Source organism: Lissotriton helveticus, chromosome 10, assembly GCF_964261635.1.
Source record: "Lissotriton helveticus chromosome 10, aLisHel1.1, whole genome shotgun sequence".
In the NCBI taxonomy this organism is placed as follows: Eukaryota; Metazoa; Chordata; class Amphibia; order Caudata; family Salamandridae; genus Lissotriton; species Lissotriton helveticus.
Window position 1 is genome coordinate 176,452,508 of NC_136071.1, and position 144,179 is coordinate 176,596,686.

Below are 144,179 nucleotides of genomic sequence, written 5' to 3' on the forward strand. Positions count from 1 at the left end.
GAAGCGTCCATCCAAGATGGCGGCGGACCGCGACGAGCGTATAGGGGCATTGGGGGCCAGGGACGCGTGCCAGGATCTCAGGGCATCAAGAACATCTCCAATTGTAGGCTCACGCACACATGTCCAGGCCCCCGTGTAGTCCGGCAACCCAAGTCCGCCGCCACGAGGTGATCCATATTCCAGATAAGCGGCAGTCATTTTGTGAAGTCAGCCCCTTCACCACCCTCCGTTACTCTCAAAACGGTTCAAAAATGTAGGACTTTACAGAGCTCCGGGGGGTCCCAGCGATGGCGGCCTCAGTGCGGAAAGGGTACTCGCCCAATGCGGGGGTCCGCATATATTAAACGCCGGCGCTCCTCACCAGCAGAGTCCAGGCGCGAGGGTCCAGGGTCGCCGGACGCAGCAGTGGCGGGGGGGACCCCTTCACATGATCAGTCCCCGGAGCATCGCGCCCCGCATCAGCCTCAGGCCACCAGGACTGGCCCGGCTCAGGATCACCGGGATGTTCGCACAACGGCTCTCACCAGTGGCTCACTCTCTCGGCCGAGGCCGACATTCACAGCAATACCAGGCCGGATCCCATAGGCGAGGTCCCGGGCCAGGCTCCACGGAGGCCCCGGTCCAGTCGGGGGGCACAACTTCGGAACCGCGGCACGTCGGAGCTTCCGGGAAAGACGGTGAGTATGAGCAAAGCGTTATGTTCCCAGTTCTTCGATAATGTGTCGTCTCCGGACAGGATATAAAGCAGGATATACGAGTCAGGCCGGAGGGCTGACGGAGCCGAGCTAAAAGGCGACCATTACACTCGCGAGCTTGGCTCCTCCGATTTGGCCAGAATTATGGGAACTCGAACCCAGTTTGCCAGTTCCCACGTTGGCAGCTCCATTGAGCCACCTCTCCCCAAAGGCTATTTCCTTTATTGCAAGTGAGTGCTGTGCCTGTGATGTATGGTATTTCCCCCCTCTAAGGCTGTTCTGACCCTGCATAAGGGAGCTAGGGCCAGATGTAGGTGGCAAATACCGGTCGGGAACGGCTGAATTCGGCCGTTTCCGACCGGTATTTGGCATCTTGAGATGTAGGGGCCAGATTTTACAGATTCTGTATATTTACCGAACCGGTAAATTTACAGAATCTGTAAAATACCTAATCGGTATTTTTACGGATTCGGTACCTTCCAGATGTAGGTGGGACTCTTCTGAGTCCCAAAGGCCCTACAAATTCGGTATTTTAACACACAATCCAATTGGGTGTTAAAATGCCGAATTCAGGTGTGCATGCACATGTGTGCATGCACACCTAGCCATGTGACAGTCAGACATACCCTTAGGGCATGTCTGTGTGCCACATGGCGCACATGCCTATTTTTGGGGTGCCAGAGGGTGTCAAAGTGACACCCCCTGCACCCTTGCCAAATTCGGTATTTACCGATTCTGTAATTACAGAATCGGTATTGCCCATTGATTCCTATGGGCTTCAAGGCCCATAGGAATCAATGGGCAATAACGATTCGGTATTTACAGATTCGGTAAATACCGAATCTTAACGATTCGGTATTCACAGAATCTGTAAAACCTACATCTCCCCCCTTCATATTTACCGACACTTAAATACCGAATCGGTAAAATTTGGTATTTAAGAGTCGGTAAATATGAATTACCTACATCTGGCTCTTAGTTGCTTATGCAGGGTCAGTGTTCATTCGCATGTCCGGGCTGGCTCTTTGTCTCTAAGCGCTCCAGTCTCTTGGCTGGTTGGTTCTTTTTTCTCTATGTGGTCGGTGCTACCTCTATGTAAGATGGCTCTGTTTATTTGGGGGCTACTCTTTTCCAGGTCTCTTTCCACATGAAAGCCGGTCTTGGTCTGGTGCTCCCTGTTCAGATCAGTTATTTCCCTGTGCGGATTGGGCCCTGCCTGATGGTCCTCCCTTCTACTGTGGAGCGTGATGTTTTTCCTTCTACAACAAGGCCCATCGGTGTGCATGGTGGCCCTACCCAGTGCAGGTTGGTTCTGTCGCTCTTTGGATCGGTTCTTTACAAGTTTAGATTGGGCCCTGCATGACCGTCCTCCCGTCCACCTCTGCCTTACTTTCAACCAGATAGCCTTCTTGGTGTGTAGGGCACTGCGGCTCGATTCCATCACTATTTGGGTCAGTTCTTTACCAGTACAGATTGGGCCATGCCTGACAGTCCTCTAACCGTTCAGCCAGTACACTTCCTTCTTAACCACTTCCATGCTAATGACAAGGTCAGCTTGTCATGCAGTACACTGGAGCTGTGCTTATGACGAGCTGACCTTGTCATGAACAATGGGAATCCAGACTGGTCAGCACCCAGCGGGAATTGCCTTAGCAGCCAAGGAGATGGCCACCACAGTGTGCAACATGGCTCACCCTAGTGTGGCTCAGTTCCATCAGTGTTTGGCTCAATTCTTTCCCAATGCCAATTGGCTACAGCCTGACAATCCTCCCTTCCACAACGCTGTCCTTTTATTTCCATCTACATGATGGACCCCTTGGAATGTTAAGATCACTCCAGGGCATCTTGGTTCTGCTGTATTGCTCTGTTTGGTGCTTGCCCATGAATGGATCTGGTATGTGTCAGGGTGATTCTTTCCCTGTGTGACTCTGTTCTGTCGCTTGGTCAGGCGAACTCTACCCTGCCCGGGTCAGTTTCGACCTTCTGCCCCCAGCGCTTCACAATTTTTTTGGCATCATTTCTGACCATATGGTACTTCTTAAAACTGTAAAAAATGTGACTCAAATCCATTGGCATAAATTGCTTACTGATTAATGACGTTCATACATTTTATTTGCACTATATATTGATCCTCACAGAGGCCTAGAGTAACAGAGCAAAAGATTAATAGTGCTATGGAATAGAAATCTCCTACATTCATGTATTAAAGGTGGTAAAAAGTGATGTAGGACAGTTGATCTGACTTGTTGAGATGTTTTGCAGCCTATGTATAAGTGTGCATGTGTCCTTCTTAGTCTGTGTTCGTGGTGCGTGTGCACAGATTTTGAAATCTTTGGCAGTGTTTTTGAGTATGAGCTAGCGCTGGGTGCTGTGACATTTTCTTCCCTTCTGAAGCCAACCCCGGAGCGCTAATGTAGGTTTCGACTGTTTTAGGAAAACTTATGGGGAGTGAAAATTAAGATTCATCCTAATATGGAATGCATGAACAATTATTACATTTGCTCACATAGACGAACAACCCCAAAATGGTTGAAGATGTTCGCATTTAATGGAGCAAAAATATACATTTATAGAAATCATTGTCCCATATGACCATAAAAGAAGAGAAAAACTTCAAAAGTTGGAGGGAAAGTGTCCCATTTGATTTAATGTTACTTCATGAAGGGATCCTATAAAACAACCTTTCGGTCCTAACGAAAGCCATCGACCCATAGGGCGCAAAATTGGCTGAAACATGTTGACTTGGTTTTTCCAGAGATAGATGTGAGAGAGACCTAATACCTATCTTTTCACATCTTGCATTTTTTAATTATACCACTACCTTTGATCTTCTTAATACATTTTGGGGCATATTATCAAGGACCGGTGTTAAAATTATAGCCATTTTATCAGCAGGAAACTGCCGATAAAACAGCGATAATGGGCTTGATAATACGTCCTTGTTAATTCCCATAGAAGCCCATGTTAACACAAGAACATGGGTTCTATAAGAATTAACAAGGGCGTATTATAAAGCCCATTATCGCCGTTTTATCTGCAGTTTCCTGCCGATTAAACAGCGATAATTTTAACACCGGTCCTTGATAATATGCCCCTGTGTTCTTTCTAAAGGTATGAGGTATTTTTTTACTTTTTTCCTCACATGGTGGATCCCATATGGTCTCAGATTCAAGAGACAATCCCTCCTGTTGGAGCAAAAGACCCAATGATGTAACAATCTGTGGCTAAGTACACCAACGGGAGACATAAAATGGCCTAACGGCTAGGGCGGTTGACCTCGAATCTGGGGAACTGGGTTCAAGTCTCAGCAACGATGCTGAACATCCTGTGATTCTGGGCAAATCACTTACCGCCTGATTCATCAAGCTAAATTGCACTCGCAAAGGGCAAGATTCTCAGAATCTTGCCTTTTGCGAGTGCAATTTTTGCATTTGGGATTCATCATCCCAAATGCAAAATTCGCTATTTAAGAATTCGCACATTTGCGAAGAATTGAATTTAAGGAATCTCTATTTGAGATTCCTTAAATGCAATTCATGAAGCATTTTAAAATTGCGAGAATTGCAATTTTGGGCCGCTATTTACCGAGAGGTCAGACCTCTCGGTAAATAGCAAAAACTTAGAAAAATGCATTTAAATGCATTTTTCTAAGTTGCATGTTACACACACCCATGTCCTTTGGACATGTGTGTGCGCAACACCTGTTTCAATTTGCATTTAAGGGGTGCTACAGGGTGTCCTTTGGACACCCCTGGCACCCTTTAAATCGCTATCTTATTTGCGATTAGCTAATTGCTAATCGCAAATAAGGAATACTCCCCATTCATTCCTATGGGCCTTTTGGCCCATAGGAATGAATGGGGAGTTATTCCTTATTTGCGATTAGCAATTTGCTACTCGCAAATAAGGAATGTGTAGGAATCGCTATTTATTTAGCAATTCCTACACGAATACCGTTTTGCGAGTCCTTAATAGCGATTCGCTATGAATCGCTATTAGGGGCTCGCAAAACGGCCCGTTGATGAATAAGGCTGTTAATCTCCCCGTGCCTAACAACAACAAAAAATGAATGTATCCTCATGCAACTTTAGACTTTAGGGTCAAACTTCTTAAGGTCCACCAGAGCAGCACAGACTCTCTTATAGCCTTACTAGTGTGAGTACCAACTGAATTTTGGCCCCGGTACATTAGTCATTTTTAGTACCCATGGGTATATAGTGGTGAAGGATGTGGCGGTTAGGGGCTAAGGAACTGGGTAGGTTTTAGCTTGAATTTGGCCTTTCGCAGTCAAAATATTTCAGTGCCCTCTGGATTCCTCAAACCAAAGGAACGCCACAGATAGAATTATGGCCACCGCAAGACTTACCAAAAGCTGCATGCCATGATGTTCTAGTGGCAGCAAACAATTCTTTTCACCGATAGGTGCCCGTTGAGCTGGGGGTCCCTTTGGACAGCTTCAACTATCAGAGCTATAAGGAGCCTGAGTGGTTCACAAAGTCCATGTTACAGGATATGGTACTCGAGCTATTGGTTGTTTGACCCTGACACTCTACCGAACGGTGATCAAAGGGTCAGACACGGGTGGGAGGATTCACAGGGCTCACCTCATACCAGCAAGAGAGATGGTTTGTGATGTGGCACAGGGTCTTCAAGGGGTTAACAAGTAGCCTGGAGTTGTTGCAGGAAAGTATACACCGACAAAGAGCATTTAGGAACTCCTGGGAGTGTATCACCAGTAGCTTACATTGTCACTGTTCCCTCCTTATGACTGTTTATCCACTAGAGTGCCTCTTGATCCTCGACTGAACTGCTCCCCATCACAGGTAAAGACAGTCGGGCAGGTCCTGAGACAGATCACTGCTGTCCTCTAGCACGCTCATAAGCAACCAGGTAGGCAGATATGGGTAGTGCTCAGCCGGATCGTCTCCTAGCTATGTCCTAAATAAAGGGAAAATAAAGATATACTAAGCAGCGCCAAGAGACTCACTTTGGAGTGATACAGCTCTTATTGTGTTGCCCATTGGCTCTCTGTATCAAATAATGCAGAGGGTCTAGGCAGAGGTCCAGATATTATATTATTCTACAGGCACTCAATACAGAACATTTTGTGGGATCTCTCCAATCAAAATGTATTGCGAAAACTGACATAGTCAGGCAGGACCATGTTCCAGCCCAAGCTAGACACCTTAACAATATCTCCTTACATGGTGAAACAGCATGCTTGCAGCCACTCCAAAGAGAAGAGAGTCATACCTACATGGCTGGTCATCTAGTGGAAAAAGCACCACACCATTATCAGGCACTCATCATGCTGGAGTCTCACCAATGCTCACAGGCAAAGGGAATGATTTATGGATCCAGCCTGTTAATGCTGTAGGCCTTCAAAGCTTTTCCACGGTAAAATCTTGTCCGAATGCTACAGCAGAACAGGCTGTATCCATAAATCTGACACTTAATCACCACTTTTGTGGTATCCCATGACTCAACTCTACGGTTATCAGGGCAGAAGACACCTTAGGCTTTCACCCTCTCTTCTTCGCTCCTGGCCTCTTTCCCCGACACCCAACCCGAGACAACGTGTTGGCTGGTATACATGGAGAGCAAGCACCTGGGGGTAGATACAACAAGTTTAAAAACGACGAAAGCAATCTTTAACACAAACACCTAAAAGTGGCAGGGTATGCCTGATACAATAAACACCTCCATGTTTGTCTTTTGAGCCGCTTTTAATGATGTGATGATATTTTGGTATGTATTGTTTCTGATCGCCATTTGACGCCTATGAGGCTACATTTTGTTCGCTTTGGCTGTGTTGGGTGTGGAAATATTTTGCTGCACTTTGCATAGATTTGATGTTTGATAACAGTCATCCAGTTCCGTGCTAAGTGAATGATTATTTTTGTGTGCATTTGCTGTGTGGGGCATCTGATATTATAACACTTTGTATGTGGTGGAGATAAATTGGTGTGCATTTTGCTGTATCTGGGGGTTTATATTATAAATGGCTGTGTGAATATTTCTGTGAGAATATTTGGGTTTGCATTGGCTATGTTTAGTGTTTATGAGTTTGTAATGGTGTAAAACGACTGTACTGGAGTACAGTTTGTTAGATCTCGCCTAGGCAGCACTTGTGCTGTCTTTTCGATACATACTGTGTCTAAGCTATGGGCATGACTAAAAGCTCATCTTTTTCATTGGTTACTCTTGCTCTCCTTTAGAAATGCTGGCTTTTCATTGGTAAATACACTTAGTAGTCCCTCCTTTTGGAATTTTGTATTCTCCCACGAGGAGTGGCCCTTTTACATGTGTTCTTACTGCTCCGGTCACTTATACTTAGAAATAACTCTTTTTTAGTTGGCCTGTCTCTTTGTTTGTCAACTGTTCTGTTTACGTGTGCAGTGAAACCTTGGTCATTTCATTTGCTTATCTCCCCTTCACTTCTCCCACAACACTGCTTCAGTTTGTTTGTCTCCCGCGCCTCTCCCTCACCCCTCCCACAACACTGCTCGCAGGTCCCCGTCATCCCTCTTATGCCACTGCTGGTTGCCTCGCTTGGATAATGTATGCAGTCTACCCCCACCCCCTTGCATGAGGCTGCTTGCCCACCCCCGAGGTCGCTGCTTTCAATTCTTATGTTATTTTAATTTTGTCACTTAACTTTTTATAATGCACCTATCCATGCTGCTCAACGTTGAGCCGACAACAGTCTCAAACACATATACCCTCCTCCCCAGTCAGGTGCTGTTACCGTTTCGCCATTTCCTTTCCCTAGTCATGTTGTTGGGTGCAGTACCATATGTGTAAAAAAGAGGTCCCAAGGGACGCCTAGTGAACACTTCTTGTACATCTTGGCGGGCTCTTTCTTTGCTTCAGCACTTTTCATTATATTCCCCAGAATGTGTTTTATTAGTTTTATAGGGAAAAAGATATGGCGTAAGGTCCAGTATTGCCGACTTGGAGCGGCACTGGCTCAACATCCAGTGATTCTGAGCTATCATTTTTTGCTTTAATATTGTTGAAACACCCCAAAGAAAAATTCAACAGTGGCATGAAGCCATTGCAAAATAGGGAAAAAACAAAGAAGAAATTCTTCAAACTCTCCCAGGCGCAGCGGGAGAGCCACTGCTATAAAATTCACTGTACCATGGAGACTCAACCCATAATGCTTTGCAGGGCCTTTTATTTTAAAAACCAGGTTGCCTACCTTTATACATATTATTTGGGAATGTGAACATGTCACCACATACTGGCGCAACATACATAACACTATTCACAGAGTACTTGGAGTTTCCCTTTTTCCAGAGGCAAGGAGGTGTTTGCTCAACATATGGGAGCCTACTGACCTAAACAATTCGCAGACGCAGTGGGGCACGCTAGGGTATATGATTGCCAAACAGAATATTGTCCAGTTGTGGGGGCGGTACAGCCCCCCTCCCTGGAAGAGTGGGAAAACAACTTAGACTGGTGTATGTTCAGGGAGAAAACTACATATCTAGCGAGGGGACGCCCTCGGAAATGGTCATTGATTTGGGGGCCTTGGAACAGTTACAGAGGAGACATTTGTACACCACCTGTAAGCGCTGTCCCTGACGAATCCCCCTCCTGTGAAATTCTGACATGTTTTTGAGTTTTGTTTATTCTGTTGTCCCGTGATGTATACTCGACTACCATGATTTACCCTCTGTAGTGTAAATTATTGTGAATGTTTGTTTCAATAAAAATACATTTAAAAAATACATTTAAAAAAAACATGATGCTGGGTTGGGGGGACCCCGAAATCATTACCTCCCCAGATTTTTTTTATAGGCATTTTAAACCTTCCATGGTTGGAGCTTTTGTTCTACAGCTGGGAGGGTGATTTCCTTTAGAGGTCATATGTATTCCTGAAATGTACATCATTGATGCAGCGCTTATTTTCGTTTAGAAAGGAAATCTAAATCTTGTATCTAATTCATGTATGTCACTTTGATATCACACAGTCGCACATGTCACCTCTGCTTTATTTCTGTTTTAATCATGGTACGGTACAACAGAGTTATTTTTTAAAAATATTCTATAGAGTGTTCATGAAATACAAGGCGCAAGTCACGTCACCGCTTCCTACAGGGTATTAGAATGATTTAATGTGTATTTTTTTTTTCAGCCAGCATATTACTCTTATCTCCTCTCCCTAGTAACCTATTTCCCATTTTCTGGTTCTCTAGTGCCGCGAAGTCATACAAATGGTAATTGCGCTATGCAAATATCATCACTCGCCTGCATACAAAAACAAAAGTAAAAAACATTGTCATTTTCAATGCCAACAGCTCTAACTTCAACAAATGCAAGACCGATTGCATTGCAAATGCTTGTTTATATATATTATCCCCCTGTGTGAGAGAGTGACTGAGAACATGAGAGGAGATGGTTAAGTGAATGAGTCGAAATGTAGGACATTCCTACAAGTTCAAACTTACAACATGGTTATTTCTGCATATTTTTAAGAATCTGGACAAATTAAGTTCCTAATATATGGGGGCTCCTTTTCATTTGTTTTAGAGCAATTTCAGACAGTCTCTTGTCTGCTCATGTCTTGCGCATTGTTGTTAGCGCTAACTTGGCTTCGGTGCTAGATGTGCTGATGGGCACAGGAGTGCAGCTTTCATTAGTGTCCGGACCTGGAGAGTAAACAGCATCCCTTGCCTGCGGGGGACCTGGGGTGCGAGCGGTGGGGTGCGGAGGTAAGGTGCCCCTTACCTCCGCAGCCCCCACCGAGCGACCAACAGCTCAGACCGAGCCGGCGGCGACAAACTCGAGGCCCACGCAGGTCTGTGGCGCAGAGCTGCGGTGGGCAGGGATGTGGGACCAAAGCTGGCACGGGCGAGGGCAGGGCCTAGAACTGGAACAAATCTACGGTACACCGTCACAGCAGAGGGCCCGCTCGAATCGCAACGTGGATTGCTCTCACCGCAACCGACACTTGCTCAGACCCTCCGACCAACTCGCCGAATAAAGGCTCCGCAGGGCTCCCTCTTCTCCACTATCGGCACCCGCAGATCTCAATATCAGGTGCCCCGGCTCAATCTTCCATCGCTCTTCAATGAGGGGAGCCTCCCACTCCTTCAGCGGCTTCCTGCCTGTCCGTCTCGCCGCCGCCGTGTCAGCCGCCAGATCTCTCAGGGCAACCACAAACCTCTGATTACACCGGCACAGTGGAGGGCCCAGTCGGATCCCGGACTGCTCCTCCTCACCGCAATGGGCACCTACCCGGACCCACCACCGGCACGCCTGACAAAGGTTCCGCAGCCCCAGCCCTCAACTTTGATCAGTCTGCCCCGGCCGCCATCTTGGGAGTCCGCGCGCCGACCGCCGCACCGGAAAAGTCTCAGTATCGGCCAGAAAAACACATCTGGACTCCCCACCAGGCACACTATAGCTTACTCACGCCTTCCTATCATAGGCACAGGTATGTAGAAGCAAGGAGGAACAGGATATTAGCAGGATCTGATTCAGAGCCAGAGGGTCCACCATCTTGTTGATTCTTGTGCTTTCCTTTGGTCCATTGGATTCCATCCTGCCGACCATCAGTCATTTCTCTTTTGCTGGACTGCCTTATCTCTTTCTACCCCTCAGGTCCCCCTCCCTCCTCTCACCAATCTCAGTCTCCCACTCTTCTCCCCCACCTACCCCTTTTTTTGTTATTTCTCTTTTCACTCTGTAAATATGTGATATATACTCGTCCAAGCCTCATCGCTGGTAAAATGTAATCCTGAGCAAATCTATTTGTATATATATATGTATATAGAGATAACTCTAACCACTAGTATATGTAGTAGACCCTTGTACTCACTACCATTCCTATGTCATTCTTAAAGTTTATCCATGTGTATCTCTTCCTTGAGTGACTTTACAACTTGTACATTTGCAATTTTTCTGTTTGTATATCTTCCTTGTGTGACTTTACAACTTGTACATTTGCAATTTTTTTCTGTTTGTATCTTTTATGTAACTCATGTAATCCTAAGTCCTTATGTATCGCAACTGGTTCTTATCTAAAGCGCTCTGGCACCTTCGGGTAATGTTCGCGCTATATAAAATCGCATAAAATAAAATAAAATAAATAAACCATGGCCCAGACATGGTGGGGGCTGCTGCACCACAACTATGACTGTTGTGTACAACTCAATATTTAGTCCAGAGCCCCCTTTCCTTGATCACAGTAGCATCTAAGCTAAGCTTGTTACACCAGTGGGCGAAGGAAACAAGCATTTGGAATGCAATAGGTCTCACATTACGGAAAGTTTGACCTACTGGCGTTGCAAATAATAATGTAATGTAACGCAATAGCTCAAACTTTCAGTAATGCTAGACCTTTTGCATTACAAATGCTTGTTCTTACTTACTCTTTTTTACATGCACACAATGATTATCTATCAAAGCAACAATGTCTATCCATGTATCAGTCATAAAAAATAGTAAACCATTCCAAATGGTTCAGTCAACGATTAAAGGGACAAAATTGATAATGAATGTGTTCAATGTGAAAAAGTAAACACCCAGTACTGGTGAAAAAAATAACAGTCCGAATATGTGATCAACTTAAAACGGTGATGAACTATATGCTAAGTAGTACCTTTGGGATCCCATGGCATTGTTCAACAGCAGGCTAGTGGCTTGTAGAAAAGCGCCTAAATGTTCCACCTCCAGATAACAACATGGATGGATGCAACGTTTGTGCTCGGAGGGTAGGACTAGATCTCACTAGTCAAGTGAAGGTCAGAGCTGGCCAACCAAAAGAATCAATTGGTGATGTCCGCAGGGGGGGGGAACAAGCACCGAAAGGCTGGACAAATGCACAATATTAACCAACCAGAGAAAATGAATTTTAAAAAGCAGGTCAACTAACCAACAAAAAGCAGTGCAGGCCTCAAAAAATCTACTTACGCTGGTGAGTAAACTTAAGCTGGAAGAAACAGGTTAATTGAGAAAGTGAATGAGAAATTAAGAGGCCTTTAAATCATGTTTTTATCTTGACACATTTGCTGACTGGTCAAGGACAGAGCTCAAATGTAAGTTTGATTTTTTACTAATTGTTGCCAATCTGTTCCTGGAAAATGGTTTTAACTTTACTTTCACTTAATTATCGCAGTTAATGGTTTTTGTCAAGTGAGCGGACAAGAATTGTGAAAAAAAGGATGTAAAATGCCCGTTTTTTTCTCCAACAACATTTAAACTGCTTGTAAATGAATAGTACAAGTATTTCAAAATATAACTGGAATTATGAAATAACTTTTTTTTATAATTTAGAAGTGTGATGCAAACAAAGATTTAAATAGGAGCAAAGTAAATCAGAATACTTTACTTGGTGATGGGCAAATAACAAATATTTGCAGACACTTCATTTCCAAACATTGTACACTATATAATTTTAAAACCACATCAGTGACAAATTCTGTGGCCATTTCATTGTAAAATCTGCTTAATGTAAATGACAGTGTGCTGCTACTTTATGCTTTAGTTATGTATTTATTAAAAGTAATAGGGCCATATTATCAAGGTAGAGTATCGCCGCTTTTTCGGTGAATTGTGCCGAGAAAGCAGCGATACTTCTAGTGCCCTATCAACAAGGGCATGCTAACGCCTGCCTCAGCCTCATACCGCCCCACTTTGCATGTCAGCGAGAAACATCGCTAATGACATGCAAAGTGGGCGTTCCCACGTCCAACCACATGTAAAATGTGGTTGGAGGTGGTAACACTCTATTATCAAGGCAGGCGTTGGGAGAAGGAGACCTGCGATAAACTCGTTTATCGCAGCTCTCCCAACGCCTGCTTTGATCAGGTGTTAGGCATAGATTACATGGGGGTGTGGATCATAAAGCTGAATCCACCCCCCCATATTATCAAGGCACACATTACCGCGTGACAACAACGCTTGTTTTCACGTGCTAATGTTCACTATTGCCGACTATCGCCGGATTTAATATCACCTACGTGTTGCGCGTTGATAATTACGCGCTATCACGGCGATAAAATCCGGCAATAGCCGGCGATAGGGAAATGTGCGATGTGCGTTTTTTAACGCACATCTTGATAATATGCCCCATAGTTTTTAAACAGGATTTGAGAAACCTTCCTGCCGCCGCCCTGATGTCAATGCAGTAAATGAACTAAGAGGCAAGTCAGAGGTCATGTGTATCCTTTATGTGGCTAGATCTGTATTCTATATGGAGTTAATGTTTAGTTTACTGAATCAAAGAAAATAGTTTTCTGTAGAGCAGACACGCTTGAACTCATGTATTTAAAGTTGCTCTCACATGGGATAAAGAAGAAAATGGTGTCTCAGTGAATTAAAATACTTGGCCAGGATCACATAATTTGAAACCAGTTTATGGGTCAATAGCATTATAATTAGGTCGAATAGATTATTTAAGTCACTAGTCCTGCAGGTCTCGTAACATTTTTAGGATTTTTAAGATAGAAAACACAAAAAGGAGAAAAGAATTGTTTAAGTGTTGCTTGTTTGAAAATTAATGTTATTTCTCGGCCTTTATAGAGTCTCCTTTTCACATAGTGTTTTATGAGCATGCGATATAATTGTCTTCCTAGGTTTACAAATGATTCCTGGATAGTGAAAATTACTGTGCAAATTGTGACTGATGGTTCCCTGCTGAATAAGGAATCTTGCCAGGTGCACAGGACAGGTAACCACTCGTGAAGATTGGAAGTTGCGATCCTGGAAGACGCTAGACTCCGGCAGCGGCAGGGCTAGGTGCGTTCTTTTGTTATATATATTATTTCCCCCGCCCTGTGCTGCCTTACCACTTGGTTTTGGTAGCAGCCGCCTCTGGTCCCAGGGTAAATCCCACCTTGCCTGTAATGTAAACGGTATTTGAACCCGCATCTGGCTTCTGAAATGTGCTTAAAAATTGATTCCAGACGCCTTCCTCTCTCAAGTTAATCCAGGTGAATCCTGAGGGTTTTTCACCAGTAAGAGGCCGGTGATGGAAAAAATTACAGAAACAGGGTGCAGTGCAACTGTAAACACAAGGAGATGATGGACGGAGAGCTGAACCTTATCAGACACTCGCCCCCCTCACAGATCTGGATTGAATCCATCGTCGTTCTTAAGCTCACTTTGCCCCCCCCAGCTCAGACCCAGCCACATGCAAATCAGTCTTGACCCTGTTCCTCATTGAAATAGTCCAGCCCGAACTGCCAAGTCAGGTCTTCCCTTAACTGGAAACAAGCATCTAGAGCCTAGTTTCGGGGTAACACCCCTCATCACCCAGACTACCTTGAATCCAGTGGCAAAGTGAACAAGAGACCCATGTCTAGGCATACCCTGCCACAAAGCAAACACAAGGAGATGATCAACGAAGTGCTGGACCTTTTCAGACACTCACCCCAAGTCACAGATCTGGGATGAATCCATCATTGTTCTTTAGCTCACTTCGCTACCCCAGTTCAGACCCAGCCATATGCAAATCATTCTTGACCCTGGTCTTTACTACTTAGTCTGCATGCCTGCTCAGGCGCGCAGCGGACGCGCCAGTTCAGTGAGGTGCTAGCTACGCAGTAAGAGCTAAGCCTGTTTTAACTTTTACTGTTTTAAATCTATGTACCAGATCTTACCTTCACTCCTTGCGGTCTCCGTGATTGCTCCTCTTCCCCACATTCCCGCACCTACATCTTGGTCTTAGCCCCGGTCCACCACAGCCTCTGACGGTTGAGTGGAGGGCGTTCTTAGACCAGTGTCTGGCCCCCTGAAGGTGACACATTACCGGGTGGCGATGGAGGCAGGCCTCCATTGCAAACCACTACTTAGTCTGCATGCCTGCTCAGACGGGCAGCAGACGTGCACAGCGGTCGTGCCGCTGCAAGCCCGTCTGAGCCCGTCTGCGCCTGTACGCCGCGAGGCGCCAGGACCCCTGGCCCTAGGACCCGAAAGAGATCTAGCTACCCCCGGGAGCATCTGCTCGCCCTTCAAGTTAAAGCGCCCTGTGCCGACCACCTCTGGCACCCAGATACCCCACATATGCAAAATAATAAATGCGGGTTGCGAGTCAATGCTGACTCTGAGGCACCCTCTGAGACTTCTAGCTCTACAAATATTAATATTTACAGCCTTAACTGTAGGTCTCTGGTGAGACATCATGAAGAAATATTTGATCTCCTTCAAGTCTCCTCACCGGATATACTTTTCTTAAGTCCTCCCGACAGGCTATTTGATGCTCACACAGAATAGACCCTGTGGCAGAGGAGGTGGGTTAGCTGTGATATTTAAATCGGCCTACTCCTGCACTTTTTCACCTCTGGTTATACCCGACTGTGAATGCGCCCTGTTTAAAGTCAACATATCACATAATTACACTCTCATTGGGCTTCTTATTTATCGCCCCCCAGGGCCGGCTGGAGCCTTCCAGGAATCCTTGGCTCACATCACATCTACTCTTGCCCTTCAGACAGCCAACTTTAGCATTATAGGAGATCTCAATTTACATCTGAAACGTCTTGACTCCAAGGAGATTACCAACTTTCTGGGAGACATGGATGCCTGTCAACTAACTCAACTAGTGGAGGGCCCGTCACACCTCGAAGGCCGCCTACTGGACCCAGTATTTTTCAATATTTGGTCGCTTAAAGTTCATGCTCCCCTTCCACTAACCTGGACGGATCATTTCCTTATAAATATGTGTCTTGGTCTAGTTGGTGCCCCCCGGCAGAATCCTCTCCCACCCTCTTTGAAACGCCCTTGGCACAAGCTTGATGCACCTAGCTTTGGGTCCAGGCTAAAATCCTCTCATCCAGACTGGCCCACTGACCTAGAAGATGCGGATAGAGCCTACAGGGGGTGGATTAACAACTCACTTGACCACTGTATCCATATGAGATTAACTTGGGCCAAGCATGCGCATTCGCACACTTGGTATAACGAGATCTTAGCGTTGGAAAAAAAACACTAAAATTCTGGAACGCTTCTGGAGGCGCACCTATGACCCTATAGCTAAAAAGACCTACAGGCAGGCTATTAAAGCATACCACAAACTCGTTGAAAAGTCGAAAGCCGCATTCTACAATAATTTGATTACATCAAGTCCTAACCCTTCCAAAACCATTTTCTCTCTTATAAGTGACATGACAAAATCTCCGGCAGGAACTAACAACATAATATCTTCTAACCTGCAATGCGAATCTCTGGCACATTATTTCATCAACAAAATTGAGTGTATTTACAACTCACTCGGCGTCAGAAGGGCCGCCTTTAAACCATGGCAGCCGAACTGCTAATCTGACCTTCCCTACTCCCTACAAGCCCTTCCATCTATGTCCTTTAAAGACCTGGAAACCCTAGCTGCGAAGGTGAAGTCTGGCTCCCCTGACGACCCTGTAAAACCGGACACCCTTAGGAAATTCTAGGACTGTATTTTGCATGAGGGTTGGGAACTGATCAATAGATCGCTCCAGTCATCAGTAATCCCTAAATCTTGGAAACATGCCAAGGTTGTTCCTCTCCTGGAAAAAACAGCACTGGATGCATCTCTGCCGGAGAATTTCCGGCCCATGTCTTTACTTCCTTACTTGGCCAAGGTAATGGAATCCCATGTCAATATCACCTTGACCAAGTATCTGGAAGTTAATGAGATCCTGGACAGGTCACAAAACGGAATCCGGCCTAAGCATAGTACGGAGTCCGCCTTGCTTGCAGTCACAGAACAACTGAGGGCATTGCAGGACATGGGCAACACCTCAGCATTTATTCTGCTCGATCTGAGTGCGGCCTTCGACACGGTCTCCCATGAGATTCTGCTCCATCGACTCGGGGAGATCGGGGTCAGTGGTGGGGCTTTGGCCTGGTTTGCGTCTTTTCTATCTGATCGCTCCTTTCAGATCCACGACCCTCCATACCTGTCCAGCACTCACCCCCTCAATTGTGGTGTCCCCCAAGGCTCTGCTCTGAGCCCCACGTTGTTCAACGTGTACGTCCGCCCCCTTGCCCTTTTGGCCAAAGACCGGAATATCAATATGATATCAAAAGCGGATGACACGCAATTGATTTTCACTTTCACTAATAACTCAGTGCTTGTCCAACTAAAATTTCGTGAAGATGTTCTGGCCATCTCAGATTGGATGGCGGACAACTATCTTTAACTGAATTCCTCAAAAACTGAGGTGCTCTTTGTTGGCCGTGATTTCCATAAATGGGACTATCAGTGGTGACCTGCGGCGCTGGGCCCTCCTCCCCAACCGAAAGAGGTAGTTAAGAATCTGGGGGTCCTGTTGGACAATTCCCTCTCTTTTGAGCTCCATGCTAAAAAAGTGGCAGGCACCTGCTTTGGCCATCTACGCGGACTCAAAAACATTCTGGGGTTCTTCGAGGCTTCCACCGGACAAGTGATTATTCAATCAGTGGTTTTGTCATATCTTGACTATTGTAACGGGTTGCTAGTGGGTGTTAATAAAACTGTCACGAAGAGACTCCAAAGGGCATCGAATGCAGCTGCCCGCACTCTTTTTGCCCTCTCTAAATACTGTCACACCTGCCATCTTCTGTACCGCCTACATTGGCTACCTATTAAACAGAGAATTCAGTTTAAAACTCTCTGTATTGCCCATAAGATCCTACACGGCCAGGGCCCCCAGATGCTGCAGGGACTCTGTACTTTTTATGTTCCAACACAAGCATTGCGCTCCGCAGACCTGCATTTGGCGTGCACCCCTAGGGTGTGCAGGAGCAGAGCAGGAGGCTGCTCCTTTAGGTCTTTGGCCCCTGCCCTATGGAATTCCATTCCACTCGAGGTGCGCAGCACACAAGATCACTGGACTTTTTGAAAACAGATTAAAACTTGGTTGTTTGCTTCCATCTAGTTAGGTGTATGCGATTGCTGCGCTCCTGAAAGCGCCTATACCTATCTGTCCTTTTCTGCCCTGCCTCACCTCCCCGGTTTCTGTCCGCAAGTGCTGGGACACCCCGTTGCTGGGGCAGTCATGCGCTATATAAGCACGCCTAACTTAACATAACATTATGGGAACAGTCCAGCCCGAACTGCCAAGCCAGGTCTTTCTGGGACCAGAAACAAGCATCCTGGGGTTGTGGTCCCTTGCTCACTTTGCCACTGGATTCAAGCTTGCCTGGCTGATGAGAGGTGTTACCCCGAAACTGGTTCCAGGATGCTTGTATCTGATCCACGGAGAACCTGGTCTGGCAGTTCGGGCTAGATTGCTCCAATGAAGCACAGAGTCCAGCCGCGGCCAGTAGTGGGAGTACCTGCCGGGCGGTGACGTGGGGAGGGGCAGGGTGGGGGGGTAGTAATGTATGGATTATGGAGCTTTACAGGTAAATAAACATATAAATAAATAAAACAAATTTAGTTTCGTGCACTCCATCACCAAATGCGATGCAGTGCGCGCAACGAAATGTATTTTATTTATTTATATGTTTACTTACCTGTAAAGTTCCATAATCCATACATTACTACCGCCCACCCTGCCCCTCCCCCTCCCCACGTCACTGCCCGGCAGGAACTCCCACCGCCGGCCGCGGCTGGCAGAGTCAAGACTGATTTGCATATGGCTGGGTCCAAACTGGGGTGGCGAAGTGAGCTAAAGAAATATGATGGAATCAACCCAGATCTGTGACTGTGGGTGGGTGTCTGAAAGGTTTCAGCGCTCCATCCATCATCCTCTTGTGTTTGCGGTGCAACTGTATTCAAAATTCATTCCTCATTCTGACCCCACAAACTCAAATTGTAGCAGTAACTGTGTTCCAGGGTGAAACTGCAAGCTCTGGCAATGGATTTACCCCAGGTGATTTTATACACAGCTCAGAGCGAGGTTCTTGGGAGCCCATTAAGAGCAGGGCGGTAATTGTTTTTTTAATATATAAACATATATGTAAATCTATTAACTTTATACCCACTTGTGAAACTTCTAATCCCTGTAAATAATATAGGTGACTATCACCTAATTTAATAGGGCTCAATTTCCGTAGCTCGGAAGGATAGCAGGCTGAGTGGGCATTGCTGAAAGACAAACTTGTGACCCAGGCCCAGATCACAGCACACGTCATAAGCAAATGTTTTTAACTCCGTGAACCACACTGCAGACTTGCTTGGGATTTTTACATGCATTGAGCCCCTTAGGTTATTCAGATGAACTACCTGCAATCAGCCAGTTAATATATAATTTGACAACCCAAAAAACCCTCCAATATTCGTACCTTTATTTTCTATTAAAAACAAACGGCTTTCAAACTTTTTTTATTCTTTGTAGTTGAACCAGTCAAGAAAACACTGTGTTGTGGGCACTTCGATGAAAAACAGCACCACCCACAAAGGTATTCAGGCTTTATGGCTTGTCCCCAGAAGAGAAGCCAACCCAACATCCACGCCAACTGAACTCTGCCAAGATGATATAAAAACTGGTAATGTGAACACAGATTTATTAAACCAGAACGAGATGCATTTACAAACACATTGACTGCCAAAAGGTGCCTCAAGTGTCTTTTCTCGTGGTTCAAAAGGCATTTTAAGCCTAGGAACACTGGTGTGAAGGAATCTTTCTTTTGGAAGGCATGGTTGTACAATAGATCCTGCATGGGTTCTACATGGAGAAACTCTTTACAAGAGTAGAGTACCATCACCTCTTTCTTCTAATGCTCGAAAATGTTTTAAATCTCGACTAAGGGTATAAAAATGCAAGGTATAAAAATTATAAAAAGCCTTGTCTATGGTTGCTTTGTTTCTCTGTAACTTTATGGGGAGTCCACTTAGAAGCATTTGCGGTGGACGATAGAAGGGCCGGACTCATCGTACTCCTGCTTGCTGATCCACATCTGCTGGAAGGTGGACAGGGAGGCCAGGATGGAGCCACCGATCCAGACGGAGTACTTGCGCTCAGGTGGGGCAATGATCTGTGTAAGAAAAACAGAAGAACTATATGAACATGTGCAACAACAATCTTTGGACCGAGGTGGTATTTTTCGGATCCTATTCTCCCTCTTGAGTACTAACCTTAGCTACAGGTTGTAGTGGTGTAACAGATATACTTGGGTCTCCAGTTAGACATTATCCTGCCAGCACATGGGAATACTGTTTCTACTAATGATAAACGTTTGCCATCTTCATCTTTCAATCTTTTCTTCATCATCATTTACACTAAGAGGAGTAGCAATCAGAAGGCATTCTTTGCAGTGCAAGCAGAACCTAGGCCTCTGTCTGGGGTTCTGTGATGAATGCCCACACCTTTCTCTCTGCATCTCTCCCTCTTGCTCTCTCTCACTCTTATTCACTCATTCATCTGCATCTGGAAGCTGGATTTAGGATTGGCATTGCAGTTCAGGGCAATATATTGGCTAAGCACACTTGGGTCAAGATTAAGATAACTTTTCCTTCTCTTATGCCCACTTCTCTTCTTTTTTCAATGTTTGGAGTAGTTTGCTGTGCATGAATTTAGAATGAAAATAGTCCTGTATCACCTTGCACCAATCTTTGGCTCAGGGAGTCTGCTGAAATAGCCTGGGCTGTACGGTTAATGAGATTTTCCCAAAAATCTTTCTTTTAGGCTATTACCAGCCTCCTTAAGTTTGAGGGACAGGCAAACATTTGTTTGCTCTGTAGATTGTAGACTTGTAAGACGTTTATAGATCATTTAACTCTGATAACTGGGAGTTATAAGGAATGGTTTTACCAGTGTGTTGGGGCTTTCTAGACCCCTAACTTCGTGGTCAACCCACAAGGGATAAGGCATTGGATTTATCTTTTTTGCACCACCCACCTTGTCATGATATTCTCTGCACTTATAGGCTTCTCCTACCGTGAGAATGTTGGTTGGGTTGAGATTCAGGGTGTTTCATATAAAGACATTTGTAGTGCTGGTACCATGGAATCCTAAACTTTGTGCTTGTTTTCTACATTAAGTTAGGAACACAGACATGTTTTTGATTCCATAGTAGAGACTATACAATATTCAGAGGGCTCCCATATTAGGGTTTGATTTCCCGAGGGCCCTTACAATGGCCACCTCATTGCCGATTTTCAGAGAAAATTGAAGATTTAGGTCCACATGTATGAAGCATTTTTGCTGTCGGACACGGCCGTTCAACATGCTTTTACATATGAACAAAATACGAATTGCGATTCGGTATTTGGTAGGGGCATGTTTAGGGTGTCCCTTCCAAATACCAAATCTAAATTGGCTTTATGAATGTTTTGTGACCGAATTACGGTCACAAAGCATTCATATTTCACTGACTCTTTGAAGGAAGTGGTAACTCATTCGCAAATAGTAAGTGGTTCCCAGGGGACTCCTTCCTCTTTGAGAATGGAAAACAACTATTTTTTAAGAGGAGGCAGTGGTTAAGAGCAGGCAGTGGTCCGATGGACCACTGCCTACTCTTAAAAATGAAACAGCAATGTTTCGTTTTTTTCTTTTTAAATGCATTCCGTTTTCCTTGAAGGAAAACAGGCTGCATTTTAAAAAAAGACTGCTTTATTAAAAAGTAATCACGGACATGCTGGTCTGTTGACCTCAGCAGGCTGCCATTCTTGTGATGGCTGCAATTCCTAACAGGTTGCAAATTGCGACCTACCTCATTAATATGCTTGGCGTAGGTCTATTTGTGACCCCCTAGGAATTGCTAATGAAACTCATCAGAGTTTCTTACATTAGAGATACTGATTTCTCAATTGCGATTCAGAGAGAATCGCAATTAAGAAATTAGTATTCCTAATGTTAGTACATCTGGCCCATAATTATATTGCTTTGGGTCTTGATCAGTGATTATGGATTTGTCTTAAAATTATATTGTTTTCTTCTGTGTGTGATGTTCGGTATTCCTATAATCTGTTTTCATTTGTCAAGTACTCAGAGAACCTGGATGGTGGAGATTCACATTTAACAAAAGTATCCAATAATTTAATCTTACATGCATTTAGCTCTCCTTCTACAGCTGATAGGTTTAACGCACTTTGCAGTTTGATAATGCATAGTCGTACTAGTATTAGTAGTCGGAGGGTCTGAGCCAATCATGACTTCAAGCCGAAAGTTACCTACACAGTAAACTAGCCTCAAATCCTGTTCATTACAATGGTTCTGCAGTTTGCATGTGGTACTGCTGTTGGAAATTACCTTAATCTTCATTGTTTGTGGTGAAAGGCTTGTGATCTCCTTCTGCATTCTGTCAGCTATGCCTGGGTACATGGTAGTACCTCCGGATAGCACAATGTTAGCGTACAGGTCCTTACGGATATCAAGATCACATTTCATGATGGACATGTATGTAGTCTCGTGGATTCCAGCCACTTCCATTCCTGCCAGGAATTAATGGACAGGTCAGCAAAGGACATAGTGCACCACCACAATAAAAAAACAATTCCTCCCCAAGACAAAATTAACAGTTTTCTCTCTCAAGAACATGAGTTTACCTTTCCAACATAAACGATATATTGAGTTTTCACCAGTGTTGCAATATATTTTATAACTAGGCTTTATCTCTCCAATTTCAGACCTACATCATACAGGTAGTATGGCACAATAAGGTGGAAACACTTCAGCTGTGTTAATATTCAGTTGCAAACACTAGCGCAAGATGCAACTTAGTAGGATTTTTTTTTATAGAATAGAGTGTCAACTGTATAAGCTGAATCCCTGACGTCAGTATCACCTACACAGTATACTGAAGGCACAAGGTACATCTAATTTCGTCAAGTACTGTTTCCTGTAGCAATACAAATAACTTAGGAGGTAGCGCTAAAGGTGATACATCATATCCACTTTATTTATTTACCATTTCCTTTTGGTGTAATTTTGATCTTAGGAAAATTGCCTCTCTGACAGTGAAATTCTTATGGACTCAAAAAAGTTTTCATATCCAGGGATTTCCTTTGCCAAATTACAGAGAAGAAAATGTTGTGGAAAGATTATTTTGCCAATGTATAATCTCTTGGTTAAAGTGTAGAAGATGATGCCTTTTATCTTGATTATATGAACTTATATGAATACTTTGGATTTGGGAAAACAGGAACACTTTAGAGGTTTGCCTAATAGATAGTTTATTAAAATAATGGCATGTGTTCTATGTTCTATTTATAACTCAAGGAAGTACTGTTCCTAAAAAATAGAAAAGGAAAGCTAGGTTGGAACCCTGGGGAATGTTTATAATAATTACTTGGTGCCCTCACACATCCGAATGGATGCCATGCTTCATCATAGGGTGTGCTCTTTGTCGGGCTGGTGCTACAATACCCTATGGGCACTGCGATAGGGCTCTAATAAAGGTACTGGACCTTTATTAGTGCCCTGGCCCCCTTGTGTATATAACTATGTTCTATCTAGTTAGTAATGTGGTGATTGGAGTTTGATTAGGACGAGGAAGTTAAATTAAAAATGAACTCTGAATTGGCGTTCTAAGACACAAGTTATTCATAGAAAAAGGCATACTCATTATTTATTGATGGTAATCTTAGATACTGTAGCTAGATGTTTGAACCAAGTGGAGGAGGAGTGATACAGTAAACTGATTAACATTCTAGCCTTTTACAATCCATACAATGGACAGAACACTGACAGGGAGCCTCCGATTCATGACAATTTCTTAAGATCAAAAAGTGAGTTCTGGTAAAAAGAGAGGGTGAGTTTGAACGGCAAGATGTAGTTGACTCATATTTTGAAAGTAGTTAGATGAGTAATTGGCCTACCTGTATGAAATTATCTATTCCTGTAAATGCAGCACACACCTTGTTCTTCCTTATGAGCCAATTATTGAGGTCTGCGAACCCTTACGCAAAATGTAATCAAAAGCTCCAGGTTCTCTGGCAATGTAATTTACATGGTGTCAAGGTGGCTCATATGTTGCTCGACCTTGAGCTGATACACAATATCTGGCTTAGAGAGTGGCAAACATTCTTCAGAATTATGTCAATTTTGTAATTAACCAGTAGATCATAATATTTGGTGGTTGGAGCTATCATCAACAAATAAGTTGTTCTATTTGGCAATTATTATTTCATACCCAAGTCACTGGAGCTTTTATGGTAAATAATTACAAACATGAAAAATACAGAGGGGCTTATTTACATGCCCCTTGCGCCACCCGTACATCGCTTTTCCTATGTTAAAAATGACACAAAAGTGGCGCAAGGGGCTTGTAAATAATCCCCAAAATTATTTATGTTTTTTGATGAAGCAATACATGACAAAGCCAGAGAATGGAATAAGAATACAAAATAAAGTCAAATGTCTAGAAGAAATTTCCACCCAGTAGTATTTTGTGTGCGCTTCTTCAAGAAGGAAAACCAACAATTGGTCGACAGAATGCAGAACAATGTCAAACATTCACCCCAGCATAGAGATCTGGGCCTAAATCCATTGTTTTTTTTTACTCACTATGCCATTTCAGTTTGAACCCAGCCATATGCAAATCAGTCTTGACCCTGTGCCCAATGGAGACAGTCTAGCCTGAACTTCCAGGTCAAGTCCTCCCTGGACTGGAAACAAGCATCCTAGGACCGGTTTCGGGGTTTCACCCCTCATCAGCCAGGAAAGCTTGACTCCAGTGGTATGGAGAGCACGGGACCCACGTCTGGGCATACCCATCCCACTCGGGGTGACAAATGCAAAACAACAATTGATGGACAGAATGCAGAACAATGTCATACATTCACCCCAGTACAGAAATCTGGGCCTGTATCCATTGTTTTTTTGCTCACCATGCCATTCCAGTTTGAACCCAGCCATATGCAAATCACTCTTGACCCTGTGCCCAATGGGAACAGTCCAGCCCGAACTGCCAGGTCTTCCATAGACTGGAAACAAGCATTCCACGACCAGTTTCGGGGTTTCACCCCTCATCAGCCAGGTCTCAGGATGCTTGTTTCCGGTCCAGGGAGGACCTGGCTTGGCAATTCGGTCTGGACTTTTTCCATGAGGCACATGGCTGGGTCCAAACTGGGGTGGCATAGTGGGCAAAAGAACAATGGATTTAACCCAGATCTCTTGACTGGGGGAGAATGTTTGAATCATTCAGCATTCCGTCCATCATTTGTTGCTGTTAAACTTTTCACCCAAAGTGGGATGGGTATGCCCAGACGTGGGTCCCTTGCTCACTGTGCCATTGGAATCAAGCAAGCCTGCTTGATGAAGGGTGACATACCCTGAAACCGGTCCTTGGATGCTTGTTTCCGGTCCAGGGAGGACCTGGCTTGGCAGTTCTGTCTGGACTGTTCCCATGAGGCACAGGGTCAAGACTGATTTACATATGGCTGGGTTCAAACTGGAATGGCATGGTGAGCAAAAAAACAATGGATTTAGGCCTAGATCTCTGTACTGGGGTGAATGTATGACATTGTTCTGCATTCTGTCCATCAATTATTGTTTTTGCATTTTTCACACGAGTGGGACGGGTATGTCAAAACGTGGGTCCCGTGCTCTCCATGCCACTGGAGTCAAGCTATCCTGGCTGATGAGGGGTGAAACCCCGAAACCGGTCCTAGGATGCTTGTTTCCAGTCCAGGGAGGACCTGACCTGGAAGTTCAGGCTGGGGGAGAATGTTTGAATCATTCGGCATTCTGTCCATCATTTGTTGCTGGTACACTTCAAGAAGAATGGCTAGGATTTTATTGGTATGGTATCTAAATTATGACCAATATGGCTCTGTAGTGCCGGATTCTTCTCCTCTCTCATTTTGTTGCCATTTGTTTCTCTCTTGTCTACAGAGCACAGACTACTTCCCCATTACTATTTTTAGGATTGCTTAGGACTGAAGACATCTATTTAGCATTGATTAAGGATTATAGGTTTATAAAAGTGTCACAGGAATATTAGGTTGGGTGGAATTTGCAGAGTTTCACTCCGCAGAATGTCACCAACAGATGGAAAAAATCATGCTGGCGCTGCATTTTAGCACCGGTACTTCGAGCTGCGCTGAAAATCAATACAAACAGCACCATGCATTGCACAAGAAAGCGCAGCTACTCAAGTTGTTTTTGCTCCACTCAAATAAAAAATCTACTTGAGTGGCAGCAAATCTACTCAAATGGCAGCCCTCTGACTGTGAATGCACGCGACCACCCAGGTTAGAAAATCGTGTTAGGAGACGCCAAATCTCGCTCGTGCTCACCAGCTCCAATATTTTGAGCCTTGTGGGGAACAAAATCAGCCACGCAGTGATTGGCGGAATATGGCTTGAGTAACTCTGAGAGGTCAAAATTCCTCAGGCGGAACGGAATTTTTCACCCACCTCTAAAGAATATAAGATACAGATCCCATATAGAGAAAGAGGGCTTGAGAGCCTATGGAATATGAAAGCATACAGTTCAACTAAATAATTATGAGTTTTTATCATTCTCTTGGTATGTCTTTTGCAGTACATGCAAATCTATGTAGCGACTGCAACTCACTTCATATAAGGACTTTAGGTAAAAACTGAAAATACAGACGCCATAAGGAATCTACCGGCGAGTGGAGAACTTCTCTCCTCTTTGTGGGCTCACTAGGAGATCTTGCAGGAATAAGTCCTGTTTTTTCAGAAATAATGTGTAAAAAAAATAGCACATTTCTTTTAACTATCTTAATCAGGAACGTTAGTTGTAAAAATGGAACAGACGGTCATTGCTCCAGGTGAGTCACATGAGCTTAGGGCTACAGCAGTGTACAGATTTTCAATAACTTTAGGGTTCTCTATGATCTAATATGCACTTGGTTTACAATTAATTCTGGTTTAGGACAACTCTACTTTAGAAACAAACATCTACAAGAGAACTATAGTAACACAAATACATGTTCACTCTTTGCTTCCCAAATAATCTATTCTCTGAGGGCAGACTTTATTTCCACTTTGGATTTCTACAAAAACCTATAGGGAAGGGTCATAAGACAGCTTTTACTTAAACTAAAAAATATACATGTTATCCCTTTTACCTCCTTTGCAGTACAACAAGTAGGAAAGGTGGGCCTGGGTATTTATTCAGCCAATTAACCCACATTGTTGCCTGATGTAAGTGAATATAGAGGAAACTTTTTAAAATCCCGGCATGGAGCCCCTCTTCCTTTGTGACATCCACCTGAAGGTATAAATATGAACATAGCAAAACTATAACTTTTCACATTTTACCATAACCCTGAAAAACGTATTGATGGATATCTGATATCTCTCGTCCACCTGCTTGGCTGCTCAGCATTAACACAGAAAATTCACATTTTAACTTCTTTCCCAGTTGTTAACATTCCTCTTTTGCCTCTCTCAGAAAGGAGGACAGTGATATTTGGGAAGGAGAGCGTAGTTATCAGTCTCCTCTGGTCTTCTCAGTGGAGAGATACTACAGATACATACACCTAGACATTATGGCCTCCACTCATTGACGTTTGTATGGTCACAGCATTCTTTCTGCAATACCATACCGCCTATTAAATTTAGCAGTGGGTGTTACAACAGATTAGCTGGCCTGAAAGATGGAGTGAAAATGTAGTTTATGTGTTTTTGTATAACATTTCCGTAACATTTTTGATTGCTAGGCATCTTTCATACCCAGAGATGGTAGAAGAAAAAGAGCCCATATATTTACTACACAGGATCCGCTGAGAATAAGGATAAAGAGATGCAAGGTGACCTTCAGAGTCCTCTGACATACTTGTACATGCAATGCTATTCTATGAGATTTGTAGAGCGCATGGCGACCCGAAGGCATCCCAGTGCTAGTAAAGAGAGGATGCACAACAAGACAGATATCAGCAGTTGTTTGGGAGGGATTTACTAAAATGCAGCTCGGTGTCTAAAGTCCTGATGGCCAAGGAGAGATAGTTCCAGAGCTTAGCTACATTAAAGCTAACAAAGCATCCTTTTCTGGCCCTTTTAACTGCAGGAACGGTGACCAAATGCAGGTTGGAGGAACGGAGATTCCTTTTGGGAACATACGGGGTAACAAGCTGTTGAAGAATGGGAGGACCTTTCCCATGAAGGGCTCTATGGGCAATGCACAGGGACTTCTATTTATTTGCCTACTTCAGATGTTTTTCATGCTTTCAAGATGTCTTATAAAGACCCCAACTCACTTTCATTTAGAACCACAGAAATGATTGTATAATTTGTGTTTTTATTCAAATAAAAGTAACACATTAATTGGTTTCAACATGTGGTATTTATTTAGTGTATTTTGGTATCGCGCACAGCTACCCCAACGGGGAGTCCCGGCGCTCCTGTATGACTACATGCTGCCTGAGATGGTTATTTACAGAGGAGGGCGATCAGCAAAACAGGTAAGTTTTTAGGGCTCTCCGGAACGGTTGTTCATCCTTGATCAACCTGATGGCGTTAGGAAGTTTATTCCAGAGGGCCGCAGTCAACACTGGGAAAGTTTTCCCACCTGAGCGGGTTTTCCTGAATCTAGGAACAGTAAGGAGGTTTTTTGAGGAGGAGCGTAGAGTCCTGATGTTGTTATAAGGTATCAAACAAGTGGAAAGATAGGCAGAGCCCTTGCCTCGTAAGGCCCGATGAACTAATACCAGAGCTTTGAATTCTGCCCCTTTGTGCAACGGTAGCCAGTGAAGTTCACAACGGTGGGGAGCAATATGCTCACGAAGGGGGATACCGCCAACCAGTCGCACCGCAGCATTCTGGACCGTCTGGAGGCGATGGCAGAGCCCCACAGACAGACCAGTATAAAGGCCATTTGCGTAATCCAGATGCGAAGTAATTAACGCCTGTACTACGATCTTCCTGATATTACTGGGCAGAAAATGAATGAACTTTTTTATCATTCTGATCTTGGCTAGACATGCAGCGGAGACTGTATGAACTTGATGATGGAATGTGAGGTTGGAGTCCCATCTGACTCCTAGATTTTTCACAGAGTCTTTTGGGGAAGGGGGGCACTCAAATCGAGAGGCCACCAGATGTTAGGATCAAGTGGGGTTGGCTGGTGGAAAAAGAGGACCTCCGTTTTACCTGCATTCAGCCTTAGGAAATTATTGTCCATCCACTGGGCAATTGTACGGAGGCAGTTTTTTAGGGGATCAAAAGTTGTGGGAGGGGGGAGGAGCCAAGATGGCGATCGGAACGGTCGCATAAACGCCTCGCTCAGTGATCCTTTCCTCCCAGCCATCTATCCTGTCTTTAATCCTGTTCGGGGCGTTCCGACTTTGGTTACCAAGGAAGGGCCTTCACTTACCGTCTGTCTCCGGGGCTCCGGCGTGCAGTGGTTTCTGCGTTCTGCCCTTGTCGTCCTGCCGGCCTTCCCGGCCCTGACGCCGGGGCCTCGAGTGCAGTGTCTGCCCGGAGGTGTTCGGAGTGCCGGCGGTCCGGACCCGGTGGAGAGACCCAATGGTGGGAGCCTGAGAGCCGCGGGCCGGAGAGACTGGAGCGGACCCACCCCCGATAGTGGGCCGCCCCACATGCCCGATTTCCTGCCGGACCGGAGAGAGAAACCGTGTTGTCCGGCGCCCCTTGGGTGAGACGCCCACTCCTGTTGATTGTCCCGCCTGGGATCCGGTGCTGGGCTCCCCGAGAGTTGTGGGGAGCACACCCGTTCTTCTGGTGACTCTCCTTTCTCCGCCGAGCGCCATCCGCCGCGGATCTACTGTGTGTCCTGGGGCCTCCGGCACTCATGGTGGACTTGGAGGCGGACGAGATAATGGCGGCGGGCGATGTACTCAAGATGGCGGATGGCCCCTCGGAGTGTCTTCCTCCTGGAGCCAGGGACGTTGCTGCATTTGCGCTCCCCGGCCCTTGTTTGTTTTGGGCGGCCCCTACACGGAGTTCTGTCTTGCTTGCCCTGGCTGCTCTACGGATCGACCTGTCCTTGCAATGCTCCGCCATTTTGTGACGCTGTGTCGTCTCCCCGAGTTGGTTTCGTTGGGCCTCCTACAGCTGCTGTGCTGGAATCTCCTGATGGTTGCTCGATTCTATGGGATCAAGTGGACTTGAAACCGATGCTGCAGTGTTTCCTACGTCCTGATTTTTTTGCTTCGTGCTGGACGGCCCGGATTTTGTACTTGACCAAGTGGATATTTGGTGTACTTTTGCATTCTGACTGCAGCGGAGTTTTCCTGGTTGTTCCTTGGTGGCCGGGACGCTGTTCCGCGAAGATTCCACTTGTTTTCCCTGACTGGTATGAGCCCACTGTATCGTACTGTTTCTTGGCCGTGCCCGAGTCTGGCAGTTCTGCTCTTCGTAGAAGTGGACAGGGGTGATCGTGCCTGGGTGCCTGCGGGACTCTCGTTTTGTTAATGGCATCTCCGGGCTTCATTATTTGGACAGTTTCTGTCTCCATCCTCTGTGTAGGCTTTTCTCGGTGTCCTTTTTGACCTCGATTATTGATCTTTTGTTACGGGTGGGGAGGTGTTCTGCATTCCGATCGCCGGCTCCTCTCCTCTCTCTCTCTTTTTTCTCTTCTTTTCTCTTTTTCTCCTTTTCTTTCTCCGTTATTTCTCCCTTTCTCTTTTCTTCTATCTTTCGGGTTTTCTGGGGCGACAGGCACGCTGTTTAGTGGGGTAGGCCATAGCCATTACAGTGATGTAGGGTGGGGGGGGTGTTTGTTATTTTAGCTTGTTTTGTTCTATGGTCCCTTTTTTCTTCCTTTCTAGGGGGTGGGCTATGTCCCTTTTTCTTCCTCCTTCGTTTTGCAAGTGTCTGCACTTTCTTCTTTTCGGGGCGGGTGGGCTGTCTGTGTGGCGTCCTATTTAATTGTTTGCTACGCTTTGTCCTTGATTTTTGACCCCTTTGATGGGCATAGGATGTCTTTGGGATTTGCCCTACTGTGGTTACCTGATTGCGTGGGGGGCTATATCCCTCCCGTCCCTCCCCCCTTCTCTTCTGTCTATGTTGCATGACGCACTGGTAGATATGGCTGCTACCTCCTCTATAAATATAAAATGGAACCTTTCTTATCCTGGCGCCTACTGTGTAGCGACTTCATTTCACGTCTATACTGTATTCAGTTTGCCATACGCATTGTTGTTGCTCCTTTTTTGCCTCTCCTGCTTTTGCGGCCGGCCCCTGTGGTTGTAGGCCTGCGCTTGTACTGATACGCTTTTTTCAATAAAGGTTTTTAAAAAAAAAAAAAAAAAAAAAAAGTTGTGGGAGTGATGCTATTAAATGAAAACAGAAGCTGGATATCATCAGCGTAGGAGGTGACCTTTATACCAGTTTTGGCGATGATATCGAAAAGAGGAGAAAAATAAACATTAAATAAGAGAGGGCTCAGCGAGGAGCCCTGAGGGACTCCCCACCGAAGCGGGCGACTTTCTGAAGTAAATGGGGAGGTGAACACTGCCTGGGTCCGGTTGGCCAAGAAGGATGAAATCCATCCTAGGGCTGTGCCCTGGATGCCCTTCGATTGGAGGCGTTCAAGGAGGAGGGGGTGGGAAACGGTGTTGAATGCTGCTGACAAATCCAGCAGCACCAACACCGCTCTTGATCCCTCGTCCAACCGCCATCTTACTGCATCTGACATCTCGAGTAGTGCCGACTCAGTAGTGTATCCTGGCCTGAAGCCTTACTGAGAGTCATGGAAAGCACCAGATGTTTCAAGGAAGCCCACAAGTTGTTGTTGAGCGAGTCTTTCGAGTACTTTCGCAGGGGCAGGTAGCAAAGAAATTGGCCTGTAGTTAGCGGGCTCGCTGGGATCAGCACTAGCCTTCTTAATTATAGGAACTAGCCGTGCTCGTTTCCAGGTGTCTGGGAAAAGTCCCCGCTGTAGGGAATCATTCCAAATCCCATTCAGGGAGGGATTGAGAATGGGGGCTAAAGACTTATATTGTTTAGCGGGCCATGGGTCTAGCGGAGAGCCAGATTTAATTTTAAGAAGTTCCGCAAGAGATTGTTCCAAAGTAATCTCTGCGAAGTCAGAGAACAAGGACTCTGGGCCAGAGGGAGGGGCGGACGTGGGATTTTTATTTACATGAGTATTGCTAGGGAAAGAGTCATAGATGGTAGCTATTTTGTTCTCGAAGAAGACAGAAAGGTTGTCACAAAGAATCTGTGATACCACTGGAGGACGTTTTAAAGCTAGGGGATCCGTAAAAGATCTAACTGTCTCAAATATTTCCCTAGATGAGCCTTGGGAGCGATTCATTTTTTCTTCTAGAAATATTCTTTTATGTTCGATGATCTTCTTCCTGTAGTTTTTTAAAGCAGCTTTATAAAGGGTTTTGCGGTCAGGTGTGAAGGTAATTCTCCAGCGTCTCTCAAGATGTTTACATTCCGATTTAATCTTTCGAAGATCGTTCGAGTACCATGGGGCCGAGGGGGCAGAACGGTAGGTTTTTATGGGTCTGACTGGGGCAATGAGGTCGATTACCGCGGTAATCCGATCATTAAAGTTAGTCAGTCGAGTATCAAGGTCTAGACTCATGTCTGAAAGGTCGACAGGTTGGAGATGAGGAGCTATGCTATCAGGAGAAATCTTGCTCCAATTTCTGCCCTGTTGTTTAGCCGGGCAAATATGACGATTTATGCAGTGGCAGGGAAATGCGAAAGGAACAAACAATTGAAGTGCCTTGGCTCCATCCCTTGTGGACTCAAATAGTCCAGACAAGCTGTAAGCAGGAGCAATTCTAAATGTAGAATATAAGAAGTCTCCCTTTATTAGGTGGGTAGCTGTTTCAATCACAGGCAAAAAACGAAAGCAGAGCCCTTCATCAGGCGCTGTGAACCTAGGCAGGTGCAAGGTGCAGATTGAACCACGCCTATGTGCTAGGAGAGGTGAGATTCTTGTATGGAAGGTACAGAGATTTGTAATTTAGTTGGTGGAAAGTAGGATAAACAGAGCCATGGAGTCATGAAGGTGTGAATGGCCACTTCTAAGAATGTAAAACTGGTTCTTTGCTAGGCTCCTTGTAGAATGTAATCCCAAAGGCATGTTTACTCTTGACTCCCTACAGCCTATTCCTTCATCTTTCATCATCAGACATACGTTGTGTGGGATTGAGATCAGGAAGGTTTGTAACACTGGTGCCTATCATGGACCGTCTGCATCGCCAGGTGTTACAATAGCTGCCACTATTTCCACATCTTGTACTCTGAGGCATGGGAAGCAGTAACACAGAGTTTGGCAGGCAGTGTGCATCAAACATGCGGATTAAGGTAGAAAAAGGGTGACACAGGGCATTTAGGATAGTGGCATTAGACAGGACTTGAGACAGAGGACCAGAAAGCAACAAGTTAGATGTAAGTGATAGGTACAGGTTGTAAAAGGCCAGAAGATAGAGGCTGGTAGGGAGATGTTGGAAGAGGCTCCCTGTGTAGCAGGTCGACAGAAAATAATGTATTGCAGAATTCAGGCAGCACGGCAAGCTTAAAAAAGGTAGGTGGAGGCAAGAAGGAACAGCTGCAGCAGGCTCATCTTTTGAGGGTGGTGCTTAAGGAGGCAATCATATGGCCAGAAGAAGTGTGCCAGCAAAGGTGTGAAGACTCAAACATATAAGAGGACAGAAGCACAGTGTGCAGGTTGAGGATCGTAGCCAGGACAACAGGTAAGGGCTCAACAATGTATTAGGTCGTTGTCACTCTTGTGAGAAATCGAATTTTCATGAACATATTGTGCGTTGGAGTCTGGTGCTGGAGCTATGATTCCCCATCAGGCACGCAGGTGTATCAGCCGTGGGCACTGTGGTTCCACACTTTTTTATTTATTATTTATTTTAAAGTTTTATAGAGCGCGAACCAGACCCGTGAGAGTATCAGAGCGCTTTACAGGTTTAAGGGTGGTATACAAAGAGTTAGGAAGAGAGGGAACAATTGGGTAAGATGGGGGATACATTATACATTATACAAGAAAGAGCACGCAGTCTAAGACCCTGGCTACAAGAGGGATAAAAAGTTAAAAATAGGTGGACACTTATAAAAGAGGCACGCAGGCTCGACTCTTGGGTGGGAGGCCCAGGAGTGCAATAATAGGAATCCTCCGTAGAGCCGTGGATGACGTCAAGGTGGAGGGTGGAAACATGTCGCTACGGTGATTGAGATGTAATCATATATGCTTCATCTGTTCAACCATCCTAATTTCCCACCAATCCTCTGATAACACCCCTCAATCCTTTGGTCATGACGGAGCCCAACTCTTTGAACTGTCACCATCACACTCTTCCTAGCAGGTAGACACATCTACTGTAAAAAGTGTTCTGGAATCCTACAGACAGACGCAGATATTCACTATTTAAGAATATTAATGAATATCCCACAATGCGGAACAAAAGTTCCATGATCAATCCTGCAGCCACAATATCACATAATAGCAAGATAATTGATATTGACTCACCCAGGAAGGATGGCTGGAAAAGAGCCTCTGGGGACCTGAACCTTTCATTGCCAATAGTGATCACCTGACCATCTGGCAACTCATAACTTTTCTCTAGTGAGGACGACGAGTTAGCAGTCATCATTTCGTGATCGAAGTCCAAAGCAACATAACAGATCTTCTCTTTAATGTCACGCACAATTTCCCTTTCAGCTGTAGTAACAAAACTGTAGCCCCTCTCAGTCAGGATCTTCATGAGGTAGTCTGTCAGGTCACGACCAGCCAAGTCAAGACGCAGAATGGCATGAGGCAGGGCATAACCTTCATAGATGGGCACAGTGTGGGTGACACCATCACCGGAATCCATCACAATACCTGTGGTACGGCCAGAGGCATACAGGGACAGGACAGCTTGAATGCTAACATACATAGCTGGTGTGTTGAAGGTCTCAAACATGATCTGAAAAAGAAAAGTTATACAATGCAATAAGAGAACAAAGAATGGTGCAAATGTTAGTTGACAGATAACGGTTGTGTTCTCCATCAGAAAATGCTGTCGTTTCATGAACTATTTGAACTAATGGTAACACTGTTTATAGCATTTCCAGAAACATCAAATAGATAAATGCAAGATTTTGGCCAGTAGAGAGTAAAACATCTGCAGTCCTATTGCAATCAATCAAGCTGGCATCCTTTAAGGCACTTAATGTGGATGGGAGGTCAGGGAGAAACATCTTAATTATTATGGGGAAAATAGAGTTATTAGTAAAGTGCACTAGAATTCCAAAGATGTGGAAAATGTCAAGGGAATACACATGTGACACAAAGTCTATCATTTTCACAGTATGTTATGATTGCACCAAAATGTTTTCTAGCTCAGACAGTCTGAAAATTTAACTTACTAGACAGTAGGAAACTAGATTAAGTTAAAAAAACTTGTAATATTTTAAGTGTAATTAAGAGAGATAAAGTTATCCGCTTTCCATATGTCGGAGTATGCATATATGGAGGTTTTTAGTACAAATTTGATCTCTGAATGTTCTTGCTTACAAATAACGATGACATTATAGGCCAGATGTAGGTAAATAGCATTTACCGATTCGAAAATACCGAATTTTACGGATTCGGTATTTTCGAATCGGTAAATGCTATGTAGCAAATCATTCGGTAAAAATTACCGAATCGTTAAGATTCGGTATTTACTGAATCGGTATTTACCGGTTCGGTAATTGCCATTCATTCCTATGGGCCTGTGGGCCCGTAGGAAAGAATGTCAATTACCGAATCGGTAAATACCGATTCGGTAAAAGGGGAAAACATTGGAGGGTGGCAGGGTGTCACTTTGACACCCTGTTGCACCCCTCAATTGTGTATGGGTGCACATGTTGCAGACACACATGCCCTAAGGGCATGTATGTCTGCAACATGGCACTGAAGCAATTTGCGTAAAATATCTTTTTGGGGTGTTTTCGTTATTTACCACCAACTTGTAGTTGGTGGTAAATAATGAATCCTAACATAGGATAAGCACTCATTTAAGTGCTCCCTACATTAGGAATTTGGTAATTTACCAAATCGGTATTTAAGAAATCGGTAAATTACCGATTCCTTAAATTACCGATTCGGTAAATTACCGAATCGTTAATTTCGGTCCCCTACATCAGAAAAGCCTATTACCGGTCGGTAACTGCCGAAATTCGTTAATTTCGGCTGTTACCGACCGGTAATACCCTTCCTACATCTGGCCCTATATGCTTTGTATTTTATTTAGGTTCCATAACCCTCATTGGGCCTGACTTTGGTGGACAGAAGATTTCACTACAAACCTGGTGGGGTACCATGTCAGCCTAACCATCGTTCCACCAGCTCTAATATAAGGGACTGTCAGAGTCGCCGCCCGGAAACACTTGGCGGTCTGGAGTATCAAAGAATTGGAAATGACATATAAACTCTGTAAGAAAAATCCCAGGGTGTGAGGGTCATTAGTTATTTTGTTTTTCAATAACAAACTCCTACTTTCGGAGTCTGTTTTTGAAACAGAAATATGTTAGCTGTGCAGCCTTTTGAAAGACGGCAGCCGTGAATCAAACTTGCTGTGTCTCAAAGGAACCACCATAACTGTGGTTCCAGAGATAATCGCTGGGCCGGCAGTGATCTCTGGATATGGTGGGCAGTAGTCCATCAGGCTGGAAGACTTCATGTCATCTGCCACCCGGACGGACAGAGAGCTGGCATCAAACACCAAGCAGGCCCATTCCCTTCGACAGATTTGACGGAATACAACTTGAGAATTACAGTTGCCCCGGTACCATGAATGAACTCCATTTTGGAATATGCGGGAGGTTTACGCTGACATTTTGTATTTAACCCCTTTGCTGCGGGGTAATTCCGCAGCTGCGCTGGGGGGCAGGGGGCGCGCACAGCGCCCGCATGCTCATGACGAGCTCAGCTCATCATGAGGCACGGCGCTCCTGTGCTCATGACGAGCTGAGCTCGTCACAGGTACACCGGCTCCTGTGGAACGCTCAGCACAGCAGGGGAATTCTCCGCGCACCTGAGCATTCCACGGCTCATGACGAGCTCAGCTCGTCATGAGCACAGGAGCACCGTGCCTCATGATGAGCTCAGCTCTTGATGAGCATGGAAAAGGTTAAGAAATGGTAAGATGCTGGTAGGACTGTGATAGAAATCGTTATGAATTTTATAAACAGTAAAGCTTTGTCTAAATTACAGGTGATGCATCTTCATTTTTGTACTTTTTGTTTGATGGGTGTACAATTTACCTATCTCACTGAATTGTTTGTTGTTCATATCCATGGTTAAGAAGGAGGTCTCCTAACGACACGCAATTATAAATATATCTGGGGACAAAATGATTCCTAAAATATGCACTTGTTGAAAAGAAAACATTTAAATGTACTTCATGGTTCAAATCTAAAACTTATGAAGTTTTATATCAGTTCTGTTTATGTGAGCGGCATTTCAAAAGACATGCAATAAATAAATAGGTTGATTGATGTTGGCATTGCGTTCCTTTGATTGACTCTGCCTGGAAAGTCAATGCAGTTTGTGGAGGGAACTTGTTGACACATGCGTTATCTCTTTTAGGTCCTTGATTACCGTGGCTTTGGATGCACAGAACTTAAAGAAGAAACCTACTCCAAGGAATTTGTGAGAGCATTATCTAAAGCAGGTTTTCCTGAGGATACGTGCTATTCATTTAGTTTCACAGTAGAATTTGGCAGAGTAAGAGGGTGGGGAGAATGTTAACACATTGTTCCAGTGGAATAGGGGACTGAATAAAACCCTATTAATTCCACTACTGAAATGGATTAGTATTGTATGTCCTTTCCTAAGTGTCAAAGTGTTTACTCAATAAAATTAAAAAAGATTACATGACAACCAGCCATATTCTTAATAAGTATGATTTGTTTCTATGCAGGGATTCCGTATTCTTGGTGAAATACAAACTAAGACTGAAGGATGTATCTGCCTTAGTAGAATAATCAAAACTCCAGACAACAAAGCTAATTCACTTTTCCTTGGAAGCTTCTTAAAGAAGAGCTCCTGACTTCTCAAACCACACATTTGATTTGGTGAACTTAAGTGGGACCGGTGATTCTCTCTATGAAAGTAGATTTTCAATGGAATGCAGAGAACAAAATGAAAATATTATTTAAAAAATGAGTAAAAGTAACAAAATGTACAGAAGGAATACGCTTTCTTCAAAGGTTATGATTGCTCAAGGTGTGGGTATGGATTAACAAACCTGTGTCATCTTTTCTCTGTTTTGTTTAGGGTTCATTGGTGCTTCTGTTAGCAGGACCGGATGTTCCTCTGGGGCAACTCGGAGCTCGTTGTAGAAGGTATGATGCCAGATCTTCTCCATATCATCCCAGTTGTTCACAACACCATGTTCAATAGGATATTTCAAAGAAAGGATGCCCCTCTTGCTCTGGGCTTCATCACCAACGTAGCTGTCTTTCTGGCCCATACCAACCATCACGCCCTAACAAGAGAGGAAGAGGCAATGTAATGAAATCAATGATTTTATATGTATTCACAACTAATTTAAATTATTAAACTTTAATAAAAAGTGACAAACACAGCTGAAACCATTGAAAAGACATCCAGATAGATAACCATAAACACTGGGTTGTTCTTCAGAGGGGTCCGTAGTAAGATGGACACTTGGAAAACAGCTCAAGAAGTCCACTGTAATTATCTCAAGATGGAACACAACTCCTGTTAATAGTCAAACATTTGGATTCTTCTACCCCCCATTTTCTCTTTTTCACTTTCTCTCTCTCTTCATTATTAGCTCTTTTTAGGTCTCGCGACCTATCGATGCGCGCATGCGCATCGAGCGGAGCGAGAATTCAAGTGGCCAAAATCCTCTTCAAACCAAGGGCTTTCAGCCCCGCGGTTTTCTTGCAGTTCACGTGAATCACGTGAGCAAACATGCACGCGCATTCACGGCCAGGGCTTCTCCTCCCCCAATTATTCATGGCCGGCCGCAGGCCGGCCGTACTTTCAGTTTCCCGCTTCTCCTCCCCTAATCATTCATTCCCGGCCGCTCACAGCACATCAAAGGGCTTCGCCCAGCGTGCGCTCTGCATTCTCTCTTCTATCAACAATATTCCCTCCCGTGCTTCCCCACGTACAGCTATTACCTGCATCCGTTTCCTTAGCAGCATTCGTGACCTTCCATCCTGCCTGCTGCAGTCACTGTTCTTTCCCTTCATTTGTTCATTCTGGTACTGTTCTCATGTACTCGCCTGTCAGAGTATTTCTAACTCTCCCTTCTTTTCTTCCTACATCTAAAGCCGATTTCTTTTCTGTCCCTTCTCATCCAGTCCAGCTGGGTCTGCCCTCTACCACTTTCTATTTTCTCAGTGATTCTGCGCTTCTCTCGCTCATTCACTTTCTGTTTCTCCATCGCCTCCCACGACCTCTCTCTGGTTGTCCTCGCTATCTCTCGCACTCCCACGTTTTTTCTTGAGTTTATCCCTCTCTTTCTCGCGCTCTTTCTTCATTTCCCTCCCTCTCTTGCCTCCTGACTTTCCTTCTCCATGCTCTTTCCTTCGCAACCCTACTCTTGTTACTTTTCCCTTCTACCCTTCTCTAGCTGTCTCCTTTCTTGCCTCGCATTCTCTTTCTCTATATTTTCTTTTTCTCCTGCTCCCTTCTCTCACCCTGCATATCCTCAATGTATATATGTCATCCATCAATGTATATATGTCGTCCACTCTCTCCTACACCCCACTCCCTCCTACACCCCACTCCCTACAAGACGTACGCATTTAGTATATAAAAGTATGCAGATGCATTTGCATAAATATTCCCGATTGTGCGCGTTTGCAATATGTGGGAGATGAGCAAGACATTGGAAACAGAAACATCAAGGCATTGTATTTCCAGTGATTGCTTGCAATACGCCATTTTATTTTCTATAGAATAAAGAGGATCATGGTAATTTTTACAAATTGCACCACATTTCCAATTTACATGTGTATGCGGATTGCTCCAACCCCCCTGCCCCCTCACTTCCTGGCCGCAGCAGCGCGCAGTGCCGCACTGCAGTAAAGTTGTAAATACCTTCCGCAGCTGTCTGCCAGCCTGCAGTGAAATACTGTCTTTGTTCGACATTTCTCTTCTCAGGCCGATCGTAAAACTTTCCAGCCCCAACGCCTCACTTTAAAACACACCCCGTTTAACAAAACAAAGCTGCAACCAGGCCTTTTGGCTGAAACGATTTCTACTACCACAGTTATTGTACTAAAACTATTTCCAGTTTAGGTCACTTACAGATTCTGGCCCCCGTGCTTTTTTTTGTTTTGAACTGGCAAACTCGTATTTTCTTTGCCTCCAAGAATAAACAATATAAACTTTGAAGTGGCATTTTGTTTCAAGTGTTTTTGGAATATTACACTGCAGCAGCGGCGTCTGGGTGGAATCGAGGCAGTATCTGCGCCTAGAAAAGGTCATGCCCAGTGCTTGGCGCTGATTTACGCTGCTAACTGCTTTCGTTACAAAAGCAGCCCTGATACTTTGCAATGGAGCCGGCCTGCTTGTTCAGAAAGCGCCCGGTGACTTTGAAAATGGAGGCAGCCGCAGTGCGGCAAAGAGGCTCTGGTTAACAAGCACTGGCGTTGCCAATAGGTCTCACCAATTACCCTCCCACAGGCTTCCCCAGCGCTGCCCCGCCCCCTGCTTCACAGCCAGGCCATCTGTTCCCTGCCAGACCTCTCACACCTCCGTCACAGCATGCCTGTGTACTTCAAAGGCTTATCACTTCACACGGCCGGCCGCAGGCCGTGCAACCAGAGCACTTCAGTTGGTGCGCAGCCCCCCTCCCAGCACTGCCTTGTTACTCTCGGCAGCCGTGAGTCCCTAAACACTTTTTATATTTAATAAGCAGCAGCAGCATTTCTCCTGCGCCAGGCCACATCAAAGGCTCTGTGCCACTTTCACCCACACAGCAACACTTACAGACACGCAACGCCACTCACACCCACGCAAGCCCACTATCATCCACGCAACACCACACTCACCCACGCAACGCCACTCACCCAAGCAACACCACTCACACACGCAACGCAACTCATCCACGCAACCCCACTCATCGACGCAACGCCACTCATCCACGCAACGCCACTCACACATGCAACGCCACTCACCCACGCAACACCACTCACCCACGCAACACCACTCAACCACGCAACACCACTCACACATGCAATGCCACTCACCCACGCAACGCCACTCACTCACTCACTCACGCAAAGCCACTCACACCCACGCAACGCCACTTTCACCCACACAGCACCACTTTCAGACACGCAAAGCCACTCTCACCCACGCAAGCCCACTATCACCCACGCAATGCCACACTCACCCAAGCAATGCCACTCACCCAAGCAACACCACTCACACACGCAACACAACTCACCCACGCAACGCCACTCATCCACGCAACGCCACTCACACACGCAACGCCACTCACACACGCAACACCACTCACACACGCAACGCCACTCACACATGCAACGCCACTCACACATGCAACGCCACTCACACATGCAACGCCACTCACACATGCAACGCCACTCACACATGCAACGCCACTCACACACGCAACACCACTCACACACGCAACGCCACTCACACATGCAACGCCACTCACACACGCAACGCCACTCACACATGCAATGCCACTCACACATGCAACGCCACTCACACACGCAACGCCACTCACACACGCAACGCCACTCACATATGCAACGCCACTCACCCACGCAACGCAACTCACTCAAAGCCACTCACACACTGTGCAGTGCACAATAGGTCTCGCAGTAGGAAAGTTGGAGCTATTGGTTTTGTAAATGACAAAGCCCTTTATGTTTTTAAAATGAAAACAAAAATAAAAGGCATTGTTATTTGCAATTGTAATAGCTCCAACTTTCCTACTGCGAGACCTATTGGCAACGCCAGTGCTTGTTTCTATATATCTCTTTTCCTGTACTACTCTTTTCATTTCTCTCTTTCCCTGTACATCTTAAATATTTAGGATAGAGGTATTGATGTACTCCAGTCCCACAGGCATGTGACTATGGGGGCTTGACTACAGCGATAAATTCAACATGGAGCTTAGGGGGTTCTATTTCGGCCAGGTCAGCCCCCACTCATTAATTACAAACACAATAATGACCTGACCTAAGTACTGGAACAGATGCAGTTGGACCTCATGTATATCTGTAGCTGCCACAACTTTGTGTGCTGCGTGGGCGGTTAATTATACACTGTCTTCCACCATGAATCCCTGTTCTATTTATAAGAATGCTCCCTATTAGTGCATACCAGTGTGTAGTGCAATTCAAAAAACATATATCAAATTATGTTAAAAAAAGTGCAGACAAAATACAAAAAATTCAAAAAAATATGTGCAAGGGTATGAGGTGCCTCACGGAAGTAACACCATGGGAGTCCACTGGTGGGTTCTCATCAGTTGGTTCGGGTTCTCATCATTAGCACACCCGTAACAAAAAGAATACAAATATAAACAAAAACAATAATAGATACTAGTAATGTGCAAGTGTGGTGAATATATAGTGAACCAGTCGTGAGGATGCTGGTTGTAGACACTAAAGTGTTTTTCCTAGTGCTTAAAAGTTCTGACCCCATAAAGTGAACCCTGAAACTTAAGGACCACTTTATTGACACTAAAAACGAGCTACACCTACACTAGCTATTCACCTTTATTCAATGCCGTGGGTTTGCTCACATTAAAAGACACTCTGTTGCCTCCTATCTTCATAGAGGGCCATCATGTTTCATTGCCTTAGTATTTTGAGGCAATTTCTTCAGGGCATGGGTCAGTTCCACCACTCTGCTTTCCATTCACATGTAGATTAATACCGCTTCAATGCCCTGTCTGAGCATACCGGTGACCCCTTTTCCTTGTCACTGTAGCGGTTGTCCCCGTTGCTACTGTTATTAGCCCGGGTATTCTTGGTGCCGGTTCTTAACTCGTCCACCGTGAGCCAGTTGCCTGAAAACAGAGGAAAGTCCAAACCCTTGGCCAGCAAACGACAATCGTCCATCCTCCCCCTGACCCCACTCAAGTTTCCTTTGCAGTCATTGTCAACTTTTTTTTAAATGTATAATAAAAAGCGTATTTGTCTCCTTATTGGAATCTTAGATGCTAACTTAAATAAATTGAAATTATATTTTCCATACTGTCTGAGATTGGACGGACTGCATGCTAATGAGCTACGTGCAGAATGTTATTGTGAAGGAGTTTCATTTTTTAATGTATAACAAAAAGTGTATGCCTCCTTTGTGGAATCCAAGATGTCCATTCAAATAAAATTAAATACTATTTTCCATACCGACTCAGTTTTGAGGGACTGCTTGCCAACGAGCTATGTGCAGAATTATACTGTGAAGTAGTTTCATTTCTAACCCGCCCCATTTGGCTACAGCGCCGCATTCTAAAACTATTGCAGCATTAACAGCTTTTTAATAGCTGAACCCTTATAGGTGAATGTCTAGCTGTTTCTAAACGTATACTTTTTCACTTTACTACAAGTTTTATTAAATTGCAGTGATTTGCCTGCACTACGTAATTTACTTAAAGCTATTTTATACTGATTTGTATGCATTTGTCTTAAAGTGGCTTCCTTGTCTGTCTGGAAAAAAAGTGAAATTGACAGAGCACTGTCTTTAATTGTAGTAAGGACTTCTTACATTTGGACATCCCAATATTACAGCAAGCTGAATTGTCAAGCCAAGATGTTTCAGAATCTGCTCTTCAGTGCTAAAATCTTTAATGTGGGTAGTCCTTTTTCTACCAATATCCTCTCTTTTCAATGCGCTCTAAAAAGGTGTTTTTTATCTTTACTGTTTAACAACTATTGTCTGTTTTGTGATTACTAGCTATGCTTTTATTTTTTGTCTGAATACTTTTTTGTCCGACTAGTTTTTACATTTAAACAATGTATCATTTCATTGAGGACTTTTCCTTTGGACTATGTATTTTTTATTATTCAATTTAAACTGGCTCTCAAACAGTGGTGAGTAGACATTAAAAATGGAGGTTGTCAATGACAATCCAGAGTGCCACATTTATTATAGAGGCAGGAATATCAATAACTTAACTCCTATTCCATGCATCAAACATAACTAGATGGAGCGACATTTATCCTCAAGACATCACAACCATCCCACTATCAAGGCTCAAAGGTTCCCACAAACTCCTAGGCCCTACAGCTACTCTATGCTCCTCAATTACAGAGAGTTGCAACCAAAGACAGAGACCAAAGTCAAACATTATTCTTCAAAACCTATACTGAAGAGTGCACCGTGGAGAGGTACCAGACCTGAGAACACTTTTGGCAGCCTATACAGCAACCCCATACGTACGCCTATTCCCTGCTGATGAAGGGTAACGACCCAGAAACACCACGGATGGCCAGCACAACGGTGAACACACTCGGGACTTTACCAGAAGCACACACGCTGAACCGAACCGCATTGACCATAATGCTTAGGGGCGAACCCGCTGGTGGGTGGAGCAGTGTGCGACCCCATGGATTACTGTTTATTAAGGCTCCCTTGAGCCGGTTGAGCTGACGAGCTCGGGATCACGCACCTGCGCGCCGTGGAGAGGTACCAGACCTGAGAACACTTTTGCCAGCCTACACAGCAACCCCATACGTACGCCTATTCCCTGCTGATGAAGGGTAACGACCCAGAAACACCAGGGATGGCCAGCACAACGGTGAACACACTCGGGACTTTACAAGAAGCACACACGCTGAATCGAACCGCATTGACCATAATGCTTAGGGGCGAACCCGCTGGTGGGTGGAGCAGTGTGCGACCCCATGGATTACTGTTTATTAAGGCTCCCTTGAGCCGGTTGAGCTGACGAGCTCGGGATCATGCACCTGCGCGCCGTGGAGAGGTACCAGACCTGAGAACACTTTTGGCAGCCTACACAGCAACCCCATACATACGCCTATTCCCTGCTGATGAAGGGTAACGACCCAGAAACACCAGGGATGGCCAGCACAACGGTGAACACACTCGGGACTTTACAAGAAGCATACAAGTTGAATCGAACCGCATTGACCATAATGCTTAGGGGCGAACCCGCTGGTGGGTGGAGCAGAGTGCGACCCCATGGATTACTGTTTACTAAGGCTCCCTTGAGCCGGTTGAGCTGACGAGCTCGGGATCACGCACATGCGTGCCGTGGAGAGGTACCAGACCTGAGAACACTTTTGGCAGCCTACACAGCAACCCCATACGTATGCCTATTCCCTGCTGATGAAGGGTAACGACCCAGAAACACCAGGGATGGCCAGCACAACGGTGAACACACTCGGGACTTTACAAGAAGCACACACGCTGAATCGAACCGCATTGACCATAATGCTTAGGGGCGAACTCGCTGGTGGGTGGAGCAGTGTGCGACCCCATGGATTACTGTTTATTATGTTATGTTATGTTATGTTAGGGCTATTTGTATTGCGCACGGCTGCTCCAGCGAAGGAGCGTCCCGGCGCACCGACAAGGTGGCGAACACAACACAACAGAAAACAGAAAATATTATTTAAAAATGGGGGTATGGATTTTAACATAACTCAGAGAACAGAAGGGTTTTAGCGGCCTTGCGGAAGGAAAGCAAGTCGCCAAGGGTCCGGAGTTTCAAGGGGAGAGCGTTCCAGAGCGCGGCTGCCCGCACCCTAAAAGAGCGACCCCCCGCCCGACTGAGTTTGAACCGAGGGGCTGCCGCTAGTTCTTGGTCCAACGAACGCAAAGTGCGGCCCGGGATGTAAGAGCACAAAAGTTGGCACAGTAAGGGAGGCGGTAGGCCCTTCAGAATCTTGAAAGATATGCACAGTACTTTAAAATGGATCCGCTGCCTAACGGGTAACCAATGCAAGGCTCGCAAGGTTGGACCGGCCGAGCAAAACCTAAGAAGACCTACGATTGCTCTGGCCGCTGCGTTCTGCACTCTTTGAAGTCGGGTTAGCTCGGCCTGGTTTAACCCTATGAAAAGGGAGCTGGCATAGTCCAGCCGAGCCAAAACCGTTGCTTGTACCACAAGTTGACGGGTTGCGGCATCAAAATATTTAAGGGCAGGTCGCAGATTGCGCAAGATGCCAAAGCAGCACGCCGCCGTCCTTTTAGTGTGACCAACAAAGTTGAGGGAAGGATCCAGCCAGACACCAAGATTTTTGATCTCCGCAACCGGAGTGGGGGTGGGACCCAACTCAGGGGGCCACCAGGTATCTCCCCAAAGGTCCGTCCGCTTCCCAAAGACCATCACCTCCGTTTTTTTGGCGTTAAGTTGGAGACAGTTGGACGTCATCCAACCAGCCACCGCCCTAAGTCCTTCTCTGAATCTTGGGGCATCCACCCCAGAGTCCCCGCTGATCGTGACCGCTAGCTGGGTATCATCTGCGTATGACACCATGGTCATACCACAGAGCTTCACCACCTCAGCCAGCGGCCTCACGTAGATGTTAAACAACGTGGGACTCAGCGAGGAACCCTGCGGAACCCCAAGAGACAGAGGATGACATTTGGACTGATAGGGCGGGGACGCCACACAGAAGGAACGATCCCTGAGAAACGAACGAAACCACTGGTGTGCAGTGCCAGTCACCCCTATCTCCTCCAGCCGCTGCAGGAGAATTTCATGGGAGACCGTGTCAAAGGCGGCGCTTAGGTCTAACAAAACAAGCGCCGCCGTTTGACCTGCATCCAGAACTGCCCGCAGGTGCTCGACCATAAATAACAATGCTGTCTCCGTACTGTGGCCGGCCCGAAAACCATTCTGGGTGTCGTCCAGAATGTTGGCACGCGACAGATGATCAGTGAGGGCGGTGTTAACATGCACCTCCGCGAGTTTGGCTGGCCACGGGAGAAGCGAAATCGGGCGGTAGTTCTCCGATTTTAAGGGGTCGAGAGATGGTTTTTTCAAAATGGGCATAACTACCGCATGCTTCCATTTCAAAGGCACCTGGCCAGATGATAGCGACATGTTGATTAAGTCGCAGACCGGGCGAGCAAAAGTCTGGTCTCTGAACATTGGTGGCTTGAGCGGGTCAACCGGCGACCCAGACTTGACTCGAAGGGCCAATGCCGTGTAAGACTCCAAAGAGAGACAGGGGAGAGAATCTAGCACCACCTGATCCTGCTGGATGGGTGGCCCCGTACTGGTTTGTGCAGTGGTGGGGAAGGCCCTATAGATGGTCTGGACCTTCTCCAGGAAGAAAGCCGCCAGCGCTTCACAATGGGTATTGGAGCTGATGGAATTGCCGGCAGGCTTCCTAGCCACAAGGTCTTTAAGGGCCTTAAAGATGGTTTTAACAGGATTCCCACTGCTGCGAAACTCCAGAGCGTAATATGCCGCCCGGGTTCTACAGACCGCGCGGTGATAGGACTTAACCGCAGCCATATACAGGTTTTTTTTGCTGCTGTCATACCTCTTCCTCCAGTCTCTCTCTGCACGTCTACAGACACTTTTTAGAGCCCTCAGATTGCCATCATACCAGGGGCTGGGGGCGCGGAGGCCACACTTACTGGAAACCATCGGGATAAGGGAGTCGAGGGCTCTGGTTACCCATCCGCAGAAATGGTCATAACCAGATTCCACGTTCTCCACTGCACCCAGAGGATCATCAGTGAGAAGGCGATGGAGATCTTCCGCCTTAAGTTTGCTCCAGCGCCGTCTGGGCATAGCTCGCAGTGGCGCCTTAAGTGGGGCTTCTATAAGAGGACAGTAGATAGTCACGAGCGAGTGGTCTGACCAGGTCAGGGGGAGAGGGGGGGCCACTGTAGCCCCCTCTAAGTTGGAGAAAAAGGGGTCCAGAATGTGGCCACCCTTATGAGTGGGGTCCGAGACCAGCTGGAACAGTTGAAGGGCCTCGAGATCCGCCACCATCCCTCCCACTGAAGAAAGACACAGAGTGTCAAAATGGAGATTCAAGTCTCCAATGATAGAAAAATTGGCAGACCCTACTGCTAGTGAACTAACTGCCTCGGGAAGAGCCTCCCTAAATGCCACGGAACTACCAGGTGGGCGATAAATAAGCAATCCTGACATGGTAAAATGCGATGTAACTGCAACCTTGAACAGGGCGCTCTCGCATCCCGTGATGTTCTGCACTCTCCAGGCGCAAGGATAACAAGATTTAACTGCAAGAGCGACTCCACCCCCTCTCGAAGAGCGGTTGAGCGTGTAGATGGAATACTCCGCGGGGAGCGCCAAATTCAATACAGTAGAATCGGTATCCTGCAGCCATGTCTCTGTCAGACAGAAGATGTCAGGGGGGTCATTGTCCATAAGATCAGCAATATCCTGATAATGCTTGACCGCCGATCTTACGTTCAAATTCCAGATGGTGAGATGTCGCGAAGAGACGTTGCTGCTTATGGCAGGCTGCACTATACTGGACCCCAAGCAAGATGGTGCTTCGAGTAGCCAACCACCACAAGCACAATGGTGGGGGCCACACAAAGGGTCAACACGGGCTCCAGCGCAAGGAGGCAGGCAATTGTTAATCGCCAGGAGAGTTTCCCTGGTGTACGTAAGCATAATTAATGATGTACCTGATGTTAAGGCCACCGCGAAACCAGCGCAACCGAGCGCGGACGGGCGCAGACGGGCAGGACTCTGGCACGACTCCGGCCACGCGAGGACACGCCCGCTGCGCAATCCCGCTGCGCTAGGGGAGGAGCATTAAGTAGGTGTTCCCAGGCGTCACATGCGCAAACAAGCGCTAGCAGATGGCTCCCTTGAGCCGGTTGAGCTGACGAGCTCGGGATCACGCACCTGCGCGCCGTGGAGAGGTACCAGACCTGAGAACACTTTTGGCAGCCTACACAGCAACCCCATACGTACGCCTATTCCCTGCTGATGAAGGGTAACGACCCAGAAACACCAGGGATGGCCAGCACAACGGTGAACACACTCGGGACTTTACAAGAAGCACACACGCTGAATCGAACCGCATTGACCATAATGCTTTGGGACGAACCCGCTGGTGGGTGGAGCAGTGTGCGACCCCATGGATTACTGTTTATTAAGGCTCCCCTGAGCCGGTTGAGCTGACGAGCTCGGGATCACGCACCTGCGCGCCATGGAGAGGTACCAGACCTCAGAACACTTTTGGCAGCCTACACAGCAACCCCATACGTACGCCTATTCCCTGCTGATGAAGGGTAACGACCCAGAAACACCAGGGATGGCCAGCACAACGGTGAACACACTCGGGACTTTACAAGAAGCACACACGCTGAATCGAACCGCATTGACCATAATGCTTAGGGGCGAACCCGCTGGTGGGTGGAGCAGTGTGCGACCCCATGGATTAATGTTTATTAAGGCTCCCTTGAGCCGGGTGAGCTGACGAGCTCGGGATCATGCAGCTGCGCGCCGTGGAGAGGTACCAGACCTGAGAACACTTTTGGAAGCCTACACAGCAACCCCATACGTACGCCTATTCCCTGCTGATGAAGGGTAACGACCCAGAAACACCAGGGATGGCCAGCACAACAGTGAACACACTCGGGACTTTACAAGAAGCACAGACGCTGAATCGAACCGCATTGACTATAATGCTTAGGGGCGAACCCGCTGGTGGGTGGAGCAGTGTGCGACCCCATGGATTACTGTTTATTAAGGCTCCCTTGAGCCGGTTGAGCTGACGAGCTCGGGATCATGTACCTGCGCGCCGTGGAGGGGTACCAGACCTGAGAACACTTTTGTCAGCCTACACAGCAACCCCATACATACGCCTATTCCCTGCTGATGAAGGGTAACAACCCAGAAACACCAGGGATGGCCAGCACAACGGTGAACACACTCGGGACTTTACAAGAAGCACACGCGCTGAATCGAACCGCATTGACCATAATGCTTAGGGGCGAAACCGCTGGTGGGTGGAGCAGTGTGCGACCCCATGGATTACTGTTTATTAAGGCTCCCTTGAGCCGGTTGAGCTGACGAGCTCGGGATCACGCACCTGCGAGCCGTGGAGAGGTACCAGACCTGAGAACACTTTTGGCAGCCTACACAGCAACCCCATACGTACGCCTATTCCCTGCTGATGAAGGGTAACGACCCAGAAACACCAGGGATGGCCAGCACAACGGTGAACACACTTGGGACTTTACAAGAAGCATACAAGCTGAATCGAACTGCATTGACCATAATGCTTAGGGGCGAACCCGCTGGTGGGTGGAGCAGAGTGCGATCCCATGGATTACTGTTTATTAAGGCTCCCTTGAGCCGGTTGAGCTGACGAGCTCGGGATCACGCACCTGCGCGCCGTGGAGAGGTACCAGACCTGAGAACACTTTTGGCAGCCTACACAGCAACCCCATACGTACGCCTATTCCCTGCTGATGAAGGGGAACGACCCAGAAACACCAGGGATTGCCAGCACAATGGTGAACAGACTCGGGACTTTACAAGAAGCACACACGCTGAATCAAACCGCATTGACCATAATGCTTAGGGGCGAACCCGCTGGTGGGTGGAGCAGTGTGCGATCCCATGGATTACTGTTTATTAAGGCTCCCTTGAGCCGGTTGAGCTGACGAGCTCGGGATCACGCACCTGCGCGCCGTGGAGAGGTACCAGACCTGAGAACACTTTTGGCAGCCTACACAGCAATCCCATATGTACGCCTATTCCCTGCTGATGAAGGGTAACGTCCCAGAAACACAAGGGATGGCCAGCACAACGGTGAACATACTCGGGACTTTACAAGAAGCACAAATGCTGAATCGAACCGCATTGACCATAATGCTTAGGGGCGAACCCTCTGGTGGGTGGAGCAGTGTGCGACCCCATGGATTACTGTTTATTAAGGCTCCCTTGAGCCAGTTGAGCTGACGAGCTCGGGATCACGCACCAGCGCGCCGTGGAGAGGTACCAGACCTGAGAACACTTTTGGCAGCCTACACAGCAACCCCATGCGTACGCCTATTCCCTGCTGATGAAGAGTAACGACCCAGAAACACCAGGGATGGCCAGCACAACGGTGAACACACTCGGGACTTTACAAGAAGCACACACGCTGAATCGAACCGCATTGACCATAATGCTTAGGGGCGAACCCGCTGGTGGGTGGAGCAGTGTGCAACCCCATGGATTACTGTTTATTAAGGCTCCCTTGAGCCGGTTGAGCTGACGAGCTCGGGATCACGCACCTGCGCGCCGTGGAGAGGTGCCAGACCTGAGAACACTTTTGGCAGCCTACACAGCAACCCCATACATACGCCTATTCCCTGCTGATGAAGGGTAACGACCCAGAAACACCAGGGATGGCCAGCACAACGGTGAACACACTCGGGACTTTACAAGAAGCACACACGCTGATTCGAACCGCATTGACCATAATGCTTAGGGGCGAACCCGCTGGTGGGTGGAGCAGTGTGCGACCCCATGGATTACTATACTGAAGAGTGACAAGTAGTAAAATAGTAAGCGCAAATCATAAATGGACCTGACAAAAGCAGTTCCATTGCCTCCTTACATACTTTCGGCGTGGACACCACCATCTCCGAGCTAAGCAATCCATGCCAACAACCAACAGCCTCCCATCAGTTCTGCATAGTGCAGTGATCTTCCTTCCCCTGTCAACCACCAGGGTTCATTAGTTTGTGAACTTTTGCACCACTAATGTATGTTCTATATTTGACATAGGGCCAGGTGCATTAAGCATTTTTCTCTTCGCAAACGGGCCGATTCGCAGAACCGGCCCATTTGTGCTTGCAAAAAATACTTTTGCAATGCATCAAACCCAATTTTGCGATTCGGTAACCTGTTACCAAAACGTAAAATGGGTTTGCAATTCACTATTTGGAAGGGCGTGTTTAGGTTGTCCCTTCCAAATAGCGAATTGTGACCATGAATGCTGTAGCAAAACTTTCACATTTTACCACCTACTTCAAGTAGGTGGTAAGACATTTCCAAAGGGGTCCCCAAAGGACCCGTTCCCCATTGTAAATGTTTGTAAAAACATTTTTAAGAGCGGGCAGTGGTCCCACGGAGCACTGCCTGGTCTTAAAAAATATAAAGAAAAAAGAAAAAATTTCATTTTTCTATTTGAAAAGCATTCTCATTTTCCTTTGAGGAAAATGGGCTGCTTTACAAAAAGAAAACGATTGCTTTATTTAAAATCAATCACAGACATGGTGGTCTGCTGATCTCAGCAGGCCACAATCCCTGTGATTTTCGCGATTACTAGGCTGTCGCAAATTGCAACCTACCTCATTAATATTCATGAGGTAGGTAATTTGCGACCCCCCCTTAGGAATCGCAGAAAGTGTACTGCAAACTTTCATGCATGCCGTTTTGCGATTCCCTAATTGCTAATCGCAAAGATTAGGGAATAGCAAAACATGTTTTTGATGCATCTGGCCCTTAGTCCTTGCTGTGCATCTTAACTTCATAAAGTGCCTGAGCAATACCTGCCCAGCCCCAAGCAATAAATCGAGTTATTCTGTAAAAATCTACCAGCACAAGATAAGATAAAAAAGTAGAAGAATAATCTAAGCACAGGACACCATTCTCCGGAATAAGTTCTAACATAGTCTAAAATGAAAGCCACCCTATTTATGCAAGCATTTGAAGACAAATGACTATACTGGTGTACCGCTCCCTCCCCCTCCAGCAAACGACCAAAACACGTCTGACTACAGGTTTATAATAACACCTTTCGTAACTCATCACACACCTTCACAGTGAAAGGCCATAACAGGTAAATATACAGATCCGACCCATAGTTGCCACAAATCAAGACTGGTGGGGTTTGGATCCGTTCTGTGATGGCCATAACATTCAGGCCTGTATAAAAGCACAGGTTAGGACTGTTTTTCTGTAAACAACAATAAGTAAAACTAAAAATTGTTCCATAAATACTGAGAAGACATGAAAGTCAGCGTGTTTGTGTTTTTTTATGAAAATGTTTGATTAGTAGAAGACATGCCCTTCATTAGTATTTACATAGGAAAGGGACCTAAGGCGAATTTCTGTGGTTTTAAATTGTTTATAGCAATATCTCTCAACTAATATATGATGAAAGGAAAATCAACTAAAGGAGCCAACCTATACCAAGCGGTTCTTGCAAATTAGAGGTCACTTACCTGGTGTCTTGGGCGCCCCACAATGGATGGAAAGACAGCACGTGGAGCATCATCTCCAGCGAAGCCGGCCTTGCACATACCAGATCCATTGTCGATTACCAGTGCAGCAATATCATCCTCCATGGTGAACTGTGGGAGGAAGAGTCATGAATATTGTTAGCAGCAAAAACATGTGGAATACAGGGGGAGCTGGAGAGTAGAATGGCATTCACTCATTACACATTTTGCCACATAGGAATTCCGGCGTTAGCGGGTGAAAACCAACGAAAGCCCCATTAGCAGCAAAAAAACACAAGTTAGTCATCCCAACGTGAGTTTTTTTGCCTCTAATGGGAAAAATAGCCTATGAGTCGACCTCCAATAGAGAATTAGGTAAAAAAAAATGAAATGCAGAATGCAGCAGCCAGGGCCAAGTGCAGCACACATTAACAACCCCCTCAAGCCACCCAACATCCAGGATGACCTTGATGAGAGCCTGGATGCCTCGCAGGACCTGCATCTGGAGCCTGGATGCTTCGCTGGACCTGCGCCTGGAGCCTGGATGCCTCACTGCACCTGCGTCTGGAGCCTGGAGTGGGATGCGGAGGAACTGTGGAGTCGACATTGAGGCATGGCGATCGCCCGTACCTGGTGGTAAAGTCTGGCCGGTCGCATGGAGACATGTTGCTGACCTGTGTGAGAAGACCGCCTTGGGCCCCTTGGAACTGTGAATGCTAGAGACGCTCCTGTGCACCAAGGTAGGGAGGTCTGCATCGCATACTACGATCAACCACTACACCGGGGTGTATGGAGGGGATTACCAACGGTGGGCAGCACCTCTTTATATGACAGGCCGGATGAGGTTGCGCTGGCCGGAAGCTGTGGAGGGTGAGGCCACTGAGCTGCGCCAAACTTGTGTTGCAGGAGCGCTGCAAGTTCATGCCTAAGGGGGCCCTGCTGCATCAACAAGTTCACCAGCGGACATGGTGGTGACTGCTGTACCCAGGCTTGTGCAATCCCACCTGGCCAAGGCTCCTGCTGGCTGAGTCACAGATTTGGAGGAAGTTTAGCGGATTGTGTCACAGTGTCAATGTCCAGGTAAGGAGAAGTTGTGACATGTAACGGAGAAGGCCCAGGGGTCGAGTCGCCCAGGCCTAGCACCTGTAGATGACACACCCCCCGTGTTGGCTCATCCGGTATGGCGGAAGAGCGTCGCCCCACTGGTTTCAAGCAGTGCAAGAAGAGGAACAATCATCACATGATGATAACTTCCCGATGTAATCGTGCCTTGTTTCCTTTGCGGGCAGGTGGGTGGGTTGGGCTGCTCCACTCACGGAGCAGGTCAGGGGCAGAGTGGCATGCCCACTCAAGTGCTCAGTGACTGTTTGGTCGGCCCGCTCAGGCCGCACAGAGCAGTCATGCGCACTGTCCTGTTTGCAATGCAGGCTGCATTACAGCCTGCATGGAGAACATGCCCACACCTCCAGCACCTGGCTGAACGCCTAGTACCGGCGCCAATGACCAATCCCAATGCTGCATTGCAGCGTTGTGATTGGCTTAGGGGAGGGAGCCTGGCTGCCTACTTCCTGTTCCTGGAAGCAGACTCAGGAGAGTTGGAGCAACAAAGGCACGGGACCCAGCCTCGAGGTAAGATTTCTCACATTTAAATATTTACAACACTCGCTCACACACACACACACCCACATTCACGCCCCATCCAGTGTTCTTTCCGATGTCTCCCACCTCCCAGCTGTTCAGTCCCCCCCACAGCACTACTCAATGGCGGCCGCTGTGCGGCCATGTGCACGGGGCGTACCACTGGTGTGCCAAAGGGATATATGGTGTTACGACGCATACCATTATATCACATTCCATTACGGATACTAATACTAGGCATATTGCCACAGTAGGGAAGGTGTTGGATTGCGGAGATGTAAACATTACTATTCCCACTTCAGTGAGTGCAACCCTAAAACTAACCCTTGCACCCCAAAGCAAACCCTGAACCCTAAAATGTATCTTTGAGCCCTCAAATGCACACCCCAATTTTCATTTTAGACCCCACTGATGGCTACTGAATCACCCGCAAGGATCACTCCAACCGTCCAGGAGGAGGCATTGCTATCACCCACAGAAGCACACTCCGACTAACCATGCACTCTAATGACCCAACTGTGACCATGGAACACCTTAACTTCCAGATCTGGACCAACCCCAAACCCATCCTCTGCGGCACTCTCATCTGCAGACCCCGGGCCATGGAAACCCATTCTCCAATACCATTGTAGACCTCATTGCACACCAGGCTCTCCCATCCACCGACGACATCCTACTCGGCGAACTCAAGTTCCACCTGGACAAACCCCAGTGACCAGAACACCACCCTCTCCTGGGGTAGCTCCCCAACATCAGACTCAAGCAGCTAGTCACTGCAGCAAGCCAGATACCAGGACATGCGGTCGAGTACGTCTCCTCCGCCAGCGGGACCTCCAACTAAAGCCACACCACCGGACGCTCCTTGACTGACCATCATTGTATACATCACATCTTCACCATGACCACCGTACACAACCGCCATCATCGCCCCCCTCGCAGCTGGATCAAGGCCATCCAAGTACGTCTCGTCAACTCCCTCAGCACCACCTCTCCGCCAACGCTTACAGACGATGACACCGCAGCGCACAACTGCCACTGATGGATCTTCAACTGCGCCCACACCCGGGCACCCCTCAAGAACGGCACTACGTCAGTACCTTACGCCTGCATGATGGCATGCGGAAGGATGATGCAGTGTCACAGGGATCTGCTGGCCCCATGCATTGCTGAAGTTGCGTCATGGTTGTGACATGACTGCAGCAATAAGTGACTTTAGCGCAGACAGATATGTCAGTATTCCAGACGTATCTGTCATTACTTGCGTCATGGAGCGCTGTCCATTGAATACATCGCATCCATGGTGTCGCAAGGAGGGGGTAGTGAAAAGTGTTGCAACGATGTCTTCTCACAGCGCTGCAACAATTTTCATGAGTGAGGCCCAGGAATGCGCACTATCTTATTGATGGTGCGCAGTCCTGCCCTGTAGTTTTGTCGCAGGGCAGCACAGCAACATTGCTTGCAGCGCGGTCCAGCAACAAAACCTGCTGAAATGAGGACCCAAGGGTTATCTCCATTTTTAAGACCAGCTATTTTCTGGTCTTAAAAAAACTGCCTCTAACTTCAGTTAGAGGCAGTTTTTGTGGTCCTCCAAACTTAAGGAATCCCCTTGCTAATATTGCGAAGTGGGGTTAGCGGCCGTTTTTGCACGGGAACACCTTCCTTGCATGTCATTATCACTAACAGAATTGGTGATCTTTATAATGGACGTTTTCACCGGAAAACTGCAGCTAAAAGAGGTTAGCGCCAGCTTATACATATGGCGACAAAAATATTGCCGCAAAAACGTCGGAAAAGTGCCGCTAATGTGGCGTTAACTCCTTGTACATATGCCCCTTAAAGTTTAGCCCTCACCAATGGGAAATTGCCATGGCAATTGGTGTTTCTGCACCAATCCCCATGGGTTTTCACCTACACTGTAACTTTATTCCCTTCACGTTTTGCCAAGTGTTTTCGTGGGGAGTTGTCCGAATGGGTGCGGGAAGGGCATCAGCAACACAGTCTTGCCGATAAACTTTTAGTCTGCTTCTGCAGGTAACTTCTGTTAGTGAACCAACCTGAATTAATAAGACACTCGTAATGAGGCCTATGCAGATGTGTTATTTTTTTAATTAGCTTCCATAGAATCCGCGATCTCTGTTCGTTATAAGGCAAATCTCTATAATTGAGAAATGTAGTAAAATTGCTTAGAACTCATGCTGAATGTTTGTTTGTTTTTGTTTTTAAAAATTTTAATTTCTTGAGGTCCAGCTCATGATTTCCTTTGGCCCAATGTTTCATCTGCTTTCTCAACTTTTAGCTGCGTACAAGTTCACAACATCCTACCTGGTCCTGTCACTTGACCAACTAACTCTTTGCAATCCCCAGTATAAGTGATTCTTATGAAAATCTGCTGGTCTCCAAGTCCTTCATGTGTTGTTTTACCGCTCCTTTGTTGGCCTTTCATAAACTGTTCTTTATTTTCTATTAGTAACTGATTTTAAAGAAATGAAAAGGAATCTGTGAGTACGGCACATGGCCAAGGGGCGCTGCAAGAAGTACCCTAGAGTGAGGGGGAAGTGGTTGGGTACTGTTGAGGGTCTTAGGTAACTTGCCTTTGTATTTTGCCTGTGTAGGACTTTTGGGGGTAGTGATTGGGGGTTGCTTTGATCTTGGGAATGTAATTCTTTTAATGATCTCTGTGTACTTGTTGATTTGTTCTATGAGTTTAAAAGCAATAAAACTTAATTATCAAAAAAAATCTGTGAGTACTGCCTCCTTTGCTATATAGATTGCCTTTGCAGAGTAAACATGTACTCTCAAAAAATAGTATGCAAAGGATTCAGAAGAAGTTTGTCTTCTAAGGAGTGAACTTAAAAAGAATGCACAGCAAAATATTGCCTTGCATATACTATTTACAAAGGGCCAAGAGTTTGTTGCTTCTTTAAGAAAGCCTAAATGCACAGACGTCTTTAGGTTGTGAACAAAAAAATCGTAAATTGTACGTCATTATGATAGCTAAGAAACAAATGAACCTGTAAATATGTAATATATATTTGTCCAACCCTAATCACTCCAACTTCTGTTAATATGTAATCTTGAGTGAATTTGCAACTTGTATATATTTAACTCTAATCACGAGTATCTGTAGTAGACATATGTACTTACTACCAGTCTTTTTGAGTTTATCTGTTTGCATCTTTTATGTAAATCCTGTACTCTGAAGTCCTTATGTAATGTAACTGGTTCTATTGTAAAGCGCTCTGACACCTTCGGGTAAAGTACTTGCTGTATTAAAACGCATAAATAAACCCACTTCCTAAATAAACCTGCCATTAACTGGCAATCAAAATGCTGTTATGTTCGTAGAGTAACTACATCTAATACCACACTAACTCAGTTACAAACTACAAATCTTGTTATATCTGAAACAAACAAAAGGACTATGTGATGCCCCTCAAGCAACAAACGAATGAGAAAACAAATGGGTAATGTACCCATCCGCTAAATTACTTGGTCTTTATAGTCAATTCAAGCAAATTCAGACTACGAAGAAGACATGAAAGCCAATGGCTGAATGGTGCTGATCCTAAGCCATGTCTATGTACCTCTTATTTTACTTTTTCAGAGATTGCTAATGTGAGGTCTTCTAGACAGCTAAAGCTGTCAATAACTACACCTAAAAAGCAGAGTTTAGGAGCAGGAGTTATACAACAGAAAATAATATGTAGAACAGTGGCCCCAGCCTGTGGTCCAGGGACCCCTTGGGGTCGGCAAAGACTCCTCAAGGGGTACGCGCCTACTTAGAAAATTAATTTAAATTAACAGATTAATAAAGTGCATATAAATAAAGAAGCTATAGGTACAATTAATGTTAAACGTACTGTAAATGTGAAGGAATTAGAAATTGGAGGGTAAAAATTCAATTATTATCCTCAGATGGTTTTGTGGGAGCAGTGAAGGTGCATCAAACAGAATATAGTATTGATGAGTGGCCTCAATTGAATTTAGAACAGTTCTAACCTTTCTATTAAAAAATGTTTCTTAACTATTTTATTTATGTGTTTGAGAATTAATTGGAATGCGTCATCATTTGTGTATTTGTCTGATGAATGTCTTTTTTTCTGCATTTTTATGTTTGGTTTTGCAGTTCAAATCATCCTCAACACTTAGGCTGGGGTCCTGTAATGACTCAGTAGGGGGTCCCCAGGTTCCAATAATGATTCAGTGGGGGTCCCCTGGTTCCAGTAATGATTAAGTGGGGGTTCACAGAAGTTAAAAGGTTGAGAACCACTGATGTTGAATGTAAAATTCCTACTCCTTTCTGCATTATCTGAAAGGCCATTGCAATTCCTTAATAAAATTTGTTACATTTCGTTTGCACCTTGTTTCATTTATGGGGGAGTTTTTGAGCTTCTGAATGGTGTATTTACTTTCATTTTCCCAGACACCTTTGGGATCCGCGATAGCTGTGCAGGCTTCAAGGGTGTGGCCCTTCCTGTGCTCCACGGACGTCACTTGCTCCCTGTTTGTCATGCGAGGCTGTGCTGGCCACGTCTGGCTGCACCTTTACCTTTGAACCTGTTTACAAGTAGTCTCGCTGCGGCCATCAGACGCAGCTTCCATAAAAGGAAATGTTAGAGCGTTCTGGGTGATTTAATCGATACTCGTTTTGCTGACACTCGGGGAATACTGAGGTAATACTGTCACGGGCTAAATTGGAACACAATGTGGTCGTAAAATTGGCACGAAAACTTGCTGGAGAGGATTATGTTTGCACGGGATTTCCGCAGAGTTGCAGGACCGATTTGCACGTTTGCACGTGCAATGGGGAAGTGGTTTATTTCCATGTGAAGCACTAGGCATAAGGGTGACCAGAATGTTAAAGCCAAAAACAGGGACATTTCACAAAAATAGAAGAAGGACTACAAAGGACTACAATTTTACTTGAAGCGATGAGAGCGCTCCTCAGCAGAGAATTACTGAACAGGCAGTAAGAACATACATAAAATATCACTTTAAACCCAGTAGCTTGCCTGTTAATTAAATTGCTTTCTTGAAACAACTGCTAACTTTCCCTGCTTTGTAAAACATAAAAAACGCCTCCCACCGTTTTTAGTCGACCCTCTAAAAACCAGGACATGAGCTAAATTTCTTGAAATTTGCTGGGACAGCTGGTTAAAAACGGGGACCGTCCTGGCAAAACGGGGACGCCTGGTCACCCTAGATAAGGCACCTACGGGGAAGTCGGTAAAATGCCCGTGTGGACTGTGTTATAAGCACATTTTCCGGTGTTTTCCACTCGGAGAGGGTCGAGCCCAAAACTGGAGTAAATTCAACGAGAGCTAAACTCTCCTGGGATCCTTTAGACTCACGGCAAAACGGCTGCAAAACCATCTCTGTACTGGGGTGAATGTTTGACATTGTACAGCATTCTGTCCATCAATTGTTCTTTTTGCAAAAACATTTCCAGCTGGTATCCGGTGTGTTTTGCACCAGGTTATTACCTGTGCTTAAAAAAGTGAGGTATCCCCTGAACGCGGACTGCCCGTTGCTGGTAGAATCCTTCTCCTTTAAATACCTAGGGATCCGAATCACACGAGAACAGGCGACCTTTCGGGACCTGAACCTTACGCCACTGCTAGACAGGTTAAAGGCAGACGTGCGCCATTCGAAGACCCTCCCTTTAACTCTGCTAGGTAGGGCGGCGCTCTTCAAAATGATGGCACTGCCGCGCTTCTTGTATGTCCTGGAAAACACGCCAGCGATGGTTCCACCATCGTTTTTCCGCCAGGTATCTGCACAGTTGTCAGGCCTACTGTGGGGAGATAAGCCGGCCAGGGTCGCGCAATTGAAACTGGTTAGAGACTGGTATAGCGGGGGGATAGCGCTCCCAAACCTTGAACTGTACTACTGGGCAGCCCACCTTAAGGTGATCAACCAATGGATCCACGTTGCTCAGGATGACCCGGCATTCCTGGCTGATAGGAGTCAACTAGGCTTAAACACCCTGCTGGCCCCGCTTTATAATAAGGGACTGTTGACAAAATTGAGAGGCCCAACCAAACACACGGTGTCTATATGGCATAAAGCTCAAAGACGACTAGCCTGGAAGGGGGTGATTACCAAGCTCACACCACTATGGGATGCCAGGGTCCTAGGTACTCTGCGGCGCAGTAAGGGGTTTGACCGGTGGGACGACATCGGGATCTCTACAGTAGGAGATTTGTGGACGAGGGATGGTGTGATCTCATTCGCGGCCCTGAGGGAGCAGTACGACATGGGAATAAATGAAACTTACAGGTATGTACAAATTAGGCACGCACTCCTATCTGTACTAGAACCAGGTACGACGGTCCCAGAATCGGCCCCGTTAGAAGACAGATTGCTTACGGACTACATGGAGGCAAGTGCTACCTCACTCACCTACCGTAAACTGTTAAACAACCTACCGGATCCGCTGGTGAAACTGAAGGAACACTGGGAGGACGAGCTTGGGGAAATGGACGAGGCAAACTGGAATGCAGCATTGGCTTCGCCCAGGGAGGCGGGTATATCCGCACGCTTTAGATTGGTACAATTTAAAATACTACATAGGGTCTATTACACCCGCACAACACTGCACAGAATTCACAGGGCAGATCACCCATATTGTCTGAGAAACTGTGGGGAGGAGGGTACGCTGTTCCATACGTTGTGGGCCTGCCCCAGTATACAAGACTATTGGAGGCGTGTAGCACGCACGGTAGGCCAGACTCTGCACACGCCATTTACACCTGACCCCAGGGTTTGCCTACTGAATGTGTGGGACCAGACCGACCTGACACTGCATGGGAGGAGATGGGTAATCATTGGTATGATGTTGGCAAAACGTGACATAGCAATGAACTGGGGGGCGCACAACACCCCGACCCTGGCTCAATGGTGCAGAAACATGGATATGTTAATGTTGACGGAAAGAGCGGTGTACCAACAGAGGCTCAACCCACGTAAGTGGAATAAGACATGGTCACCGTGGAACGTGTATAGGGGGGAGATCTGTGAACCACTGCCTGAGGATGACGATATTGATAGCGTGGGGGAGGATGAGGAGACAGGATGAGCGGGAGGAGTGGTGGGAGGGCGTTAGGTACAACGGGATGCACGAGCCTTACGAATTGACATGATGTTAAGTTTGTGATTGCTATAAACCATGTATAATGCCCTGTGCTGCTTCTACTCACGTAAATGGTACAACTTCATTCTGCCAACGGAAACGTGTCATGACCCTTTGTTTGTAAGTTATCGCATAGTAAACAGACAAAATTGAAAAGTTGCTTGAATGGTTTGATGCGGCTGAATGTTGAAGCCGCACTGACCAATGCTTAACAGTGACTGATTAATTTGTGCCAGCAACAATAAAAACAATTTAAAAAAAAAAAAAAAAGTGAGGTATAATGTGTGCATTTTCCATGAATTATTTTTCAGACTGTCTCGACCCTAGGCACTGATAACACGTGTTAGTTATTACCCATATTAATGGTACACATTTTATCCTTCTCGAAAGACAAGCCTCCAAGGCCCTGCAGGTTTCAGCCTGTGGCATTCAGGTTGCACACCATCTCGAAAAATAGATGCATTAGCCCACTAGACTATTTACACTAGTCCAGGTTTTTAACCTGATGTTGATTGTTTGTGTGAGCTGGCTTTGCTAGTGAGGCCCTACTGGTCATCCATTTGCACGGCGCTAGACATGTATCCTGAGATGGACTCTTTCCTAAGAAATGTATTCTGCTTTAATGAGCAGTGCATCTAGTCCAAAAGACTCACACATCTGATTTGAGTGTTGTATTGACAAAGTGTGAGCATCAAGCCAAGTTTTTTTCACTTTTTTTCTGGAGCTACCACTTAAAAAAATTAACCTACTACCATTTCCTTTCCCTAAACAAATAACTCTTATTCATTCTCGTTCATTTATCTTGCCACATACCCTACACCCCTCATTCCAACAAAAGCCTAAACATTTTCCTTGAATTTTCTTTCTTTTGTTTTGAAGCCTCTGTAAAAATGGAGGCTGCCCCAACAGATAGGTGGCATTTGGCAAGGAGCAGCCTCAGCTGAGCCTCACTTTCAGAACTTCTGTCTGGCCCCTGCTGCTTTATGGAATAATATAGTACAGGAAATTGTCAGAAGTGGATCTCTGGAGAAGCCCCGCCCTTCCGCCGGTTGCTGTAAGGTGCAGGTACTTTTGTCTTGGCTGCTCCTGCTAAGGTACTCATCTCCCTGGGACTTACAGTCCTTAAAAACAAAGATCCAAGGAAATGCATGGGGTCTAAGGCGAGGCCTTGGAGAAGGATCGATCAATGTCTGATCATGAAAGCCAGATCAGTACTATATTTTCACGATTACTGTTTGCTGGTAAATTATTGCCATATAGATTAATCGTATGAAAATGTGCCTCTTGTGATAGATAATGTGGTACAGATCCCACCGAATGATGGACACACCTCAGGCTCAGGGTGTTGACGCAGTTATTTTTTTTAGCTCTGTCTGAACAGCACGGCTGTCTCTGTGACCTATTGTTACCAATTCATTCCAGTTTTCCTTAGAGGGGGCTTTGGCTTCACCCAGAGGAGTATTTCACTCTCACCTCTTGCGATTGGCTGTTCGATGTATCATTCTGCCTCCTATAGAGTGTTTACATTGAAATATATGAGGGACTGTTTTACAACTCAAAAGTACACTAGGATATCACACATTAAATTATTTTTCTCATAGATGCGCATACAGAAAGCAGTGATTTTTTTTCACTGGCGGAGGCTTTTGAAAATGTTTTGGTCAGGACTGAAAATACAAGACAGACCTATTAGATTTACCAGTGCTTGTTTTACATGAGATTTCCCCTTCCACTACTATGTAGTCATCTGGGTCCTCCACTTTTCTAGTGTAAATTGGATCCTCTTAAATGCAAACCTCTACATCCCACTGACCTCTGTTAATTTACCTGTACACATAGGAAATACTCAGAGATAGCCGCATCGCTGTTTTAGGGTGGCACAGAACCTATGCACATGTTATGTTCCAACCAGACGGCAATTTATTATGAGCTTTCTGATCTGCACCCCAAAAAATGAATCTGTGATCCACTGCAAATTTCAGGATAATTTCCACCGGTGAAACTTCTGAGGATCCACCAAGCCTGGGGACCTAATCCCACAAGAAATGGGACAACTACCGGATTAGACAAGTCAGATCATTAATGGATCTGCTGCATAGACGTGCGCCTGCCCTACAGGGCCATCCTCTGATAGTGGCTATGCAGAGTGGTGTTGCCTTGACTAAGGCAATCATTTGGCATGACTGTGATTTGAATCTACTGGCAAGTACTAATTGTGCCACAAGTGTTATGATTAAGACCAGTGCTCTGCAATTCAGCACTCACGCAGATATCCTCTCTCCGTGAGCAAGGCTATAGCTTGCCCCAGTGCCAATTTTTTCATTTGGTGAATTAACATTGGTGACTTCCTTGAAAGAATCAGAGAGAGGAATCAAACAACAGAATCACTTCTGTTCCCCTTCTCCATCAGTAACTTTTAAAATGCAATTCTAAATGTATGCCAGTGGTTGCAGGTGATGGGCACTGGCCCTCACTTTTTGAGACTAGAATTTATTTTTCCATCATCTGACTTTGAGCAAGAGACAGAAAGACAGAAAAGGGAGACAGGAGATGAAATTACAGAGACAGATAAAAAGAACCTGCCCAAATGAAACAAATAAATAAACAGGAAATGTAGGGTAACAAAAGAAAGAGACATGATGTGGAATCAGGACTGGGCAGTAAGTTTTGGGATCCTGCACTTCTTTCTGTACTATATTATCATTATTTTACAATTGTTTTAATTGTTATTATCCTGATTATTATTATTTGTATTAGTATTAATATACTTATTGTTATATTATCTTATCATTGCTATAATTATTTGTGTACTTGTTATTCTTTTGTACAAAATTGGCACTTTAGAAATGTGAACTATAGTAAATGAAACCTAATCTGATTACCAAGCATCACCTTGTGTTCCCAGAACCCTAATTGACAGTACATGAGTGGATATGAGGACCTGAATCGCTTTATTGCTCTGATAAGAACAGGTGAACTTGAACTATGGACCCTGTGCACAGTAATTGAGTTATTGTCTGGTACTGTGAGCCAGGTCATTTCCAGGCACAACTCCAGGGGGTTTCAGAGCAGGCAGGGACGTGAGCAATCTTTGCACCAAGGTTTTTTCCTAATATGGAATATTTACCTGGAGGCTGCTTGAAAATGTATGGATTGATTATGCTCAGTGATATATTGACCTCTCACCACTATATAGTGTTCCTTGGTCTGAGGAAATACGGCAAAGTTCTTGCAGGAAACTTAATGCCAAAGAAGCGCATTCTGTGTTTGATGTCCTTCTTCAGGCCGGTCCTGATGGCCAAGCGAGCCTCAGACAGCAGAAGGAAGAGTAGAGATTTAAAGGACCCTGTTCATTACAACAAAAGTCTTCCTTTGGATAAGGAGATCTTTCCTCTGCCTTGAAGGTGAATGAGTGTCCAGACTCTACAATGAATGAGGCAGGTAGATATTGAGTCCCTTTAAACAGGGGCAGTTTACCCTACACTCTCAGGGCCTCCTCCTGAGGACCATGCCTAGGGCCTGATCATTTCACGCATGCTCGTAACAATAAAGCAACAATCACTACCGGGCTACGTACCGGGTTGTATTAAACATGTATTGGCCAATGCACATCAAACACCTGTGGGCCTGATTTAGATCTTAGCGTATGGGTTACTTCGTCACAACTGTCCGCCGAAACATAAATCTCATTATATCCTATATTTAATGTTTTTATAAATCTCTCTGAGCTGTAGACACCGTAAACAGCCACATGTATCTTTGATCCTAGCACTGGCTAAACAGGGACCACGTTGCTTCAACAGATAGACAGCTTTGTGTCCTTTCTAAACTTTGCACAGGGAATTTGAAATACTTGCACTAAGAATGCAGCGCACTGCATTCCAAAACAGCACACATACATGCATAGCGTTTGGAAGATGCTTTCTTCATTTTGGACACAGGTTTGGGTCAAAAGTTTTTAATTTGATCCTTTGGCCACTATAGTAAAAAAGAGATAGCACGCGCGAAGTGATTTTGTTCGCTCCTGAAGAGCGAGCAGGATATATCTGGCAGAGTACTGAACTGCCCCAGGAGCAGATAGAAGACTGACCGGCAGTACTGTCGTTGAGCTGGATTCATTACTGCAGTTTTAGTTGTGTTGCATCCTGTTCAGTGAACACTAATTCAGGACGTCTCAGCATCCTCATCTCTCAGCATCCCTCGAAGTGGACTCCGAGGCTTGAAGACCTGTTCAGAGGCAACAAAACACACAAGCTCTGGAACCCGCGCCTTCTGTCTCCATTTGCAAGCTGAAGAGCCATACAGCTGTTCTACCACCTCTGGCGGGATGGGGCAGCTTTGCTTCAGATTTCTTTGAAGGGAGAATCCTTTTGATTTTGAAGCCTCCTGTCTGATGGAGTCAAATCAAGGAAGCAGGCGACATGTTGCTGCCTGAAGCAGTCCTGCTGCACTCCTTCCTCAGGTGCCCCTGTCCCTTGGGGCCAAGCTTTGCTGCCACCGAGGGATGGAATGGGGAATAACACAAGCTCCTGCAGGGGGAGGACACTTGTTTAGGGGCTCCCTCAACTCTTCATGAGGGCCCTAGGCCAAGGTCAGATATGGGAGACTCAAGGGCCCCTCCTTACATTCTGCAGGGGGTGCCATCCCTTTACCCCACGCCACTGGGGGCACCAGAGCGGTATCTGCCTGGCAGAGGCTGCCATCACGACAGCAAGTCAACGTGCGGGCCTCAGCTAATTCTCTGGGTTAGGGTACCGTGACAGCAGCAGGAGTAGGCTCTGCCCCCCACCTAATATACAATGCCCTTATATGATAGTGTTAAAAGGGGCAGATTTTAATGTCCTCTCATACCTCCAGGAACAGTGAGAACTTCAGAAAGTTGCTATTCAGGTCACATCTGTCCTTCTGTTGCTTCCAAGGCTTGCTTCTATCTGATAATTAATTACATTTATAGAAAAATAGCTCTTCTTCGTGTAAACCTATATCCTTAATTTAAACAAATATCCTACAGACCTACACCACTTCTCCACCAGCTCCCCTCGTACCTCAGAGGATGCTGAAGGCATCTGGCATAGAACATGTGCCGAGATAGTCTAAACCCTGCACAATGAAACCATGTGGGATGAATGACAGGAATCATTCCCATATATGTATTAATTTAGCTATTCAATGATAAGCCTATATGCATCGCATGCACCTAACAGAGGCCTCGCAGCGCTTTGGGGAGCGCAAGAAGAGCATTTCGACAGCAATAGAGCGAATGATGGGGCTTACTATGCTAATGCTGTCATGTTAGAGTTTTCTGGTGCGCTGCAGTGGCATTAGTAGGGCCTCACGGCGCTCATAGACTTTGGTACCTACTACCTCCACGCCCTGGTCTCCAGGACTCCATCACAGACTGAGTCCTACAGGTAGGTTTTGAAAAGGGTGCGTTTAAGGTTCTCACAAACGACATATAAAGCAAGCCTTGGCTCTTGAGGTGGGGAGTTCCATCTATTATTAAAGAAAAAAAGTATCTTTCCAGTGGGTGTACTCAGGTCCATTCGAAGCCACACGTAAGTACCAGTACCAGTACTTCTCACCTCTACCTGCACCTGCTTACCTTGGGTTGGGTCGCTGTGATGTGACGTCAGTGGAGTCAACTGCAGGTGCTGGAGTGACACTGCCAACCTCGGGTGATGGAGCTCAGAGTGACGGGCCGTCAGCTGGGGCTCTGGATTTATAAGGCGCGAGCCGTCGTCCCGATTGGCTGGGAAGAGTCTCAGTGACGTCATCGTCGAGAAAAACATGACAGTTTTACGAGCTCCCCGTTTATGGCACGACCTTTCGGCCCCCAGCTTATCTATTTTATTGCTGTGGTACCCCTTGGCGAATAAAATATATATTTACAGCGTCGACGCTATCTGGGGAAACTTTAACCCCGTGGGATGACCGCGCCTCGTGCTGGCGCGCGGCCTTTCCTCACTTCTACTCCTTTAGCTGTGGATGTGCCGTCCTGCCACACCTGAGGTAACAAGGTCAGTCCTGAATTGTGCGTTGCCTTATAAGGACAGCTGCGTGGATGTTTTTGTTTTACCACCTCATAAACGGTCTCTCAATGTGCCTCTTTCTGGCAAGGCTACACATTCTGAACTCGCTAAGAATTATGAACTGAACCAGGGACTTTTAAGGCATGGGCAAAGCAGGCAACTGCCTGCCCCCACTTCCCAAGGCCCCCCCAGGAATAGTGACCTTTGTCCATTCAAGTATTTCAACCACTCTTCCTCGCTTCCTGTCTCTACCTCCCTCTGACTATATACCTGTCCTTGTCAACTACCATCTTAGGGATAACTGGGAACCGCAGAAAGACTCTTCAATGTTTTTTTGTGTGGCCCCATTTTTATGTTATGTTAATATATTTTATATAGCGCTCGAATACCCGAGGGTGTCTTGGCGCTGCCTTGAAGTCAGATAAGAAAGGAGGAGGTTCGGAAACTAGTGATTAAAAATCCATATTTTAAGGGTCTTTCTAAATTGAAGGAGCGTTTGGGTTGCTTTGAGATCCACAGGGAAGGAGTGCCATATATTCTTGAAGGTAGGTACTGTCAATAGTTTTGCATTAGAAGCGCGAAGGGCTCTAGGGGGTCTATACCAATTGAACTTAATTGAACAGAATTATGCAGGGCCCTGTAGGCAATACATAGGGCCTTAAAGGTGATTGATAGCCAATGGAGTTCACGTAAGGCTCGTGAAGCTGACTGATGGTTAGGAATCTTAAAGATAAGGCGTTCTGTAGAGTTTGAAGTTTTGTCAACAATTTCAGTTGTAGGTTAACATATAGCCCATTACAGTAATCTAGTTTGGATAAATAAGTGCTGCGACCACCAGTTTTTGAAGTTGAGTCGGTATGAATGGCATGATTTTCCTAATGATCTTTAGAAGGTAAAACAGTTGATTTGATTTACTTGGTTTTCAAAAGTAAGTATTTTTATCAAAGATTACACCAAGATTCCTGACTTTTTCTACTGGTATTGGAGGAGGGCCAAGATTTATTGGCCACCAGCCTGTGGACCAGAAAGTGCTGTTTTTGCCGAACAGCAAGACCTCAGTTTTGCCTGAATTCAGGCTCAGGCAATTCTTGCTCATCCATGAGCTGATGTTTTCCATACAATTGCAAGTTTCTTGGCATAATGCAGACTTGACTAAGCCCAAAATGGTAAATAGAAATTAAAGCCGTCCCGAACAATGACCCCAAAAATATTTCTAGCCCCGGGCCCCAAAAATCGTTAAGGTGACACTGAACCAAATGTCTTCCAGTGTTTGGATGGTCACGCATGGTGAAAACCCGGGGAGGTTCATCAAGCAGGCCTTCGTCCGGGGTCCCAGGGTAAATCCCGCTTCGCCTGTACAGTACTTGCGCCCGCATCTGGCTTCCGGGGTGAGCTTAGGTACTGCTTCCCATGCGTCTTCTTCTCTAAGTTACTCCAGGTTAAACCCGTGGGGGGTGCGCCAGTAAAAGAGGCCGCTGATGGAGAAAATTACAGAAACAGGATGCAGTGCAACAGTATACACAATTAATTTCTCATCTTGACCCCACAAACCTGAATTGCAGCAGTAAATGCATTCCAGGGCGAAACTGCACGGTATGGCAATTGGTATACCCCAGGTGATTTTGCCCACAGCTCAGAACGAGGCTCTTGGGAGCACAGGGCAGTAATTTCTTTATAAATATATATATCCATACTAATGTTATAAAGAGAGAGCCCAAACCTTTGAGGCGGGTGATCTCAGTAACCACAGCACCAATCACAAGTCAAGTTTTTATTTGATTTGGTACTCTACTGAGGACCACAAATAATGTATAAAATTCAATTCTTACAGCTTTTAAAAGTTCTCATATTAATACAAAGATAAAAAAGGTTTTAAAAATGTATAAAGTTTATAGCAAACTAGTTCATTAGGGGGAGTTTTGCAAGCAATAATCAATTCCTTGACGGTGGTGATGCGGCATCTGAGATATATAGGATACAGATGTTTTGCTCTCGCCGCTACTACTTTTAGATTAGGGCATATAAACAGTAGATGCTCTAAGTCCTGCTCCCCACCGCTACATAGACTACATATCGGTGACTCGTTTTGATGCCATTTTGATGTTAAAGTTTGGGTGGGTAGAATGCCCAACCGGAGCAGGATAATTAATCTCCTAGCGCCATGGGTGAGATTAAAGTCTATGTAGTTCTGGATTTTCTTAAATACCACTGATTCAGCAAACTTTTTATATAAAATTAGTTTGGCGCAATGTGATGAGTCTAGGTCAAAACTTAGTTTTGGGGTATAGCATTTTAAGAAGAGTTTCAATTGAGGCGGTGTCCAAGTCAACAACAGATCGGTACTAATATTCGCCAGTTTGAGGGCGAAAGACATGTTTTTATAAAATACGTGCTTCGTAGAGTCTTTATCAAAAGTCTCTGTTTTTAGCAGGGAGCGAAGTGTACCATCCTTTGCATGGAGCAGGTTATATGCCCACCTAATGATGTTTGCGATGGCTCGAGAGTAAGAGCTCGTGAGCGATAGTTCAAGGCGGAGTGCTTGTACTGGGATAGACTGCGCTACTTTTAGCATTTTCCTCAAAAATGTTCCTTCTTTTAGGTCTAGGAATGTCCACTGCTTTATAGGTATGTATTCCAGGGCATACGATAAAACTGCGGGGATCTTCACACTGTAGACTTTAAGAAGAGAGAAAAAATGTATATTTCCCGAGGCCGCATATAACCTTAGCAGTGCTCCTGCGTGCACCTCTGATTTTCTCGACAAGTTTAGTAACTGGCGGTTGTTTTTTAGCGACTTAGTGAAGATCCTACCCAGATAGGTATACTCCTCAACTTCTTCGATTTTTTCGTCACCAAGTCTCCAACAATATTTACTGCTTTTTTTCTTCGCTGAGAAAGAAACTATTTTTGTTTTGGCTAAATTAGGTATTAAAATTTTTTCCTTAGTATACTTATACAGGGCATCCAGATCGTTTTGTAATCCAAAGGGTGTTTGATCCAACACTATAATATCATCCGCGTAAAGTAAGGTATGAACTTTTTGGGCAGCTACCTTTGGTGGAAAATTTAGTTCTCGCTGTAGATGCTGAGGCAAATCGCAGAGGTATAAGGAGAACAACAACGGGGCAAGAAGGCACCCTTGCTTAAGTCCGTTAGGGGTTGGGATCGGGTTAGTCAAGCCCTTTTCCCTCCCCATTTGTACTTGGCACCAGGTGTCTGTATGCAGTGCAATTATAATTCGTAACAACTGCTCAGGGATTCCTAATTTCTTCAATTTTTTCCATAGGGTCACTCTATCCACTCGGTCGAATGCTGTGGTAAAGTCGATGAATGCTGCATACACAGGCTGGGATTTAGCTACCACATATTTTTCAAGGATAGTTTGTAACATCGCGATGTTATCTAAGACTGAGTGCTTTGGCCTAAAGCCTGCTTGGTAGAGCGGGATCAATCCCTGTGCGAAAGCCCATTTTTTTAGTTGATCAAGAACCTCCGCAGCAAAGATCTTTCCCGTAGCATCCAGTAGTGCTATCTGCCGGTAATTGCCAGGGTATTGTCTCGGGCCCTTTTTATATATCGGTATAACGATACTACCCTTCCAGGATTTCGGCAATTTCCCTGTAGTGAGGATGAAATTGAAGAGGGGAGATAGTATCGTGCTCCATCCCTTAGGGTCAGTCTGAAGGACCTTAATAGGTGTTTGGTCTGGGCCGGTGGCTCCTGTTGTTCTTGCCTTCCTTATATGCATTTCTGCAGAAAAGGGGGACACAGTTCCAATGGAAGAAGTAATTCCTTCGCAGTTGTTTATGGGAGTTATAGGCCTTTCATAATTAGTGTTTGATTTATACAAGTTGGTCAAATATATCTCCCATTCTTTAGGGGGGACTGGGATGGCCTGCAGGGCCTTTTTTGTGCCTATTTCTTTAGTGACTAGTGACCAGTAAGTACGTTGGTTGTACTGTTTTGCTGCTATCCGCAAGTCGACCCAGTTTTTATCATGTGTTATACTTTTTTGCCGTTGTTTCTCCCTCTTGCGTTGGTTCTTTAATTTATTGATTTCTGCTTGTTTCGATATGGAGGGCTCCAGGAACTGCGATCTTATTAATTTATTTAACCTTTTTGCGCTTGTAGATGGCCTACTAGTTTTATTTTTGAGTCTTGGTGGTACGGCTTGTTGCAATTTGTGTAGGAGCGTTTGTTTTAATGTCTCAATTATCGTCTCAAAGTTTGTTATTAGGTTGGAGGAATAGTTTTCTTGAAGGAGCTGTTTAGTATTTATTAGAGTAGCGACTTTATTGAGTGTAGCGGAATTCCAGTATATCTGCCTTTGGTTTGTCTTTACCGTAACTGTACTGGATTTAAACATGATGTGGCTTGTTGGGCATGTGTTCGTTGTCCATTGGGTGTATAAAGCCTGGATGGCATGGTCGCTTCCTTGGACAAAATAAATCTGAAGCTGTAAAACAGACCCATATATATCCAGGCTGCAGATCATATAATCCAAAATTGATTTGGAATTCGTTCCCTGTCTCGTATAAGACGCGGGGATGTCACCTTCCACATTTCCATTTAGGATAGTTCCATTTAGTAAAGGTAGTGATTGTAATAATACTTTCCCCCTTTTGTCGGCCTTGCTTCTGGTCGGGAACAATCGCACTGAAATTTCAAGAGCTTCCTCCTTATACCAGCTTGCCCATTTCAATATTTCTATGTTAGATAGTTTTCCGTTAAGATCACCCATGATTAAGAAGGGGAGATAGGCTTGAGTTTCTATTATAAGCTGAATACCCTCCAAGATTTCAACAAATAGCCCGTCGTTTTTTTGTCCAGGGGGGATATATACGTTGAAAAGCAAAAAGTTTTTTTGCAGCTCTAGAGTGTCTAACCCCAACCTGATCTTGATACTTTGAAAGTGGTTAGATTTTGTAGAGATGATTTCTTGGGCCCAGTTGTACTCTTCGCTTAATAGGATTGCTATGCCTCCCTTCGCATGCCCTCGGCCTACTTCCTGCGCTGGAATATCATAGGTAAAATACCCCTCCTGGTAAAAACTTTTTGTTGACCAAGTTTCTTGAATTGCCATTATAGCTGGTTGGTTTTCCGTCAGTTCCATCATCTTTTCTGGTGTTTTCCCTGCTATATTCCAAGATGCTATCAGTAGTCCACTGCTAAACTGAGTGATTCTTGCTCCGTGCTTGTTTTTTATTGTTTAAAGTCTCTGCAATCCATAACCAAGACTGATCTACATTTACTGTATCCTTATCTTTGGAACTTTGGCTCCAGATTTCTAACTCCCCGTCCTTTACTAAGATAATTAGATGATCTGCAGAGTCGCCAATGTAGTTAGTTTTTTTGTTTTCCTGATTAAAGGTTTTTTGTAAAGATCCCTTAGGCAGGTTTCTCGGTTTTCCATCTGAAAGTTTCTGTATTGAGGTCACGTCACCAATCACAACACCCAATACAGCGTTGAAAGGGCAGTTGCAGCAGAAGGACATAGGCTATGCAGACGGCCACCATATACATTTAAAAGGTAAAAGAACCGTGCCAGCAAAGCAGTCCCTTGTGGGCGTGTCTGCGTTCTGCTGGTGGCGTGTGCTGGGGGCGTGACAAACGCTGGGGGCGTGTGGTACATTCCGCCCTTCATGCCATGTGAGTCCTAACTGCGCCGCATCAAGGGGCACGCTGGGGGCGTGACACGCTGGGACTGTGACAAACGCTGTGGGCGTGTGTCCGCGATGTGGGCGTGTGTCCGCCCTCCATGCCATGTGAAGCGCCAATTACGCAATTGCGTCGCATCAAGGGGCACGCTGGGGGCGTGTGCTACGTTCCGCACTTCATGCCATCTGGGTCGTACATTAATCAGATTGTATGCTGTGGCCGTGTGCTGGGGGCGTCACAAAGGCGTTCACCTCGAAGCGTGGTAAGTAACCATTCGCAAGACTCCCTTGGGGGACTGCCCGTTGTCTCACACATACTGGGGGTGCCGAATGCAGTGTGTGTCTTGGCCTGGGTGCGTCTGAAAGGGCTGAACGCAGTGTGTGGCTTGGCCTGGGTGCGTCTGAAAAGCACTCGGACCGAAGAGTGTCAGTGTGGGTCATGAAAAAATGAGAACAGCGGGAAACAATCATTCAAGACTCACAGAATTCTAATTGTTAGACGGTAGGCGCAGGCCCTCAAGCGGGGGCACACGCGACTGAGCGTGTCTGCGGGGACAATTACTGCAGCCTCTCATGCGCGCTGTTACTGAACTATCACATTAAACCAAATTACACGCGCCTGCTAACATCAGCCAGGGCTGTAGCCGGGCTCAGGCGGCGGATCACTACACTAATTACATGCGCCTGCTAACATGAACCAGGGCTGTAGCTGAGCCTCAAGCGGGGGACACGCGCCGGATAACATCAACCAGGGCTGCAGCTGGGCCTCAAGCGGGGGAACATGCGAATGACCGTATCTGAATACACACATTCTATTTCATACCCGGGCAACGTCAGGACGGGCTGCTAGTGTATATATGTTGGATTGGATATATACGTTTTCCAAGTGGTGCCCCTCACGGACTGCAAATGCCGCCGAAGAAGGGAGATACCCGAAACGCGTCCGGCTGTGCAGCCCTATGCTGAATTGACTGGCGAGAGCTATTGTTGACCAAATAAAAGCTATTGGGGAAAAGCTCTTGTGTGCCTGAGTGCCTCTCGTTCTGTTGGAAATCCCCACGAGCGTGAATGTTTCAAGCGGCCGTCCTGCCGCTGAGGGGCACCACTTGGAAAACTTAAAGGCCACGAAGTCACGAAGTAAGTGGCTCCATTGTGGGGCACATAAGGAGGATTTTACAATGTGCTGTCTCCGGGGCTCATTGGAAGCTGATACTGCATTAATTATTGGGCACCATTTTAAGAAGGACTTCACCATCCACAATGCAACGTTTAGACTCATAATTGAGCAGCCAATCAGGGCGTGCGATCGAGCATAATAGAGAAGGTGGGGCTCCAATGGTGTTCACGGACTGCAAATGCCGCCGAAGAAGGGAGATACCCGAAACGCGTCCGGATGTGCAGCCCGATGCTGAATTGACTGGCGAGAGCTATTGTTGACCAAATAAAAGCTATTGGGGAAAAGCTCTTGTGTGCCTGAGTGCCTCTCATTCTGTTGGACATCCCTACGAGCGTGAATATATATATATATATATATATTTTTTTTTTAACACCAAAGGAACTCTGCTGCTCTGAGAGGGCACACTGCGATATCTCCGCTATCCAGCATGTTTGGCCCCCAGTGCGTGCCTTTCCTGCCCTCTCTCCATCGTTAATCACATGTTCCGAAACATCGCGCGTGTGAATTCAGCAAATAAAAGATGTTTTGAATTCAGACGGTGAGTGATGTTTGCCTCAGAGTACAGATTCCATGATTAAGAGGCGATCTGGCCTCGAAACGCGTCGGAGATATCGCAGTGTGCCCTCTCGGAGCAGCAGAGTTCCTTTGGTGTTAAAGATTTTTGCACGGCTTGCTCTGGCCGTGGAGAGGAGCACCATTACCGCGCTGTAGCAAACACACCTACAAGCAGTAAAGCTGTGGCGAGGAACTGTCCTTACCGTGCAGCGCGATGTTTCCCAGGAGATGCACAGCTTTCCAGCCCGTCTTTCCCTTCCTACTAAAGGTGATTAAATAGACTGTTATAATACTTTGAGACAACAACCTACTGAAGGATTTAATATAACATTCACTGTCATGGACTACAATAACCAGCAAGCAGACTGATGCATTCGGTCAGCCACGCCCACTGAGGGCGGGTGAATTCAGCAAATAAAAGATGTTTTGAATTCAGACGGTGAGTGATGTTTGCCTCAGAGTACAGATTCCATGATTAAGAGGCGATCTGGCCTCGAAATGCGTCGGAACATGTGATTAACGATGGAGAGAGGGCAGGAAAGGCACGCACTGGGGGCCAAACATGCTGGATAGCGGAGATATCGCAGTGTGCCCTCTCGGAGCAGCAGAGTTCCTTTGGTGTTAAAGATTTTCGCACGGCTTGCTCTGGCCGTGGAGAGGAGCACCATTACCGCGCTGTAGCAAACACACCTACAAGCAGTAAAGCTGTGGCGAGGAACTGTCCTTACCGTGCAGCGCGATGTTTCCCAGGAGATGCACAGCTTTCCAGCCCGTCTTTCCCTTCCTACTAAAGGTGATTAAATAGACTGTTATAATACTTTGAGACAACAACCTACTGAAGGATTTAATATAACATTCACTGTCATGGACTACAATAACCAGCAAGCAGACTGATGCATTCGGTCAGCCACGCCCACTGAGGGCGGGTGAATTCAGCAAATAAAAGATGTTTTGAATTCAGACGGTGAGTGATGTTTGCCTCAGAGTACAGATTCCATGATTAAGAGGCGATCTGGCCTCGAAACGCGTCGGAACATGTGATTAACGATGGAGAGAGGGCAGGAAAGGCACGCACTGGGGGCCAAACATGCTGGATAGCGGAGATATCGCAGTGTGCCCTCTCGGAGCAGCAGAGTTCCTTTGGTGTTAAAAAAAAAAATATATATATATCTTTCTCCACACCTCAACCGAAGCCAAAGCGAAGAAACCACAAGAGGGGAACAGTTTGCAGACGGCTTTATTCGCACCCAAGGGTAAGTCTCAGTCCTCCAACTCCCCCATTCAGCGAATGCATTTCGGCATCTTTCTCTGCCTTCCTCAGCGCCTGGGGTGAAAAATGTTTCAGGAATGTTCGTGTGGCTCAGGTTTAAATAAAAGCCCTTCCTGATTGGTTGCATAGTGTCCCGCTCCTTAAAGGTGTATCCCTAAGCGCTACCAGCCCTGGTAGTTCGTTGAATGTCCAAACGCCTACCAGTCCCAGGATGCAATGTTCGTATATGTGTCTGGAGGCTGATGCGTGGGGCGGTACACAAATTTGCTAAGGGGAACCTTCCTTGTTCCCTTGTTGGTGGAATACGCCGTCTCCTTGTGTCCCCAACCGCTTCACCCTGCTCTTGTCGGGCACAGATTTTGGACGGGGACAAGGCTGAACTAACCTCGCCCAACGTGAGGCTGAATGACCCCAACACCGCCATACCGTGTCCCGAACTGGCAGGGGGGCTCTGGTAATTCCGGTAACCCAGATAAACTCCTTAATCCAGCAGTTCCAGAACCAACTTAACGAAGCGGGGGCTTCTATGCGCGTAACTGGAACCCGCGCAATAATATCTTTCTCCACACCTCAACCGAAGCCAAAGCGAAGAAACCACAAGAGGGGAACAGTTGGCAGACGGCTTTATTCGCACCCAAGGGTAAGTCTCAGTCCTCCAACTCCCCCATTCAGCGAATGCATTTCGGCATCTTTCTCTGCCTTCCTCAGCGCCTGGGGTGAAAAATGTTTCAGGAATGTTCGTGTGGCTCAGGTTTAAATAAAAGCCCTTCCTGATTGGTTGCATAGTGTCCCGCTCCTTAAAGGTGTATCCCTAAGCGCTACCAGCCCTGGTAGTTTGTTGAATGTCCAAACGCCTACCAGTCCCAGGATGCAATGTTCGTATATGTGTCTGGAGGCTGATGCGTGGGGCGGTACACAAATTTGCTAAGGGGAACCTTCCTTGTTCCCTTGTTGGTGGAATACGCCGTCTCCTTGTGTTCCCAACCGCTTCACCCATCTCTTGTCGGGCACAGATTTTGGACGGGGACAAGGCTGAACTAACCTCGCCCAACGTGAGGCTGAATGACCCCAACACCGCCATACCGTGTCCCGAACTGGCAGGGGGGCTCTGGTAATTCCGGTAACCCAGATAAACTCCTTAATCCAGCAGTTCCAGAACCAACTTAACGAAGCGGGGGCTTCTATGCGCGTAACTGGAACCCGCGCAATAATATCTTTCTCCACACCTCAACCGAAGCCAAAGCGAAGAAACCACAAGAGGGGAACAGTTTGCAGACAGCTTTATTCGCACCCAAGGGTAAGTCTCAGTCCTCCAACTCCCCCATTCAGCGAATGCATTTCGGCATCTTTCTCTGCCTTCCTCAGCGCCTGGGGTGAAAAATGTTTCAGGAATGTTCGTGTGGCTCAGGTTTAAATAAAAGCCCTTCCTGATTGGTTGCATAGTGTCCCGCTCCTTAAAGGTGTATCCCTAAGCGCTACCAGCCCTGGTAGTTCGTTGAATGTCCAAACGCCTACCAGTCCCAGGATGCAATGTTCGTATATGTGTCTGGAGGCTGATGCGTGGGGCGGTACACAAATTTGCTAAGGGGAACCTTCCTTGTTCCCTTGTTGGTGGAATACGCCGTCTCCTTGTGTCCCCAACCGCTTCACCCTGCTCTTGTCGGGCACAGATTTTGGACGGGGACAAGACTGAACTAACCTCGCCCAACGTGAGGCTGAATGACCCCAACACCGCCATACCGTGTCTATTGGGTATAGAATTCACTAACTCCTGCTGTGTCGGCGTTTCCTAAAGGGCAACCTTTTGTTTGTGAATGTTAATGCGGCGTGCCTCGTCGCGGAAACGCTCCGCCGCCTGAACAGCGGACCTTGGCACTTGAAGAATCGGGTGCCAGCAGGAGTTGGTGAATCCGGTATTTTGGGGTCGGATATTGGCAGGTACTGTGGTGCATCTCCCCCATGGAACCCACTTGGGGAATAGAGTAACTTTGCACGAACATTCAGCGGCACCAACTATGGTTTTTTTATGGACTTCTATACCCAATATGCACTGAGGCAAGAAATCCCACCGGGGCGGGTCTTAATGACAAAAAGTCCACACAGCTGCTGATGTTTTTGTGAATGGCCAGTGAACAAGGGCGGGAGCCCGAAATGCATTTGGCAGTTTTTCATGTGAGAGAGATGGTACGCTGTGCCTGCTGCCTGAAATAAAAGATGGAGACATTTACCAACTGTGTCGGCGTTTCCTAAAGGGCAACCTTTTGTTTGTGAATATATATATATATATATATATATATATATATATATATATATATGTATAATATATATATATATATATATATATATTACCTACTGGCGGTCGCCAGTAGGTATATATAGTTAGGATTTTTTCTCTATGGGATTTTTGAAAATTCTATGTCTAATAACTTTGGCGTTTGTGGACGGAATTGGCTGAAATTTTCAGGAAAATGGCACATTTTGTTTCTGAGCAGCCTTTGAAAATTTGGGGGGGGTTCGTCAAGGGGGGGCCGAGAAAAAAGGGGGGTCCCAAAACGTGTTTTTAACATTGAGTTTTCCATAGGGCGGTTGGCCTCACTTTTAGCCCGAACGGCTGAATGGATTTGCACGAAACTTGGCAAAATTGTAGGGACTGGTAGCCCGATGTGCCTTTTGTAGGTCTCAATATATGTGCTCCAGTGGATTTTGAGAAATTAACGTTTAAAAAAAGATATATATCTGTAACAGCGGACCTGGCAGCGTCCCAGGACGCGTACTTTACGCGCAATGGAGCTTTGTGAAGCGAAGCTGATTGGTTCTCCGGCGTCTGTCAACATTCCAAAAAGTCCGTAGCGGCCGCCATCTTGTCTCTCGGTAGGATCGAGAGACAAGAGGAGGTCAAAACAAAGGGGGAAATAACTATAAGGGGGCATAGTAGATCCTCGCTGACCCCCTAGGTTTGATGTGGAGGTTTTAAAAGGGCCCCGCGGGGCAAAAAAAAATAATAATAATAATAATCGAACGGCTGAATGGATTTGCACGAAACTTGGCAAAATATTAGGGACTGGTAGCCCGATGTGCCTTTGCTAGGTCTCAATATATGTGCTCCAGTGGATTTTGAGAAATTAACGTTCAAAAAAAGATATATATCTGTAACAGCGCTCCGCTTCGCGTAACGGAGGTTTGCGAAGCTGATTGGTCATTCTGTCACTGGGCTATAGTTGGGCTACATCTGGCTGATATTTGGACTACATTTGTTTTTTTGTGTGTCTGGCGGCCATCTTTGGGCTACATTGGGCTACATTGGGCTTCATTGGGCTACATTGGGCTACATTTGGGCTCCAACATATATATAGGCCAATGTAGCCCAATATATATTTTTCAAAGTTAATTTTCGTAAAAACCACTGGAGCATATATCTTGAGACATAGCAAAGGCACATCGGGCTACCAGTCCCTACAATTTTGCCAAGTTTCGTGGAAATCCATTCAGCCGTTCGAGCTAAAAGTGAGTCCAACCGCCCTATGGAAATGAAGGAAATGAATGGGTAATTTGTAATTAGCAAATAGCTAATCGCAAACTAGGAATGGTAAAGAATCGCTATTTATTCCTTAAAGTTCGCTATTTAGGAAATGCAAAAAACTTTGATGATACATAAGGTGGTTCATCTATAACAAGATAAGAAGCATAGGGATACATTTATGATGACTGGCGCATCACCAGGGATGTGTTAGTCATTCTGTGCCGCAGTTCCGTCACCTATGGTGTGCTGCATTTACAATGCAGCGCATCATGGGGCAAAAACAGCACAGATGCGTGATGTATCTGTGCCGTAAAGGTGGCTCATTGCTGGAGTTGTATCGCAAGTGTGATGAAGCTCCAGCAAGGGTCGGGGGTGCCCCTGTCGCAGGGTTTCTGTTCTCACACAGAACTGTGGACAGAGGATTGGAACCTCGGCGAATTAGGGTGTCCCAAAACTCACGTTAGTAATCAAAAACTCCTTAGCAAGCTAGGTACAGTGTCACATTGGATATAACAAACTCTCAATGTTTAGACAATCCAGAATATGAACTTATAGTACCTCAGGATATGTGGAACTCATGAACAGTCGGTCGTTATATATTTCTTAGAAACCAGAACATGGAGTTAAGAAGAACACATGTGTATTTGAAATGTTTATTTACTAATGCCGTCTTCTCAGGCGTAGTATCTTAGATAATACAAGTACACATATTATCAGTAGCAAAATTACCAGCATAGTTACTAGTACATAAAAAGCGAATGGTGATAGTATGTTAACATGCTGTAAATGAATAAGAGTTAGCAACACTTATAAGCAGCCGCGGGCCGTGGAGGGAGTTACGGTGAGGCAGGGAGGCGGGGAGGGGGAGAAGCAGGGTGGAGAATACAAGTACACATATTATCAGTAGCAAAATTACCAGCATAGTTACTAGTACATAAAAAGCGAATGGTGACAGTATGTTAACATGCTGTAAATGAATAAGAGTTAGCAACACTTATAAGCAGCCGCGGGCCGTGGAGGGAGTTACGGTGGGGCAGGGAGGCGGGGAGGGGGAGGGGCAAGGTAGAGAGGGCTCCACCCTGCTTCTCCCCCTCCCCGCCTCCCTGCCTCACCGTAACTCCCTCCACGGCCCGCGGCTGCTTATATCTCACCCTCCCTAATACACATATTATATTATTTGCTAAGAAGGTCTCTTTGTGTTGGTTTAGGGCGTGCCCATACTTTAGTGTCTTAGATTTGAAGGAATCACATCAGCATACACCAGCTCTCTCTTCATGTGAACCGCATCAACTGTTGTGTATGTGTGTTCGGCAAAGCAATATAAAACCCGCCTCATGCCCAGAATTGGCAGAAGTTGCACTTATGTTATGAGTATGAAGTCGTGGAGATCAGACCTCATAACAATTCTGTATCGTGTTGTTCTTGAAACTTTAGCACTCGCTGTACAGATATAGTTTAACAAGCAAAGCAGATAGTAGAGCAATAACATATTATTCTCATGTAAACCACGATGAACTACTAGGTGGAAAGCTAAAGCAACAACTAAGTGTCGTGTGCAGAAGTTGCAAAAAAGGAAAAATGGCGTTTAAACCGGTAATGAGCCCATGCTAACTTAACACGGTGTAAAGATATCCAGGACCTAGATGACACCTCCCCATGATCCGGAAACGAACTGAATAAGATAATAGAAGTGCCATCTCATGAGAGCAGATTGCAAGTTTATATGTGGACGGTCCGCAAGGTAAAGCATTAAAAACTAGGAAAATTTAATGCTAAAGAAAAATAAAACAGCCAAGTACTTTATCGAGTCTTAAGCCAATAGGCAAGGTAAATAATAAAAACTTGACAAATAAGTCAATGAATTGTCAATGAAATGCTAGTACTCAGCATATCAAACATGAAAAAGGTCTATGACATAACTGTGTATGCAAAATAAGCTGCAACAGCCTCCAATAGGAAGTCACCGTCTTCATCCGAAAACAGTTCAGCCATCCAATTTAAAAGCGGAAAAGAACATACGTGCTCTCCCAGCACCGGATCCTCTATCACCATCAGAGGACAGCTCGGTGGGTTTTCAAGAAAGCTCTGTTCCAAGAAAGACTGTGCTGCCGCCAGTAAATTCCAGGGACCAAGTAGTCCATGCATCAATGCCACAGCCATAATCCTTTCGCCAGGACAAACCAACTCGTGAGTAATGATAGGAGTCATCAGCTGATTAAAGTCGACGTCAGGAGAAACCGGTCCGCAGAGACACAAATCAATGGCCCAATCGAAATCACAGGTCAGGCAGTGAAATACAGGCTGGACACAGGTGAAGTAGGAGAATCGAAAAGATAATCCATATGCCGTGCTTAATATCGCCAACGGCATTGTGCCATAATATTCTAGCATGCGATTGCGGAACAGTGTCAGCAGCTGCAGGGTGGGAGGTTGCATAGGAGGGACATCCATATTTAAAAATGTAAAAAAGCACAAGAGCGTCCGCTGGTAATGCAAGTAAAAATGCCAATCCACGAACCAGAGTGGAGAAAATAGAATGAAAGGAAGCAGGGATGACTCCAAAGATTTTCTCAAATGAAGTCACGAGACCACTGGTAACAACTTTAAAAAAGTGCGCCAGGGTCTTTGTGGAGGATGCGTTAAAGATAGTCGGAACCATCTTGCTGAAATTGAAAGGCAAATCTGAATTGAAAAGGGTCTGCACCTCTGTACGGGTGTTCGCTATGTGAAGCACGAAAGTTTCACGGGCCGAACTCAAGGCCACCTCTCTCTGAGACAAAAGAGCTCTTATTCTTGCCATGCCGTTGAAATCTGTCCCAAGGTTGGTATTTGTGGCCAGATTGAAAACTCCCTATGTTCATGTGTGGGAGGAAATAGAACATTTCTGCAGCAAATAACCCGTTCACTTACTGTTACGATAAAAGGAATACTTTTAATTAACTCAGAACAATCTTCATTATTGAGCATCAAATAACTACCATTTTCCAACAACTTGAACGTGGGGATGATAGCAGGAACTGGCGTGCCTTGCAACACGCAAGCCATATTTGGTCGGTGTTTGTTGCATGAACCGTGTAACTGTATGTGCCTACACATTAGTGAATGATCTGGCGTCTCAGTGCATTCCTCTCCATTCAGATAAACTTCTTGATCATCTTTGAAACATCTGTATGTGTATGGAAGCGACCAGACCTCATGAAGAAAAGCACTACCTAAAGGTTTGATAACGACCTATTGGTATATATTTCATACAATTTGAAAACTTATATAAAGCAAAAGGCAGCGTTATTAAACCGTGGATAAGGCACGTTGCCAAAAAACCCGCAATCCTCTGCTGATGATGTCACTGAGCATGTCATGAATGATGTAATATGTGACATCATCAGCAGTGGATTACGGGTATAGTATCTCTAGTTTACTCCCCTATAGCTGTCTTTCTTTTAACATAAGTGTCTGTTTCCTTCCCTTATACTTACTGTTTTTGGTTCGCTTCTGGTTCGCGTACCGGCGAGCGAACTGGGAAGCGAACTAAGAGAAATAGAGGTTGGCACAGTTCCAAATATTGTACCAATTTTTTAATAACGGGGAGGTAGTTCTGAAAAGAACTTTTTTTTTAATTGTTTTTGTTGTTTTATATTTTTTTTATTATTTTTCGGAACATTTTTTTACTTTTTTTGAATTTTTCTGAACAGTTTTATATTTTTGGGGGTTTTTCTTGGAGGGGGCAATGAAAACGATTCATTGTAAAGGGCTCAACAGGAGCAACAAAACAAAAAAAGAAGTATTTATTATTTTGGGCGTTTCGTACAAACTTGCATATGATAGTCAATAGCTCTGTTGATCAGAGTGATGCTTTTTTCTCCGTAGGAAATGAATCCATCGCAAAATACGCAGATGTGTTTTACTTCACCAAATTTCATTTGTATATTTGGCACCATCTCCCTGCCCTCTGGTCCCGTTACTTCCGGTACAACAGATCTTCTGGCCATAATAGGGAGATTATCTAGGTCGTTCCGAAACTGTGCAGCACTGTAGTTGTTAGGATGCCACCTAGTCATATGGCGATGCATTGTGTAGTTTCCGAAACTGTATTTTTTCTCGGTTCCTCTGGACAGTCTATCTTGACATATAAGGCAAGTTACGTATCTTGCATTTACTTTTTTCTGACCTTTGGGAATTTTAAAAAATTGCCAAATGAAGTTTTCTTTCCGGTGAGACGTCCTGGGCTGCTCAGGCAAAAACTGCCTCTCTTCGTGCTCGTCGTCCTGTTCCTCTTCTTCTTCTTCTTGTTGAATTATAACTTGAGCAGGTGGTCCACTCTTCCTTGGATGTGGTGGAGGTGGTGGGGAAGCACCAGCTGAAGCTACTAAAGAAGCCATTGCTCAGTGATCACAAAGGGTCTTTCTCTCACAATGATGAAAGTCAGAGTGAGGAAAGAAGGAGGGATTTTCATCATTTGGGAAAAACAAGAGTTCTCAACCAATCAAAAGTGTTCATTTTAGATTATATGACCTAGTCTTACATCATTAGGAAACCAAAAGTGAAATGAACCAATGAAAAGTGTTATTACCAAGTCACATGACTTGCTGTGTTTACGTTAAGCGCTTTGCAGGGCCTCCCGGTTTGCTTCCAGAAACCTGCGCTTTGCGACTCGCTTCGCGTACCAGTTCGCTAATGTAGCACGTCATATGACGTATCACGCGACAACGTGAAACGTCATGCGGACGGGAGGCGTCACGATGTTGTTTTCTAACGCGGCACTTACGGTAAAGAAACGTTTACCGGCTCGCGGTCTATTTCGCGGCATCAAGGTCAGCTAACGGGAAGCTTCCCGATTCGCGAAGCGGGAACGAAGAAAAAAAAATATTTAAAAAAAAAATTATTCATAAACATATAAAATATATTTTTGGATTTAAAGAAGAATACATTTTACAGCTACAGATATTAGCTGTTAAAAAACCAATGAAATTCACAGAAAAAAACATAGGTTATAGACCATATATAGTTAGGAATTAGCATTTACAAAACCTTGAAAATTCACTGAAAAAACCATAGGTTATAGACCATATATAGTTAGGAATTAGCATTTAGAAAACCTTATTTTACTCACACAAAACCATTGAAATTCCATATATAGTTAGTTGCACTAACTATATATCGCGCACCCGCAATCCACTGCTGATGATGTCACATATTACATCATTCATGACATGGGGTCAGTGACATCACTGATGACATCACTGATGACATCTCAAATGACATCACTGATGACATCACTGATGACATCTCATTTGACATCAATGACCACATCACTGATGATATCATTCATGTGACAATACAATGCATCTCCTCACATTTTAATATAACCTCTGTTTCACCCAGTGTTAAAAAGAGAGTATAATTTTTGAAACCATTGACACACCAATACTAGTTACTACATACGCACTCACTGATTGCTACGTCTACACACACCTTCACTCATTCACCCATACAATCATTCATACATACAATCACTCATCTTTACAACACTATCATATGCACTCATACACCTATACAGACACTCACAGTCTGCCACTCATCCATGGAGTTACTCACACACCTAGTCAGTCCTGTAAAGAATCAATGACACTTCCATTTTCTTGTCTATACAGTTAAACATAGAGCACCTTACATTTTCAAACATATACTAACACATACTTACCTTCTTATACAATCATTGATACAAGTACAGATTGATCTGCACAGAGTCACACACCTCCCAGCTAGCCACACACACACTCAGTCTCCCATACAAATACTTGGGCAATCAATCAATAACCCATATAGTTACTCATATAGCTACTGATCAACACATGCAGCAGTTTACAGAACAACAGACATAATGATGCACAAATTAAGACAGTTTAGTCACTAACCCATGCAGTCAGTGAGACACATTTAATCACTCACTCATACAGTCAGTCATGCACCTACTAAATCCTTCGTCCAGACACTTACACATCCACTCATTCTTCAATATGTAAGACATATTTAAACTTTATAGAAACAAAAAATCACTGGATGTTGTTATCAGTGATGTCATCAGTGATGTCATTTGAGATGTCATCAGTGATGTCATCAGTGATGTCACTGACCATGTCATGAATGATGTAATATGTGACATCATCAGCAGTGGATTGCGGGTGCGCGATATATAGTTAGTGCAACTAACTATATATGGAATTTCAATGGTTTTGTGTGAGTAAAATAAGGTTTTCTAAATGCTAATTCCTAACTATATATGGTCTATAACCTATGGTTTTTTCAGTGAATATATATATATATATATATATATATATATCTCGCACAAACTCCCAACTCAACTGCCACCAGGACGACCAGGAATCAGGATGCGGACCACACGGCAGGTAGAAATAAAGTGTTTTTTATTCTCTCAGTGCAGACATGACGCATTTCATCCGGTGCTCCCGGACTTGATCACAAGAATATATATCTATATATATGACTGCTCCCAAATTCATAGTTTACACCACAAAAAGACCAGCACTCACGGTGGCGAGCTTTACGATTTTATTACAAGCTCACGGTGTCCAGACGCGTTTCGGCATTCTCCTTTGTCGATGGTAACATGGCGTCGCCGAAACGGCCGTTTTTTATGTTTGCAGTTTACAATTCAAGGACATAGTTGATGGACAAAACGTCATAGCCATGGCCGCCTGCAGTGCCCTTGTGGGTTAAAATACGTGGGGAGCACTATCTATCAAGCGAAAATCAGGGTACTAGAACACACTAGGGCCATAAATAATGGTGATCTGACATACCCCGTGGCACGCCACTTTAAAGCTCTACACAAAGGGGATAGAAACCTAACATACTTCTGCCTGGATCACGTACCCCTGAACCCCAGGGGGGGTGACAGACTGATGACTCTTAGGAGGCTAGAGTCCAGGTATATTATCGACCTTAATACGAAGTCACCTGGAGGCCTCAATTCACACGAGGAACTGGCTGTACATTTAGGGGAATAATTAATGGAGATCGATACTGGTAATAGAATATGTGGACATCAGTGCTATGAACGATAAGGGGATGCTTTGCTGTTTATCTTGTTTTGTTCTGTGAACAAGTGTAATTTATTCTGATTCTTGATGGTTTAGTAGAAAATTGTGGACATTATGGACGTAAACGGACATTGGCTCATCTAAGAGCGTAATTCTAATGTGGGCACTGCGAATTTACGGACGTTGAATTTATGATAAACTCTGAGTGAAAAGCCCATTTGTGGGCACTAGGCATAAGATGTAAATGATGTTTATGAGGAACTTGAGCCCATTCATGGGCGTTATTTGTTAATATTGATGAAAAAGATGCTTGCATTGAATGTCGCTGTGATACGCTTCAAAATGAATGTTATATGGTATATAATGCGTTTACCGTTCAAAGATGGCGGCCATGGCTATGACGTTTTGTCCATCAACTATGTCCTTGAATTGTAAACTGCAAACATAAAAAACAACCGTTTCGGCGACGCCATGTTACCATCGACAAAGGCGAATGCCGAAACGCGTCTGGACACCGTGAGCTTGTAATAAAATCGTAAAGCTCGCCACCGTGAGTGCTGGTCTTTTTGTGGTGTAAACTACGAATTTGGGAGCAGTCATGGATGCGGGGGCATCAACCGCTTGAAGGCACCCACTCTAGAGTGCTAGGATTTTGGTGCAACACTGGAGAGAGCATATATATATATATATATATATATATATATATTTGTCGCTCCAACTCCATCAACGCCTGCACACAGAACTCACGGCGGGTGCACTACACACGGGGATGGAACCCGTTTCGTTTCTCGCCAAAACATCGCTCACTTGTGCACTCATAGGTCGCAGTTTCCCTCCGCAGACGCGTTTCTGCTCTCGCTTCATCAGTGCGGTTTAGGACATGGGCTGTAGACTTCATGAATTGAAAGGCATTTATTGGTGTTTCATCGTCCAATAAGGAGGCAACTTCCTCCATGGGGCAATCTCATTGGATGTCTCTTGCTTTGATGCAAATGTCCCAAGCCCCTTGCCAAATCAGCCAACTACGTCCTTCGCCTGCCACCTCAATGCCGAGCTGCCTTCGGTGTCCGTTTGATACTCAGACACCTCGGATTTGTATAATCCGTGAGCGCAAGGTCGGCAGCGCTGCTTTTGGTGGCGGTTCACGCAGGCAAAAAGATTGTCGCTCCAACTCCATCAACGCCTGCACACAGAACTCATGGCGGGTGCACAACACACGGGGATGGAACCCGTTTCGTTTCTCGCCAAAACATCGCTCACTTGTGCACTCATAGGTCGCAGTTTCCCTCCGCAGACGCGTTTCTGCTCTCGCTTCATCAGTGCGGTTTAGGACATGGGCTGTAGACTTCATGAATTGAAAGGCATTTATTGGTGTTTCATCGTCCAATAAGGAGGCGACTTCCTCCATGGGGCAATCTCATTGGATGTCTCTTGCTTTGATGCAAATGTCCCAAGCCCCTTGCCAAATCAGCCAACTACGTCCTTCGCCTGCCACCTCAATGCCGAGCTGCCTTCGGTGTCCGTTTGATACTCAGACACCTCGGATTTGTATAATCCGGGACCGCAAGGTCGGCAGCGCTGCTTTTGGTGGCGGTTCACGCAGGCAAAAAGATTGTCGCTCCAACTCCATCAACGCCTGCACACAGAACTCACGGCGGGTGCACAACACACGGGGATGGAACCCGTTTCGTTTCTCGCCAAAACATCGCTCACTTGTGCACTCATAGGTCGCAGTGTCCCTCCGCAGACGCGTTTCTGCTCTCGCTTCATCAGTGCGGTTTAGGACATGGGCTGTAGACTTCATGAATTGAAAGCCATTTATTGGTGTTTCATCGTCCAATAAGGAGGCGACTTCCTCCATGGGGCAATCTCATTGGATGTCTCTTGCTTTGATGCAAATGTCCCAAGCCCCTTGCCAAATCAGCCAACTACGTCCTTCGCCTGCCACCTCAATGCCGAGCTGCCTTCGGTGTCCGTTTGATACTCAGACACCTCGGATTTGTATAATCCGTGACCGCAAGGTCGGCAGCGCTGCTTTTGGTGGCGGTTCACGCAGGCAAAAAGATTGTCGCTCCAACTCCATCAACGCCTGCACACAGAACTCACGGCGGGTGCACAACACACGGGGATGGAACCCGTTTCGTTTCTCGCCAAAACATCGCTCACTTGTGCACTCATAGGTCGCAGTTTCCCTCCGCAGACGCCTTTCTGCTCTCGCTTCATCAGTGCGGTTTAGGACATGGGCTGTAGACTTCATGAATTGAAAGGCATTTATTGGTGTTTCATCGTCCAATAAGGAGGCGACTTCCTCCATGGGGCAATCTCATTGGATGTCTCTTGCTTTGATGCAAATGTCCCAAGCCCCTTGCCAAATCAGCCAACTACGTCCTTCGCCTGCCACCTCAATGCCGAGCTGCCTTCGGTGTCCGTTTGATACTCAGACACCTCGGATTTGTATAATCCGTGACCGCAAGGTCGGCAGCGCTGCTTTTGGTGGCGGTTCACGCAGGCAAAAAGATTGTCGCTCCAACTCCATCAACGCCTGCACACAGAACTCACGGCGGGTGCACAACACACGGGGATGGAACCCGTTTCGTTTCTCGCCAAAACATCGCTCACTTGTGCACTCATAGGTCGCAGTTTCCCTCCGCAGACGCGTTTCTGCTCTCGCTTCATCAGTGCGGTTTAGGACATGGGCTGTAGACTTCATGAATTGAAAGGCATTTATTGGTGTTTCATCGTCCAATAAGGAGGCGACTTCCTCCATGGGGCAATCTCATTGGATGTCTCTTGCTTTTGTATATATATATATATACTATATCATTTGTACCCCGTTTGTGAGACTTCTAATCACTGTAATGACTGTAAATAATATATGTCACTACTACCCAATTTAATAGTGCTCAGTAAGTTTCCTTAGCTCGGAACGCTAGAAGCCTGAGTGGACATTGCTGAAATTCAAACCAAACTCGTGATCTGCAATCACAGCACAAGTCATAAGAATCTGTTTCAACTTATTGAAACACATTGCAGACTTTCTTTGGATTTTTACATGCAATGAGCCCCCTGGGTGATTCACTGCCTGCAATCAGTCAGCAAATATATATTTTTGACACCCAACAAAACGTCCAAAATGGAAGGGACAATTCATACCTTTATTTTCTATTAAAAACATAGTGCTATCAAACATCTTTTATTCTTTGTAGTTAAACCAGTCAAGAAAACACTTGGGTTTTGCATGATCTCAGCGAAACACTGTGTTATGGGCACTTCGATGCAAAACAGCACCTCCCACAAAGGTATTCAGGCTTTATGGCTTATTCCCTGGAGTCAGCTAGTGGCAGACTCTGGCAGGATCATGGACTCAAATATTGTTCAAGATGTCCCCAAAAGAGAAGACAACCCAACATCCACAACAACTGTACCCTGTCTACCATGATGTGTAGAACTCTGCCAAGATGATATAAAAGCTGGTAAGTAGTTGGTGTAATGTCGATTTAAGTTTAAACCTGTAGATTCCTGATTGCTAATGTAATCTTCACCCAGATAGTATTTAACAGCGTTTCTTCTGCCCTCAGTGTGTAGCAGATGCACGAGAAAGAGGTTAGAGTTTTACCAGTTGTCAGAAGATTTTAATGTTCTAGGTGTTTGATGGTCAGAATGAGGCCTTTCCCGCAGAGCAGGAAGCCCTGATTGCGAGGAGATGCCGTACAGTGCATTTGTATCAGGTAAGAAGGTCTTGGATCCTTGCCCCACTTTGATAGCCAGGGAAACATCCTTTACAACGGAACCGCTACAACGCGGTACCGTTACGACGCAGTTTTAACAACGAAAGTCGTTACAACGACTTTCGCTAAAGTCGTTACAGCGACTTTCGCTGGAGAGCACCCTAGGATAGGGGATAGTTTAATTTACTATCCAACACCTTCCCTACTATCCACGGGGACTGGTGTTGGAATAGTAAATTAAACTATTCACTATCAGCGCCCCCCCAACGCAAGTCGTAACGACTTGCTTTATTAAAACTGCGTCGTAAAGGGACGCGTTGTAACGGTACACCTTGTACCATCATACATCCGATAGCCAGGACACCATGTTGCTGTTCTGGTAGATGTACGTATGGAAGGCCGTAAAAGAACTTCTCAAGAAACTGCCCACATGGATCAGGGATATAACGAAACAGTAACCCCCCCCTGCAAAGTACACAGACCCCCCTGCTCTGGACCCAGTCAGAAGATCTCAACCACCACCAGTGCACAGTTCACTGCTAGGGCTGCAAGGGCTTTTGTTACGCCACTGATATGGATGTGCATAGCTTACTCAATGTTAATATTAATAATAATAATACTATTATAGAGTTACTTTGTTGAGTACTCTTAAGTTGCTTCCAGCCTTGTTGCAGCGCTTGAAAGCACAGTAGGGTGGGTGAGGTTGTAGACCAAAAAACTATTTGACCTCATCAAAAATGTACACATTTCTCGCTCAACCTTCAAGCCTGACGATTGTCCAAAGAAAGCAGCATAATTTGCTTTATTCTTTGATGAAAAAGTGAAATCACTCATGGATCAGGTAATTCATCCTACCCCTAGAGGAGCGCACATTCTTAGTCACTTGGCAGTACTTTGACATCCTCTCTGAAGATGCCCTCCTCAAATGCATTCTTGAAACAAAACCCTCTAATTATTCTTCCGGCCCTATCCCAAGTGACATCGCCATTGACTTCTACACCCATACTCTTTCCTATTGGACCAGTCTGATTAAACTCTTCCTCAGCTAAAGCTCCCTTCTTGTTGCCTTTAAAATAGGACAGGTTACCCCACTTCTAAAAAAAAAAAACCCTTTGCTGATGCGAACAACCTCAACAACTTCCACCCCATCACCAACCTACCTTTTCTTGCGAAAATCACAGAAAGATGTGTAGCGAAACAACTTTCCCACATATTATGGACAACAACCTTCTCGACGAATTACAATCTGGGTTCATGCAAGACTACAGCACTAAAACAGCCCTGGTGCAAGATATCGACGATGCCATGCGTGTTCTGGACTCGGGGGAGTCTTGTCTTCTGATTCTTCTTGACCTTTCTGCAGCCTTTGACACTGTTAATCACAAAACTCTCCTAAACACTTTAAAACAGAGAATGGGCTTGGAAGGCACAGTGCTTAAATGGTTTGCTTCATTGCTCTTAGACAGAGCTCAAGTGATTAAAATTGCGAACAGCCTTTCGTCTTCAATGGCGGTAGGTCAAGGCGTCCCTCAAGGATCTATACTCGCACCCACTCTTTTCAATCTTTACTTGGAACTATCGGGTAATCTCTTAAGGAAATCTGGGATTCTTTATCACCTCTATGCTGATGGGTGCACAGTCTAAATATCGAGTTTTATATATCGACCTATAAAAATATCGAGTTGAAATATCAAAGGTATAGAATATCGAGGTCAGGAATATCGTTGGACAGAATATCGACCCTAAGGTAAGTAGTATCGATTTTTTAAATATCGATGTAAGTAATATCGAAGTTAGTAATATCGATAGCATATATATTGATGTAAATAATCTTGATGTTACTAATATCGATATTTGTATTATTGTTATGTATTTTATTATGTATGTGTAATATGTTTTTGTTAAGTATTTTAATTGTTTTAAATTATATGTGTACTATTTTTATATATTAATAATGTTATTTTTAAGTAATTTTTATGTTTTAGTACCGGAGCAGGTTGTGGGTTTATAGGCGAATAGGGTGGGAAGTAATGTAAATATAGTAAATTAATTATGAATTTTTAGGAATTATAAATTAATTTTATTATTTTTTAATTTCTGTAGCGGGTTGTGGGTTTATAGGGGAATTGGGTGGGAAGTAATTTAATTGTAATTAATTCATGATTTATATTTATTTATTGGTATAGATAATTCTTTTATTTATAATTAATTATTAATTAGCAATTCATTATTTTAATTGATAATTAATTTTTAATAAGTAATTAATGTTTTTAAATGTTAATTAATTTTTTAATTGGCAATTCATGTTTTTAATTGGTAAATATTTTTTTTAATTGGTAATTAATTTTTTAATTGGTAAATGATTTTGTTAATTGGCAATTAATGTTTTTAATTGGTAATTAATTTTTATTATTTGAAAATTATTTTTAATTAATTGGTAATCAATGTTTCATAACAAGTATTATTTGGTATGAAAAATAATGTTATTGTTTAATAATTTTTAATTGTGAATTAATTTTAAATAATTATTCTTTTTTTGTATTGAAACACATTTTATTGTTTAATGTTTATTATTTCTTGACTAATATTTATTAATTAATATTTATTGGTATTTATTGTTAATTAATTATTCAATTGTAATTGCTTTAAATATTTATTAATTGTGTGTAAATGATGTAGATTTATTTAAAAATTAAATTATTTATTATTTTAAATAAAAAAATTATTTATAAGTATGTTATATTTAAATTCTACGCTATCCAACATTTTCCTTACTGTTTCACTCCCTGGAGTTGGAATAGTAATTTTTACCTGTACGCTATCCAACGTTTTCACTACTGTAGCACCCTCTGGAGTTGGAATAGTAATTTTTACCCCTACGCTATCCAACGCTTTCCCTACTGTTGCACCCTCTGGAGTTGGAATAGTAATTTTTTACCCCTACGCTATCCAACGCTTTCCCTACTGTTGCACCCTCTGGAGTTGGAATAGCAAATTTTACCCCTACGCTATCCAATGCTTTCCCTACTGTTGCCCCCTCCGGAGTTGGATTAGTAATTTTTACCTCTACGCTATCCAGTGCTTTCCCTACTGTAGCACTCTTTGGAGATGGAATAGTAATTATTACCCCTACGCTATCCAATGCTTTCCCTACTGTTGCACCCTCTGGAGTTGGAATAGTAATTTTTACCCCTACGCTATCCAATGCTTTCCCTACTGTTCCGCCCTCTGGAGTTGGAATAGTAATTTTTACCCCTACGCTATCCAACGCTTTCCCTACTGTTCTACCCTCTGGAGTTGGAATAGTAATTGTTACCCCTACACTATCCAATGCTTTCCCTACTGTTACACCCTCTGGAGTTGAAATAGTAATTTTTACCCCTACGCTATCCAAGGCTTTCCCTACTGTTGCCCCCTCTGGAGTTGGAATAGTAATTTTTACCCCTACGCTATCCAACGCTTTCCCTACTGTTACACCCTCTGTAGTTGGAATAGTAATTTTTACCCCTACGCTATCCAACGCTTTCCCTACTGTTGCCCCCTCTGGAGTTGGAACAGTAATTTTTACCCCTACACTTTCCAATGCTTTCCCTACTGTAGCACCCAATGTTATCATTACTGTAGTTGTTTTTGGACTTTGAATAGTACTTTCATTTATTTAGCTATTTAATATTTTTATAATTATTTTTGATAATGTAGTATAATAATAATGTTAAAAATATTGAAAGTATATTTAATTTTTTTATGTATTAAATATCATTCTTTACTTTTTATTTATGCTATTGTTTTATGTTTAGATGTATTTGTAATTTATCTTATTTTTAAATAATGTATGTTATTAAAATAATTAAAACGTATTATTAAGTAAGTATATATTATATATGTTATGTATATGTTTAATTAATGTTATATTATTGTATATGTATTATTTATTAATTTTAAACATTATTAAATATTTTTAACTATGTTTATTTGGTTTATAAGTATTATTTACTTTTTTTTGCACTTTTTTAATTTTAAAAAAACGATATTTTTTATTACGATATTTTTAACATCGATTTTTTCCCCCCGATATTTTTGACTTACCATGTTGTAGATATGATGTCGATATTCTTGCCTTCGATATTCCAGCATCGACTTTTCTGTAGGTCAAAATTTTATCCATCGATATTCTGTCAGTGATTCATGCTGATGACACCCAAATCTACTTTAAGGTGTCTTCCTTACACAACATCTCAATCCTCAATTCTACTCTCAACTCTATCCAAAACTGGATGTTAGCTCATCAACTCATTCTGAATCCTTCCAAAACTGAATTGCTCCCCCTCTCTACTTCACTCTCTCCTCTCCTGTTCAATCTTGGATGAATAACCTGAACTTACTGAACAACAAACCTATCGTTGTCGACAGAGCTAAACACCTTGCTGTCATTCTTGACAAAAAGCTCAATCTACACTCACACATCAATTCCATTGCAAAGAATGGACGTTACCAACTGCGCCTTCTCTGGGGGATTCAACGTTTACTTCCGGAGCAAGACCTAAAAACCTTGGTCCAGTCTCTGGTTCTCCCTAGCTGCCAAGATCCAGCAGTAGAAGAGCCAGGTCCAGCGCTGTAAATCTCCCTCAACAGTTCAACCCATTGAGAGCACTGGTCCTCACATTGACAGTACACATGACGGTCCATGACGTCACTATGCCGGAAATGATGCCCAGAGGGTGAGTAGCAGGCAGTGAAAGAGTCATAGAGCAACTTAATTATCATAGTAAATAGCCATTGTCTGAAAAGTAGGTATTAATGTACTTCGAGAAAATATAAAGCAGTAAAGATTGAGCTAGAAATAGTAGATATATGTGTTAACATTTTAGAGGTAGAATTGTTTATGGTCTCTTCCAAGTAAACACACCAGAGGTTTTTTCTTTCACAGTCACTGCCCCAATCTCCCTTTTTTGCTTAAATTACTAAAAATATCATTTATTTGGCTTTTTGTTCTTAACATTTTGTGTGATGGTCACAACCATTGGTGCTTCTAAGCTGCATGTTTGTGTGAATTGTATTTGTATTTTTTTTTTACATTGTTTGTAATATAATGTTATGGTCGATGGTGACTCAGCAAAAGATCCTGACCTGCAACAAAGACTTTGGGCCTGATTTAGAGTTTGGCAGACATGTTACTCTATCCCAAATGTGGTAGACCATCTTGGAGGGCTGGAATGGGAACACAAATAAGCCCTGGTAATTTTATTGGACCGGCCCCCGGGATAGAAGACAACGGTGCCAGTGTGGGGAGACGCACGAGCGTGCGATTCAAGATGGCCACCCTGCTCCTGCTCTAGCGCATTTTGCCCCCATATTTTGTTTATATTGCGACAATTCCTGTCAACAAACCATCTATAAAGAAGTCAGTTTTGATGTAGAGAGCCTACCTCTATTGTGCAGCAATTTCCAGCGATTTTGGCCTCCAGAAGACGTTCTTTTCGCCGCCTACTGCCTGCTCCCGGTCTGCCTCTGAGGTACAGCCGAGTTTCTCTGTCAGGGGGGCGGAGTGGACTTCTAAGAGCGGGCCTGGCTTGGGCCTAGCCACGCCCACAGCCCATTTTAGCTGCTGCACCAGCTATTTTGCAGTCATTTCCACAGTATTTGCTGCATTTGGGATTCATTTACTTCTGCTCTTTATATTTTACTTCTCTTATAAAGGAAAATTGAAAATAAAGCTCCTACTAGTAATAAGAGGAGGCAGCAAGTTTCCCCACCTCCTATTAAATCAAAAGTTGTGGAGTCATCTGAACATTCTTTATCTTTAATATTAGAAGAAATTCAAGCTCTGCGTGTTAATACAGAGACCATTGCGTCAGAGGTCAAAAATGTACGCAAGGAAATGGCAAGTTTGTCTATTAAAATTTCAGACAATTCAATTAAAATTCAAGATAACAAGACAAAAATTGATACTTTCACTCCTCTAGTGGCAAAAATGTCTCCTATGTGCTCTCAATTGCTAGATATGGAAAATCGCAATAGGCAATACAATCTTCGCATTTTTAATTTACCTGAAGATGTTATATTTGGAAAATCTGATCCCTGGTCTTTTGCAACTCAAATTTCCTGAAAAATTTGAAATAGATAAGGCCCACAGGATTCTCTCCCATCGTAACCCTCGTCACACCAAACCACGACAAATGATCTTTAAGGTTCTTCGTCACCATCATTTGGTCTTAAGCAGAAAAGCAGCACGAGAAATTCCTTCACTGATGGTTAATGGAAATAAAAATTTTATTCATCAAGATTTTGTCAAAGAAACTGTCGCAATTCGCAAGGAATGTACTGCTCTTCGTCCTCAACTTCGTCGTCTTGGCTTCAAATATGGACTTTTTGATCCATCGACGATGCACATCTGGAAGGATAATTTCTCCAAATCTTTTCAACGTCCTGAAGATTTGAAACATTTTATTGACCAACAGCCTCAACATTCAATGGATACTAATGACTCTACAACTTGAGTTATACCAGTTATGCTTTTCCTGACAGGTTACTAAGATTTTCGTATATTGGGCTCCAGAGGTTCCGGCCATGCTTGCAGACCGTGTGTGCATTTCACATTTATGTCCTCTGTTTGTCGTTTTTTCCATGTTTTTTCATTTCCTCTCTCCTTTGGCTTGTGTCATTAAATGTTAAAAGATTGCGCCATCCAGTTAAGCGTGCAAAAATTCTAGATTATTTAGGAAGTTGTAAAGCTGATATTTGTTTTATTCAAGAGATTCATATAGATGCAAACATTTTAGATTATATGAAAAAGAAATGGGTTGATGTGATTGTCCCCTCTCTTCCTTCTTTGATAACTATGTCCTCTGCTAATGGTAAGAAAAACGGTGTGGCTATTCTTTTTGTATAAAAATTACATTGTCAAATTTTAAGTAAAAATTCAGATGAAGATGGTAGATTTATATTCGCAAAATTAAAGTTCATGATTCATTCTTTTACTACAGAGGTCTTAAAAGTTGTAAATGTTCCTTTAATTGTTGGAGGTGATTTTAATGTTATTACTGACCCTTTATTAGATAGACTTTCTCTTACTAAATTTCACCCTTCTAAAGTGTATTTTGCGTTCAAAGCCTTTATTTGAGCCACTAAATTAGTGGATATTTGGAGATTACATTTTCCCACAGAAAAACTTTTACTTTTTTTCCCAACCTTCATAACTCACATTCTCGAATTGATTGCTTATTAATTTCCAGACAATTAATTAATTCAGCAAAAGATCCTCAAATTGGTAATATTGATGTTTCAGACCATGTCCCGATTTCCTTGGCTTTAAATTTAGAATCATCATATATCAAACATTCTAGATGGCGAATGAATACTGGTATAGTGTTAAATGAAAAGAACAAACCGAAACTTTTAACAGCCATCAAAGACAATTTTTTTTTTAATCCCGAAGGTTCTACCTCTATGATTAATAGATGGGATGCGTTTAAAGCTTATATTAGGGGGGTAACGATCTCCATTATGGCGCATGATAACAAAACCTTTAATGCGAGCATTAAAGATTTACAAAAACAAATTGCGAAAAATGATCGGCTTTTTATTACTTCCAATGATCCTCAATATAAGTTTAAACTCCAAAAATTGCAGTATGAATTTAACTCTATCCTTAGTAAAAGAGCAGGCATTCAAATTTCAAATGTGAAAGCCAGATTTAGGGGCCGATTAGGATGGCGGACGGACTTTGTCCGTCCGCCATCCTGTCGTGGCAAGGGACCGTCCGCCATAAGGGCGGAGGTCCCGTGCGTCAAATTAGGATGCACCCGCCACAGTGGAGGGTGCATCCCGCATTTTTAACATTGCGGCAGGCGGTGCTGAAAGCACTGCCTGCCGCAATGCTCAAAATGCATGTTGTGCGTTTGCGGTGCCTGCCATGTTGTACTTTGAAACACAGGGGGGTACTATAGGTACCCCCCATGTGCACCCCCCACCCTCCCCTTCACCCTGGGGGCCCGCAACAGGCCCCCAAAGCAAAGACTGCATGCCTTTCTATGGCGGCATTGCCACCACCGAAAGGCATTCCCCAGAGCGCATCCATATTAGACCTTTTCCGCCACGGTCGCAAGGTGACCGTGGCGGAAAAGCGGCAGACGGTCTTCCCGTCCGCCGTGGACCCCCCAGCCATCCTAATGTGGCGGGGGGGTCATTCAGTGAGGATGGCGGACAGATTGCCCCCGCCGGGCCGGCGGTGCCTGCCGCATTGTGTATACAAATGCTGGGGGTTACCACAGGTACCCCCCATGTGCACCCCCACCTCGCCTTCACTTTGGGGGCCCGCAGGGGGCCCCCGAAGTGAAGACCACCTGCCTTTCCGTGGCGGCATCGCCGCCACAGAAAGGCATCTGTTTCAGCCCATGCTAATATGGCTGGCGGTGTCTGATAGACACCGCCACCATATTAAACCTTTTCTGCCCCGGTCGCATGGCGACCGGGGACGGAAAAGTGGCGGATGGTCTTTCCGTTGTAGTGTAGTTCCTATATTCCCAATAGGCTCTGTGCATTGGAATAACATAAACAATAGTTTAGATGTAGGACTGATGTCGACTAGGTCTCTATTGAATATGTTAGACTTAATTATGAATGCCAGCTAGCTCAGAGGTCACTAGAAACTTTCTCGAGTAAACAAGAAGGTGTTAACTTTCCTGAATAGACAAGAAGGGATTAGTTTCTGACAACCGCATAAACATGACAACTTTGCTCCCTCCAGAATAAGGAGTATATGTCCAGAGTTGCGGAAACAATAGATAACTATTTTACTCAGTCAATCGTGCATTCTTAGTTTCACCAGAAGTGCAGAGAAACAGAGAGACGGGCGTTTTCAATAAAAGAGGTTATTTATTGAACAATCTTCTTTCTCATGCAAGAGAAGTGAGTTGCCACAATTGCAATACTTGTCATAAAGTAAAGTGCGTACAGTAAAAGGAGTATTACAAAGTAATACTGTAAAATCATGGTATGGTTTCTGAGCCATACAGTGTTTAAAATGGTTTAAAATACATACAATGATAAAATCAGAACTGAACGTGCTCAACTGGTGTTTCTAAGATACGCCTACCCCGGTGTACCTAACCTAAGCCTAGTACGTGGAAAGGAGTAAGTGAGCTACTGTTTGAGTTAAGATAGTTTTTCCAAGAATCTGAATCAAGAATTCTCTAAGGGTCTAATCAGCTCCATACCTTGTTTATAGAATGAAGGAGGTCTTGTATCTCGTTCTCAGGACTCGATCTCCCGGCAACCCGCAAGGGTGACCGGAAACACTGGAGCTGGATTTCTCGGCAGGAGAAAAGACAGCGTCTCTCTCAGTGCGTCAATGGGAGGGTCGGCTTCCTTCGGCACTTGCCACAGCAGGGCGTCGGGCAAGTAGATAGCTGATCTGCTCCAAACCACCGTGTGTCTTGCTAGGGCAGATGCTGGTATATTTATACCTGGAAGGTGCCGAGTTTGACGTAAGGGTGGACATAAGACGTCACTAAGAACTCGCAGTTCTTTCAGGACTCTAGGAGTTCTAGGACAAATCAATACAGAGGCAGGGGGAATTCCCGGGCTGCTGGAGCCTTGGTTTGTTTAAGAACACGTTGTGCTTTCTAGGAGTCTATGGGAGTAGCCTTGCCGTATTTGGACTGCATTGGCTATGACTTAATATGGGTATGATTCTTATGCCTTTATAAGGATATGATTTGATATAACCACATAAGGGCATAAATCGGGAATATTTAAATAGGGTCCTAGATATGTTTACAACACCCACTCCACGTATAATGTCCATCATTACTAAATACTAAGCAATTATAAACATATAACTATGCATGTGTTTTCCATCCCACCCCAAAATACATAAATGCATTTGAAATGGTATATACACGAAAATGAGTAGTATACTGTACGTTTTTCAAGCAATGATATCATTCAGATAATGCATATATTGTACATTGGAATGATGACTGAATGTATCACGAAAATTTACATTTATGAAATGGCTCTTAATACAGAAGAGAAGTTTGAGACCATTTCATCATATATTTATACAATACTGTACATGTGGTAGAGGCTAAGGCAAAATATTGTCTCTAGAGTTTCAAAAATAGAAATCTTGTTCTCTAAAAATAGTTCTACTTTAAGCAGAGTATCATGTGCCAAAAAAAAAGGTAAATATTTCAGGAATAGGAAAAGAATTTCGCTTTCAGGGCAAAAAATAGTTCCAATAGTTTTTTAGGAGTTCTGTTTATCAAAACTGAAGGCCAAATTCAGAGTTCAAGGAACGCTGTGTGCTCATGTTTTCAAAAGTTATTCAAAAGTTATTCTCGTTGCTAGGAGAGAACATTAACTTATAGGCTGGCAAAGAATTCGTCTACAACAGTAGGTGAAAGTTGGACCAGGTCCTTAAAAGTAGAAATAGTGCATATGTGAGATGCATTGCCGTCATCGGTGTCTAGATCAGCAATGGTCACAGAAGGTTGTACCTGTGTGCCGCTTTCATCTCGTACCTCACCGCCACCTAATCGTAATGGTGAGGTCTCAACGAATGCCGTCATCAGAATAGGTAGCCGCTGGGGACAACACGTTGCATGAGCCGTTACCGAACCAAGGAAAGTATCGACATCCAAAGGTACTGCTGATGGGAGTGTGAGACAGACGTCTAACACGCATTCTTCTCCGCAGAGCAGGCATCTTAGAACAGGTAGGATGCAATCTTACCAGATTGGTCTGAATGAAAGAAACCAGGTAGTATTCAGATCTCTTAGCCGAGCCAAATCGAGTACTTTAGTTATCCGATCTCTGTATCTCATCGCTAGGAGCGTTTCTTCCATTGTAGCCTGAGTTTTGTCTGTGGCTGGACTTGCCATATCGGAGCAGAAGTAACAAAAATAAAATTCCTGCTACGAGTCCCAAGATGAGAGGCAGGCCGCCGAACACAGAGTGCACGAAATTCGGGAAGATGCTCAGGACTGCTTCAAAGTGTGCTAACAGTCCTGAAAAAATTGTCTTAAATACATGTGCGATGCCACTGGTATCAGACATGTTAAAGATTTGACCTAATATTTCTACGGAATGCACGGGGCAATTTGTTGATAATAATGTATGTATCTCTGCTGCTGTCCTTGCAACTTGCAGATCATACGTCTCTCTAGACGAGGTTAAAGGCACAGTTGTTTGTAAAAGAATAGACTTCATTCTGCTTAAAGTATCAATTCGAATAGAAGAGATATTCAGAGAAGGCCATATTGTTGCCTCCTTGTCTGGTTTGCTGTTTGGATACAATACTTGCATACAGCAAGTGACCATGGAAGTTACACTAACAAGATAGACCCTTCCTGGCACCATGCCACAACAGCTGCGGTCACTTATTATAACGTAACTGCCGTTGGAAAGTTGTCTGAAAAAAGGCTCTATCTGTGTAGCCGGGGTGCCGTGCAGGTGGCATGAAAAGTTATTTGAGGAACCTTCGCAGGCTCCATGCAAATTAATTCCTTGACACAGAAGTGTACCACTTAGTGAATTTTTACAGTTGTTACCACTAAGAAATACCTCTTTTTTCCCCCCACTGTAACATCTATGTGTATAAGGTAGATCCCAGGTCGACTTGATCTAAGCTTTACCCAACCTTTCATACAGGCCTGCTGGTATGTGCTTTTGGCAATATTGAAACTGAAAAGTTGTTAACGGAATTGTGATTGTGCCATGTATTATCCATTCAATGACGGGTCTTTCGGAGACTGTCAATGGCAATTTTTCTAGTTTTTCAATGCTCAGCACCGAATAGTCTGCTCCTTTTTGTGCCAGAGAGATTTGTTTATCAGTAAGGTTAAAGATAGAAAATAATGACGCTTTGTTGATTAGACGCCATGGCACGTAGCCTGAACGGAGACTTTGTAACGTCCAGCCTAGCTTTACAATAGAACGTAATTGGGACTGGCCATGTTGTAACATTAGCATATCCTGTTCTATTATATCAATAGCAGATGATACAATGCTGTCCAGTGAATACATTCTGGAGGACAGAGTCGTTAACCCATTGTCCACTACAGACAGTGATTTTTCCAAATTAATACGATCAATTTCTCGTATTTTTTCTGCAGTTTCAATTTGCATTACTTTCCATGCTTTGTTGTAAGCAGCGTATATACCGGCGTATATGAAACGTTTTTGACGCTGTTTGCGAAGTCCCAATATGAAATCTCGCAAGTCAGCACCTTCTTTAAGTAAAGTCAAGTGTTGCTTAATTTCAGGCAGTGTAGATTTCTGTAGCCATTCGAGGCATAGTTTTCCTACACTGTATGTTGTAATTATCCCTGGATGTTGTCTCTGGGAATATCTTGGGTCTGGCCTGTTCTGTTTGAACCCCTGTTTGTTGTTCAAGAATCTGTTTTGACAGTTATTAATGTCTGTGGGCCAGATCAACCATTTTTTCCAATCAGGATTAGTTCTGTTTTGGTGTAAAATATGGGATACGTCTATCTCCACATCTGTAGTGCTATTACTGTCAGGTATGGGCTTTGGTATAGACGGTTTGTTTAAGTCCTTTATCTTGGCTAGGCCAAGACAGGTTGTTTGTTGAATGGTGTAATTCAAGAATATTATCTGTTCTGGGATCATGCAGGCTCTAAATAATGATTCTAGACCTTGTACTTGCCAATCTGTTGTACCCCAGATAGTTTTTGTCTCAATGTTGTTTTTCCAAAATTCAAAACCAAATGTAGACAATTTTTCATAAAACTTTGTAGAATAAATCAGTTTAGTATTCGCCAACATGTTTTTCATTCCTGTCTTATTTACAATTTTAAAATAAAATGTTTCTGGATCAGTTGTATTACACCCTGAGAAGTATGGGAATTTCTCATAAAATGTTTTCGAGCTGCCTTTTGGCGGTGTTGGACAATGTTCTCATTGATTATAAGTAAAAACATTTCTAAGATTAGCAGATTTATGCAAATAGTGGTGACAATTTCTTCATAATTTGATGAACCTTCTAAATAATCATGTTCTGTAAATGTTGCTGACATTTCTAAATCTGACATCATATTATTAATATTTTCAAAGTCCCAATCATCAGAGAAAGTACCAGGTGATACAAAGTCACTTAATGACACCTTGAACTGATGTGGATATTTCAAGAGTTCAACCGGGCCATAAATGTCGTATTCAGTAGTATCCCATGCTACACCACCAGGTATAGGAATGGCTGTGATGTTCACTGATGATAGTTCTCTTTTCTCAATGTGAGAGGATCTGTGAGGCTTTAGAACCAACTTGATGTTCTGACTTGCTGTGTCCATTGTACTGTATTTCCCATCAATAAATCTTCCCAAGCTTAAAACCAAAATGAGCCATAGTACGAGGAAAAGTACACCTAACACAATCCATAATTCAATCCATGGTGAATTCAGATATGTTTCTCCAAGTTGATGAAAGAGTTCAGTCATTTTTTCTTGGAAAGTTTTGTTTGCTGGCTTTTCTTCATGTTCACTTGGATCTTCAGAAAAGTCATTGAAATTGATGAAGTAGCCAGATGCCGTTCTGTCAATTGTTGGAATTGCTTCCGGATTTTCTTTAATCTTTGGATTTGTATAGTCAGAGGCTACATCATTGTAGATTGTTGTTTCTCGACGAGCTGTTGCAATTTGGGTTTCAAGAGGCACAAGTTCCATGACTTTGTTGCATAGTCCTTTTTTATTCACTGCAGGTTTATCAAATGTGATTAGTCTCTCAGTTTGAACCTCTTGAATTGTAGCAAGGTTCGGTCTTCTGCTACTTCTTGGGACTCCACTGGGCCTATTACTTATTATAGGCCACATGATTGTGGTTTTACCAGGTCGATTGATACAACTCTGTTCTCCTTTTTACCAGCAAGGGACGGTAGTACTACTGATCTTGTTCCGTTGATAGCTAAGACAGGTACTGCTTTTCTGTAAGAAGGCCCAAATTCCTTCTTCACCGCAATTTTTTCTCTGACCAGATCCCCAATCTTTGGAATCCAGACAGGTCTTGCTGGGACAGGTGGTTTTTCTTCAGTGGCCGTTGGCTTTAGCTTTATGTTACTTAGACTTCTTCTTGTTTCATTTAAGTCCTGTAAAACAGCCAAACGATCTTTGATATCAAAGGTTTTTTGTTCCACCACTGAAGTCTGACAATCGAGGTCACTGATGATCATTCTAGTACCAAACAAAAGTTCATACGGAGTGATTCCACCCAGAGAATGTCTTGGCAGAATATTAAGACTACGTTGGACACTTATTAGATGTTTGACCCATCCATCACCCGAACTTAATACCCTCGCTGTTATAGATTGCTTTATGTCACGTTTTTTTCTCTCCACTACCGAATTTCCCTCGTGATGGAATGGAGTACTGCAATGCAATGCCCAAGCTGGCCATGGCCTCCATGTAAGCTCGAGAGCTAAACGCAGGACCCTGGTCAGAATGTAGCATCCCAATTGCGTATGTGCCGATAAAGACTCGCAAATCTTTTATAACAGTTTTGGCATCAGCCGAGCGCTGGGGCCACATCCAAATGAATCTCGTCTTAATATTTATGGGATCGCATCTTTCCTTCCGGACGTCTGCGCATAGATAGCCTAATGCTGTCTAATAACGGTGTCTGGACTGGTGTCTGGTCCGGTTCACAACTGCGATCTCTATTGCAGTTCTGACAATCATTTGCAAAGTTATAAATGTGCACGCTCATCCCCGGCCACCAGTATTGTGATTGCAATTCCATTAGAGATTTCAAGATCTCTTGGTGCATCAGACCCTGTCCCATGTGTGCTTCTTGAATCAAGTAAGCCCTCCGGTTCGTGTTTGGAATTACCCTTTCCCCCACTCCAGGGATTCGAGCAAAAGGAACGGAGTTTGCATCAATTACGTATGTATTGTTGAGTGGATAGTTGAGAGGTAATGCCGCATAATTGACTTTTAATGAGGCTTTTACTGTCAGCATGGTTTCTCCATCTATTTGTTTTTTAGAATGCTTTTTTGTAGCTATGGAAGCCGGTTGAACAGCTGCCGTCATGGCTCTGTTAGCCAATGAATTCCCTGCAACGTGAACGCCATCACGTCGAAGACTGCGTATATATCACGTGAGTCTTTTGTAGTTCTTTCTGTAAAAGAACTACTTGTTCCCATAGTTTTTTATGCTTTATTGTGCCACCTTTTGCATCTTTGAAACAGTTTTGAACCCAGTTCTGCAAGTATTCATTGTAAGACTGGACGCAATAATACGAATCGCACACTATTAGTGTGGGGAATTTGCGATCGGTATTTTCAAGCGCCATCTTGAAAGCCTGTAGTTCAGCTCGCTGAGCTGTACAGTTTCTGAGTGATTCAGTTTTAGTGACCATCGGTCTGAATTTACCTAAGCGCCAGCGACCTTTAACAATCGCGCATGCTGCATTGTAAATCTGTTTCTCCACAACGTAGTGTTGTGCCAATCTGTCCGTGTAGATTACACAGGTATATTGTTCGAGAGGCAGAATTTCGATTGACAGAGGACAAGTATGTTGATATTCCAATTCTCCTAGTTTTTTCATTTTCGTATCAAATGCGTGTTACACGTCTGGTGCAGCAAGATCATTTTCCCATTGTATCCATTTTGGATCTAAAGCTTTAGCATTCGGAATGCTTGGTCTTGTTACTGCCTCAAGGGCTGATACTGCTGTTAAAACAGACATGCTCTTCCCTTGGGCTAGGGCTCTTTCTTTTGCTACAGCAGTTGGAACCGCAGTCAGAATTTTTTCAGTAGAACTGAATTTCATTTCAGCTTGTGCGTACAAGTGTGATTTATAAGCTATTGGTACAGTTTCTCCCTCATTAGAGGTCAGGTACGTAAATCCGTATCTTCCTGGGATGACTCGGATTACAAGGTTGCGTTCGTTTGCGCGTGTTTGCAGTTTTGTTTTAGTTAACATGTCTGTTTGTATTGATCTTAAAATTTTTGTGTGATTCTGTGTCCAATTAATTGGTTTGAAATCAGGTTTTATTAATTCGTGGAGTGGTTTAACCCGCTCTGCGTAGTTTAGAATGTAAGTTCTTCCGAAATTCAGGAAACCTAGAATTGATTGTAAGTTTTTCAGCGTTTTTGGAGCTTGGAGTACTGCACACTTCTCTAAGAAGTTGTCTGCTAGGCTTTTGCCTTCACTTGATAACTCATATCCCAAAAATAGGACAGTAAGGTGGGCAATTCGTGACTTCTTAAAGTTGAATTTGTACCCTTCGGCTGCGAACCCAAGTATAATGGTGTTCACTCTTTTCAAGTGTGTCTCCAGGTCATTGTCTGTCAGATAGATGTCATCGACATAAGATAATGCCTTATCATCATACATTTGTAGTAATTCTGTTACCCTGGCTGAAAATAATCCTGGGCTGTTCTTGATCCCCTGTGGGAGAAGACAAAATTGCTTTTGGGCCCCCATACCGGAGAAAGCGGTCAAATACCTGCTTTCTGGTGCAATGTTTTGACAGAATAAACCATTTGAAATATCTAATGTTGTTTTATATTTTTTGCGCACGATTTTATTCATTAGTGCTGCACTGTGTGTTTTGTACTGCAAAGGTTTTGTAACAAGAGTTTAGGTGTCTGTAGTCCAAAACTAGACGATATGAATCGTCTGGCTTGGAGACAGAAAACAAAGGATTGTTCATTTGTGAGGTGCATGTTTCAATCACCCCCTGGTATTCAAGTTGATCTAAGATCTCCCTGACTTGTTTTTTAGCTTCTTGCTTAACAGGATACTGCCTCTGTGCAGTAGTTTTTTTTTTTTTTAAATCTTTGTATTGAAGAAGAAAAAAGAAAAACAATAACAGGTGACTTACATCATGGAATGAAAGGATAAGCAATATACATACAGGGCAGAATGGACGGAGAACTATCAATAAAGCCTGCTCACAAGCTACGTCAGGTGTGCGGCCGTACTACATTCAGGGTGATCAAGCAAATGCCTACCACCAGCCCCACCTCCCCCGGAAACAGGATAAACATTGAGTAGCAGTCCAGAGTAGGAGGGAGCGGGAAGGATGCATCAATAAAAGGGTTACGAGTTTACAGCCGCACTCCGAATACAATAATGAATTACGCAACAATTGGCTAACTCATGCAGGTAATACCTCAACCAGAACCCATCTACCCCAAAACACAAATTCTCTCCTCAACAAGACCGCCTATATCAGGGTTTTGAAGGATTTCAAACATAAAACTACAAATACTAACTAGACAAACACCCCACCCCCCACCCTGCACCCCTGCATATGGCTTGCGTCTATCCCCAACTAGCAGTGTGCCTGTCGCCCCATCTAACTAAATACTAAATATAGTAAATGTGGAGGAGGACATCTCAGTACGGGCCCCCGGTCCCCCCTCCCCCGCCAGAACCAAGAATCCCCCAGAATAAAACACACAACTCCATTAAGAAGCGATATTAAAACTAAACAGGGGAAACAGTAACCACCACCCGACCTCCCGTAAATACAATGGTAACGAATCCCACTTCAGAAAGCCCATGGTGCCAAACCCCAACAATCAGTCTCATCCTTGACCCTTCCGATCAGTCGTACAAGCCCCTTCCGGACAGGCTGTCGTCTCCGCAGGATGATCAAAATGTAAGAACAGTTCAATAAAGGTCCGTCCGAGGCGAGGCAAAGTTTTAAAGTCACTGGGAACTCTGTCGGCATCAATGATGACCCTCATCGACATGAGCTCCCAACGGCGTTGTCTCTGCAATTGTAGTAAAGGTGTCGAAGAGGGGAAAAACACTGCTTCGTTCCATAGATAGTTCCCATCATGAGTATCCGGAAGGGGAGCAACAATTAATCCACAAATAGTAGGCAATGATGGTGGGCTTAGCAATCCGTAGAAAGCATTGAGTACACGGTCATCGGCCATCACACTGTCATGAAGCTCCGACACCCCTCGTGGTACAGGGCCCACTGCCGTTACAAGGACCTCCGTCGGTGGTATAGGCCGATCAGCATATTGAAACGGATCAGGGTCCGGTCCCACATACACATGTCCGTGTGTGACCGCAATCCTTTTCCGGACGATGGACTCCAATTGGGAATGTAGTGCCCCGATAGCTGCCAGTACAGTCCGTATCGACGGTTCAGACTCAGTCCGTCCCACCAAATTTGGTTCCGAGACAACCATGTTCGCGTCCCCCAGAGAGGCCCCGGTCTTCCCCGGGGGAACGGCAAATTTGGGACGGACTGTCATGGAGGGAGACCGAGGGCTTACCAAGGCCACTATCCAGGCTCCGGTACCACAAGCGAAGACTCCGACCTGGCAAACACCAGCGGGGGCAATCCGGGTTTCCGGGTCAGGGACCTCCGCCCACGGCCACAGTCGTGCCTCGTCAACCCTCCATCGATTGTAGGCCAGAGTAACAACCGCCGTCAAAATCGGGCTTAGAAAGTTTTCCACATCCAAGGACCGGACCCTGTCGATCACCCACAGCCGATGTTATTCAACTGGAACCCGGCTGGGCCAGTACTCGAGTCCCCGGCTCACAAGCTGGTGTAGGCCCCAAACTAAAACTCGACGTAACTCCGTCCACCAAGCTGGTAAAAATCCCGGGATCGCACCAAAGTACAGCACAGCAGTTCACACGCCCGGAGGCAGGGTGTAAATTCAGGATTTGTAGCAGGATTATCCGGCGGGGGACGGAGGTCGGCGGAGCCGTGAGCCTAGGTGGCCATCTTGGTTGCTAGCGTAGCTCCTCCTCCGTAGGTTGGTTTTTTAACTGAATTTTATGGTGAGGAGAATCCTCATCCCATCCTACATGATTTTTATATAATGCAGGTGCTTGGGCCACTGCCCCTTTTCTAGCATATGTGTATTTTTTATGAATTGGAATGTGATTTGAGAAGGCAGGCATAATCATTTCTTTGCCATGTGGGTACTCCCTGACAAACTCTGGTGGCCAGTCTTTCTCTGCTAGAAGGATATCATAGCCTTTCGATAGGTTCTCCCAAAAGAGGCCTCTTATTCTCCTAGTTTTGTCCCCCTCTATACGTAATGTTATTTCATATAATTTATGGGGTACACTAACTCTGGTGTCTGCAGTTTCCACCTGAATGTATTCATTCGTGTCCTCTGTCTCCAGAAGATTCATCAGGATCTTGCGAGCTATGGTCACTTCTACTGCGCTGTCCAGCATTGTCTGGGCCCATTCTCCGTTCTTGAGTTGTGTCCTCAGAATCCTCGGCATGTCTTTTTTTAATACCGGCTACCTTCTTTTTTGGAAATTGTAATTTTTTACTTTGATGAGCAGGTTCCCTGTCTTTGGACTTGACGTGCTCTTCTTTATGTTCTGACCGTCCTCTCCTTTCCGATTTCTGTGAGGAAGTCTGAAAAGATCGAGAGGGACGTGTATCATTATCTTGATATCTATCAGGTTTTCTTAATTTATCCATATCTCTAAGGTTGTATCTTTTTTCAGAGGGCTCCTGTTGTGGAGACCTGCCCCCCCCGTTCTGGAGATCTATTTCTCCGTTGGGGAGACTTTCCTCTGGACTGAAACTGTTTTTCTCTGGGAGTGGTTGCTTTATTACCCTCCCACTTCTTTTTTGGAGTAATGAGATTATTCTTAATAAAGGTTTTTTCAGGATTTTCAGTTAGTTGTGGTTTTAGTGGTTTCCCACCCAAACTATTTCTACCTAATTCTTCATAGGATTTTTCAATTATTCTGGCAAGTTCAAAAGGTTATTCTGCTATATCCGTTTCTTTCAATTTTTGGCGGATCGCCACAGATGCTGCTTCTCCTTTTATGTTGGCTAATAGTATAGCCGAGACTTGCTTAAAGTGTTTCAGTAATTTCATACCTAGATTTAAAGCAGGCTCTGGACCGTATTCATTTTGAATCTGTCTTAGTACGTCTGGTATAACCGCCATAGACGGAACACCATGTGTTTTTGTGTATATTGAAGCAAAGACTGTTCCCCAAGTGTCACAGTCCTCCACATGTGGTGCGATCCTCATTGGTAGGCAGATTGTCAGAATTCTGTGTTTCTCATTAGGTGTAGTATCAGGAAATACTGCCTCTATCTGAGTAATTTTTTGAGCTAACCAGAACGGAATTTGTTCCCGTTTTGCGGGTAATTTGCCAATGACTGATTGTATAGTCTGTGGTGTAATTTTATTCGTGTTCCCCTGGTGAGGGGTGTGCTGTGGAATTTTTATCGCTGGTTGCACTGTTGAAGTCCGCATGACATATTGGACCAATTGTCTATGTATTTTTATTAGTTGTTTTAGCTGAACTGAAAGTTCTCCGCTTGACATTTTTTCAATGTCAGGATGTGGTGTATAGCTGGCTAGAACCGGCCATGTGGCTCCTGGTCTACTTAGTGGACCGAGTCTGGTGAAGTGATTTTGATATTTTAGGGCGCCATTAAACCAGAGCTGGTGCTCTTGGTATGTTAGTGGAATTTCAACGTCCTCGAAAGGAACGTATTCTGTTGGAGATTCCCCTATTTTGTAGTAGTGGAAATCATGTGTTACAGCATGTGCTGCTGGAAAATGTATCCATGAATAGAATACCTCTGTCTGCCGATATTCATGGGCCTCTATCACAAATAAGACTGTACCACCTCTTGGTGATAATCCATTTTCTATAAGTTTTATAGTTATGGTTTTACTTACATTGACTGGGATGATTATTGCCTCCGGGTCATTTTAGAGGGCTGTGTCATCTAAGACTGCTTGAGCTATTCTAGCTCTTTCCCTTTCGTCGTCCGACATTTTATTGTCTTTTTGCAGAGCAAGTTTCAAGGAAACAAAGATTAGGTGCACAATATTTTGGAACACTGCATCCTTCAACGTTGACTAAACCAAGAACTAATACATAGGATTCTCATCCTACTAAATTTTAGCGGATATTAACCTTATACCCACTCCAGACGTCTATTGGAGTTTTTACGGGAAAAAGGGGTCTGTGTGAAAAGCACGACTGAGTTACTCTAGTATCTAGCGTTAAATTATCGCCTTACCAAACGTTGGGCGCCATGTAGTGTTGTTCCTATATTCCCAATAAGCTCTGCGCATTGGAATAACATAAACGATAGTTTAGACGTAGGACTGTGGTCGACTAGGTCTCTATTGAATATGTTAGACTTAATTATGAATGCCAGCTAGCTCAGAGGTCACTAGAAACTTTCTCGAGTGAAGAAGAAGGTGTTAACTTTCCTGAAGAGACAAGAAGGGATTAGTTTCTGACAACCGCATAAACATGACAACTTTGCTCCCTCCAGAATAAGGAGTATATCTCCAGAGTCGCGGAAACAATAGATAACTATTTTACTCAGTCAATCGTGCATGCTTAGTTTCACCAGAAGTGCAGAGAAACAGAGAGACGGGCATTTTCAATAAAAGAGGTTATTTATTGAACAGTCTTCTTTCTCATGCAAGAGAAGTGAGTTGCCACAATTGCAATACTTGTCATAAAGTAAAGTGCGTACAGTAAAAGGAGTATTACAAAGTAATACTGTAAAAGCATGGTATGGTTTCTGAGCCATACGGTGTTTAAAATGGTTTAAAATACATACAATGATAAAATCATAACTAAACGTACTCAACTGGTGTTTCTAAGATACGCCTACCCCGGTGTACCTAACCTAAGCCTAGTACGTGGGAAGGAGTAAGTGAGCTACAGTTTGAGTTAAGATAGTTTTGCCAAGAATCTGAATCAAGAATTCTCTAAGGGTCTAATCAGCTCCATACCTTGTTTATAGAGTGAAGGAGGTCTTGTATCTCGTTCTCAGGACTCGATCTCCCAGCAACCCGCAAGGGTGACCGGAAACACTGGAGCTGGATTTCTCGGCAGGAGAAAAGACAGCGTCTCTCTCAGTGCGTCAATGGGAGGGTCGGCTTCCTTCGGCACTGGCCACAGCAGGGCGTCGGGCAAGTAGATAGCTGATCTGCTCCAAACCACCGTGTGTCTTGCTAGGGCAGATGCTGGTATATTTATACCTGGAAGGTGCCGAGTTTGACGTAAGGGTGGACATAAGACGTCACTAAGAACTCGCAGTTCTTTCAGGACTCCAGGAGTTCTAGGACAAATCAATACAGAAGCAGGGGGAATTCCCGGGCTGCTGGATGCTTGGTTTGTTTAAGAACACGTTGTGCTTTCTAGGAGTCTATGGGAGTAGCCTTGCCGTATTTGGACTGCATTGGCTATGACTTAATATGGGTATGATTCTTATGCCTTTATAAGGATATGATTCGATATAACCACACGAGGGCATAAATCGGGAATATTTAAATAGGGTCCTAGATACGTTTACAACACCGTCCGCCGCGGTCCCCCCGCCATGGTAATATGGCGGGGGGGAATGGGTGTCGGGCGGACCAGGATGTCGGGCGGATCGCCATGGCGGTGGCGATCCGCCCGACATCCTAATGGGCCCCAAAATGTCTAAATGGACGTCACTGCATCTTTCATGGTGGGGTAGATTGGATTCTATCAAAATGACTATAGCACCTAAAATCTTTTATACCCTTGCAATGCTTCAGACTCAATTACCATTAAAATTCTATAAAGATATTGATAAATCTTTATCTTTCAGCACCGCCCGCCACTATGCTAAAAATGCATTTATGCATTTGCATACACAAAGCGGCCGGCGCCGTGCGGTGCCTGCCGCATTGTGTATGCAAATGCTGGGGGGTACCACAGGTACCCCCCATGTGCAACCCCACCTCGCCGTCACTTCGGAGGCCCACAGGGGGCCCCCGAAGTGAAGACCGCCTGCCTTTCCGTCCATCACCACCCCCTTTTGTACCGCCTTTACATGGCGGAAAGGCATCTGTTTCAGCCCATGCTAATATGGCTGGCGGTGTCTGATAGACACCGCCACCATATTAAACCTTTTCCGCCCCGGTCGCCATAAAAGCGGCGGACGGTCTTTCCGTCCGCCGCGGTCCCCCCGCCATGGTAATATGGCAGGGGGGGGGGGGAAATGGGTGGCGGGCGGACCTGGATGTCGGGCGGATCCCTGACTTCTTTCTTTATCATAAAGCTTTTATTTTAAAGCAAAGTTCATTATGGTTTAATCATTCTTTTTTAAAAACCCACCTACTTGGTTATCTATTGAGAAATCATTAGTAATTCCTCACCCTCTTCCTTCTTTGATAACTATGTCTAATACTGCATCATTTGTTCATAAACCAGTTATTATTAAATCTACTAAAATGTTGTTTAATGATTTAGACTTAATTTTTCTGTCCCCCATGAATACTACTGGGGATATTTCACTCTGGTATAGTAATGTCATCAAATTGAATAGAAATGTTAATTTCTGGCCTTCATGGATTAAAGCCGATATTTTTTATCTTAAAGATGTGTATACCAATAATACATTCATTTTGTTTGAAACTTTACAATTCAGATTTGGGTTATCTAAGTCCAATATCATTAAATACCAATATTTGTGCAATTCAATTTTAGATTCCTTCCCTGATGATATTCCCTCTAATGTTGCTGCTGATTTATCAATATACATTCAACCGGTTTCTTCTTCTTCTCATGCTGTTTCCATTTTATATAAAAAGTTATCAGATACTCTTGGTAGCAATATAGATATGATTTCAACTTTTTGGAATAATGAGCTGTCACTTTCTTTATCTAATGACACATGGCAAGACATATGGCTTAGTGGCATATCTGGTTGGCTACCTGTTTCACTTTACCAAACTAATTCTTATATTTTACTTAATCGGTTATGGACCCCAGTACGTTTATTTCATGCTAAACTTCTTCCTTCTGCAGAATGTTGGCATTGGAAATTGCAACCTGATTCGTTACAGCACATGTTATTGGATTGTCCTTTAGTGTTTAAGTTTTGGTCCGAAGTTGGGGATATTATAACAAATATTTTAAAAATTCAAGGTGAAATCTCTTATCAAGTGTTAATTTGTAAGTCTAATATATTATCAAAAAATGTAAATGTTTTAGAAAGTAAACTTTTCAATTTCCTGATTTCAGCAGCATTGAAATCCATTACTTATTGTTGGAAAGATAGTTCTGCATTATCTGTCCATGCATGGTGGTCATGGGTACTTTTTACGAGAAGAGGTGCTCAACTATCTATGAAGGGGATTCTTCATAATGCGATTTCTTTTCAATCGTTTTGGTTACCAGTTGATGTATATTTATCTATTAAGTAATATATGGATAATTTATCGTTTGGGATTGAATACATCCTCAATTGTTGCTATCTTTTGTTATAGTAGCTCCGTCTATATTTAATGCTTTGATTTTGTAATTACCCCTTTCCTTCCTTCCCTCTTTTTCTTTTCATGTGAATATGTAAATTTTATTTACCTATTGAATTTTATATATTCCTTCGATAATTCATTGTAATATGTTTAGGTATTTTCTCTTTATAGTATTATTTTTTGTATTGTCTGTATTTATTGTCTATATACAAATCTCAATAAACTATTTTGCAAGGGTGCAAGTGTGAAGCGCTGCTGCTTAACTAAACCGGCCCCTACCACTGCTGCTTTTGCTACTGGGGGGCTGATGTTGCAGCAATGCGGCAAAACCGGCTTCCAGTAACAAAACCGGCCTCCACTGCTCCGAAACTGGGCCCCACCCTTCCAGCCTCCGAGGGAGACGTTTTATGCCCGATACAGCCAGTCCGACCCTGCTACTTTGCTTGCCTAACTGACGGTACACCTTCATTATTTAGAGTGGGGCGGACCGTCATGTTTCCAACATTCTGTGATTTTTTTTTAATTAATGAAAAAGTACAAGGATCTTTCGTAAGCCCATCATCACAGTGTTGATGATACCATAACATTTGAGCAATCCCTTATACGGGAAGCATTTTATTGTTTATTTAAAGTCTCTTTTGACCAGACAGCTGCAAGCATTTATGTATAGCGGTGAATATCTTTTTTCTTTTTTTTAAGTGTGTTGGTTTGATACTAATAAATACCCCCGAATTGCATCAAACAATAATATGATCTTACTACTATATGGACTTGATGTGTTTGAAATTGATATCAACTCTTTTTTTCATAATGAGTACTTAGTAGGAGATTTGAGCAATTAATTGTACCTAATTTGTGTATTATGTTCTGTTTCCCATTTATAACATACATAAGATATTGTTGTCATTTGCATTACATCTATTTTGTTGTGTGTAATTAATGAAATGTATATTTTTGTAATTTTTGTCGTGAAGTTGTTTTGCACAGTACGCCCACATCCTACATTTCTTTCAATAAATAACTGGAGGAGTCCCTTTGCTTTATTGTCCTGTGGTACACAGTAGCATGAATTCAATTCAATCAGTGTGTCAAGCAGCTATCAGTAATGCCCTGTGAAGTCAGCAAAATGATGATCCCTCTGTGCAAGTTAATCAATTTTGTAACATGGCAGAGTTATGCCTTCAGACTCACTACCCAACTGAATATGCTATAATTGTAGCCAAAAATACCTGAAATTGTAGGATTTAACAACAATATTGTTTTATCTGAGGGTATCAGACTCACAATTCCTCTGTGGGGATGTCTGGACTCCAACGCTTCTCTGATTTGCCCATTCTAAAGAAGCTACAAGCCTCTCCCAAGAACACAGGGGGAAAGTGGACTTGGGAAACAAACATGTCACTGGGTGTCACCCTCTTTTGGACCCGGTATGGATTATTTTCATATCTTTAAGTCTTGAATTGAATAAACAAACAACATTAACTAAATATTGTCTGATGAATTGAACTATCTCACATAGTCTAAATACTGTATGTAATAGGCCTTTGAGAGTAAGTTATCATCCTGCAGCTACATGTGCTTGTAAACATTAATAGTTCTCCTGCACAAAAAATATGAAATGTTAATGTACGTCTAACTCCTATGGGGTGTGATGATGTATGCATGCAGAACCTAATCCCTACCTTGAGTAATATCAAATGCAGCTTAAAATATGTTTAGAAAACTGCATGAAGTACGAGATTCAAGGACTTTAGAAGAAATGGTGGGTTGTAACACCCTAGATGAAAACATAACTTTAGCTCAATATAATCCAACAATACAGTCTTTGAATTAATGTCAAAGTGCACAGAAACAAAGATGGGAGCACTTTAACAAGAAGCATTTTCTGTAAAGAAAGTTAGCTGATTTGACAAACAGGTTATTCCAGAGAATTTCTAGTTCACATTTGTTCTTGTTTAAATGTAGCTCTCACTATGTGGGTGACCTCTTGGTTTGGGAAAGATACACTATACACTTCTCAGTTCAGCGTTCATCTCATAATTGTAGAACACTTCTTAAATCTGCATTCAATACCATTTAAGTGATACAAAATGCAGAATATAAATGTTCTGAATGACTAAATATAAGAAACTATAAATACACATCATGTATTTATAAAAATATGTATTTATCATAAGCACTTGCTAACACATTGCAATATCTCCTCCCCGGATATATAATTACAATACACATAATACTTCAGAAATAGAACACGTAATTAGAACAACTGCACAGTGGTCTCCAAGTGGAGACCAAACCATATACTAATAAAGTGGAATGCGACCAACGACCTAAGTTGAGACTGAACCCGGAAGACTTAGAAAAGCCGAGGACACAAGCAATAACCCAAGGTAAGTACCCTGGAATCCCACGAAGCCTGTATGCAGAGTGGAAACACCGCCGCATGCTCAATACAAGTCAATGGGGAAGTCGTGGTTGCAGTTTTAAAGAAGAAGAACCGTTTCCAGAGGACCCTAAAGAAACTCCATGGAAGATGGAAGGTTGGAGAGTCAACCCACCATGGACACCCCGGGAACCCGGGTGCATAGGTTCGAAGTGACGTCAGAAACGGACGTAGACCCAATGGAGGACTTCAGTAAAGATGCTGCTGACAAAGAAGCTGAAAGAGTTCCTGTGGAATCCAAGGGTGGATTCAGGATGAGAGGAACCTGCAAGCAGAGGGGACAGAGTATATGCCACTAAGTAGTGACCAGGAGGCATGGAAGACAAATGGCCACCAATGTCGGAAGATGCAGGAGAGTTGACGGTGAGCTTAGCGCTGTAGCTGTGCGGATCAGGTGACACTGTGGAAGACCAGGAGCCATTCACGAGATGTCCCACATCAGATGTCAAGAGCCAGGAGGTCGGTGTTCGGCAGGAACACCAACAAGACTTGGCAGTTGCAACAAACGTGGAAGACTAAAATGGCGCAGCGTTGGGGCCAGCAAGGTCCAAGGGACTCACCAAATGCAGGTAAGTCGGAGCAGGCCCGAGTAAACAGGGGAGCCCACTGGAGCCAAAGAAGACCCTTGAGAGGACCCACAGGCCAATGGCAAAGAAGTCACAAGAGGACCTCGAGCAGCTCACCAAGGATGTAGGCCCATGGTGCAGGCCCATGGGTAGGACAAAGATCTTGGTAGCAAGAGATGCTTGAGGCTGGAACTTCTTGAATCTTGAAGCCTAAAGAATCTCTGGAGAAGAGAGTCAACAAGCCTCAGCAACAGCAAGTCAACGTGGTGCACAGGGGTACTGCTCCAACGGTTCTGACAAGGGATACTGGCTTCGAACTTGCTGTAAAGACAGTGCATGCCTCGAGGGAGTCGCAGAACCATCCGTGTTGCTTAAGCTTTCATAGTCCGTGGGAGCTCAGGAACAGCAAACCAGTCAGCTCCGCTGCGTGCCTGTAAATGCACTGGAGTGACTCCTTAACTCCAAGGTAGATTCCTTCTGGTGTCTTGGATGCCCACAGGCCTGGAGAAGAACCTGTATGGAGCACAATCAATCAATCAGGAAATTTCTAGAGCGCGCTACTCACCCGTAAAGGTCTCAAGGCGCTGGGGGTGGTCGTTACTGCTCGAACAGCCAGGTCTTGAGTTGCTTCCTGAAGGCGAGATGGTCCAGTGTCAGCCGGAGGTGGGTGGGGAGGGAGTTCCAAGTCTTGGCTGCCAGGTAGGAGAAGGATCTTCCTCCGGCGGTGGCTTTGCGGATGCGTGGGACGGTGGCCAGGGCGAGGCTGGCGGAGCGGAGCTGGCGGGTTGGTGTGTACCACAGGCACAGACAACACAGAATACTGGCAGGACAACAAGACCAGGTGGAGCAGGAGTCTTCTCAGTGCTGTCTCGGTTCCCAAAGCAAAGTCCAACGAGCTCCAAAGTGCCCAAACGGTTGAAGAGGAAGTGGTTTTGGATCTGAATCTTGTCCCATGACGAATCTAAAGAACCACCCACAGCTAAGCCCTTAAGTACCCTAAAGAAAGGGTTGGGACTGAAAGGGGTCCTTCCCAGAGGAGGTGCTGGACAGTGGGGAGGATCCTCCAAGTCCTTTTTCCAGTTTTACGCTAGAGCGAGAGCCAAGGGCTCCCAGAACTGATTCCAACTGGAGTATGCAAGGAGGGCACCAAATGTGACCTTCAAAGCAGTCTAGTGGCACTAGCAAGCGCCCCCACCCTGGCCTAATACACTACGGGCCAGATGTAGGTTGCCAATTACCGGTCGGTAACGGCCGATTTCAGCCGTTACCGACCGGTAATTGGTTTTTGAGATGTAGGGGCATGTTAAAATACAGATTCTGTAATTTTACCGAATCGGTAAAATACCGAATTGGTATAATTACCGAATCTGTATTTTGACATGTAGGTAGCACTGTAATCAGTGCTACAGGGTTTTAAGAATTCTTAATTTACCACCAACTAGTAGTTGGTGGTAAATTAAGAAAACCCTTTAAAAAGCATTTCTTCTGCTTTTTAAACAGTGCCATGTTGCAGACATACATGCCCTAAGGGCATGTATGTCTGCAATATGTGCACCCATGCACAATTGAGGGGTACAACAGGGTGTCAAAGTGACACCCTGCCACCCTTCAATGTTTCCCCCAATTACCGAATCGGTATTTACCGATTCTGTAATTGACATTGATTCCTATGGGCCTCAAGGGCCATAGGAATCAATGGCAATTACAGAATCGGTAAATACCGATTCATTAATTACCGAATCATACCGATTCGGTAATTAATTCGGTAAATATACCTACATCCCGATTGCCAGTTCTTAAATATCGAATCGGTATGATTCGGTATTTAAGAATCGGTAATCGGGGATTACCTACATCGGGCCCTAAATCCTGTCTGGAAGATGGTCACACCTCCCTGTGACAGGAAACCTATTGTACTACCTTTCCCTGCTTGCGCTTGGCTCAGCAGCATGAGGGCAGAATCATGTCTGTTGTTGGCAGCAGCCTAAGCTTACTGTCAGACTCTGGAAGACTGATACCGGGAGCCGTACTGGTTCTAACTGGAGTATGCAAGGAGGGCACCAGTGTGCCCATCTAGTGGCGCTGGCAAGGGCCCCCACTCTGGCCCAATAGACTGTCCTGTCTGGGAGGTGGTCACGCCTCCCTGTCACAGGAAATCTATTGTCCTACCTTCCCCTGCTAAGACTTGGCTCAGCAGCAGGAGGGCAGATTTGTGTCTGTGGTCAGCAGTAGCCGTTGCTTGCTGTCACACTCTAGAAGACTGATACCGGGAGCATGGAGGGCTTGCTGGAGGAGCCCCATAGTGCATTGAATCATACCTCCAACACCGTGGGTATGATTACAACATACTTGATACCAAACATGCTAGGGTTCGTTACGGCCAGTTTAGAGTTAGCCATCGTGTAATGCCGCATAGCAACTCTATGTATCATAATGGCAAATTAACTTGGAGAATTGACTCCAGAATTTGTAGGAATGTCCTGCTCATGCAGGAGCACTCTCACACATATAACCAAGCAACCTAACTTCAGGATTTAAAGGCCTGCCTGAAGGGTGACTTATAGGTTTTAAGTGTAGTGACCTCAGATATAAGAAACCCTATTTCTGTTGTAAGTGGTGCTAGCACCAAGTTACACAGGCTGCAATGCCAGGCCTGTTGTCACAATTTATGTGGTCTGCCATGGGTGGCATAAAACATGCTTCAGCCTATGAGGGACCCATGGTGTACCTATGGCCTGGATACCTCAGTACCATATACTTGGAACTTACAAGGGTAGACCAGTAGCCAATCTGGGGGGTACCTAAGTTCTCACCAGGGTCCAATTTAGGGAAGAAGCACAGAGACTGGGGTCCTGATTAGTAAGATCCCAGTCAGACGAGTCATAAAACAAAATGATACCAGCAAAAAGTGGGGTTAACCATGAAAGCAGATCTTACTTTACTGCACTAAATATAAGAAACTATAAATGCACATCATGCTCATGACCATCTACTTTGATTAGCCCTTATGATGAAACCTCTCCTACTATGACCACAAGTAAGGCATATTGTAATGTGTTGATGTCTCTGAGATAAGACCTCATGAAACTTACCACTTGATTTTTTCAAGATTGTTAATTTAAATGGTTTTTTACTATCAGACAACTCTCTTAAGTTATTCCCAACCTTTTTTTTATATAATTAATTGTATTGGTTTTAAAGAGCAAACAAAACATCAGCACAAGACATTTCAAAATGGTATAAGTCATTTCTGCAAGAGGCAATTCGGAATACAGGTAGATTATTGATCGAGCGAGCCACCAAGACAGAAGGGCATTACACATAGAAATGGAAGTGTAAGTGTGATACATTTAGTCCAGTTGATTTAGCCATTTGCCCCAGACCCTGTTGTATTTGGCTGGGCATCCATGGCCTCAAATAAGGGTTCTTCTTGAGCGGCGCACCAATCCACCCCTCTGCGCCATTTTGCTATACTCAGGGGTTTGACCTGCGGCCAGGCCACTACGATGTCTCACTTGGCCACAGCAATTGCCTTTCCGAGGAATAGCTTGTCTGATCTAGAGTCATCCATGCCGTCCAACACCCCAGGGATAAGATGTAAGGGGTCACAGGGGACCTGCCAGCCCAGGATCTGTGTGAGTTCGGACTCTATCCCTGACCAGTACGGGGTAAGGTTGGGGCATGCCCACATCATGTGAATGAAATCTGCCGGTGCGTGGCCGCAGCGTGTACAATCGGGTAGGGACGCAAGCCTGCTTTATGTAGGTGCGCTGGGGTGAGGTAAGCCGTGTGCAGTTAATAGAGCTAAATGAGGCAAAGTTTGGTCGAGGTCGTGATGGTTTTGGGAGCCATAAGAGCATTGCATCAATCCTCCTTCTCCAGGAACCCAGCCATCCCTCCCAGCGGGTACGGAGCGGGCCAAGAGGTGTCAGGCCATTGATGACCAGGGTGCGGTATATTCGAGACACCACTCCCCTCCCCAGGTTCCCCATCATGATTTGGGCTTCCAGCGGGCTGAATTCAGGGAGTGACGTGCCTGTTGAGATGTGTGCATTATGGGCGTGGTGGAGTTGTAAATATTTGTAAAATTGGGAGGTGTGTAGGGTGTAACGTATCTGTAAGTCGGGGAACGCCCTAATATGATCCCCTACCCAATCATCTCCTAGTAGAGATATCCCTATGTGATCCCATCGTCGGAAGCCTGTAAGGGCTGCAACCTCTCTTAACCATAGACCTTGCCAGAGAGACGTGTGTTGGCTCAGTCGTTTATCCCACCGCGTGTGCTGCAGGGCCTTGCGCCAGGCCACGAGGACTGCTCTGGTTTTCCGTGGTATCACTTTGGGTATTGCGGTCCCTTATACATATGATTGTATTTGGGGGAAGTCCAGGTCCTTGAGCTCCGTTTTGTAGGCCGGGTCAGACCAACACCCGGTGAACCAGTCGTGGATAACAAGGAGTCTGGTAGCTAAATAGTATTTATTTATTTATTTATAAAGTGTTATATAGCGCGAACTTGATCCCAAAGGATATCAGAGCGCTTTACAATTTGAGGCAATTAAATAACTTCCCACCCTATTCCCATATAAACCCACATCCCACTATGGAACGAAAAATGCAAAATTACAACAAAAAAATTGTAATAACTACTAAAACTTTTACACAGATAATAAAAACAAAAACAAATCTTTGTATGAGAGGTTTACTGTGTTGTGAAGGTCAACCGTTCTTTGATTTGGGTCCCGCATCTGTTGGTCCACTTCAAAAAGTATCCACACAAAAATTACATACAGTGCACAGTTCTTATTGCGGCCACATTAATGCAAGACACCATCACCTAAAAACGTTTGCATGTTAGAAGTAAAAGGACATATTTTAAAGCCATTAATGCTTAAATGATATGGTACGTTGTAGGTCTTTGCAGGAACTTATCTGGAGACTTCCTCCGCACCTGGATATGTGTCAGCTTCTTTCTGTGTGCTGTGCTTTTCTGCTAGGATCTGGTCGGCCAGAGCAAACACTGCAGGTTTGGGCTGGGAGGCTTCATGGAGGAGAGCACCAGTTGGAGAGATAGGTTTGGGATGCAGGGGGCTGCCTGGACACCGTCGGTAGGTGGTTGGGTCGCGTGCAGAGTAGTGCAGACTCGCAGATTTGCACCGAGCCAGAGTCTGGTTCTTGAGCAAGTCCGGTGCTCACAGTAGACAGTCTTTGTAGGGAAGGCAGGGCAGGCCCCAAGGTTCTGGGGGTTGATGGCTGCAGGACATGCTGGGATACCGCTGGAGCAGGTCAAGGTCAGGCCAGGCCAGTAGGGTTGACGCCAAGGCAGTTGGTGCCCTCTTCTTCCGTCAGCATAGGTGGAGATCGATCATACCCATGCCTCCGTCAAAGAGTGGGATCCTGCAACGGGCGAGGTCGACACGCGGCCTACCCCCTTCCCACAGAAACCTTGTGATCACCTCATCCATCTCCCTAAACGAGCTGCTCGGAAAATGGAAGGTGGTGTTCTGAATGATATGTAAGAAGCGGGGGAGAATCATCATTTTAAACAACACCACCTTCCCGAGAGGGTTGAGTGGCAGGGCCTGCTGGTGCTTGAGGTCATCCTTGGCTTTCTTGACCAGTGGCGTAATTTTCTGTGCCCATTCCAGCTCTGGGAGCAGAGCCACCCATATCCCTAGGTATTTGAACAACTGTCATCTGATGGGGATGGTCGATTGCCAATCGAAGCACTCCCTAGAAAGATGAAGGGGGCAAGGGTGGATTTAGCCGGGTTGAGTCAGAGGTAAGCGATGTTTTCGAAGGCTAGGAGTAACTCGAGGCATCGAGGGCCAGAGCTGGCTGCGTCCGTCAGGAAAAGCAGGACATCGTCCGCGTAAAGGGTGATTTTGTCAACGTGGTGGTGTTCCCAAGCCCAGCCCTGGGCCTGATGATCGTCCCGGATGAGTCAGGCCAAGGGTTCCATCGCCAGCACAAATAGTAGGGGTGAGAGGGGGCACCCCTGTCGTGTGCCTCTCTGGACTGGGAATGCCTTCGAGAGGGCACCATTGGTAAGTACTCTGGCTCTGGGATTGGAGTAGAGGACTCGGACAAGGTGTCGGAATTGGTGGCCAAACCCCATCATCTGAAGGAAGTCGTCCAAATACTGCGAGTCTACTTTATCTAATGCTTTTCGAAATCAACGAGGAGGAGCGTCAGATACGGTGTGAGAAGCTGGCAGTGGGTTAGCGCGAGGTTAAAGTGCCTTAGGCTATGTCTGGTGCCACACGTTGACATGAAGCCACATTGGTCCGGGTGGACCAGCTTATGTAGAAGGGGGTGGAGTCATTGGGCCGGGACTATGGCGTACATTTTAATTTCAGTATTGATTAAAGAGATCAGGCGGTAGTCCGCACATACGGAAGAGAGCGTCTGGGTCTTGGTGATCACAACAATAGTTGCCACATCTGTCTCGGGGGGGGGAGGAGCCCACTTCAGCAACATGTTGATAGAGCTCTACGAGGTGGGGAACCAACAGGTCCCTGTACGTCGCATCGTACTCCTGCGGAAATCCATCAGGCCCTGGCATTTTCCCGGCCTTCAGCAGGGAGATGGCTCGTGTATCTCCTCTGGGGTAAAGGGGAGGTCTAAGTCTGCTGTTTCCGCCTCGATGAGGCAAGGGAGTTGGGTCTGCACCTGGCCTAACATGTCTGAGAGGGTGGCCTCTGGTTTGGGGGCGGAGTATAGCCAGGCGTAGTAATCCACGAACGCCTGCACGATTGCGGGCGACGTGCATTGGCTGTTGCCCGAGGCATCTCGGACTTCAGGTATGAACCTGTTAGCTAGGGGGTAGGAAATTAGATTATGCAACAACTTCCCATTTTTATCGCCCCATCCATATACTCGGGCCAAGGAGGAACGCCATAGCATCATGGCCGAATCAAGTGAGATCTGCCTGATTTCCTCTCGAATAGCCGCGAGTTGCCTGTCCTGGTGAACATCCGAGACCCCAGGGGAGGCTGTTTCCAACCGTGTTGCTTTAGCCTCAAGCAGGGTCAGATGATCATTCGACGCCGCCTGTTTCGCGTGTACCTGGCTACTCCCCGGATAATGGCTTTACTGGCCTCCCAGAGAGTACCCGGCGAGGAAACAGAGACCCGGTTAGTAAGGAAATAGTGACTTAATTCCACCTCTATCGCTTTCTTGACCTCTCTGTCCTGTAAGAACCAAGCGTTCAACCTTCATGCCATCAGAGTTGTGTTTGAGGTTCCGCCCAAGTGCAAAGACAGAGCAGATTGATCTGAGATTCCCAGGAGAGGATGGAGATAGTAGAAATGTTCTGGCAACCGGGTGCCGGCAGAAGGAGCAGGTCAATGCGGGAGTGTGTGGGATGGGCCGCTGACGTATGGGTACATTGATTACTTCGAGGATTCCATATCCTCCAGACATCGCATAAGCCGAGGGCGGCTGACCAGTCACTTAACTTCTTAGCATGGGCCAGTCTCGTCAGGGAGGGTGTACCAGTCGCGACAAATGCTGGTTGCATAACTGCATTAAAGTCTCCTCCGATTATAGTCTGACCCAGGGTTAGTGAGGAAATTATATCAGTGAGGCGGAGGAGGGTCGAGGTGAGTGTTGCAGGTGGGACATATATGAACCTACTCAGCACGAAAGAGGGGCGAGGGTCAAAAAGGTTTAGACTCTACTCATTCACTGCAAGAGCACAAAAAGAGGTGATAGAAACACCCAATTAATACTACCACTCTCTTTATGTCCCTCAACTGTTTTCAAGCCTCCTAAAATTAATAATTATGCATAGAACGGATACTGGTTAAGCCCTGTGCCAATGCGCCTGTTCATGCTTCGCTCCCCGTTTCTGGATCATGCCCCCCTTGGTACATGAAGCAAACAAAATCGTTCCTCCATACCAAATGGGTTTCTAACATTACTACCACCGCGTGCATCCGTACCCACTCTGGACCCCACTGTGTATGAGGGCCCGCCTACACACTCATACCTCACAAAATAGATCTGTTGCCATTTAAAATTCTCATTAAAATGTTCATTGCTCCTGCTTACTCACCGAGTTTATGTGATCCATAAACCCGAACTGATGTCCGGCAGGGAGGTCACCTGAGAACACAACCTGCAATACAAAGATGCGGGAGGGAATGTTACTTTCTGCTCCCCCGCGTCCCGAGGCACACCGAAGGTCTAGCGCGCTCTCAGGATCCACAGCGCTCAGGTGCCCCCATCGGGTCCCTTCTATCAGTTACTGCCTGTGCAGTCACCCCTTGAACCCCCTCCTTACTGTTCCGAAGGCACGCCCTCTCCTGTAAGCCTGCAGTCCGTGACACCGCATAGTTGGTGGGCCCGGTGTCGGTGAGAAATTTAAAAGCCGGGTCAAGGACGTCGCGACCCACGTGACCACGACGCCAACGTCCTGACGTGGGGTGCTCTACGCGTAAAGCGTACTCGGAGTCATGGGAGGTGTAGTTAACCCTGGGCGGGCAGGCTATCTTTGCCGGTTTCAGCCGCCTATCGCTATATTCACGCCTTAGGTAAATCAGGGGCTAGGTCATAAAATGTTATCGAGTATCCTCGGCGATCTAAAAAATGCAACAGGAAAAGTTTCTACCGCTTCTTGCTGGAGTTTTAGCGGTACCGTCCCATATTTTTCCTAGGAGCTGTGTATACCGGACTAATACCAGTACCCTCATCTTTAAACCAGAAAGGCTCCATCAGACCCCCAGAGTATTGACCCTTAGTTAGGCCCTTCACCCCCTGTGTATTAAATATGGGTGAACCCCTTAATGTTTAGTGAGCATCCCGAACTGTATGGGGAGAAACCTAGATGTTATCAGTTAGATATTAACATGAGCCTACCATGCGAAGGACTCCCTCTCCTTTTTACTATGTCATAGATAGACCTTGCTGTTCATGGTCTAGTTGTCATACAGGTATCTATTGTCTCCCTAATGACTGCCAAGGGATGTCATCGTTGAGTCCCACCAGGTGGCTCCTCAAACGATACACCCATCTTTGCTCCCGCCGGAGTAACAGCTTCTGGTCCTCTGTTTGGTATCTGCCTAATTGGACCCTTTCTATCACGGTCCATCTTAGGTCTTCTATGCTGTGTCCTACCTCTTGAAAATGTGCTGTGAGTTTAGTATTTGTCTTACCACACCTTATCGTGCTCCGGTGTTCCGTAATCCTCACACGCACCTTTCTACTTGTCATCCCCACGTACATTTTCTGACATGGGCATGTTAACAAGTAGATCACTCCCTGGGAATTACAGTTGGTAGGGGATCTCTGTTCCCAGGGAGTGCGGAGGCCCAGATCTATAGATTTTGTGTTGCTCGTGAGGTGACACACACTACACGAGCCGTACTGTGTGTGGCCTGTTAGTCTGGGTAAGCCTGGCAATATGGGTGTTTCCCTTCCTCCACCCAGGTCCCTGGGTCTGGTATGTATGAGGAGTTCCTTCAGGTTTTGGCTACGCCTGAGGGAGAATAGAGGTGTTTCTATGTTAATGCCCCCTGTGCTAAGTATCTTCCAGTTTTTTAGAACTAAGGCCCAGATGTAGGTGGCCTATTACCGGTCGGTAATGGCCGATTTCGGACGTTACCGACCGGTATTTGTGATTTGGCATGTAGGGGGCATTTTATTTACAGAATCGGTATATTTACCGATTCGGTAAATTTACAGAATCGGTAAAATACCGAATCGGTAAATTTACTGATTCTGTAAATCAAGATGTAGGTGGCACTGTAATCAGTGCCACAGGCCCTTACCGAATCGTTATTTACCATGGAATACTATTCCAATGGTAAATAACGAATTCTAGTGTACATGCACATCTGTGCATGTACACCTGTGCCATGTGGCACACAGACATGCCCTAAGGGCATGTCTGTGTGTCACATGGCACACAAGCCTGAAACAGGGGTGCAACAGGGTATCAAAGTGACACCCTGTCCCTTTTGTAAATTCGGTAATTTTACCGATTCTGTAATTACAGAATCGGTATTTGCTATTGAATCCTATGGGTTTCAAGGCCCATAGGAATCAATGGCAAATACCGAATCTGTAATTACAGAATCGGTAATTACCGAATCTTACAGATTCGGTATTTTTACCGAATTTTTTACCTACATAGCAATTACCGAATAGTGAATACTGAATCGGTAAAATTTGGTATTTACCATTCGGTAAATTGCTATTACCTACATCTGGGCCTTAGTGTTTTATTTGTTGGGATTCCGTGTTGAAAGTGGACACAAACACTGTTTCTTTAGTTTGAGGTCTCATGGTTTTGGAGAGTAGCGAGTCCCGGTTTGCATTCAGTGCTCTTTCCTTCACCCTCTTGATCTCCTTCGGTGGGTATCCCCGCTGCTGTAATTTATGCGTCAGGGCCTCTGATTCCACTACAAAATCGGTCCTCTCCGAACAATTCCGACGGATCCGGAAAAATTGCCCCACTGGCAAATTCTCACGTAGAGAGCGAGGATGGAAGCTCTCAAATGCCAATAAAGCATTTTTGTCCGTCGGTTTGTGGAATACCTTGGTCTTCAGGATGCCACTGCAGGGTTCTATCACCAGGTCCAGGAATGGTAGATGGGTATTGGTGATGGTCGAAGTGAAATGGAGGAACGGATTTTGGGCATTCAGCCACTCCAGAAATCGATCGGCAGATGTTCTCTCGCCCCTCCAAATCACTAAGACATCATCGATATAACGACACCACAATCTTAGATTACTTGCCCATGGGCCATTGGCATCCAGGACCGTCACTTGCTCAAACGCCCCTACGTATAGTCCAGCTAAACTCGGGGCGAATACGCTCCCCATGGACGTTCCATGGGTTTGGAGATACAGCCCCCCTTCAAACTCGAAGAAGTTTCTCATGAGAGCTATCTCAGCCAGATGTAAGATAAAGGCCTGAGGTGTTTTGTAGGGCCATTCCCCCTCAAAGAGTAAAGTTTCCAAAACCCTGAGGGTTTCCCACTACGGAATGTTCGTATAAAGGGCCTCTATGTCGAGCCCTATCAAAAGCTCTTCATCCGGGTTGAAAGGCATGTCCTTTAGCAGGTTTAGAACATCCAGGGTGTCCCTCAGATAGGCTGGTAATTTTTGCACCATCGGCTTCAGGTAGAAGTCACAAACCTCCGAGAGGGGTTCTAGCAGGGACCCCATCCTAGAGATAATGGGTCTACCGGGATGGGGTCGCACTGCTTTGTGGATCTTAGGGAGGACATAGAAGTACGGAGTCCTTGGTTGTTTATTCACAAGGAACTCCGCTTCCTGTAGTGTAATCCAGTTGTTGGTTCTTGCCTCTTCCACCATTATCATGATTTCACTTGTAATCTCCTCCGTAGGATCCTCCCTCAATTTCTGGTAAGTTCTAGAATCGGCCAGTAGACGAAGGCATTCCCGTCGGTAAGCCTCAACGTCCATAACTACAGTCGCCTCGCCTTATCAGCGGGCTTTAGGATGATTTATTTGTTAGATCCCAATTACTTCAGTGCTTCTTTCTCTCGGTTGGAGAGATTGGAAAAGTGTTCCGATTGTGTTAAATTTGATGTTTCCAAATCATGGATAACTGCTTCCTCAAAAGCGGCAATCTGGGGGGGAAAATATATGAAACCAGGTTTAGGGTATTCCATTTGAGCTTCCCAGACTCAGGTCTGTCACGATGTGGTCAGGGGTGGAGGGGAGCCCTCGCCATGTTAGGATTGCTACCCATCATGAGCCCCGTTTGTGCGAGGAAGGGACAATGGGTTCCCAGAAGGTGGGTTTCCTGAAGCAGGAGTATATCAGGAGCATGGTGGTGGGCATACTTGAGGACTGACGTTCGCTTGATGTGATCTAATAGCCTGTTTGCGTTCCATGACAGAAGATGGATGTATCTACCTTTGGTGAGCATCTGAGTTGTGAGTGGTGTGTAAAATTAGTTGGTCAAAGGTCTTTAGCCACCGAGGGGGCTGATGTACTTTAGCATAAATGTGTAGGTGTGGCTCGTGCGGTGTGCTGTACTATATTGCGGTGAAGTGGGCAAGTGTCAAGGTGCTGTAAACAGTAAAGAAAGGTGACCAGAACATTGTCAGGTCTAGAACAACCCTGAGGACAACGATCCCCACCCTACCCCCCCAATCACCCCCTTCCTATACATCCGGAACCAAAGCATTGGTCGCCCTGAAAGAAAGAAAGTCAGTTAACAATAACAATAAGCTAAACTGAAACATTTAGCTGGGCACTGCATGGTAATGGTGGACCCCTCCACAATAGCGGATATGATAGTGTCATTAGCATGCCTCTAAATTTGCATCGTCCGTGAGGTACATCTTCTCTCACTGACCAGTCAGGATCTCTGCGATACATGCACCTGCATCTCCTACTAACTCCCTAGATCACTGAACTTCTGGAAAGATTGGAGTCTTAAACCATGGGGTTCGGAGCACAGGTGGGGGCCGGATCGCAATGTTGATCTTTGTAGCTCTCACTGCTTCGGTACCGGGGGGTCTGAGGGGCCGCAGTGATAATGGGCCCTTGAGTATCTGAGCCAGGCGACGCGGACCCCTCCCCACGTCGTCCTCGTCCCCTGTGGGACCCCGTGCGCCTCCTCTGTTGTTTAGGAGGGAGAGGGCTAGTCTTCTGTGAACCAGACAGTCCGGTGAAGAAGACTGACTGGACCCACAGGGGCTGCTCCTCAGTCAGCCAGGTCCATGCAGACTGTGGGGTGTCAAAAAAAAATCTTGTTCTGGAAGACAACCCGCAGACGGGCCAGGAAGAGGAGGCCATATCACAGGCCCAGGTCACGGAGTTTGTGATTGACCTCTGTGTAGGAACGACGCTGGTCCTGAATCTCTCTTGTGTGGTCCGGAGAGAGCATTATAGTGTGGTTTTGGAACTTCAGGGAACCCAGGCCGTGTTCAGGATAGTGTCCCTGTTGCTTGAGTTGAGGATCCTTGTGATGATTGGATGGTGTGGGGCACCAGGAGGCGGCTTAGGGGCCAGGGAGCTGTGGGTGCGCTCGATTACAAACCATGTCGAAAGAACATCCTTGGGCATCCAGGATTTCAGCCAGGTTTCCACGAAGGTAGCTGTGTGACCCTGCTCGACCCCCTCAAGGAATCCCACCAGATGTAAATTCTTGTGGAGTGAGCGATTCTCAGCATCCTCAGGCCTGCGGTGTAGCTCCGTAGTGTGTGTCTGTAGGTGGGATACCTACTCCTTCAGCTGACCGAGCTCATCCGCTACTGTGGAAATGCGGGACTCTGCTTCCGAAATCCATACTGTGGGATTGCGCAGGTCTTGGGGGATAAGGGCCATGTCCACCTGGACCTCGCTGATCTTGTTCTCCACGGAGGCCTGAGAAGCGTTGATGGCCTGTAGGATGGTCGATAGGTCACTCCCAAGGAGAAAGGGGCCCCCAGGCGTCCCCTCCGCCTGATTCTGTTCAGTTGTAGTGTATTGGTCCATTTTGGTTTGATTCTGTTTTGCGGATGCCTTAGGGACGCGATTCTTACCCATTGCGGTGTCAAGAAGGGGGCAAGGGCCGCCCGGGGCGTCGGAGTGTGCAGGCACCAGAGTCAGGATGGGTCCCAAATCCAAGGGCAGCCTGTGGCTAGTGACGTACCAGTGGGCTTCCCGGGGGTCCGGGCCCCACGGCTTCTCAGCTGCTGGCCCACAGAGAAACGTCGCGGGTAAGTGGTGTCTCCACCCAGCTCGGGCGGTGGTCTGTGTTGCCAAGGTCCAGGAGGGTCCACGTGGAAGCGGCGGGGAGATGGGGGAGCTCCTTCCCGGAACTTCCTCGCTGCTTAATTAGCAAGGCTGAGCCCACCCCCACAGGCCCACTGCTGTGCTGGTACTGGGCCTTAGTGCTAAGGGGAAAAATGCTCAAATTGGGCCCACACACAACCGCTGGTAGCACTCACCGGAGTCATCACGGATCCCCCCAAGGTCCGCCCGGGCCACCGGAGCCTCGTCCATCATTCCAAAGGGCCCCCCAGGCGGGCAGCACCTCACCAAGTCCCGCAGGCCCAGGTGACCCCGGCCCACAGAGGGATGCAATCAGAGGAGGGGGAGGCAGGGGGCCGCCCCGCTGGCGATTGTGCCTCCATGGCCCGAGATGGCAGTCAGAATTGCGGGATGCTCTATGTATAAAGGGACCCCCTCAAGAAGTTAAATATGGCCCAGGAACAGAGGGGAGCATGAACACTGCAATGTAAGGACGTTCCTGTACTGGCCTTATACCTTATTTATACAAATCCGTCTATAAATTTTCATACAAGGTGGTGAATACAAACAACATACTAAATTGATTCAAAACATTACAAAATTTATTTTTTCATTTTTTTCGATTCATATAAATACTGTTTTTCATTCAAAAAATCACAGAAGAAATAATTTCAATTCATATCACAAAATCTAGGAAAAAACAATTGAATTATAAATAAATACAGCACAGATAATATATAAAATTAATTAACCCTTGGTGACAAACATATCTCTCAACATACTCACGTGCTAACAATCATACCACACTCAACCTCATACTCAAATGGAGAAAGGAACTGAATAGACAAAAAGCAGAGTAACAAATGCTAGAATATTGGCCACCAGATGTACTATTTGGCCATCGCAGCAGGTCTACGCGCGTTTCGGCAGCACACGGCCGCCTTCATCAGGACCTTTTCCTCGTGATACAGTAAATACCAAGGGATCTGAAAAATATATATACAACAAATCACCATTTTGTCACCACCCAAAATAGTTTGAACATCTTACAGCACTAATTTGTTCACTGTGTTACATGGACCAGAAGCTCATCAGCTAGACCACAAAACCATATATAATGCATGTAACTAATAAGGGATGCCAACATAGTCTGGGTTATCTAATCAAGAGACTGCAACAATACATAGATCAGAATAACAAAGTCATGTGGCAGTAAAACATATTCTCAATGGCTACCAACATGATGGGGGAAGGCCATAACCAGATGACCCTGTTGCTTAAAGGCAAGAAACCGGTAAGCTTACCAAAATTGCGCCAACAGCGATGGAGTCATGACAAGCCGGTTCTCGTGATTGTAATAGGGCGAGGTATTCTATTTTTCCTTAAGGTAGCTAAAAATAAAAAATTACTTGTTTTAGCCCAACAGACCCCTAAGTATAAAGCTAAACATAAGTCCTAAGGAGAGGGTCTGTATTTGTGGGACATCTATCCTTGAGTGAGTATACCTTTAGTAGTAGTTGAAGAAGCCCAGTGTCATAATCAATTCTTAGATGTTAGAGGTCATGGAGTAGCTTTCGACATGAGCGGTCAGCGGAAGATCATTCAGGTCCTTTTCCTCGTGATACAGTAAATACCAAGGGATCTGAAAAATATATATACAACAAATCACCATTTTGTCACCACCCAAAATAGTTTGAACATCTTACAGCACTAATTTGTTCACTGTGTTACATGGACCAGAAGCTCATCAGCTCATCAGCTTTTTCAGATCCCTTGGTATTTACTGTATCACGAGGAAAAGGTCCTGATGAAGGCGGCCGTGTGCTGCCGAAACGCGCGTAGACCTGCTGCGATGGCCAAATAGTACATCTGGTGGCCAATATTCTAGCATTTGTTACTCTGCTTTTGTCTATTCAGTTCCTTTCTCCATTTGAGTATGAGGTTGAGTGTGGTATGATTGTTAGCACGTGAGTATGTTGAGAGATATGTTTGTCACCAAGGGTTAATTAATTTTATATATTATCTGTGCTGTATTTATTTATAATTCAATTGTTTTTTCCTAGATTTTGTGATATGAATTGAAATTATTTCTTCTGTGATTTTTTGAATGAAAAACAGTATTTATATGAATCGAAAAAAATGAAAAAATAAATTTTGTAATGTTTTGAATCAATTTAGTATGTTGTTTGTATTCACCACCTTGTATGAAAATTTATAGACGGATTTGTATAAATAAGGTATAAGGCCAGTACAGGAACGTCCTTACATTGCAGTGTTCATGCTCCCCTCTGTTCCTGGGCCATATTTAACTTCTTGAGGGGGTCCCTTTATACATATAGTTTACCTTCGCGGTTTTTCAACCGTGGGATTTTTTTCATTATTTATGGTCATTTATTGTTTTTTATGTATTGCTTCACTGTGTTGCAGGTTTCAGTTAGTTCTCACGTGACCAAATTCCAGGATAGTGATTGAGTATTAATTGTCCTTTTTTCACACCCTGCCAATCAGGTATTCCACCTTAGCCTGGCCCTTATAGGACCATCCCTGGGAGGAAAGAGAGGTGTTTTAGAGCCCATCATGGAGAGCCTACAAACTTTTGGGTTTACTGACGAGGATTTCAATACCCTTATGGGAAAATTAGCAGGTGACAGCGGCCCAGTACCCTCCCACCAAATAGGTAATGGAGAATGGCAGAATCTCCTTAATATGCGCAAAAGATTAAAACGTATAGAATCACATGCATTCTATATGTTCGAATACCTCAAGGTGGGCGTTATTCCCTCAGGCCTGAGAGTCCGGAATGCCCCTGCCCTCTTTATCGACGTCAAAAAGTTCCTGGAGCGGTGGTCATTAATTTCGAACCGCTGCTCCAGGGACTGGATGATGCTGATTATTGAGACGGCTAAAGATGTAGCGTCGACCCTTCTACATGAGATCAATGATCTCGAGGCAAAACTTTGTGCATCAACAGCAGTGGAAGAAGGCAAAGACTGCCTTGAAAAAATAAGAACAGAAATGAAAGATTTTGATACCTATCTTACCAACAAAAAGATGGAGAAGCTAAAAAAGGATGTTAGATGGTTCACGAAAGAGAAAGTTTATCCCTACTTAACGTCTAACTATTACCAGGAGGTACCACAAAGTAACCACAACACCAATTACAATGGGCACTCGGGAAGAAGATATACCAACTTTTCCGACTCGGGTTCCTCTGGCTCGGAAGGAGACAACTATCAGGATACTAATTATAGTCACCCAAACCCTGGCCCATTCAGAGGCAGATCCAATCAACGACAATTTCATGGAAGGGGTTTTTTACCCCGGGGCCAATTCAGGGGGAGGAATGTTCGTTGGCAAGATCAGGCATCCCATGCCCAGATGAACCCTCAACCTCCACAACAATACGTGCGTACTCGCAACCAACAGTATTGGTGGTAGAAGGATTAGGTGAGTGCAACTCCAGATTGACCCATGACTTACCCATTTACAATTTGTCCACTGTGGATCTCAAACCAGAAGACGTGAAAGTACTGAGCAGGGGTCTTTCCTTTGTGCCGAGCATCCATCTGAATAAATTTAAATTACATCAGGATCTCTTTGCCTTTTTTCGCAAAGTCAGACTTAATAGATTTTTTGCTGACCGTCCCCGGACTGAAGATGACAATAACATATCAGGATGTAAACCCCCATCGACCTTCACACCCACACTAGACATGGTGGGACCTGAAGTTCGTATTTTTGAAAAGAATGTTCTCCAAGACATTGCACGAGTTATTAAAAATCCTTACAAACCAACATCTAATCTCTCTGCTATAGAAATCACCTCCTTGAATGAATTAAAAACGAATTCGTCAATTGTCATCAAACCTTGTGACAAAGGTGGGGGTATTGCTGTTTTCGACAAAGGGAGTTATGATGCTAAAATGTTGGAGATGCTGGCTGTGACTGAACATTACAGACCAGCACAACGTAGGGAACTAGAAAGACTGAATAAACATATCCAGGAATTGACTCAGATGGCTTTTACAGATGGTTTCATTTGTGAGGATGAATATGACTTCCTTAACAAAACAGCTCCAGTCACCTCTGTGCTGTATGGTCTCCCAAAGACACATAAATCGGAAATTGACCCTCCGATGCGCCCTATCATTTCAACTATAGGCTCCAACACAGAGCCGTTGTCGAAGTATGTAGACAAATTCTTGTGCCCCTTAACCCAGAAGTACAATTCATACATTCGTGACACAGGGGACATCATTAACAAAATAGAGGGTCTCCCTTTCAATTCAGAGACGAACATCCTTGTAACGCTCGACATTGAGGCACTGTACACCAACATCCCTCAGTGTCGGGCGTTGCAGTCGGTGTCCGATCTCCTCAAGAGATTTCCATCTGATCGCCCTGATGTCTTTATTCTTCAATGTCTGGAGATTGTGCTGATGAATAATTTTTTCGAATACGACGGCAAACTTTTCAAACAAATCAAGGGTACATCAATGGGGGCTTCCTGTGCCCCATCTGTGGCTAATACATTCATGGGAGAATGGGAACTCAAAAACATCTACAACGAACTGGCTCCGTTTTTTGAAAACATCCTTGTTTGGAAGCGTTTTATTGACGACATTTTCTTTATTTGGAGTGGACCAGAAGAACTTTTGCAAACATTTTTTCTTTGGCTCAATGCGAGTGACACCAACCTTAAGTTCACTATGAACTTTAGCACTTGCAAAGTAGACTTCCTTGACATTAGCATTGATGGTACCAATGGATACCTGATAGTAAGCCTATATAGGAAAAGTACGGCGAAAAATACCATCTTAGAATATAACAGCTATCACCCGAACTGTCAAAGGGATTCTGTGCCCTTCGGGGAATTCTTACGAATTCGCAGAAATTGTACAGATATCTCCTCCTTTCATCTACATGGAGACGCACTCAGGGAAAGACTACTTATGAGAGGCTATCCGCGTCGCCTTGTGCGACATGCTTACAAAAGAGCCAAATATTATGACAGGTCGGCACTCCTTTTGGGCAATAAACGAGCCAAACAAGACAGGATCACATGCGTGATCGATCACTCAACTTTGAATTTCAAGATCCGAAATATCGTCAACAAAAATTGGAGAATTCTGAATACAGATGACAATGCTCCAGCGCTCCCACTCCCTATGCTTGCATATAGGAGGAACAGAAATCTACGAGATATGCTAGTTCACTCGAGATCCCCGGCAAGAAGCCCTCTTTCCAACCAGCTTTCCATCACAGGCCTGCCTGCTGTGACAGGCAATCACAGGTGTGGTTCCTGTCACGCCTGCGACTCAGCCCTTACCTCTGACACAATTACTTACAATGAAAAACATATCAAACTGCGCTTTTTGACTAACTGTCGCAGTAGCAATATTGTGTACATCATTTTTTGTGGCTGTGGGCTGGCTTATGTAGGTGAGACGGGCCGTGAGTTTCGCGTCCGTTTCAGTGAACATAAGTCAGCCATCAGGACAAAGAAACTGACAGCCCCCTTGGTCCAGCACTGTTTGGACAAATCTCATAAGGAAAATGAGATCAGATGGTGCATCTTGGAAAAAGTGATGCCCAAATTGGGTCAAGTAAATGAAATTACGCGGAAGAAACGCGAGACCTTCTGGATTTACCATTTGGACACCGTGAAACGTGGTCTGAATGAAGAATTATCTTGGTATGTAACCAAGTAAACAGAAATTCTAAAGCGTACCCTACTGGTGATGCACCATCTATTGGGTAGTAATTGTTTCTGATTTTGCCTTCGGTGGCTTGCCCCTCATGTTTCCCCCTCCTCAGTATTGTCCCTCCGGGGATTCCTGGCTCTAAAAAGACTATGGTCTAAATAGTATGTATCTTCCCCTTCTCCCTCATTAGGCATTTGATTGACATGGTCTCTGACAAATTGAGACAATGATACAAATAACCTTCTTGGTTAGTTAATCTTTTCACTTATAAAACAAAGTTTAGATTTTTTATCTTTTCCTCCTTTTTTATTAGGCATCTGATTGGTTTTTTATAAATTTAGATAATGATACACTTTTCCGGTTAGCTAATTTTTTCACTAATAAAACCAAGTTCAGATTTTGTTTTCCTGGTAGCTGAGGTTATTTCAGAATGCCCACTTTTAAGGGACTAACCTGCTCGATGCTCAGATTAACTAGAAGAAAACATCAGATACGAGTGGTGACGGACCAATTTCCAACATAGTCCATTGTTTGTCTCCACTGACAGAGTAAAGTCCCTCATTTATGTCTATGGACGGGGATACTTCGTCTCATTACATGATGGCGGTCTGAAGCGCAGTCCGCTGTCTATGCGGATGATAAAGGATACCAACCTCACGACATTTGAAATTGACTCCCCACGTGACACCGGCTGACCGTTATTTAAACAGGGAGGACTGTCCAGTCTAGTGGGCTGGCGGCAGTGGAGACAGACGGTGCGGATATATGACGCGGTGAACATTGTCGAAAGGTAAGCGAGCCAGGGCAGCGCGAGCCTGTTAGAACTTAGCGTCGACCCTGCTAAGCACTTTTTTGTTATGGTGGGACTTTAGTTACATACTCTAGACTATTTCTGCCCATTAGACGCCATTGTATGTACAAAATAGCGCAAGCAAGGCAACACGCTTCAAGAGCGCTATAGAACTAGAAAATGGCCATGTCTAGGTAAAATACAAGGTCTGGTAATTACCAATCGCTAGTACCCCTGGGGGCCCTTTACCACATCTAACTTTGAAACATGACTAAACACCGTTGAACGGTTAGGCTAACTGTGGAGTGAGTCGCTGCACGTCCCCTACTGGTATATATTTAAAACTATACTTTTTCTCCCCATTTCAGAAACGTGGGAAACGGAGCAACTTTACCCATGATTGTGCCGCTCTTATGAATGGGATTCTTCAAATAAATTGAAGTAAGCGCTCATTCGGCCTATTCCATAAATGCTGACCTAAGCGACACGTGTTTGTCATTTCTATTGGATCTCCTAGACAAATGTTTTTACCATTTTAGATCACGGCAAGTTCACCCATAACGGGTTACCTTTCTAAAGCATGTGCCTCTCTCCAGGGATTTGAAGTAAGAACCCACTGTGTATGCCTCCTCTCTAATGCTGACTGTAGCAGTACGTGGCTGTTAACTTAATGGGATTTTTTATCTCTTCATTAGTATAGATCACGGTACGATTTTAATTGATCTTCCGCTGACCGCTCATGTCGAAAGCTACTCCATGACCTCTAACATCTAAGAATTGATTATGACACTGGGCTTCTTCAACTACTACTAAAGGTATACTCACTCAAGGATAGATGTCCCACAAATACAGACCCTCTCCTTAGGACTTATGTTTAGCTTTATACTTAGGGGTCTGTTGGGCTAAAACAAGTAATTTTTTATTTTTAGCTACCTTAAGGAAAAATAGAATACCTCGCCCTATTACAATCACGAGAACCGGCTTGTCATGACTCCATCGCTGTTGGCGCAATTTTGGTAAGCTTACCGGTTTCTTGCCTTTAAGCAACAGGGTCATCTGGTTATGGCCTTCCCCCATCATGTTGGTAGCCATTGAGAATATGTTTTACTGCCACATGACTTTGTTATTCTGATCTATGTATTGTTGCAGTCTCTTGATTAGATAACCCAGACTATGTTGGCATCCCTTATTAGTTACATGCATTATATATGGTTTTGTGGTCTAGCTGATGAGCTTCTGGTCCATGTAACACAGTGAACAAATTAGTGCTGTAAGATGTTCAAACTATTTTGGGTGGTGACAAAATGGTGATTTGTTGTATATATATTTTTCAGATCCCTTGGTATTTACTGTATCACGAGGAAAAGGTCCTGATGAAGGCGGCCGTGTGCTGCCGAAACGCGCGTAGACCTGCTGCGATGGCCAAATAGTACATCTGGTGGCCAATATTCTAGCATTTGTTACTCTGCTTTTTGTCTATTCAGTTCCTTTCTCCATTTGAGTATGAGGTTGAGTGTGGTATGATTGTTAGCACGTGAGTATGTTGAGAGATATGTTTGTCACCAAGGGTTAATTAATTTTATATATTATCTGTGCTGTATTTATTTATAATTCAATTGTTTTTTCCTAGATTTTGTGATATGAATTGAAATTATTTCTTCTGTGATTTTTTGAATGAAAAACAGTATTTATATGAATCGAAAAAAATGAAAAAATAAATTTTGTAATGTTTTGAATCAATTTAGTATGTTGTTTGTATTCACCACCTTGTATGAAAATTTATAGACGGATTTGTATAAATAAGGTATAAGGCCAGTACAGGAACGTCCTTACATTGCAGAATTGCGGGATGCTGCAGAACTTCCTTACTGGGCGGCGGGCTGCACCCCCATGGCAGGCCCTACCCAGAGCCGGCAGGGGCCGATCACCCCCAGCAGCAGGATCCAGGCAAGAGGCCACGCATGGCGGGACGGGAGTTCTCTGAGGGTCTCTATAGGCCGTTCTTCTCTCTGCCCGCCAAGGAGCAGGGGGCAGCAGGAGGCCTCCAGGGAGCACGGGGACAGCCGGGGGCAGCAGCACCTCTGCGGGTGCTCATAGGCAAAGTTCACTTCGGACTGGTGTCTGGCGAGACGCCGCAAGGATGAGTCACTCACAGGCGGCCTCAGGGGGGCCACACCAGGCCTGGGCGGAGGCCGCCCACGGAGCAGTTGGGGGCCGAGCTGCGCAGTGCAGGCCCCAACGGCCTCTGCCCTCTGAGAACCTGCTGAACAGGATTTCTTGTGGTAGGATCCGATGGTTCAGGTAGGGGCCTCGGGTGTCCTCCCAGCCCACTGCAGACGGCAGGGACACCACCAGATCAGGCCCTGTTGGGAAGTGGGGCCGCAGGAGTCCGACGATGGCAGCAGGAAGGAGGAGGGGGAAGGAGATGGAGCTCCCCACTGCCCGATACGTGCAGCCGATCCCTCCATCACGATCACGCCTCAGAGCAGCCTCGGAATCACAGCAGGCTGGGGATCTCACACCATGCTGCCTCCCACACCGTCTCCCACCGGATCTTGAGGGGATGTCGCTCTGCCAACCTCTGAGATGCGGGTGAGACAACAACGTGCTCAGCCTCCGCAGGCCCGGCCAGGCCCCGGGCGCCCCCAGCCACAGGAGGACCACGCTCCGGAAAAGGGGGAAGGCCCCAGCCACCACGGCAGCCACACCGCCCGAGCATTCCCAACCTTTTAATGCTTTCAGACAGGCATTGTGTCTCTGAAGTCTTTGGGGAAAAATGGCTGAACCTGACATACGTCTGCGCACATAATCTGCTTACTTATCGCTGGTCCTACGGTATGATGTATATGGCAAAATTAAGTTGTTCTACCAGCACCTGGGCTAATGTAGCATGACCGTGTGAGCCTCCTTACAGACCTTGATGGACATCCTTAATTGAGTCCCTTTCTCCTGTGGTAAGCAGCAGATACCTTCCACCATACCTCTTTTATAGTCTAGGAACACTAGCACCATTGAGCGACCCATGCCCTTCTTCCTATCTAAGATCACGCCATCCTGTCCATGACCTTAATAAGAAAAATACCCAAGGAACTCTCAGATTTGTCGGGAGGTTATCAAGTTTGCCTGTAATTCCTTTCGTTTTTGCTTATTGCCTTCACAGTTACTCAAGGAAGCCACAGAAGATCACAAAATATACACAGCCCTCAGGACAACTCATGTGATATACATTATTTCAAAATAGAATGATCCCTTAAAATGGAAGCCCAGCAGGCTGAAGTAGTGGGATTAAAGACAGACAACAATCTAAAAGCAGATTCACTTTCTACTTTTGCAGGGGCCTTAGCATGTTCAAAGCCTAATCCCATGAAGTACACAACACAGAACAACACCTTGGGTCAAATTAAATCTTCTATAGAATCACCCTTCAAACCAATCATTTGGGAAACTATGTAAATTACAGCCAGATTCTTTCCACGTGCAGTGTCTAGGGAAAAGCAAAGAGAACCCACCAAGGGAGCACTGAAAAGGAACTTGCTACGCTGTCCAACCAAATTCCTTTATGATAAGCCACCCCATTACTGATCATTAAATACTATAGATTTATGTGGACAATTCTCTCTCTTCCCTTTAGGATCTGAATTCTGAAGTAGTGACAGAAACCAGAGTATAACCACTGGTTAGCCGCTGCATTAGGGTATACATTTTGCCAAAATGGCATGTAACCTTATTAAAGCATGGAGTAAGAGCCCTGCCAAATAATCCAACGTAAAGGCTTCTGGCAACCTTTTTCTTTTGATTTTTTAAAACATTTTGTTTTAGGGTGGGAGTGGAAGCTACAGAAGAAACAACTATGTTTGAACCCACAAGTGAAGGTTTTTCAGATTTATGATAAATTGCTGAATTACCAGTACACCCTTTCTTACCTCCTCCTGATTGGGTATGGCGAAGGGACTGATTCACCCTGGCATTGCCCACTTTCAGCAACATACATTTTAGCCATGTAGTTTATTCCTCACATATACCCTAATGAGGAGTTTCCATGAAATAACTTGGCCATATTCCCTTTGGCCTTCCCCTCAAGCACACCATGGGCATTCGATAACTGGTTGAGCTAAAATGTCAGATGAGGGCCTAACTTTGCCAATAACTACGTATGGATAAGTTATACAATCTTTGATCCAATTAGCAAGGGGCTCCTCAATTGTTTTTAATTGAGTTTTACAGTGCTTGAAATGATAAATTGTACACTTACTAACAACACAAAAATAGTGACACTGTACCAGTATCATTAGAAACATAAAAACATTAGGTTGTGGTTGTGTGAAGCATACAGGGAAAGTGAATGACAACTACAATCCGGTGCAAACCAGTGGCATAACAAAACTAAAGGGGCCCCCCCTGCAAAGTACATACAGAGGCCCTCATGCTCTGGACCTAGGGGTCGATTAGGATGGCGGACGGAAACGGGTACCGTCCGCAATGGTCGCGGAAAAATCACTCCCGCCCGCACCGCGGAAAATCCGCGGTTGCGATTAGGATATCCATGTCAAGAAACTCCGACCGTGGCGGACGGATCACATCAAACACCGTCCGCGGCGGACGGAACACATCTAACACCGTCCGCGGCAGACGGAACCAAAAGAACACCCACCGCCGCTGACGGATATGACCGCGGGAACAGGCCCAACCGCCGCCATACCTGCGGAGGGTCCGTCCGTGCGATTAGGATAATGCCGCCATTCCAACGGAACTCACCGCCGTCCTTCACCGCCGCGGAAACAATACCTCCAAAAACGGACCATGACAGCGGAAGGACCACACAAACACCATCCCTGCCGTCAAACCGATTACAAAATGGCAGACGGAAGTAAATAGAAAATACATTAAACATAACACCCAACCACCAGAAACACCCACCCCCAGCAACTACACGCCCCAATGACACCCCCCAGCTCCGAAAAATGCACCTAAATCACCACACCCACAGAACACCTGATTGCCAACAACCATTGGGACACCACCACCACACAGAGTATAAAAAGATTCCCTCCCACTACCACAGTCCTTTGCATCACAGCATAGTTGCAAGCAAGAGCCACATTACCACGAACAGCAGACACACACAAACACACATACAACCTGCTCACAAACACACACACCACACAACCCAACACAACACCATCCCTACACACCACACACCTGCACATCCCACACCACCACACCAACACCTTGCACATCACACGCCATGGCACCCAAGAAAAATCCAAAATTCACTGACACTGAGTTGAAGGTCATGGTGGATGAAATCATCCATGTCGAACCACAGCTCTTCGGCAACCTAGTCCAGCAGACAACCGTGGCAACCAAAAACCACATGTGGGACAGGATAGTGACCAGAGTGAATGCGTCAGGGACCGTGCCACGCACCAAAAATGACATCCAGAGGCGGTGGCACGACCTCAAGTCAAGGGTGAAAGGCATCAGGGCGAAGAACCACCTGCGGGCAAACCACACTGGCAGCGGCACTCCCCCGGAGCCCTTACCATTTGCTGAATGGGAGGAGAAGGGGCTGGGCATACTGCACCCTAAGAGCCTGGAAGGAATCGAGGAGGGAGAAGAGGCTGGTAAGTACAAACAAATGACCACGATCACACTGCCATGGTCTGCCATGCACAACTGACAAGACACATCTCCCTGGCCCCAATCCATGCATGTGGACCACACAGTCACCCAAATGTGAAGTCCTCAGCTCAAATGCACCCACCATGACCAACCACAAATGTTGCCTCCTACGTTCCCATGCTTGCATGTTGTCAGAGCAACCAACACCACAACAAACAGGCCCCCATGTCCACAGGGAGGGATGGCGGTAGATGGGGGGTGAGAGAGACCAGCACTACAACTCCCAACAGGCCCCCATGTCCACAGGGAGGGTGGCGGTGGGGGGGGAGTGCGAGAGGTGTGTGGGGTGTGTGGGAGACCAGCACTACAACTCCCAACAGGCCCCCATGTCCACAGGGAGGGTGGCGGTGGGGGGGGTGAGAGAGACCAGCACTACAACTCCCAACAGACCCCCATGTCCACAGGGAGGGTGGCGGTGGGGGGGGGGGAGTGCGAGAGGTGTGTGGGGTGTGTGGGAGACCAGCACTACAACTCCCAACAGGCCCCCATGTCCACAGGGAGGGTGGCGGGGGGAGTGCGAGAGGTGTGTGGGGTGTGTGGGAGACCAGCACTATAACTCCCAACAGGCCCCCATGTCCACAGGGAGGGTGGCGGTGGGGGGGGGTGAGAGAGACCAGCACTACAACTCCCAACAGGCCCCCATGTCCACAGGGAGGGTGGCGGTGGGGGGGGAGTGCGAGAGGTGTGTGGGGTGTGTGGGAGA

The 144,179-nt window shown here is 45.0% G+C and overlaps 1 protein-coding gene across 1 annotated transcript; it reads right to left on the bottom strand.

Moving 5' to 3' along the window:
* Positions 1-18,917: 18,917 nt before the first annotated feature.
* On the bottom strand, positions 18,918-67,112 carry LOC144786081 (actin, cytoplasmic 1-like). The gene is made up of 6 exons (XM_078665029.1): positions 66,946-67,112; positions 52,577-52,705; positions 37,674-37,913; positions 33,926-34,364; positions 21,803-21,984; positions 18,918-19,586 (listed from the first exon to the last, which is right to left on the bottom strand). The coding sequence occupies exons 2-6, from the start codon at positions 52,697-52,699 to the stop codon at positions 19,443-19,445; spliced, it is 1,128 nt and encodes a 375-aa protein (XP_078521155.1). The 5' UTR covers positions 52,700-52,705; positions 66,946-67,112; the 3' UTR covers positions 18,918-19,442.
* Positions 67,113-144,179: the final 77,067 nt, after the last annotated feature.

Bases quoted from the DNA above. Each gene is read 5' to 3' on its own strand.
- LOC144786081 (XM_078665029.1), bottom strand. From the start codon at position 52,699: ATGGAGGATGATATTGCTGCACTGGTAATCGACAATGGATCTGGTATG. The intron at 34,365-37,673 runs GTTTGTTAATCC...TTTCTTTTTCAG, and splicing joins ACAGAGAAAAGATGACACAG to ATCATGTTTGAGACCTTCAA. The intron at 19,587-21,802 runs GTAATTTCCAAC...TTTCTTACACAG, and splicing joins CACAAACAATGAAGATTAAG to ATCATTGCCCCACCTGAGCG.